Raw genomic sequence first — 116,312 nt, forward strand, 5'->3', positions numbered from 1 at the left:
TTAAAATTTATCTGTTCCACACATAAATAATATGATTGGATTTTTGTGTAGGCTTGTAAGCAGGGTAAGCAGCTATACTCAAAAAAGTTGACCCATCAATGAATCGCCTGCTTTGAGCGTGCTTACAGCGGTACACTAGGAGTTAACTTTCTGAAATCAGTATGGTGAAAGGCATCTTAGGTTCGTTTTCACAAAATTAAGCACTTTCATCAACAAATATTTTGGTAGGCATGCTAGCGGACACCTTCCTACATAATCGGTACCAAATAGTTTTTCATGAAAAGTTTCTTATTTTGAGAAAACCCGCGTTAGATGACTTTATCCATACAAATGTCTGGCGGTTAACTCTTGCTGGCTATTTTGTGCATATACTATACTGCCGTTCTACGCATGCTTGTACCAAATTCACAAAACGACAAATGAGAAAATGGCATTTGAAATTGAACACTAATTTTCATTGCTGACGTATAACCATAATGCAATATAAGATTATTACACCACAGAACCATTCAGAAGACTTAATTTCATTGAAATCATTCTTATTTTTCACTCACAAATAGAATTTGCGACAACGATCATGAAAATAGTTTGGCGGGACAGTTATGCCGAGAAATAGAGCACTTGTTTTATGGTTTCTACGCATATCAGCCCCGTTCAATGCACGATTTTGTGAATGACTACTGCGATTGACATATATCTCCACATGCTTTATCTATGGAAGTGAACCTGCCACGTGGTTGAAGTGATTATGTCGCTTAGAATGAGTATTGTACAAATTGCCCTTATTAAACCAGTGCAACAGGCTAAGATTGCAAGATCTAAACAGAAAATGCTATTTCAATGTGTGTTGCTCCAAAAAATAACAGAATCCGCCATAATGATGAATTTAATCACCGCGAGACAATTATGCGTATAAATTGAGCAATGGGACAAATAGACTTGATGTTGTTTTCAATGATTTTCCGAACAAAGTTCGAAATCTGTTAGAGTTTTCTAAAAGTGTACATCGGAATAGACTGCTCTATGGTGAAAAGTCAAAATCCTCAAAAACTAACATGGGACAACTATGCGTAGAAGGGCAGTATAGCGCCTGGATGTGACAGCGGCGAGTAGAAAATCAGCTACTGCCAATAATTCATTTCATTTGATTCACATCATTTTGTAAGGACAACATGTCCAAAAAGTTTTAAGTTGATGCCATGTATACAGATCTCAAATCAACCTTTGACAAAGTTAATCACGACATACTGCTTGCTAAATTGGAAAAAAAAATTGATGCTCTTCACGGTTCTGCAACTGGCTTCGTTCCAACCTAGTGCAGCGACAAGAAACCATAAACATTGGAAACATCTCGTTGCTTCTCGAAAGGCTCCGGAGTTTCCCAAGGAAGCACGGTGGGTCCATTGATGTTTTCGCTCTTCATGAATGACGTGACCTTTATCTTGCAACGTGGAGGACAGCTTCTGTTTGCGGGTGATCCCAAAATCTACAGTCGGGATTCGCTGGTTGGGATCTTAATACTTGGGTCACTTTTTAGTTGGGCCTCCGCTGGTTGGGCAATGGCCCAACTAAAAAGCAACCGTACGTCAAAATTCACTGTCACTGGACATCATTTGTGATGTTCAAGTCGAAATACACGTGTTCAAATGGCTGTCAGTTGACCCAACTAAAAAACCGAATTCGTTAGTTGGGCCGAGGTCGTGGCCCAACCAGCGAATCGCGACTGTACCTCGTTGTCCGAAACCTTGCGGACTGCCTAGAATTGCAGAAACTCTTGGAGGTCTGCAATGATTGGTGCGATCGAAATATGAGGTTCTTGCCATCCCTAAATGATAAGCTTTCGTCGCACTGTGGATACCATGGTTTTCGATTGTAATATTGCAGAAACTACTCGACAACGGGTCGACCATATCAACGACCTTGGCGTTTTGTTGGATGATAGGCTAACGAACATGTGGCTGCGCGAAGAACAACATGGTATCGTCGCTTTCGCGGCATAGGTCAACCAGGCGAGTTCCGAGCCCGAGGACGGAAAGGGGTCCTCGTCAAGGCTGGGGCAGGCGTAGGCACCGCGTCAGCAAGTCCCTCTGTGTGTTGGCGAATAGACCCTATCGCAGAGAGGTCAATTTGGGGTGCACGCGGCATCATCATTATTGATACCAGTCGTGCAGAGGGAAGCAGACGCGAAGTCGACCCTTCCCACCTTCCGAGGACATAGGACGTGGTAAGGCCACCTGGAAAGCCGGCAATGCGCTGGCACTATACCATGGTATTCTTCTAAAAAAAAGCTAGTTGTTCGATGCTGCAAGGACACGCAACTAACCTCGAGGGTGCTTTGTGCACTGGCCCCCCTTTGAAGCATTACTTTCTGGTTGTACCGAAGGATCGATGGGCTTGGCGGCAACGGAAACGGTTTTTTTTTCGGTAGGGTGGGAATCTGCATCCAGACACCGGTGGGCTACCGGCGAACGGGGTTTAGCTATTGCCGACCCGCTAAAACCACCCTGTTCACAGACCCTGAGTCTCCCCGGAACAGACTTTTCGGCATTACTTCTGGGAGGGGTCCGTGCTACTACGCACGCCCACATACTAGCTACCCACTAGCTTCAAATCACAACTAGCTACCCACTAGTTCCTCTACCTCATAACTAGCTACCCACTGTTCCACTACTACTTAACCAACTACCCGCTGGTACCTCACCCTCGAGACTAGCTACCCACTAGTCGGCGCTATCCGACTGCTGCTCGGCGCGCCAATTGCGCTGCAAGATGCTGGCAATCTGAGTGGTAGCGGCCGAGACCGCGTTCCACTTATCAACCTCTTGACACATCCTCTGGATAAGATTATCCGGAGTAGTGTCCCTCCCGCACACCTCTAGCATTCCGCTTCTAACATCGACGAAACGAGGACATACGAATAGTACGTGCTCGGCAGTTTCGTCGACCCTGGCAGTCCGGGCAGACGGGAGAGTCCGTATGCCCAAACCTATGTAGGTACCACCTAAAGCAGCCATGGCCTGACAGGAACTGTGTCAGATGGAAGTGAACTTCCCCATGCCTCCTATTAACCCATCTTGATACGCTAGGTATCAGCCGATGGGTCCACCTACCCTTAGAAGAGTTATCCCAGTCCCGTTGCCACTTGATAGTCGAAGTGACTCTAATGGCTTTACGGGCTCCTCTGGTTCCGCGCATGTCGAAACTCTCCTCGTCTTCCCGTATGACTAGTCCAATGGGTAACATACACGCAATCTTACAAGCGGCATCCCGTGATACCGTGCGGTAGGCACTTATCACTCTGAGACACGCTAGCCTGTGTACACTCACCAGCTTCTGCAGGTTACGTTCGACGCTAAGCGCCGAGGCCCAAGCTGGACCGCCGTATCTGAGGATAGATACTGCAACCCCAGCTAGTAACCTGCGTCTGCTGGAGCGCACTCCCGAGCTATTGGACATCATCCTGGATAATGCCGCAATAGCTGTCGAAGCTCTCCTGCAGGCGTAATCTACGTGACTGCCGAAGTTCAGTCTATCGTCGATCAGCACCCCAGGAGCTTCACCTCCCGCTTGAAATGATCTCACAGTCGCCCACGCGAACCACTGCCTCCTGTACCGACTTACGGTTGTTAACCACAACCAACTCTGTTTTGTGATGAGCTAGCCCCAGCTGCCTTGAGCTCATCCATTCCTCTACTATAGCGATCGCGTGGGCCGCCGTAAGTTCCACTTCCTCAATCGACTCTCCGTAAACCTCCAGCGTTATGTCGTCGGCGAAGCCAACGATCTTAACACCTGGGGGGAACTTCAGTCTTAAAACACTATCGTACATAGTGTTCCATAGCACCGGGCCCAGGATAGATCCCTGAGGGACTCCTGCGGTGATAGAAGCACTACCCTCACCTTCATCGGTCTCATATAAGAGTACGCGATTCTGGAAATAGCTTTCCAAAATGTTGTACAGGCCCACCGGAATGCCCAACCGGAGTAACGAGAGCGCGATGGCATCCCAGCTTGCGCTGTTGAATGCATTCTTGACGTCGAGCGTCACAATCGCACAGAATCGAGTTCCCCTCCGCTTGCGTTGTATCGCTACTTCCGCAGTTTTCACAACCGAGTTGATAGCATCCACCGTGGACCTACACTTACGAAACCCAAACTGATTGCTTGACAGGCCGTTCGTACCTTCGGTGTACGGGGTAAGCCTGTTGAGGATAATCCTCTCAAGCAACTTCCCTGTGGTGTCCAGTAGGCAGATTGGTCTGTACGCCGATGGGTCACCTGGTGGTTTCCCGGGCTTCGGCAACAGCACCAGCTTCTGTCTCTTCCACCTATCAGGGAAACTGCGCTCGTCCAGGCATCTCTGCATGGCTGTCCTGAACATGTCCGGGTTAGCCATGATCGCTGCCTTCAGAGCGAGGTTTGGAACTCCGTCGGGCCCCGGAGCTTTGTTCGTGTCAAGGGTTCGGGCCACCGCAAGCAACTCTTCGTTCGTCACCGCTGCCACTTCAGCCACTTCAGCACTCGCGTTCTGCGGTGCTGGGGGTGGCCAAGGGCTTGTGGCATGGGACGGGAAGAGAACCTCGATAATGCGATTCAACCTTTCCGGCGACCGTTCGGGAGTTCGGTCTTCGCCATTACTATCCTGTAGGCATCGCCCCAAGGATTAGCATTGGCGTTCAGGCATAGGTTGTCAAAACACTTCCTCTTACTGCTACTGATGGCCTTGTTAAGGGCCAACTTCGCAGCTTTGAACGTCAAGCGGCGTTCATCCCTCAACTGCTCAGAGCGAGCTCTCTGCATCCTTCGCCTAGCCCTAAGGCAGGTTGACCGAAGGTCTGCGATTGCTGCACTCCTCTGCATACTGGCATCGCATGCACGTGACAGGACAGCTGTCAGTGCGTCCCCTGTAAGACTGTCGGTGTTACCCTCCAGTCCCAGCGCCGCGGTGAATACTTCGCTGTCGAAGCTTTGGGCCTTCCACCCACGGACCTGACGGGGATTTCTCAACCTCGACTGCTGCACACCACAGCTGATCACGTAGCGGATGGTTAGGTGGTCGCTGTGGGTGTAGCCTTCGTCGACCCTCCAGTTCAGTCCCCCGGCTAGGCTGGGGCTACAGAACGTAACGTCAATGAACGACTCCACCCCGTTCCTACGGAACGTGCTGGTTGAGCCGTCATTGGCTAACACGACCTCCAACTTTGCTAGAGCCTCTAGCAAAGCTTGACCTCTCTGATTGGTGCAGCGGCTTCCCCACTCCACCGCCCAAGCATTGAAGTCACCCGCTATGACAACCGGCTTCCGACCTACGAGGTCGGACGATAGCCTATCGGCCATCCGGGTGAATTTCTCTACTGGCCACCGTGGTGGGGCATAGAACACCCCGTTGATCTTAGCTATGGCGACACCTTCGACAGGTGTGTGTACGACCTCTTGGACCGGAAACCGGCCCGTTGTGCAGATCGCCGCCATCTTGGAGTCGTCCGTGACCCAGTTTCCGTTATTGACAGGGACACGGTACGGATCTGCAAGAATAGCGACGTCGGTCTCTGACTCAGAGACCGACTGCCACAGCAGCTGCTGGGCAGTAGCACAATGGTTAAGATTCAGCTGTGCTACCCGCACGGCGATTTCTTATTGCCACCACCGAAGGGACAAGTAGGTCCACCCATAACATGGTTACGGGCTTGCTTCCTACTAGCGCAGATAAGGCACCTTGGCCTGCGCAAAATGTCCCTCCTCTCCACAACGACGACACAGGTTACTTCGATCCGGCCCCTTGCACTCCCATGACTTGTGACCAGATTCGAAGCACCTAAAACACTTTTCGACTAAAGGTGGCTGGAATATGCCTACTGGGCATATTGACCATCCAACCTTCAGTTTCCCGACCGGCAGGACCTTTTGGCATCCGCTACCGGTAACTTGAACCAAGCTACCTGCGTGCCAAAGGTCCACCTCTAAGGCGAATAGAAGACCGCTCGACTTCTATATCGCACTGTACCTTTAAAGACGAAATGAGGTCCTCTGCCTCGGTGACTTCATCCAGCTGTTTACACCGGAGGGTCACCTCGGTGCCCAGAGACCTCACTTCCACTCCCTCACCCAGGACCTCCTGGGCCAACCTCTTATAGGCGGTACCGCTCGCCTTTGCTCCACGCTTCAGCACCAAGATCAGTTCGCCTGCCTTGGTGCGTCTGACGCTTCGCACGTCCTCACCCAGTGTCGAAAGCTTTTCGGCACCTCGCATGGTCTTAAGAACGTCGGCGTACCTCTCTTTGTCGGTCTTGACCAACAAGGCTTCGCCTCTGTCCCTAAGTTTCCTTGCGGGGTGAGGACCCTCTCCCCTCTTCTTAGATCTGCTAACGAGCTGCCAGGGATTTTCGGTCCGCTGAGCAGTCGTCGCAGGTTGGCTACCATCACCCTTGGGTTTAGTAGCCTGGGCCGCACCGTTGCCCTTCCCTCGTGGTTTCGCCTGATTGGGTGCCCTCTCTTGACGATCGGGCGCCCTATCGGACTCGACCGTACCGCTGTCCGTAACAGTAAGGCGCCGCTTAACGTTACCGGACCGACCCTCTGACTGCTGCCGGGCGCGTTTGGAGCGCGCCGCAGTCCCTCCCTCGCCGACACTCGGGGTGGTACCAATCACCTCTTGCGTCGCAGCTCTTCCCTCCAAGGAAGGAGAAGGGTCCTGCCCCTTCTCGCTTCCAACCTCCCTCCTGGTGAGCGTGCCATGTTCGCGTTTTACCGCTTGAACCGACTGTCGAAGTACCAGAAGTTTCTGTTTCAGATCCTTGCTGATATTGTTTCGACCGCTCGTGAACTCGATGATCTCATCGAGCTGCTTGGCGACTAACCGGATACCGGTTAGAGGCTCGCCTGGTGTGTTGACTGCCTGAGCATCGCTCTGGCTGTCAACCCCTCCCGCTGGGGTAGTGCTAGTCCCGTGCAAACTAGCTACTGCCTCAACACCATTCTCCTCCCTACTTGCGAAGGGGTCTCCCGCTGCGTCTACGGCGCCCCTACCTCTGGAAACTGGAGTACTTGACATAGCTCATGGGTCCATCTTGCAGCTGCCATCGAATCCTACTGAAGTCGCCTCTATGATCTCATGGTTGTCTATGCTTGCGAGCAAGCAGGGAGGCCATGCGTGGGTTGACGCTTTCGTGTTCAGAGCCAGATCGGCGTTAGTCAGGGAGTTCATCTGAGCCTACTTCTGTCTGGTCACCAACCAGACAGCAGAATTGGACAGCGTGCACAAGGCCCGCCACGGTTTTATGGGACGGAAGGCAGCCTTGCCATTAGCCCACCCGCCATTTCGAGCCGCTTTCACCCGGCTCTACTAAGGAAGTAGAATGACTCGGCTGTCAGCCCTCGCAATACACAATATAACAATATACAAAACACACAACCTTTAACACGCCTGCCATAACCGTAATTGAGACTTAAATGGCAGCCTAAGTCTCAATGCGCTACCGCGCTCCCTCGTTTGTAGTCCATTTAGCCGCCTAGCCCTTCAACTGCCGTTGATACGCTATCGTTTCCAGCGAGCACCGCGCGGAGGCGAACTACGCTGCCCGCCAACGGAAACGGTTTTTTTTTTTTTTTTTTTTTTTTTACAAGGGGGAATGCATTTAAAACACTAACCCCGTACACGTGCATTGTTGTTGCCAAACTACTTTCGGACTCGCCCCTACCGGTAATACCGCCTAAACTCCCTTGGGCTCCACCATCGTTTCCCCCAGGAACTACCTCGCAGTACTACTTCTGGGGGGACGGCAGTACTAAGCGTACTCGCTCATTATCGCTCACACAGGCACTCGTCCCACGCGAGACTGACTTGGGTGCTCGCACACCATTCACTCCATTTGAGTCTTACTTGGATGCTCTCCCGGACGCTCCGCTGCCATGCCTCGAGGTGTCAATAGCGGTAACTGCCTGGGCCTACAGATATTACGCTACGACACTCCTGCCTCAGCACGAGCAGATCAATCACACCACTGCCGAAGCAGACCACACGCTACCCTGCCGAAGCAGGGACACTCCCCATGCACCACATGTGCACAACTGTAGGTGTGTGGGTACAACCCACTGCTACCCCTGCCGCCGAAGCAGCTTCTCCAAGACCATTCGCTCCATGTGACCCTTTTCGGGTGCTCACTCTAACACTCCACTGCCATGCCTCGAGGTGTCGAGAAGGTACCTCGACTCCTACCTCAGCATGTGCAGTCCATACTCAGACTTCTGTTGCGCTTCGAGGTGTCGATAGCGGTAACTGCCTGGGCCTACAGATACTACGCTACGACACTCCTACCTCAGCATGTGCACACCACTGCCGAAGCAGACCACACGCTACCCTGCCGAAGCAGGGACACTCCCCATGCACCACATGTGCACAACTGTAGGTATGTGGGTACAACCCACTGCTACCCTGCCGCCGAAGCAGCTTCTCCAAAGACCATTCGCTCCATGTGACCCTTTTCGGGTGCTCACTTAACACTCCACTGCAATGCCTCGAGGTGTCGATGGGATACCTCGACTCCTACCTCAGCATGTGCAGTCCATACTCAGACTTCTGCTGCGCTTCGAGGTGACAATAGCGGCGACACGCTATGACACTCCTGCCTCAGCACAACCAGATCACTCACTCCCTGCCGAAGCAGCTCACGCGCTACCCTACCGAAGTAGGGACACTCCCCAACTCACTCTAACACTCCACTGCCATGCCTCGAGGTAGGTGTTTATTCGATAATACCGTTTTGTAAAAGTGGAAAGAATCACTCCGGCTCAGTGGTGTGGCATCGGAGAGTGAAATTTTGAATTCTACATTTTTATTTTCTACAATTGAATCAATTAGGAGTAAAACAAGTGATAGAAAAATATTGAGTATTGTGAAAAATAAATGGGAGACTTTTTAAAAATTATCAACCATAAACCTACGACTTCCAAACAGTTTAAATCATTAGTTTTCTGTGCAGTGAGCCGGGAACCGGGTCCATAGGCCCAAGTAGTGATTTACCCTACATACACTCATAGCGAGTGTTGGAGAACTAAGATTCTGAACGAAATTATCGAAAAATAAGAACCCGAACGATAGTTTGGTATGGAAGTTTATTTATTTGGTTCTTATGATAGAAATAATTTTACTATAACTTGTATGCGAAAAGTCATTGGATACCAGGAGCCAGAACATTTGCATAGATTTATTAGGTTACACACTGAAGTTGAAAAAGAGAACGTTAAAATTATTTACATTAACAAAATCTCTCCCTATAAACTTTATCACGTAAATTTTGATCAAATACCGGACAGAGGATGATTTCAGTTTCTTTGATCCGTTTTTTAAATCGCTCTCGATCTCTGGCAGCCATTTCCCATTCTCCTTTGCGGGCTTGGCGGTATGCAAAGTCCCATGTTCTCATCACGTGTACTACCGGCTTCAGATTGAATTGTACCTGTGAACGTAAATGCGATTACAGTGATGCATTTTTTCATATTTTATTACAAAACTATTCTCACTTTGAGGGTGTTGCAGGGATAGGATTTTTAAACAAAACATTTACACGATTTAATTCGCGAAACGATTGTCTCAGTTACTAAAGTTAAACTCTTGCAAATGGTTCAACTCTAATTGATTTGCTTTAAGATATGTTTATTGAAAATTACAAAATACACTGGTAATAGGTAAGGCACTGCAATAAAATAACATTTGAAAAGCAATAATTAGGCGCTGATCCCTAGTAAGAAAAAGTTTGATCAGCTGGTTATCTCTTCCCTGGCCTGATCTAAAGATAGAAACCGTTGATCAATAAATCCGAAAAGTACTAACCTTTTTTTCCTCAAACCCCGAATCAGGTTGATGTGACAGGGTGTCTTCACTGTCTTCATCACAGCTATCTTCTTCATCCGTGCCCTCTTCTTCGGAATAATCTTCATCGTCATATGCGTGATCGGGCTGATGGGCGGAATCCTCTCCATCGCTCTCGTAACAAAATACGATACTGTCATCGCTACATTCCGATATCTGTCGACACCTCTGATGACACTCATGCCTCAGCACAAACAGATCACTCACTCCCTGCCGAAGCAGCTCACGCACTACCCTACCGAAGTAGGGACACTCCACATGCCAATTGTCACTCCCTGGGCTTGTGCTTTTGAAGCGGCACACAGTCGCTTTGATAGAGTCCGCTTACGGGCACTTCTGGTTGTTTGGGAGGGATTTTAGCAGAACCCACTGCTAAATCCCACCACGCCCCAGGCAGTTCTCCTGACTCGCAGACAGCTGGGGAGGGGTCCGTCAAGCCCTTGGACATGGGTACGGTTTTTTTTTTTTTTTTTTTTCCAGTAGGGTGGGAATCTGCATCCAGACACCGGTGGGCTACCGGCGAACGGGGTTTAGCTATTGCCGACCCGCTAAAACCACCCTGTTCACAGACCCTGAGTCTCCCCGGAACAGCTTTTTAGGCATTACTTCTGGAGGGGTCCGTGCTACTACGCACGCCCACATACTAGCTACCCACTAGCTTCAAATCACAACTAGCTACTCACTAGTTCCTCTACCTCATAACTAGCTACCCACTAGTTCCGCTACTACTTAACCAACTACCCGCTGGTACCTCACCCTCGAGACTAGCTACCCACTAGTCGGCGCTATCCGACTGCTGCTCGGCGCGCCAATTGCGCTGCAAGATGCTGGCAATCTGAGTGGTAGCGGCCGAGACCGCGTTCCACTTATCAACCTCTTGACACATCCTCTGGATAAGATTATCCGGAGTAGTGTCCCTCCCGCACACCTCTAGCATTCCGCTTCTAACATCGACGAAACGAGGACATATGAATAGTACGTGCTCGGCAGTTTCGTCGACCCCTGGGCAGTCCGGGCAGACGGGAGAGTCCGTATGCCCAAACCTATGTAGGTACCACCTAAAGCAGCCATGGCCTGACAGGAACTGTGTCAGATGGAAGTGAACTTCCCCATGTCTCCTATTAACCCATCTTGATACGCTAGGTATCAGCCGATGGGTCCACCTACCCTTAGAAGAGTTATCCCAGTCCCGTTGCCACTTGATAGTCGAAGTGACTCTAATGGCTTTACGGGCTCCTCTGGTTCCGCGCATGTCGAAACTCTCCTCGTCTTCCCGTATGACTAGTCCGATGGGTAACATACACGCAATCACACAAGCGGCATCCCGTGATACCGTGCGGTAGGCACTTATCACTCTGAGACACGCTAGCCTGTGTACACTCTCCAGCTTCTGCAGGTTACGTTCGACGCTAAGCGCCGAGGCCCAAGCTGGGCCGCCGTATCTAAGGATAGATACGGCAACCCCAGCTAATAACCTGCGTCTGCTGGAGCGCACCCCCGAGCTATTGGACATCATCCTGGATAATGCCGCAATAGCTGTCGAAGCTCTCCTGCAGGCGTAATCTACGTGACTGCCGAAGTTCAGTCTATCGTCGATCAACACCCCGAGGAGCTTCACCTCCCGCTTGGAAATGATCTCACAGTCGCCCACGCGAACCACTGCCTCCTGTACCGACTTACGGTTGTTAACAACAACCAACTCCGTTTTATGATGAGCTAGCCCCAGCTGCCTTGAGCTCATCCATTCCTCTACTATAGCGATCGCGTGGGCCGCCGTCAGTTCCACTTCAACAATCGACTCTCCGCAAACCTCCAGTGTTATGTCGTCAGAAAAGCCAACGATCTTAACACCTGGGGGGGAACTTCAGTCTTAAAACACTGTCGTACATAGTGCTCCATAGCACCGGGCCCAGGATAGATCCCTGAGGGACTCCTGCGGTGATAGAAGCACTACCCTCACCTTCATCGGTCTCGTATAAGAGTACGCGATTCTGGAAATAGCTTTCCAAAATGTTGTACAGGCCCACCGGAATGCCCAACCGGAGTAACGAGAGGGCGATGGCATCCCAGCTTGCGCTGTTGAATGCGTTCTTGACGTCGAGCGTCACTATCGCACAGAATCGAGTTCCCTCCGCTTGCGTTGTATCGCTACTTCCGCAGTTTTCACAACCGAGTTGATAGCATCCACCGTGGACCTACCCTTACGAAACCCAAACTGATTGCTTGACAGGCCGTTCGTACCTTCGGTGTACGGGGTAAGCCTGTTGAGGATAATCCTCTCAAGCAACTTCCCTGTGGTGTCCAGTAGGCAGATTGGTCTGTACGCCGATGGGTCACCTGGTGGTTTCCCGGGCTTCGGCAACAGCACCAGCTTCTGTCTCTTCCACCTATCGGGAAACTGCGCTCGTCCAGGCATCTCTGCATGGCTGTCCTGAACATGTCCGGGTTAGCCATGATCGCTGCCTTCAGAGCGAGGTTTGGAACTCCGTCGGGCCCCGGAGCTTTGTTCGTGTCAAGGGTTCGGGCCACCGCAAGCAACTCTTCGTTCGTCACCGCTGCCACTTCAGCCACTTCAGCACTCGCGTTCTGCGGTGCTGGTTGTGGCCAAGGGCTTGTGGCATGGGACGGGAAGAGAACCTCGATAATGCGATTCAACCTTTCCGGCGACCGTTCGGGAGGCGCCAGCCCCTCTGGTTTTCGCCATTACTATCCTGTAGGCATCGCCCCAGGGATTAGCATTGGCGTTCAGGCATAGGTTGTCAAAACACTTCCTCTTACTGCTACTGATGGCCTTGTTAAGGGCCAACTTCGCAGCTTTGAACGTCAAGCGGCGTTCATCCTCAACTGCTCAGAGCGAGCTCTCTGCATCCTTCGCCTAACCCTTAGGCAGGTTGACCGAAGGTCTGCGATTATTGCACTCCACCAGTATGCTGGAGGTCTACCGTTCCTCGGTGGTGCCCTCCTCTGCATACTGGCATCGCATGCACGTGACAGGACAGCTGTCAGTGCGTCCCCTGTAAGACTGTCGGTGTTACCCTCCAGTCCCAGCGCCGCGGTGAATACTTCGCTGTCGAAGCTTTGGGCCTTCCACCCACGGACCTGACGGGGATTTCTCAACCTCGACTGCTGCACACCACAGCTGATCACGTAGCGGATGGCTAGGTGGTCGCTGTGGGTGTAGCCTTCGTCGACCCTCCAGTTCAGTCCCCGGCTAGGCTGGGGCTACAGAACGTAACGTCAATGAACGATTCCACCCCGTTCCTACGGAACGTGCTGGTTGAGCCGTCATTGGCTAACACGACCTCCAACTTTGCTAGAGCCTCTAGCAAAGCTTGACCTCTCTGATTGGTGCAGCGGCTTCCACTCCACCGCCCAAGCATTGAAGTCCCCGCTATGACAACCGGCTTCCGACCTACAAGGTCGGACGATAGCCTATCGACCATCCGGGTGAATTGCTCTATTGGCCACCGTGGTGGGGCATAGCAGCTACAATAGAACACCCCGTTGATCTTAGCTATGGCGACACCTTCGACAGGTGTGTGTGTGTACAACCTCTTGGACCGGAAACCGGCCTGTTGTGCAGTTCGCCGCCATATTGGAGTCGTCCGCGACCCAGTTTCCATTATTGACAGGGACACGGTACGGATCTGCAAGAATAGCGACGTCGGTCTCTGACTCAGAGACCGACTGCCACAGCAGCTGCTGGGCAGTAGCACAATGGTTAAGATTCAGCTGTGCTACCCGCACGGCGATTTCTTATTGCCACCACCGAAGGGACAAGTAGGTCCACCCATAACATGGTTACGGGCTTGCTTCCTACTAGCGCAGATAAGGCACCTTGGTGCTTTATCGCAGGCCTGCGCAAAATGTCCCTCCTCTCCACAACGACGACACAGGTTACTTCGATCCGGCCCCTTGCACTCCCATGACTTGTGACCAGATTCGAAGCACCTAAAACACTTTTCGACTAAAGGTGGCTGGAATATGCTTACTGGGCATATTGACCATCCAACCTTCAGTTTCCCGACCGCCAGGACCTTTTGGCGTCCGCTACCGGTAACTTGAACCAAGCTACCTGCGTGCCAAAAGGTCCACCTCTAAGACGAATAGAAGACCGCTCGACTTCTATATCGCACTGTACCTTTAAAGACGAAATGAGGTCCTCTGCCTCGGTGACTTCATCCAGCTGTTTACACCGGAGGGTCACCTCGGTGCCCAGAGACCTCACTTCCACTCCCTCACCCAGGACCTCCTGGGCCAACCTCTTATAGGCGGTACCGCTCGCCTTTGCTCCACGCTTCAGCACCAAGATCAGTTCGCCTGCCTTGGTGCGTCTGACGCTTCGCACGTCCTCACCCAGTGTCGAAAGTTTTTCGGCACCTCGCATGGTCTTAAGAACGTCGGCGTACCTCTCTTTGTCGGTCTTGACCAACAAGGCTTCGCCTCTGTCCCTAAGTTTCCTTGCGGGGTGAGGACCCTCTCCCCTCCTCTTAGATCTGCTAACGAGCTGCCAGGGATTTTCGGTCCGCTGAGCAGTCGTCGCAGGTTGGCTACCATCACCCTTGGGTTTAGTAGCCTGGGCCGCACCGTTGCCCTTCCTCGTGGTTTCGCCTGATTGGGTGCCCTCTCGACGATCGGGCGCCCTATCGGACTCGACCGTACCGCTGTCCGTAACAGTAAGGCGCCGCTTAACGTTACCGGACCGACCCTCTGACTGCTGCCGGGCGCGTTTGGAGCGCGCCGCAGTCCCTCCCTCGCCGACACTCGGGGTGGTACCAATCACCTCTTGCGTCGGAGCTCTTCCTCCAAGGAAGGAGAAGGGTCCTGCCCCTTCTCGCTTCCAACCTCCCTCCTAGTGAGCGTGCCGTGTTCGCGTTTTACCGCTTGAACCGACTGTCGAAGTACCAGAAGTTTCTGTTTCAGATCCTTGCTGATATTATTTCGACTGCTCGTGAACTCGATGATCTCATCGAGCTGCTTGGCGACTAACCGGATACCGGTTAGAGGCTCGCCTGGTGTGTTGACTACCTGAGCATCGCTCTGGCTGTCAACCCTCCTGCTGGGGTAGTGCTGGTCCCGTGCAAACCAGCTACTGCCTCAACACCATTCTCCTCCCTAGTGAGAGGAGACCTCGCTAGACCCCTACTATGCGAAGGGGTTCTCCCGTTGAGCCTACGGCGCCCCTACCTCTTGAAACTGGAGTAGACATAGCTCATGGGTCCCCTTGCAGCTGCCATCGAATCCTACTGAAGTAGTCGCCTCTATGATCTCATGGTTGTCTATGCTTGCAAGCAAGCAGGAGGCCATGCGTGGGTTGACACTTTCGTGTTCAGAGCCAGATCGGCGTTAGTCAGGAGTTCATCTGAGTTTACTTCCGTCTGGTCACCAACCAGACAGCAGAATTGGACAGCGTGCCGCAAGGCCCGCCACGGTTTTATGGGACGGAAGGCAGCCTTGCCATTAGCCCACCCGCCGTTTCGAGTCGGTTTCACCTGGCTCTACTAAGGAAGTAGAATGACTCGGCTGTCAGCCCTCGCAATACACAATATAACAATATACAAAACACACAACCTTTAACACGCCTGCCATAACCGTAATTGAGACTTAAATGGCAGCCTAAGTCTCAATGCGCTACCGCGCTCCCTCGTTTGTAGTCCATTTAGCCGCCTAGCCCTTCAACTGCCGTTGATACGCTATCGTTTCCAGCGAGCACCGCGCGGAGGCGAACTACGCTGCCCGCCAGGAACGGTTTAGCGGGTCGGGAATGTAGTCCTGCCTCCCTCGTTTGCTGTTTGAGGTGGTCCCTAACCCCGCACTTCCTGGACAACCCAGGATGTCTGTTGAGCAGATTCCCCCTCCATTGCTCAGGAAGGAAAAAAACACACACACACAGACATCACCTCAATTCGTCGAACTGAGTCGATTGGTATATAACACTATGGGTCTCCGGGCCTTCTATAAAAAGTTTGTTTTTGGAGCGATCATATAGCCTTTTGGCCCGTTTACATATGAGCTAGTTCTAGCGGACAATGCACTATCCGCTAATACTAGCGCAATATTAGCACAATGTAAACAGGAATTGGCCTCGCTAATAAGCGTTTACATTATGCTAATTTCGTGCTAGTATTGTCGGATAGTGCATTGTCCGCTAGAACTAGCTCATATGTAAACGGGCCATTTACGTATATTTACTTTGTATACGAGAAAGGCAAAAATCTGAAAAAAGCATTCACAAAAACAAAAAGTCTTTCTTGTATACGAGAAGACTCGCCATATTCCCAGAATATACATCTGTTATAACCTGCTGAGTTGGTAAATATGCTCATATAGCTATAGTATACTGATTCAGTCAATTATTGGCTGTTTTTGCTCTGCGTAGAAGCAAACTGTAAAAATCTGTACGGATAATTTGCAGACACCCTGTAGAATACCCCACAAGCAACCCCATAACTCACAGAGGAAATATATTGAATACGCTTAGCCGTGCGGTAAGACGCGCGGCTACAAAGCAAGACCATGCTGAGGGTGGCTGGGTTCGATTCCCGGTGCCGGTCTAGGCAATTTTCGGATTGGAAATTGTCTCGACTTCCTTGGGCATAAAAGTATCATCGTATTTAGCCTCATGATATACGAATGCAAAAATGTTAACCTGGCTTAGAAACCTCGCAGTGAATAACTGTGGAAGTGCTTAATGAACACTAAGCTGCGAGGCGGCTCTGTCCCAGTGTGGGGATGTAATGCCAATAAGAAGAAGAAGAAGAAGACGCTTGTTAAAATTCTAATAGTACGTTCAGATTATGAGCTATATCACTTGATATGGCGAATCTTGACATGAGATGCCATATGCATTACAATCGCGATTCGCTGGTTGGGCCACGACCTCGACCCAACTAACGAATTTGGTTTTTTAGTTGGACCAACTGACAGCCGTTTGAACACGAGTACAGTATCCCCCCGCTTATCCGGACCTCGCTAGTCCGACGACTCGTTAGTCCGGATCTCATACTAATTCGGAATTTTCCGGATTAAAAAGTATCAACACCCATTTAAACACATTATGCTGTCAGTTTTCAAATTTGTGCTGTGATTTTGTTTTGGTTCGTTTGTATGGATTTGACAGTCGGATTAACGAGAGAAACCCCGATAGTCCGGCCATACATTTGTTGGATCAGCGGGGGTATACTGTATTTCGACTTGAACATCACAAATGATTTCCAGTGACGCCCAATGCCCAATCCCGTTTTCCGTGTTTACATTGAATTTTGACGTATACGGTTGCTTTTTAGTTGGGCCTAGGGATCCTATATTAAGAGATGTGCGAATACTTTTCCAGACGATTTCTAGGAACTTTTTTCAAATAGGCGTAACTGTATTCGACCTTGAAATTTGAAACGACTCATACTCTCTCTATTCAGCGTATTTCATTCAACTAACGTTATTACCCGATAGATCGCAATCCATTCTTTCGGTTGGGTGCATTAGTTGACCAAAATAGTTTGAATTAAGAGCACAATCGTCGTTCCAAAAATCAAGATCAGAATCAATTAGGCCCATTTGAAAAAAAATCCAAGATTTAGCAACGCTGTTACTTTTGTAAACAAACGCTGCCAGCACTTGCCATGGCGCAAAATGTTGGAGCTCGAACATGACTTTGCGCATAATGGCATTTTCAGATTTCATTATCTAACGTCCAACAGTGCATTATCACTAAAAGAAAAGTGCAATACAAATGAACAAAGTACCATGCATAAACTAAACTACTTCATCTTGTCAATGTAAAACAATTTGTTTATTCGACAAAACTTTTCGTAAAATCTTTTTCATTACAATCGCAATACCTTTCAATCGATTGGCTCAAGATGGCCGCTTTCGCATATCTCTGAATGTAGGATCCCTAGTTGGGCCATGACCCACCCAGCGCAGCGGAAGCCCATCTAAATACTGGCCCAAGTATTAAAATCCCAACCAGCGAATCCCGACTGTATTTCCAGTGAAAACTAGATGTACAAACACTGATGTCAAGATGCTCTATATCAAGTGATATAGCTCATAATCTGAACGTACTATAATACTTACTTATCATCACTTAATAAGTGAAATTCAATTTCAAACAAATTATGCCATTTTAATATGAATGTAAACATACATTTCCTGGGAGAAAATGTGATGTGATGCTTAATAAAACATAATTCAGATCTGCTGTGTTCCATGCTACCTAAATGTAATTATCCATTTGAACATTAAGCAAACCTAATCAATTTGTTGATTGAATAATGAGTTACGGTTACACTAATTCTAGTCTGATGACAAGAGTAGACCCTGGTCGCGTGCTCAGTCTTACTGCGGATTAGTATCACTGAACAGCGACGGCCGTGGGATCATGGATTTTGATACAGTGCTTCCAGAAGTAGGTGGTTTCGGATTATACCAAAAACTCGTGATCTGTGTTTTGCTTTTACCAGCAGTAATACCATGCGCTTTCCATGCATACAGGTAAGTTGATAGTTTATTAGTCAGTTTCATGAGAACTATTCTCGCCATAGAAATATAGTTTTTATATCAACATGAAAAATAATACAAATAAATATCTAGCTATTTATGCAGTGGTTTTGGATGATATATACATTAATATGTTGATTGTTTCAGATCATAGATAAAATAACTTGTCAAATTGATTATTATGATCATAAGACTGACTGTCAGGTATGTTGGAACAGTTAGGAATAATCTATACAATCAACATATAGTTAGGGATAAAGGGGAAGCCCGAGTATACGATACCGCGCAATAAGAAACATACTTAATTTAGTTTGATTGGTGTTGTATTGTATTTTTTATGTATTTCGATGATATTGTTAAGTTCAGGTATGGATTCTATTGAAATTCCTTAGCTAAAAACTTCAAATCAAGGTTTTTCGCGATTCCGCCTACATGGTTAGAAGAAGTAGGGGAACGATTCGGCACTTCATCTCATAGCTCCTATTTCCATCTCACCAAAAACAAAGCAATGAAAAGGAATTTGATTTGTTTTTATTTTGTGATTTTTTCAGCAGTGAGCACGCATGTTAGCAAAAAAAGCGACAAGATTGGTGCTGTATTTCATTGTTTTGCGATGAGATGAATATATGTTCAGTGAGATGGAAAATGGAACAGTTCCCCTACATAATTTTAGGTTGTCATAAAATGAAGAGCAAATGAATGGATACACTATTAGAGTGGGGCGCAGTTGTATGGCAAAACGCAAACTTCGTCCGATCAAGTGAGATCAAGGTTTTTCTGAATCGTTTTGGAACCCCAATCAACTGTGCAAAATATGGGCTCGATTGGTTGCGACCTCGCATGCCGCATCACGTTTTAAATTTACATGGACATCAGTATGGGAAAACGTAATTTTAAACATTTTTGAAAGATTTTGCCGAAGAAGGTACGCAGCTGGAAGCAAAATGTTATTACTTTTCAAAAATTGATTGTTTAAACCATATGCAAGAAATCAAATGCTTCCATTAGCTCTAAAGCCCTATAAGATCAATTATTTTGAAATAACACTCAAATAACAAATTATTGGTCTACGTAGTTCGGCAGTGCTGGCAGAATAAACGATTTTTTGCATATGGTTTGAACACTCAATCTTCGAAGCATTATAACTTTTATCGAGGACGTTCCAGCAACGTGCCGTTTGAAGGAATGATCAAAGTAGACAGATGAACGGAAAGGAAATGCGAACATTAATTAACATCTAAGAGATAACGAGTAGTTCGACAAAAAATACCTTTTTTGGTACAAAACACTTTTAAAATATAAATTAGCGAGAGTCAGCTACACCGACATTAGATAAAAATCTAAAGAACGAACCAAAAAACTATAATGAATTATTGGCAGTGGCTGATTTTCTACTCGCCGCTTCCACATCCAGGCGTTATCGTATATGCGCAAATAGCCGGCATGAGTTAACCGCCAGAAATTTGTATGGTGAAAGACATCTAACACGGGTTTTCTCAAAATTATTGATCTTTTCATGAAAAACTATCTGGTACCGGTTATGTAGGATGGTGTCCGCTACTACGCCTACCAAATATTTTTTCGATGAAGGTGCTTAAGAAATCGAGCCTTTGATGCCTTTCGGCATACTGATTTCAGAAAGTTAACTCCTAGTGTGCCGCTGTAAGCACGCTCAAAGCAGGCGATTCATTACAATCACGTACAAAATCACTTCAATCACTTTAGTCATCTCGACAACTACTCACCACTGAACTTCACTCAAACTCCATAGTAGAAATTAATCACATATAGTGGTTCACATCAAATTTTTTTCGCTGGAATTCAGCAATATTTTGCTGGATTTTGCCGAGCTGTAAAACCAGCAATCCATCCAGCAAAATTTGTTTTGCTGTACCTCCAGCAAACCTGATAGCATAGCATAGCATATGTGATTGTACAAATCGTGGGTGGCTATACAATGCTCAATTGAGCAATCTATTGTACATTGTCGCAAATTGGTACTTGGGATTAGTACCTTTTCCTATACAGTAGCAGTTGTATACCTGGCCACGTCCTTACAATCACGGAAGGAAGGGAAGGAATGTTAGTTCAACATCTACTAGTGAAGATGCAGGGAACCCACACTACCTTCATAGATGTCTCGGGAAGGAAAATTTGTGTTAGTGGAAAAGGTGAATAATAGGGAGCTAAGGAAAAACAAAACAAAACCCAAAATTTTGGCAAATCGCCCGATCGTTCTGCCGTCCGAAACAAGAGCCAACACGCACTGAACTCTGCTGTACCTCCAGCAAACCTGATAATCATAAAATTGACAGGTGCATAACTGTATTTTCAGCAATGTCGATAACGGTTTGCTGGATGGTCAGTAACATGAAAATCAAAATGATTTGCTGTATTCCCAGCAATTTAATATTATTAATATGTATTGAAATATCAGCACAATGTGAATCAAGAAGAGCATTAAATTAGTAATGTCGCAATTATGAGAATGAAACAAGTTCTTTGAACGTGTATCAGTTAATAAAATCCTCGAACTAAAAGTTGCAATACAGTTTTGCTTGATCAACTGCTGGCTGATACATGTCCTAGGAGATAACCTCATTCACCAATAATTTTGCTTCACTGCGACATTCATTACTTTTTATTTCCAATCACTTTTACGTCAATGCAAATTACATCCGAAAAAAACAGCTTATTTCAACCTCGATTTCAACCTAAAGGTAACATCTCATGGTAATGGATGGTTTAGTAATTTCTGCCTTAAATAAAGAAAAAAACGGCTTACGCGCAAAGACGTGGAACTGGAGGAGATATAGTGGCTGTTTTCTTTTCGCGTGTCCTGACAGCTGGGATGTTCTGACGCATGACTTCAATTTGACAGATTAACACGGTTGCTGGATTTCCAGCAATAACTTGCTTTTGCTGATTTTCAGTAAATCATTTTAACAATGAATCGCCTGCTTTGAGCGTGCCTACAGCGGCACACTAGGAGTTAACTTTTGGAAATCAGTATGGCGAAAGGCATCTAATGTTTAATATCTCGAAAATAGGCAACTTAATCGAAAAAATATTTGGTAGGCGGTATAGCGGACACCTCCATACATAACTAATGCCAAATAGTTTTTCGTGAAAAGTTCCTACTGTTGAGAAAACCCGCGTTAGATGTCTTTCGCCATACAAACATCAGGTGGTTAACTCATGCTGGCTATTTTCACATAATATACGTTAGCGCCTACTGCTGGCAGTGACGGGTAGGAAACCAGCCACTGTATGTGATTCATTGCTGCTTTTCAGCAAACAAAATTTTAATGTATAAGCCATTTTATGAGACAGATTCGAACAGCTGATCGAAATTTTGAGTGGACGGCTCGGTCTTTGTTTTGGTAAATTTGCATGTAAATCATCATCATTTCGTCATCATCATCATCATTTCATTTCATTTTCGCAAATGTTCCTTGTAAAATGTAAATATTAGTATTTGGTCTCCTGTCATTTGAGCTTTCTATAAAATGGCTTATTGTTGGTTTACAACCAGCAAACTGTTTTGCTGGAACTAGAAATTCAATTTTGGTGTGTTGGTTTCCTACCCGCCGCTGCCGTATCCATGCGCTATCGTATTTATATGTAAAAAGCCAGCATGAGTTAACCACCAGAAGTGGGAACCGCAAGGTTTGTATATACAAAAAGTTGGTGAATATAACGGGGAAATGTAAAAAATCATTAGCACACTAGGAGTTAACTTTCGGAAATCAGTATGGCGAAAGGCATCTAAAGTTTAATATCTCGAAAATAATCACCTTAATCGAAAAAATATTTGGTAGGCATAGTAGCAGCCACCTTCCTACATAACTGGTACCCAAGAGATTTCCGTGAAAAGTTCCTGCTGTTGAGAAAACCTGCGTTCGCCATACAAACTTCAGGAGGTTAACTAATGCTGGCTATTTTTACATATACATTAGCGCCTGGATACGACAGTGGCGGGTAGGAAACCAACCACTGTATGTGTCTGAAACTTGATTATGCATATGAACAACATGTGATAGATTTAGTTCGGAAAAGGTATTGGAGGGTAACCCCACCGAAGGGGCGGTTACCCTCCAATACCTTTTCCGAACTAAATCTATCACATGTTGTACATATGCATAATCAAGTTTCAGACATAGTAATTAATTTCCACTCCGGGTGGCTTAATACCCGGCATATAGGCAATAAATTATTGGCAGTGGCTGATTTTCTACTCGCCGCAGCCACATCCAGGCGCTATCGTATATGCACAAAATAGCCAGCAAGAGTTAACCGCCAGAAATTTGTATGGCGAAAGACATCTAACGTTGGTTTTCTCAAAATTAGGAACTTTTCATGAAAAACTATTTGGTACCGGTTATGAGGGATGGTGTCCGCTACTACGCCTACCAAATATTTTTTCGATTAAAGTGCTTAATTTTGAGAAATCGAACCTTAGATGCCTTTCGCCATACTGATTTCAGGAAGTTAACTCCTAGTGTGCCGCTGTAAGCACGCTCAAAGCAGTCGATTCATTAACTTTGAATGCACTGTATGTGATTCATTCAGTGCAAAACCGAATTATAGCAGCTAACGATTTTTCTCACAATGAATGAATTATTGGCAGTGGCTGATTTTCTACCCGTCGCTGCCACATCCAGGCGCTATAGTATATGCCCAAAATAGCCAGCATGAGTTAACCGCCAGAAATTTGTATGATGAAAGACATCTAACGCGGGTTTTCTCAAAATTAGGACCTTTTCGTGAAAAACTATTTGGTACCGGTTATGTAGGAAGGTGTCCGCTACTATACCTACCGAATATTTTTTTGATAAAGGTGCTTAATTTTGAGAAATCGAGTCTTAGATACCTTTCGCCATACTGATTTCAGAAAGTTAACTCCTAGTGTGCCGCTGTAAGCAAAATCAAAGCTGGCGATTCATTCATACGTTAAACCTAACTTCGGAAGTGATGCGCTGTTTTCATTAGGTGATTTGCTATACAGCGCACCACTTACGAAATTAGGTTTAACGTATGGATTATGAGAAAAATCCAATGAATCACCTGCTTTGAGCGTGCTTACACACTTAATTTTTTTCGCCGAGGCCGGCAAAATAAATTGCCGATAATCCAACAGCTGAGAGCTCGGTAAAAATCTCGTTAAAAGTTCAAATTGCCGAATGGTCTGCAAAACGTGTAGTCATACCAGCTGTCAAAATTTGCAGGGCATATCGGTAATTAAATTAACGAATCTTTTCGGCATATAATTCTGCCGAAATTCAGGAAATTATTATTTTCTCTTGTTTTTCAAAAGAATAAAAAATTAAAAGCCAAGAATTATATTTATTTCTGAAACATATTGGTCTAAAAATATGAATTTAGCACTTTGACATATTTTTATGAACTATTTTTTCTAGTGAGTATGTTTTCATAATACATTGATTGATAGTTCTTTGCACGAACATTATTTTCATGTAAAGTAATGGACACACAAGCATTCTCTTGTCGGAAACACCTTAGATTTTAAAAATATTCTCTTCGTCTCAGGATCTCGATTCTAACGTGCAACCGGTGACTCCAATGCATAATACATATTTCAGTGGTGGTGCCTTACTTTCGGTTCGTTGAATAACACTCATTATCACAAAAAGCCTCTGGAAAAATATCAAGTAAATTTCACTACCAAATAGATTAAATTATTCTATGCATCAATCGCATAGATAATATTCAAAAACTTACATAGAATGAAATTTGTCGGCAAGCAAACACGTAGTTAATTTCATTTTGCATTTTTTTGCGTTCTTGACACAACTTCGATTTTGACATTTCACACTTTTCCGAATCTCGGCAAATATATTATTTCACTGATTCTGGTCGCAAAATAGATTACCGACTTTCGGTGATCAATGTTCTTAGCCGAATTTCGGTAACAAGAGTTTTAAAAAACAATGTGAAATGTCAAACTTTGACGATATATCAGTAATATAGTAATTTACCGACCAAGTTCGTCATTTTCTATTACCGAAATCAAATTTAGCGTTTAAGTGTGTACAGCAGCACACTAGGAGTTAACTTTCTGAAATCAGTATGGTGAAAAGCATCTAAGGTTGGATTTCTCAAAATTAAGCACCTTAATCGAAAAAATATTTGGTAGGCATAGTAGCGGATACCATCCTTCATAACCGGTACCAAATAGTTTTTCATGAAAAGTTCCTAGTTTTGAGAAAACTCGCGTTAGATGTCTTTCGCCATACAAATTTCTGGCGGTTAACTCATGCTGGCTTTTTGCGCATATACGATAGCGCCTTGATGTGGAAGCGGCGGGTAGAAAATCAGCCACCGTCAATAATTCATTTCGATAGCGGCTATAATTCGGTTTTCTACTGAATTTATAATATCTCGAAAATAAGCACCTTTATCGAAAAACCACAGACGTAGTCCTACGTCAAAATATTTGGTAGGCGTAGTAGCGGACACCATCCTTTATAACCGATACCAAATAGATTTTCATGAATAGTTCCTAATTTTGAGAAAACCCGCGTTAGATGTCTTTCGCCATACAAATTTCTGGTGGTTAACTCATATTGGCTATTTGCGCATATACGATACGATTATTGGCAGTGGCTGATTTTCTACCCGATTTTCTACCATGTCGAAAGAAGAGCTATGCTAGACGTTTGCGGTCGGGACACAACCCGGGATACCCTTATCCAGAGGATGTGCCAAGCAGTGGAGAAGTGGAACGCAGTTTCGACTGCAACCACTCAGATTGCTTGCAGCTTGCAGATAATCTAGCGCGCCCAGCAGCAGTCGGCAAGCATGACTAACTTGTGATTGGTTATTTAGAGCGAAAACATGCTGAGCGCGGGGACCATTCACAAATTACATAACGCTTTAGGGAGTGGGAGGGTACCTAGCAGAGCGTTACGGCCCATATAAATTTCAGAACCTTTTCATACAAAAAACGTTACGAGGGGGTGGGTGGGGGTTGAAAATGGTCAATTTTTGCGTTATGTAATTTGTGAATGAACCCTAAGAGTGTCGCAGCGAGTTGCAACCGCAGTCGTAACCACGAGGCATGGCAGAAGAGTGAGCGCATAGGTGTTAGTATGGACTGCACATGCCGAGGTAGTAGGGTCGTAGCGTAGAACTGTTTGTACCTATCGCTATAGACACCTCAAAGCACGACAGAAGTGACTAGAGTGAGCATCCAAATCAGTCTCACGTGGTATGTTAGAGGGTGAGCATCCAAGTCAGACTCACATGGCATTACTATGTCTGAAACTCGATTATGCATATGTACAACATGTGATAGATTTAGTTCGGAAAAGGTATTGGAGGGTAACCGCCCCTTCGGTGGGCTTTGATCCCACGACCCCAGTACGCTAGACAGGTGCTTTCCCTACTAAGCTACGAAGGAACTCCGTCGTCCTCCGCAGCTTAGCGGGTACTGATGAAACCAAATCCCCAGCACAAGGTACCAGCCGAACTCTCTCATTCCATTTCCAGAACTAACTCTCTCATATGTGTTTTTGTACACATGCCAATCAAGTAGGATGAGTATTTAGTATTGTCCGGCTCCTACACACTTGCTTCATCAGCAACGGCGCTCAATGAAGTAGGGTTGTGTGAGGTTGTGCCAGTTTGGTCGTCAGATCCCGACCCGACCACACAAGCGAAGAGAGATCGCCACTCGAGATCAGTACATTCAAAGTTAATTGCCTATATGCCGGGTATTAAGCCACCCGGAGTGGAAATTAATTACTATGTCTGAAACTTGATTATGCATATGTACAACATGTGATAGATTTAGTTCGGAAAAGGTATTGGAGGGTAACCGCCCCTTCGGTGGGCTTCGATCCCACGACCCCAGTTGTACATATGCATAATCGAGTTTCAGACATAGTAATTAATTTCCACTCCGGGTGGCTTAATACCCGGCATATAGGCAATTAACTTTGAATGTACTCACATGGCATGTTAAGGGCTTGCACCCAAGTCAGCCTCGCATGGCATGTCAGAAATGAGAACCTAAGTAAGTCTCACATGGTGTGTCAGGTTGGAGTGGCACGGTGTGCTAGAGTGAGCACCCAAATAAGTCTCAGATTGGTGTGCCAGTTGGATATTTTATCTTAATTCTTCTTCTTCTTCAATGGCTCTACATTCCAACTGGAACTTGGCCTGCTTTTCAGCGTGCAAAGAGGTAGGACTGCCAATCCGGAGATGGCGAGTTCGATTCCGGTCATAATATATCCATGGTACTTCATGGTACACCCGTTTCTTTTTTTACAATGCTGTGTTTTAGTCGATTATGTCCTTTAGCGTAAATGAAACTATGAGTTCACCTCACAAAAAAAATCACAAAGAATCAAAGAAAATTCAGGTGGTATTAAAAATGCTGTACAAGTTTAGGTTAACCGAGAAATTAAGAAATACTAACCGTGTAAAAAAAATATTGGGTTTATGTTAAGCTATGCAATGTGGCACGATTACATGAGATCTGATTGTTCTCCGCAGCAACATGATTTATTGGCAAAAATTATCATGTGAAGTGAATTAAACTGTACCTTTTTGGTACAAATTTATCATATTGAAACCCATTTTTCGTAATTGCAAAAAATAGCGTGTGCGACTCATAGGAAAAATCATCTTTTTGCAACTAGTTTCTCAAACTACTATTAATGCAGTGTCGATGATTAGACTAATCCGTTTTTCCTATATTATCCCTATACTATAATAAAAAAATCTCCTATAGTCAATTGTTCATTGCAGCCACACCAAACCACTGGTGCAAGATACCTGAACTTAAGGAAGTTGAACCATGGGCTTCAAAACTTATTAAGGAGCTGAGGTGGACTACATTATAGAAAATATGGTAAATATAATAACTATTATATACTATTCTTTTATTAGCATTCCACTAGAAATGAAGGATGGACGATCCCGATCAGCAATGTGTAGTATGTACGCAAGAAATTACTCACACCTTTTCAATCTGATGCAAACTAACAGCAGCACAACGTTGATGAGAGATCTATCACCTTCTACAAATATCACTAGTTGCCTTAATGGTTGGAACTACGATACATCCGTGTTTAAATCTACTGTTGTTACAGAGGTAATATTCAATTTCTCATAGTTAATGAATCTTTTAGTTGCGATACATAAAACAATATTTTTCGTTTTTGTTCGGGTGAACCACTCACGATCAATTATTCGATCCATTCTACCATTATCTGTGCAAAGACTCAAAGACATCAAACCAAATATTTCGATTTTTGCAATACTGAATACAATATTGGATGCATCTCAGAAGGAGGATGACGGAGCACTAAAGAGAGTAAATGTTTATTGTTTAGAAGACTTCTGGAGCTATTTCAACTAATTATTTTATGTAATTCGTAATTTACGATGAGATTCTTTCACAAATTACATTAGCTCAAAATTGATCTTTTTTAACCCTCACCTAACGCTTTTTGTAAGAAAGGCTTTTTTACTAGGAGTAATGGTTTATGTATTAACCCAGCATACGTGTGTAGTAGCTCCAAACTACCACACGGCAGAGTACCAGAGTGTGGGAATCCTACAGCCGTGACTGGTCCTACCCACTAAACCCCCCTTGAGCTTCAACCCAATAATTCACCCCGGGACTTACATTCAGTATTACTTCTGAGGGATAGGCAGCACTTAACGTACTCCTCCTAAAATGATATGCGGTGCCTCTCTTCGATGATCTGATTAACTTCTTAGGCCTTTTGCTCCTTAGTTTGTACACTTTTGATCATTGAGGCTCCCTTCGTTTGTGTCAATAAGCAAACCAAAGCCTTGAGCCCTTTAGATTTTTCCTTGTGCCATTCAGCACCACATCTTTTTTATTCATTTAACTCTGAACGTGCTCGTAATCTACTCAGATAGTCCCCGGCGGCGGATCTATCCTACTCCGACGGGGGCGGAAACTCCCCCGATACAAACGACCCGCATCCGTGGAAGGCTATATTACGTTACCAACACTACTCTATCAGCTGGTCAGCATGGTGCTATGCTATTTTTCACTTCAACTGGTGACCGAATGAGTGTCGAGGTCGATACAAAGATTTCGGTTCAATGGTGCTCCGACGACCACGATCTACTCAGCCAGTCTCCGGCGGTGGGCCTAGCCTAGTCCGAAGACCCGATTTCCATTCGGGCATTCGGCTTTCTGCTTAACCGTTGAGCCATTCAGCTCTCGCCTTGGTCGCGATCGCAAACAATTCGGATAGTCCCCGATGGCGAATCTATTCTAGTCCGATGAGAAGTTCCCCAGTAACCGGCCGTTCTGCGGCTACACGCTCGCCGCAAGCTGACAACAATTGCTTGCGGTCCACATTAGGGATCCTATATTAAGAGATGTGCGAATACTTTTCCAGATGATTTAGCAACGCTGTTACTTTTGTAAACAAACGCTGCCAGCACTTGCCATGGCGCAAAATGTTGGAGCTTGAACATGACTTTTCGCATAATAGTATTTTCAGATTTCGTTATCTAACGTCCAACAGTGCATTATCACTAAGAGAAAAGTGCAATACAAATGAACAAAGTACCATGCATAAACTAGACTACTTCAACTTGCCAATGTAAAACAAATAGTTTATTCGACAAAACTTTTCGTAAAATCTTTTTCATTACAATCGCAATACCTTTCAATCCGCAAAAATAACAATGTTCATTTGGCTCCGATTCTGACAGCTCTCAATAAGCCATTTTATAGAAAGCTCAAATGACAGGAGACCAAATACTAATATTTACATTTTACAAGGAACATTTGCGAAAATGAAATGAAATGATGATGATGATGACGAAATGATGATGGTTTACATGCAAATTAACCAAAACAAAGACCGAGCCCTCCACTCAAAATTTCGATCAGCTGTTCGAATCTGTCTCATAAAATGGCTTATGCTCGATTGGCTCAAGATGGCCGCTTTCGCATATCTCTGAATGTAGGATCCCTAGTCCACATCATTACCGACAACTATCTTCCGTGACGGTATCCTCTAACGCTCATGGTCCGCTTTCCGAAATGGCGGCCTGCAGCTGTTAAGGAAGCGTTTGAAAATGTATATAGGCCGTAACGCTTAGACAGAGATACCCACCCACCCCCTGAAGCGTTATGTAATTTGTGGATGAGCCTTGGGTATTTTCGACAATCATGTGAAGCATAATGTGCGACTCCTTATAAATGAATACAATTACTAAAATCGCAACTGGTACCGAACGGCCTTAAGTTTTAGTATTGTAACAACTGACTAGCTCAGAACTAATTACTCTTAGGGCCGGCTACCGCTTACTTTGGGAGGACTCACAACCACAACAGAAACAATAAGAGACCATGAAACACCAAGAATGGAACCTCTACGCAACACACCAAAATATTCTTTACATTTTACTTTCGATTATCTACTACCTCATACTTTGAGTAGAACTGACCGATAAAGCCGAGAAACAAATCATTCACTTTACATAGGTTTATTCATTTTTCATTCTTTTGGAAAAAGGAGAGGTTGGTAAGAATGTTCGTTGGGTTCCATGAGTATGCGAAAGAGAGGGAGGAATTATAAACGGTTACTTGCCATTACTGGATCACCGGCGGGACGATGTACGAGGGTTCCGTTCTGCAGTGTATAGAGAATGTGGATGTCCTGATTTGCGTAATTGCCGGCTGGTACCTGGACTACACCAGGGCCGGATGGTACTGAATCGCCTCTGGTTATTCGGGTTCTTGCGGGATCAGACCGATGCAACTACCCACTACCACCCTGCCGCCGAAGCAGTTTCTCCAAATGTCACTCGCCCCATGTGAGTCTTATTTGGGTGCTCACTCTAACACTCCACTGGCATGCCTGGAGGTGTCAATAGCGGTATGTATAGACCAATTAACGATACTACGCTACGACGGTCCTGCCTCAGTATGCGCAGTCCACACTCAAACTTCGAGGTGGCAATGTTGGTGACGCACTATGACACTCCTGCCTCAACACAAGCAGATCACTACCGAAGTAGGGACACTCCCCATGCCAATTGGCACTCTCTCTCTATGCTCTTGTGCGCTTTGAGCGGCACACGTAGCCAAACCCCACCATGCCCTAGGCAGGCCCGTTGGGAGGGGTCGTAAACCCCCTGGATATAGTCCCTACTGCCCTGTCACCCACCCTGTCACATATCGTAGGGGCTTGCCGGTCACCAGCCTATGAGCTCGCCAATGTATACGCTTTCCTGGGAAGAAGGGGGGTCTTGGTTTTCCCTGTCCACCTGACACTGGAGCTGAAACCTGTCTTCTTGTGTTGGATCCGACCCCGAAACTTTGAATTCCGTGTGGGCGCCGTGGTGGCGATTGATTTTTCTTGCCGGGGTGACGTCCCCAGGCTCGTGAATGGAGCAGCCACAATCGGATATAAGACTGTCTTTGAGCGGGGGTAATCCCACCGATCCTCACAGCAGTCCGCACATCCAAAGCTAAAGTTGCCACACAATCACCACGTGTGGCTCAACAATATCGAAAGTGGCTTGTTGGCCACCAGCAAGTGAGCTCGCCACCGTCCACGTTTCTTGATCTCGGAGTCACACGCACAGTTTGGGTTCATTTCCTGCGAAGCTGCTTCGAACGGCTTCACACTACTCCCCAGGAACTGTCGCACAGATAGCACCCGAAGCGGCCATTAGAATGGCTTCTCCAGGCGGTTTTCCCCTAGGAAACTCAACCAAAAACCGACAAATTTTCTTTTTTTTATCTCCGAGGTACGATTTTTTCCTATCGCCGTTCACAATCGACTCCTTTTCGTCTCCTCAATCCACCGCCTCCCTCATTCTATTCCTCTTTTCCTACCCTCTTACGCCTTATATACTCCCTCTCTCTTCTAATCAGATTAATAATCAGAGATACCAACCTCTAGGAGTAGGTATACATGAGAAGTGAGATAGGAACGAGGAACATATTATAGGACAGACGAATGAAAATTTGAATTTTTGAACTAACGCAAGTAATAACAGCAGTACTTGAACTCCCTTTATTTGCTTCTGAGGTTCTATTTCTCACGGTAACATCTCTCCCATATTGTATCCGCACGCTATGTTTAAAGGCAACTATTATGCAAAGTAAATGCACCTCGGATGTTAAGCCGTTAGATCATAGTTTTTGACCTCTAGTTTAATGATCTGCATCGATTAAAATATTTCATCGGTGAAATTTTGACTTTTTTACTATTTAAGGTAATATTTTTAACCTAAAAACCTTTTCTGATTTTTTAAAATTTTTTGGGACAAGTTATATAAAATCCAACCAATACTGTTTTCCCGATGATTTAAGAAACATTTTCATATAAAAACATTTTTCATAGTAGAAGCTATATTGAAATTACTGCCAGTCTTAAATGTTCTTACGGTTTATTAAGAATCGATATGTAGCCTTCCTTAGCCGTGCGGTAAGATGCACTGCTACACTGCAAGACCATGCTAAAAGTGGCTGGGTTCGATTCCCGGTCTTGTCTAGGAAATATTCTCACCTTCCCTGGGCATAAAGTATTATCGTAGCTTCATGATATACGAATGCGAAAATGGTAGCTTGAACTAGAAACCTCGCAGTTAATAACTATGGAAGTGCTAAATGAACACTAAGCTCCGAGGCGGCATATGTCCAGAGTGGTTGATGTAATGCCAATAAGAAGAAGTATTATTAAATTGAAAAACGTAATATCACTCTTTAACATTTCAAATCAACAAAAAATTAAAACTACGAACTAGTACAAAGTAGTATTTATGTATGTTCTGTATTTCAAACTTGATTGAACCTCAATGGACGTCTGCATTATGTGACCACTGTTATATGCTCCCACCGTGGATACTTGCATACTGTTCGTGGTTATCTGGCATTTTGTAGATAGTATAGAAATTACTGATGGCTTCCGTTGTTTGCTCCGTATACTTTGTAAGGCTCTATTGCGCTCTATTCAAGAACATGGAATTTCAAAATAAGAAATTTTTCGATGATTGGTAGCCCGGCTGATATCCAACTGTAACAAAAAACTCGTATGGCGTCTGAATAGAAGTCCAACAATGTTACACTAAAACAGCAATCAACTACCTGTGGTAGACTCTCCAATACTTTGTAATAAAATAACCATTGCATTATTTTCCTTTCAAAACACCCCGTTTAACTAAAAGACTTCGGCAGTACGCCCAGTGAAACCAAGTTGAGCATAATGAGTTGCGTGGACCTCTGATGTCCAGACTTCAGATTTGTCTGGATGGTTTTTTTTTGCTACAGGGCCGAAAATTTGGTAGACCAATCCCACCAGTTAATGTAGCGCTGGAGGAGGGTTTTTGTCTAAAATTGTGTCATAGTCTCCTCCTTCCAGAAAATGATTATGAACACAATGAATCGCCTGCTTTGAGCGTGCTTACAGCGGCACACCTGGAGTTAACTTTCTGAAATCAGTATGGTTTTTATATGTTTTTATATGAAAATTGTCCTTGAAGTGGATTTTATATAACTTGCTTCAAAAAATTTAAAAAAATCAGAAAAGATTTTTAGGTTGAAAATATCCCCTTAAATGGTAAAAAAGTCAAATTATCACCGATAAAATATTTCAATCAACACGGATCCTTAAACTAGAGGTCAAAAACAATGACCTAACAGCTTAACATCCCAGGTGCATTCACTTTGCATAATAGTTGCCTTTAAACATAGCGTGTATCCGTTGATAACGGTAACAGTATACAAATAAATAGTTTATGATGATTATCAATCATTTGAAGAATAAATAAAAAAAATCAAAGTCAATATACTACTCAACATTTTATGTTCTTCTTTTATAGTGGAATCTGGTGTGCGAAAAAGAATTTTACCCCACGGCAGCGTTGATAGTTTTCGGAGTAGGAGGACTCATAGGAAATTTCATTTTTGGCTACATGCAGGATTATTGGGGACGCAAGTCTTCGTTTTTCATATATTTAATCATAGAAATAGTTGCATGCGCATCAGGCGTGTTTGCGTGGAACTTTGAACTGTGGCTAGTAACGCGGTTCATTGTTGGGTTAACTGTACCTGCCATCCTTTCGAGCCCATATGTTTTAGGTAAGTATTCGTTACATGATCTTTTTTATTCTTTGTTAATCGTATTAACTCAGTTCATATTTCCTTCTAGCTATTGAGCTCGTTGAGCCTAAGAAACGAGATTTTTGTACTATTGTGTCTAACATTGCCTACTCGATAGGTCTTGTATTGCTCGCAGGGATCGTGTACTTGTTTCGAGACTGGAGGTCGTTATCCCTAGCTGTTTCGCTTCCATTATTGTTATTATTCGCTTTCTACCACTTCATTCCTGAATCACCTCGCTGGTTAGTAGCCAGAAATAGGTTTAAAGATGCTGCTCAGGTTATGGAAACTATGGCAAGGTAAGAGACCTATAGACTCAATAATAAAAAAAAAATATTTATCATATCATTGGTTTCAGATTAAATAGAAAGACCATTCCTTCTAACTATGAAAATATTCTGAAATCTAAATTCAGTATACTTAATGATGTAAATGGTGTTTCTAAGTACAACTACGGCATTAGTGATTTGTTCGCAGGTCGTCAAATGGCCCGCAAAACAATCATCATAACGTTTATATGGTTCACCAATACAAGTGTTTATGTAGGTTTGAGTTACTATGCACCAGCACTTGGTGGCGATGAGATCTTCGTTTTCTTTTTGGCGGGTTTAGTCGAACTTCCAACATACATAATACTTTGGCCTAGCATCTATTATTTTGGCAGACGGTGGATTTTGTTTGTATCTATGGCCTTAGGAGGAATAGCATGTCTTTCCACATACATCACGCAAAGTAGTAAGTAAATATTATATGTTATTACAGTTCAACAAATATAACAAATGAGAATATGTTTTGAATATTGCCTAACTTCATTTAATTTGCATATTGAAGTCGCGAAAATAAAAAAATGTCTATTTGATGTTCGGTGGCTCATGCGCATGTATTGCGCTTTGCTCCGGTCGAAATAGGCGCGATCTTTAATAGTTTATAGAAGCCATCGAGTAAGTAAGTACAATGCGGAATTCGTGATTGAACATGTTACGTATCAGATGCGGATTCGGGTGTTTAGTTTAAGTTTATGCAGTTGGATAGTAAATCGGCAGATAATCCCCCTCAGAAACTTCGCGGGATCTGAGAATTTAGTACTGTGTTGATTCGCGATTGATTGTATTTCGATTAACAAGTAAAACGGTTGCGCGATCTGAGATATTTCGTTTTGTTCTGTATGTACTGTTCGTAAAAGTAAACCAGATCGCATCACTCACCAAAGTAAATCCAGATAAAATATCCTATACGTCTAACACAATCACCCCTATTCTTGTTTACGGACGAACGAAACTTTCGAACGAATACACCCAAGTAACCAATCTATCAATCCTCCCTTTCCTATATGACCGTAAGGACGTGGCCGGAGCCGTTATTGACTTAAAATACGTGACCTTCTGAAACGTATACATAGAGAATGGATAGCAAATCCCATGCGCCAGTTCCAGTCCAAGTTCCAGTCAATCACAGAGTAGCAACTACGAATTGTACGGTCATAACGTTCATGCTCACTTATTTATTTATTACCAGACTAAGGCCGGAGTGGCCTGTACAATACATGTTGGATTTCTTATCCAACGCGATTTGGGAAGTCTTTCGGATCGCACACTTCAAACAACTTGGATTGTTTTTACCGTTTATTGCTTAACGTTCGGAATAAACACTTGCAACAGGACCGTTCCTTTGCCGTTCCTTTCTGTCCTCCTTACCTCGTTTGCCAGCTTTTATAGTTGGGTGGGGTTTCATTGGAGAAGGCAAACCGGCTGGTGTGTGAATGGTTCACAAAATAGTACACCGATTGATACTTAATTCTAACAATCGGCCATCCTGACCGTCATTCGCCTCGAATGGCGTCTTCCCTAGCATCACCATGGTCTATTTCTTCGTCGCTATCGTCTACATCATCTAAAGAGATAAATCTTTTCATAAATTCAGCACACGTGGATGTACGATTTGGCCCTTCGTGGTTTCCAACCTTTTCAACATCATATCTATCATTTCTCTTTTTCTTAGTTACACGATAGGGTTCCTAAAACATTTTAGCAATTTTCAAGTGTGTTCCAAATTGTGTACACAGAAAAAATAAAGAACCTAAAAAAAAACGAACAGTGGGTAATGTCTGTGACATAACCGCTAAGTGGACGTAGGACTTGACTTGACCATGCCTTTAAGATACATAATATGTCCAAATTTCTCACATCAACTATTTTGGATAAATAATCGGCGTTGCATACCAGACGAGCTCGGTGGTCTAGTGGCTACCGCTTCTGCCTTATAAGCAGGAGGTCGTGGGTTCAATTCCAGGCTCGTCCCTTTCCTTTCCAAAAAGAAAACCTCCCGTGGCACCTATGAGAGGTCGTAGAGTTCTCTGCATCTTTCTTAAGTAGGTGTCCGACTAACCATCCTTCCCCTTCCCCAGCATTCGCAAGGACGTGGCCAGGACAGATCTGGACTATTGGAGAGAGTGCATTGCTTCCATCTAAGAGATAGTGACTAGTCCCAAATCAATATCTGTGGTAACGGATGAAAGTGATGCTACTCTCACACAATAGTCCAGGCTTGTACCACCTACGAATTTGTGCGAATTGCTCAATGCTAATGCTAATGCTAATAATCGGCGTTGCATACCATTCCTTGGCAAAATCTTCTCATCAAACCGACACAGAAATCAAATCTACCTCGAACAAGAATCTTCAAAAAAAATCAGGAAGTATCTGTCCGATCACGGAATATTAGCCTCGACAGTGGCAACCTTCCCACTGAAGGACTGCCTGAAATAAGCCACAAGTTGGCTCAGCAGGGGATGTAGACTGTATCTCAGCCCCTCCACTGAAGGGCCTCCTAATGCGTGCGATAGCGACTGAAGAACATTATTTTTAACTCTTAGAGCCTTGAAAAAGGCTGTTTGCTTCGGCTAAGTGCAAAAAGTAAGAAAACGATCTTTTCAAATAACCGCGAATTTCTAGCACTTTTCTTTTATACCTACTTAATTTTGAATCTTCTCTGCTTCCTAATTGGTGGGCCAATCAGCTAGTGTATCCCGCTTCTTTGTCAGCCAAAGCGTCATCATCATCAACGCGTTCGAGAAGGGCTTCTTCTTTTTTACGCTTGTTGCTCGCTGCTGGCGTCTATTTCCTAACGGGACTTCGTTTGATACAGCCAATAAGCCGTGTGCGTGTTCTTTTCTGAGACAACATTGTTAGTAGTAGAAAGAAGGAAACACCCGGACATGGGATTTCGGGTGATAAGATTTAGAATTGGTAACATGGGACGATCATTCGCTATTTATGAAAATCACGCATAAAATTTTATCACTATAATATTGGATTTGGCACCCAAGTACAATTTCTATCCCGAAGGGTATTGAAAGCTTTGATATTGATCTCTATTATTGGCTCTCTGAAGAACCGTTTGCTTTTTGGACATACATGCTGCATCATGTGGCTTTTCTTCAGCCTGTCTCGGCTCATCACCGATGCCGGCCGGTCTCGGCTCGACTCTGCTGCTGCTGCCGGTATCTGCTCAGCATTGCTGCTTTGTCGCGTCTGTAGGGTGGACTGCTGCTGTACTGGCTAGGTTTCGGCTGATGATGGTGGCTTCGATGACTTCATTCCCTGCTAAAAGGTGTGAGTGCTGTTCAATCGATGATGCGGTTGCTTCGCTTGTCCCGGTCAGAATGAAAGGAAAAAATCGCGTTGCGCTATTTTATGGCTTCTCGGCAGACCCAGCGGCTGCTCATTCGCTGGTGTCTGCACCAATCAGAACGTGGTAATGGAATGATGCAAGAATTATGCGGTACCCATATTTATAGGTTCCCTTGATTTCAATGTTTTTCATTGAAAACAGTTTCATGCCTATTGAAACAAGTTTTTCGGGTCTTATCAAGCATGAACATGAAAGGCATACTTGAAATCTGTCGATTGAGGGGCTTACCGCAGAAATTCGTCCACTGAGACGAACGCTATTAACGTTTAAAATCTTTCAACACAGCGTAACGTGGTCGATTTTAATATTTTGAAATGACACCCGGTATAGTAAAGAGAGACGTAAGTCCTACGTCAAAAGTTTAAAGAACTCAACTTTGAGTACGAAGTTCAAAATTTTAACTCAAAAGTAAGTAGTTTTCTCACTCCCTCTCATGAATGTTATTATAAACAAAGAGAGCTGCATCGACCCAACGTGTGCTGTTCCGTGGAAGAAGCCAAATTTGGGTTGTTTTCACCATAGTCTCGGGTGAGTGAAAATAACATAAATTTGAGTTGGTGAAACTTCATAGTGGGTGAAAATTCAACACGGGAGTAAAGGCAAAGTACTCACCGGATTTTTTCGCATTATACTTATTTTTGGCTTCTTCCACGCAAGGGCGGATTTGAGTGAAAGGAACCATAAAGTGAGTTGTTCCGCGGTTCCGTGTACGATTAATTACCACTAAATCTCCAACATCATATTCGGTTGCGTTTTTTCTGTTCTGATCAAATTGTTTTTTCATTGTTTCTTGTGCTTTTTGAATGTTTGTTCTCGCAACTTCTCTTAATTCATCCCTTTATTCCTCAAATAATGTTATTCACTCTCGTTCTATAGCCTCCGCTAGCTTCATATCTTCACGTGATCTCATTTTCGTTCCAAATAGCAATTCGAAAGGTGTTTTATTGATGCTTCGTTGTATTGTGTTATTCAAAAATCTTTGTAAGTCTCCTACGTGTTTATACCATGAATCTGGGCTGTTTATGGCCAGCTTTGCAAGAGCGGGAACTATTACACCGTGAATTCTTTCTACTTGGCCGTTGCCTCTTGGTACTCCCGTTGTAATGAGCAAATGTTCAATACCTTCTTCTTTACAATATAACTCAAAAATTGACGAAGTAAAAGCTGCCCGTCTATCCGATATTATCCTTTTTGGACTACCGAATGCAGACTTCTGTACACCCAGTTTTTTAAAAACTTCTTCGGCTGTTGTTGATTTTACTGGATAAATCCATACAAACTTACTAAAAGCATCCATGACAGTACAAATATAACGATATTGCTTATTCGACGCTGTCATGGTGCCTAAGTGATCTATATGATAAGTTGTAAGTGGAATCTCGTCCTTTGGGATTGGATTAAAAAAACCTTCCTTTTTTCCAGCTTTACGACTAGCTAGAATGCAATTTACACAACTTTTCACAAATCTATCTAATTTAACTGATAAATCAAGACAAAATTTTCAAAACGACTTATCTGCTTTTGTAAACAAAGATTCAAACGATGATTTGACGAATCTGATAGCTCTCCCACGCAAACTAACACCATCAACAGGTAGCGGAAACCTTCACCTTCCTATTAGTGGTGTTGGTTTGCGTGGGAGAGCTATCAGATTCGTCAATTCTTTGTTTACAAAAGCAGATAAGTCGTTTTGAAAATTTTGTCATGAAATTATCTATCCAGTTTTCTCTCGAAATAAGTTCGTTCATCTTTTTTGTTGCAAAATGTCCCTGTTCATGGATTTGTCGAATAACAGAATTGTGCATTGATCTTGGAATAACTAAAAGTGAAGGAGGTAACTCCTTCAAAACTTTTGTACAAAACACCATGATCCAAAAAGTAATCATTGTAACATCCTACAGCTAAAGCTTGAATTATCGCGGCGAGCTTTTCATCTTTTCGTTGACATGCTTTTATTTGTTCAATAAAATTATTCTGTAAAAGTAATACTACTGGGTTTCGGCTTAATGCGTCAACGTGTTTCATGCGATCTCCAGGGCGGTGTTCTAAACAATATTCGTATTCTTCTAACAGAAGCACCCACCCTGCTATTCTAGGCGAAATATCCCTTTTCTCCATTGTCATTTTAAAAGCAGCGCAATCTGTAACTATAGTGAAAGGAATTCCTAACAAATAAACGCGAAACTTTTTCAGTGCAGAAACAATAGCAAGAACTTCTAATGAATTATTGGCAGGGGCTGATTTTCTACTCGCCGCTATCACATCCAGGCGCTATATCGTATATGCGCAAAATAGCCGTTAACCGCCAGAAATTTGTATGGCGAAAGACATCTAACGCGGGTTTTCTCAACAGCAGGAGCTTTTCACGAAAATTTATTTGGTACCAGTTATGTAGGAAGGTGTCCGCTACTACGCCTACCAAATATTTTTTTCGATTAAGGTGCTTATTTTCGAGATATTAAACCTTAGATGCTTTTCGCCATACTGATTTCCGAAAGTTAACTCCTTGTGTGCCGCTGTAAGCACGCTCAAAGCAGGCGATTCATTCATAACTAGGATAATGAATTATTGGCAGTGGCTGATTTTCTATCCGCCGCTGCCACATCCAGGCGCTATAGTATATGTGCAAAATAGCCAGCAAGAGTTAACCGCCAGAAATGTGTATGGCGAAAGACATCTAACGTGGGTTTTCTCAATAAAAGGAACTTTTCATGAAAAACTATTTGGTACCGGTTATGAAAGATGGTGTCCGCTACTACGCCTACCAAATATTTGTTCGATAAAGGTGCTTAATTTTGAGAAATCGAACCTTAGATGCCTTTCGCCATACTGATTTCAGAAAGCTAACTCCTAGTGTGCCGCTGTAAGCTTGCTCAAAGCAGGCGATTCATTGGTTTCAGCCGACGACGTTTTCCTGCTACAATAATAAATTGGGTGAAAATAAGTTTCATTCTTAGCTTTCTGAAGTAAGATTGCACCGTAACCTATCTTACATGCATCGGTGTGCAGCTCCGTTTGCGTATTTGGTTTATACAAATTCAATGTTGGTCTAACGCATAATGCTTCCTTCAACTTGTTCATAGCACTTCGTTCAATGAATCGCCTGCTTTGAGCGTACTTACAGCGGCACACTAGGAGTTAACTTTCTGAAATTAGTATGGCGAAAGGCATCTAAGGTTCGAGCACCATAATCGAAGAAATATTTGGTAGGCGTAGTAGCGGACACCTTCCTATACAACCTGTACCAAATAGTTTTTCATGAAAAGTTTCTAATTTTGAGAAAACCCGCGTTAGATGTCTTTCGCCATACAAATTTCTGGCGGTTAACTCATGCTGGCTATTTTGCGCATATACTATAGCGCCTGGATGTGACAGCGGCGAGTAGAAAATCAGCCACTGCCAATAATTCATTGAACCGAACACAAAAACCGAACCTTTCCGTAATAAATCAGTAAGAGGCTTCGCAATTATTGAATAGCCCTCTATAAATTTTCTAAAGTAGCCTGTAAATCCTAAAAACTGCTGTATCTCCTTAAAGCTGCCAGGCTCAGGAAATTTGGAGACAGCTATTGTTTTATCTGCAGTTGGTCTTATAACACCGTTATCAATTTCATACGCTAAATGTTCTATTTTCCTTATCAACAATTGGTATTTTTTCCATTTAATTTTCAATCCATGTTTCTCTGCTATATCTAAAACCAATTTTAGTCTCTCTAATGCTTGATCCTCATTTAATGCAAGAATAAGCAAATCATCGATGTAAATAATCACAATCTTCTTTTCAATCAAATCTCGGAATATATTGTTTATGAAACGCTGGAAAACAGTTGGTGAGATACAAAGCCCGAAAGGAGTTTTTAAGAACATGAAAGAACCCGTTTTCGAGATCCAACGTTGAAAAAACTTTCGCTGAATGGAGATCATCAATGATATCTTCTATTAATGGTATTGGAAAGTGGTCTCGAACAATTATTTTATTAAGTTTCCGATAATCGACACATAATCGTCTACTTCCATCTTTCTTATGTGCTAGAACAATGGGACTGCTGTATTCAGATGTGCTAGGATTTTAATTCCATCTTCTAACCATTTGGTAACCTGTTCATCTACAATCTGTTTTTCTAATGGGGCTAATCTACGTGGTAATTGTTGGATAGGTGAATCATTTTTCAGCACAATTTTCAACTTCACTCTTACATCTGTATTGCTTTGTGGTGTATAATTTTCAATCAACTCCTTAACCTTTTCACGCGTTTCAACATTTTGAATGTGACTCAATGGGTTATCTTGAATTTCATCTACTGTAATTCTCATTGCAAAATTGTCGTCCCTAGGAATAAATTTAGCTCCTTCTACGGTAACGCTAACATCACCGTAGATTAATAAATTCCTTCCTAATATCACACTCTGAGGCATATCTTGTTGAGCAAGAACATCAAAAACTAAACGAAGAGGTGTGTAATCTATTTGTACATCAACTGAAACTGAACCTAAAGTCCAAATAGTGCCATTTAGCGTTGTTAATCTTTTCCTCTCATGACCATTCGAGTATATCAGTCCAATCGAGTCGCAACAATGACACATCTGCGCCAGAGCCAAAAAAAAAGCTTCTACAGGGAAATCACCCAGGTATCAGGTATCAGGTATCAGAACGTCGGCTCAGGAGGCACGTTCCCCTCAATTTGGGAGATTTGTGCCATCGCCTTCACTGGCCTTTCTCATCATTTACCTGACGGAAAAGAAAGTGAAAAGGGGAAAGGAAGAGGAAGTGAAGTTGGAAAGGAGAATGGAACCATTTATAGGAAAGCCAATTATGTAGACTCACACGCATTCAGCTAGGGACTAAAGAGAGGTGTCACAAAAACATAGAGGACGTAACAATGGACGAACGTCAAAGACGAAACACAGAGTGCACTGTGAAAAACGCATAATGCGAATCCATATAGGTGACAATCACAAAGTACATTGTAAAAATCGCATAATGCGAATCCATATAGGTGGCAATTTGTTGAAAACTAAGTAAAACACATATTCATAACCCCACTCTTATTTAACCTCACGTTGAGATTGAACAAGAGTAGCCGAAGCCGAACGTCAAGGACGAGACACAGAGTACACTGTGAAAAACGCATAATGCGAATCCATAAAGGTAACATACACAAAGTACATTGTAAAAAAACGCATAATGCGAATCCATATAGGTGACAATTTGTTGAAAAAAAACTAAGTAAAAAAACATTTTCATAACGCCACCCTTATTCAACCTCAAGTTGAGATTAAACAAGAGTAGCTGAAGCCAAACATCAAAGACGAAACACAGATTACACTTTGAAAAACGCATAATACGAATCCATATAGGTGACAAACACAAAGTACATTGTAAAAAAAAACGCATAATGCGAATCCATATAGGTGGAAGTTTGTTGAAAAACTAAGTAAAAAACATATTCATAATCCCACCCTTATTCAACCTCAAGTTGAGATTAAACAAGAGTAGCTGAAGCCGAACGCCAAAGACGAAACACAGAGTACACTGTGAAAAACGCATAATGCAAATCCATATAGGTGACAAACACAGAGTACACTGTGAAAAACGCATAATGCGAATCCATATAGGTGACAGTTTGTTCAAAAACTAAGTAAAACACATATTCATAAACCCACACTCACGTTGAGATTAAATAAGAGTAGCCACAACCGAACGTCAAAGACGAAACACAGAGTACACTGTGAAAAACGAATAATGCGAATCCATATAGGTGACAATTTGATGAAAACTAAGTAAACACATATTCATAACCCACTCTTATTTCACCTCACGTTGAGATTGAACAAGAGTAGCCGATCATCTCGGAGAAGTAAAAAGTCAACTACGCCATAGCTCCGGTTAGCGCAGCGAGGGCTAAAATACTGTGCTGGTGCTTCACAAGCTCCGTTTCCGGTTAGGTTCTTATTAGACCCCCCTAACCATTCATTCGTAGGCACGGTAAGCATAAAGCCGCATCACACCGAAAATTAGGGGTCACCTGTATGGTGGACTTTTACCACTGGAACAGGCAATCCGTAATGTTATTCTTAGCCAGATAACCAGCTGCTGACACCACACGGCTATCTAGGCTGTTCGTGGAGAGAAGTTGACATTGACTTTACGTCAACTCTCAATGTGGCCGAACAGCCGAATCTATTTGTACATCAACTGAAACTGAACCTAAAGTCCAAATAGTGCCATTTAGCGTTGTTAATCTTTTCCTCTCATGATCATTCGAGTATATCAGTCCAATCGAGTCGCAACAATGACACATCTGCGCCAGAGCCAAAAAAAAGCTTCTACAGGGAAATCACCCAACATCTAAGATGGTCATATAAGTACCCTTTGACGACATGGAAGATTTGCACACATTTACATTATTCTCGCTGAATCTTTTGTGACATTCCCTCGCCAAATGACCAACCTTACCACAGCTATAACAGGTGACAGCTTTAGCCACATTATTAAATCGATTTGGCGGGTTCAATTTATAACCCACAGCGGTTCTCGGACTAAAGTGTCTTTTCTCCGCATTTGCGAGTGCATATCGATTTTCTCTACTAAATTTACTATCTTTGATACCTTGATAGATACGTAATTTGTGTCTAAATTCATCGATCGAATTCGCTCCATAAAGCAACATCTTATCCGGGCCGTTATCATTTATTCCATTAATGGTGTGAGTATGATCGACTCTAAATCAACATTTGCTTTCGCTTCAATTTCCCTCATGATTAAAAAATATTCGAGAACATTTTCTCCCAAGTTCTTTTTTCTAGCTCTTAATTTCTCGTGAACAAGAGCACTATTCAAAAGATATTTTAGTTACTAGATAAAGATTGTCGCTTCGGTTCTGAGTGCCTGCCAACTCGTAATGTGGCGAGTACAATTGAGCGACATTCTCGCCAAACCCACTAGCTTACGTTTAGCTACGACGAACATACGCATATTGGACAGACCGATTGTCTCTGCCATCTCCTCAAAATCATCAATCCATTTTCGTATGGGGCAATGGTCAGTGCCAGAAAACTCAGTAAAAGCAGATTCTACTTCACTTACCGTCAATCGGTGTTCAGATCCATTGTAACAATTATTACCCAAGCTCCCATAATGCGCGCAGAGGTGGAATGCATTTCTCGGGTACTTATTCAAAAGGACGTATGTGATTTTGTAAACAAAGATTGAAACGTCGATTTATCCGATCTGATGGCACTCCCACGCAAACCAACACCACCAACAGGTAGCCGAAGGCTTCCCCTACCTGTCTGTGGTGATGGTTTGCGTGGGAGGGCTATCAGATCGGATAAATCGACGTTTCAATCTTTGTTTACAAAATCACATACGTCCTTTTGAATAAGTATCCGAGATTTGCATTACTTTCCGCACGTACCTCGGACCTGTCCGATCTAATTCCATTTCTGGCTGTGTATCACCACTAGGTGGATTATTCTGGGGGTTCCTCAGTGCATTTAGCCAGTTTGTGCCCCTCCTTTTGGCAACCAAAGCATTTAAAGATTTTCTTCTTAATTTACTTGTTGCCTGTACTGACAAATGCGGTCTATCCACTTCCTGTACCGTCCTTCTTCTTATTTCTTCATCTAGAAACCTACTCTTCACAAAATCCATTATGAGCTGTTCTTGTCAGCTCTTCACCACTGCGTCGTATTCCGAACCCAACGAAAGAAGCTAGCGACACACCACATCAATATCATCCATCATGTACAAAATGTTCTTTGAAAAAATGAAATGTTCAAACCACCATTGCACAAAATATTCTTGCAGACTACCGCCCGTGTATCGCAGCTCATGTAGCTGACGGTTAAAATATTCTTTTGAGTCACAGCTGGCACGTCCCCTGCTTCGAATTTGAGCTTCGGAAAATCTTCTATTTCGGTCTCCACGCACTTCACTAGATCGTGCTCATCCAGCAGCGTGAGCGTTCGAGACTTCCACGCCGGAAAATTCACCTCGTCGAACAATAGAACTCTTGTTTCTCGTGCTCCCCCATTTTCATTATTTTCGCGACACTACGATCAGAATCCACTTGATACGACCACCGACCGCATCGATACTGGGCCCATAACCTATGGACGGAAAGAGATTTCGGATAGGAAAAAACGGTTTTGGTTTTCAAACTTATAAAAACGTGTGTTTATTCATCGAACTTTTTCTTACAGTAAAACATGTTGATAAAGGAAACAGGAAATACACATTTAACATTTATGTTGTCAGCACTGTAGATAGTTATGAGCACTGCTCGTAAACCGAGTCGATTGTTGAAAGCTTCACTAAACATAAAATGCACCCTTGGAGGTTAGGGTTTGATTGGTTTTATCATGAACAGAGAATTTGAATCATTTTCTTTGAATATCACAGAACACACACGTACATCGTTAAACGATCTCTTGTGTATTACATACATAAGATCTGTATTTCAAATAAAAATAGTTTTCTTTCTTCAGATCGTGTCATCACCCTCGCGATGTACTGTGTAGGAAAAATGGGAATATCATCTGCATTTGTGATTTTGCCACTTGCTGCTTCTGAGCTGTATCCAACAGTTGTGCGTGGATTAGGAATGAGCTTCAGTTCCGTAATAGGAATGATAGGACCCATCGTGATCCCTTTGATCAATTATACGGTAAGTTTTTCATCGCCCAGTTTCTCTGTCATCACATTTGTATGTAATGTGAAAATTTGTCATCACATTTGTATGTAGGAATGTAAAAAAGGATTGTACGACATTTCGCGGTAAAACATTCCGCGGTTAACCGTTTCGCGGTTTATCAGTTCATGGTCTACCACTTCGCGTTCAGTATCATATTGCTGTATAACATTTGCGGTAAAACATATATTATTTAGTACTATTTCGCGGACAATACATAACATTTTGCTTTATACCGGGCAAATGCAAATATTAAAAGAAGGCGAAACAACAGATTTTGCCTTATACCGGGCAAATGCAAACATTTGGAGAATGCAAAACAACACACTTTGCCTTATACCGGCCAAATGGAAATATTTATGTTAGAGCTAGATTTATAATCACTTATGGCCCGTTTACATATGAGCTAGTTCTAGCGGACAATATGCACTATCCGACAATACTAGCGCGATATTAACACAATGTAAACAGGAATTGTCATCGTTAATAAGCGTTTACATTATGCTAATTTTGTGCTAGTATTGTTGGATAGTGCATTGTCCGCTAGAACTAGCTCTTATGTAAACGGGCCATTAGCCTCCGTCTCAAAGTACGGCTGTAGAACGAATAATCGAAAGGTTTATTTTACAATCGAATAGAGTACAATGGTGTGGTGAATATAGTTTTACACTGAACTGAATGCCATGAGCGGCTTCATTATAATTAAGGTTTTGTTGAGAATAAAACATTTGCAAACTCTACAATTTAAAGAAGACAAAACATCACAATTTGCCTTATACCGCGGAATTGTGAACCGCGAAATTATATATAGGGTGGGTGTACCAATTGTCGCCATACATAAGAACAAATGTTTTTTAAAAAATAAGTAAAAGGCAGGCGGGTCGACTTTATATATCAAGCGAAAGGTTTTACTTCCTGCTCCTTAGAACAGCTGTGAAAATTACAATAAAATTTGTTATAATCCTCAAAATTGATTAATACATAATAGGAACGCGTGGCACTATTCTTAATTTTGGTTCCTTATTTGGCAAATCCCATTGTTTTCTTATGGGACTGGCCAAATAGGGACCACTAGTGCGACAACTGGTGCAAAGAACGTCAAAAAATAAGCAAAATCAATTTTTACAATTATGCTTTGCTTGTTTTGGAGGAGTTCAAAGGTGCTATAGTATCAAATGAATATACTTTATCGATCTGAACTTGTTTTGTGGTGATTTGATGGGCCATTTCGCATAATAAAGCACTAGTGCGACAACTGGTGCTATAGCCACAACTGATACATCTAGCCTACCGCGAAACGGAATACGGCCAAATTGTATAAACCACGAAACAGATTACCTCCAAATGATACAGACCGCGAAGTGGTTTACCGCGGAGTGTCGGACAACCGTAAAAAAGCGCTCATGGGGCAAAATGATCCAAACATAAAATCGTTTACACCCCAATTCTGGGCAAAATATCGATTTCAATCTAGTAATTAGGAAAAATCACTCTAATAAAGTATTTAAAAAAAGATGACAATCCAATGGTCTAGCAACTACGGACAGTCAATCAAGCTCAAGCTCAAATTCAAGCAATAATTGGCTCACATTATTCGTTTTATCCATTTGCAGGGCAGCGAGCTGACGGTTTTCCCCCTAATCATCATGGGATTGCTTCTTATTAGTGGAGGATGCGCTAGTCTGTTGTTGCCGGAAACAAAGGGCGTTAGTTTACCACAGACATTAAATGATGGCGAATGTACAATACTGACGAATCCTTTCCGAAAAGCTGCCTGTCGAAGCAAAAGTTAAATATAGGTATATACTAGTTGAATGTAACAGGTGTTCCTCGAAATTATTGGTTTGGTGATGCTATTGTTGATACAACTTAAAATATGATACAATCGATATGTCATTGTAGCCATTTTTTTTATCGACAACGCATAAAAGATGATTTAAAAAAATAAAGCGCGCTCCATGATACGAATAGCTAAATGTTTTTGGTAAAATGTTTATACTTCAGATCCAATAGATTATCGACATTGTCTTAAATATGAACAAATCTTACTTGATTGTTAGAAAATTGTCCTAATAAATGATTTAAATTCAGTCTCCTAGTAGACGAGAAAATGTCTGCACCAACATTTCAATAGGGCGAAACTGATTTTGTAAACAAGAGCTTCTCGTGCCCACCGATGCAACCCAGAGCCAGAGACGATGGTATTATATAGAGACACGCGGAGAGAATAAAAGCAATTCTGGCTTCACGGCCAGCAGACAAAAAAATTCTGTGCGATCGGCAACATAAAAAATTGTGATAACTTGAAGTGACTCTCAGTGTGAGCAGTTATTTTGTTTGCTCCAACTACATATTTTCTCTTATTTAGCACCATTTCCTTATATTCAACAGTAAATATGATTAAATACCATATATAAATTTGCTATGAGAATTCTGAAAACATCTTCATTCACTGAACTTTTCAAACTTTTTTATAATTTCTATAATGTTGATTACAATACCTATCTTGCATTTAGTACAGATTTGTAATGTTTGTTTACTTTGCTTGTTTGGTACCGCGTTTGACGGTTCGTTTGGTACTTTCGGCTTCACTGTTTGCGGGTCTCTATCTATAAACAACGTCTCTGCCCAGAGCTATTTAATGAAAGAATAGGATTCGCTACTTTCATCAGTGGTGTTGTGTTGCATGGGTGGGCTCGAATTAGCCCAAAAGCGACGTGAGAAGCTCTTGTTTACAAAAGCAGTTTCGCCTTTTTGAAATGTTGGAGACGATATGTTATTTTACTCTGGACTCCTTTATACTAATGACACACTGGTGGTATAAGTATCATGATACAAGAATCTTGAAATGACCAATTATTTTCTTTATTGTCGATGCAGATAAAATCAAGAACATGTATGAACTTGTCTCAACTACGCCGCTCGACTGAAACGTCGCTGGTCGCTGGCGACCCTTTCCAGAAAGTGCTCCAGCGACGCAGGCAAATTCAATGCGTCGCTGCAGCACCAAACTGAAAAGCGCTCGCTGGTTGAGCGACGCGACGGTCCAGCGACGTTCTAGCGATGACTCGCATAGACAATATCAAAGATATTTAGTCTTGGAATAATTGGTGAGTATATGTATTAAATTCTTCGTTTTCTTTTTTTTGCCTTTCTTGTACACTAAGTATACGTAAAGGCTATATGATCACTCCAAAAACAAACTTTTGATAGAAGACTAGGAGACCAATAGTGTTATATACCAATCGACTCAGCTCTCCAAGTTGAGGTGATGTCTGTTTGTGTGTATGTATGTATGTATGTGTGTGTATGTATTTTTTATTCTTCCTAAGCAATGGAGGGGGAATCTGCTCAACAGACATCCTGGGTTGTCCAGGAAGTGCGGGGTTAGGGACCACCTCCAACAGCAAACACGAGGGAGGCAGGACTACATCCCCGACCCGCTAAACCGTTTCCATTGCCGCCAATCCCATCGTCACTTCGGTACAACCAGAAAGTAATGCTTCAAAGGGGGGCCAGTGCACAACGCACCCTCAAGGTTAGCTGCGTGTCCTTGCAGCATGGAACATCGTGACTCGCTTTTTTAGAAGAACACCATGGTATCGTGCCAGCGCATTGCCGGCTTTCCAGGTGGCCTTACCACGCCCTATGTCCTCGGAAGGTGGGAAGGGTCGACTTCGCGCCTGCTTCCCTTTGCACGACTGGTAGCAAAAATGATGATGCAGCGTGCACCCCAAATTGACCTCTCTGCGATAGGGTCTATTCGCCAATACACAGAGGGACTTCCCGACGCGGTGCCTACGCCTGCCCCAGCCTTGACGAGGACCCCTTTCCGTCCTCGGGCTCGGAATCCGCCCGGTTGACCGACGCCGCGAAAGCGACGATACCATGTTTGTTCTTCGCGCGGCCACTTGTTCGATAAAAGCATCGAGTTCGACCACAGAGCATGACCACCGGTATAACCCATGAAGCCGACTCCGAACCCTTGGACCACCTCTTATTTGCACCTGAACTAACCATTCTTGAGTCCACGCGTCACCTTCTGTGTAGCTCCGAGACGATTTGGGCGATAGCCGATAAAACGGCGTTCCAGCCAATTTCATCTTTGCACTAGGTTGTCCGGGGCTGTGTCCAGACCACATGTGGCAAGCATGTGGTCACGCATTGTGCGAAAACGTGGGCAAAACTTTCTCACGTTTCTCGTGTCTTTCCGATGATAGCACTCAATATCTTCCGCTAGGCTGATGCAGATAGGGACCATCCCGGCGATAACGCATACTGCCTCCGACGATATCATTCTGTAGGCGCTCGCGACTCGTATGGCCATCAGCCGGAACGAACTTTGTAGCCTTCTACGGTTCCGCTTGGTTTCCAGCGCATTGCCCCAAGCGGGGACTCCATACCGCAGTATCGATGACGAGACACTACCTAGTAGACGCCTGGTGCTACTTCTTGGACCGCCAACGTTTGGCGTGATCCTTGCACCATAGCACCTCCGTCTTATGGTGAGATATTTGCAGCTTCACTCCGTTCATCCAGCTCTCGATCATTGCTATCGCCTCCGTCGCCATCACCTCTACTTCTTCAAGTGTCTCGCCCATCACCGTTAGTGACACGTCGTCCGCAAAACCCACGATTTTAACTTTTCTAGGCAACCGCAGACTCAGGACTCCATCGTACATCCCGTTCCAAAGAGTTGGACCGAGAATGGAGCCTTGAGGAACACCCGCTGTAACCCGCATCGACTTACGCCCTTCGTTAGTGTCGTACACCAACACTCTGTACTGAAAGTAGCTCTTCAGGATATGGCACAGGTAACCAGGGACCCGCATTCTATGCAGCGCTGATGCGATGGCTTCGGAGCTGGCACTATTGAACGCATTTTTTACATCTATTGTTACCACTGCGCAATATCGATCTCCTCTTCGCTTCTGTTTGGACGCCTTCTCAGCGCTCTCGAGTACTGTCCGAATAGCATCCACCGTCGATACTCTATTGCAACTGCATCTTCGACAGTCTAAACTGCATCTTCGACAGTCCGCGCTCCCCCTCCGTACATTTTGCAAGCCTATTCAGGATAGTCCTCTCCAGGAGCTTCCCGAGTGTGTCCAACAGACATATAGGTCTGTACGAAGCCGGATTACCCGGAGGCTTTCCTGGCTTCGGCAGCAACATCAGCTTCTGAATCTTCCACATTTCTGGGAAGTTGCCTTCGTCCAGGCACTTTTGCAGCACTGTTCTGAACATATGCGGACATGCCACGAGAGCAGCTTTCAGCGCCACGTTCGGTATTCCATCCGGGCCGGGGGCTTCGCCGCTTCTGCAAGCTCCTCATTGGACACTTGTTGGTACTCAGCGTTTGTTTCTTCTTCTTCACCGTACGGTATTGGTGGCCACGTGGTCGGGTCGTGTTGCGGGAAAAGACCCTCTACGATTTCCTTCAACTTGATCGGACACTTTTCGGCCGGCGTCGACGGACCCTCCATCTTCGCCATCACGACTCTATAAGCATCCCCCCATGGGTTGGCGTCTGCTTCTCGACACAACTCCTTGAAGCAGTCTGACTTGCTAGCTTTGATGGCCTTTTTTAAAGCGGTCCTAGCAACCCGAAACGCCGCCTTGCACTAATCTTTCTCTGGTTCCGTCCTCGCTCTCTGTGCTCGCCTCCTGGCTCTGAGACAAGCAGCACGAAGCGTACTGAGTCCCTCGTTTCACCAGTAAGCTGGACGCCATTTGCTCCTCGGCTCCAGTTTACGTGGCATTGCTGCATCACAAGCCGTTACCATTCTCCTTGTTAGCTCGACTGCATTTACGATCTCGGTACCGCTGTCCGATCGAAGTGCCTCGACGAAGAGGTCTTTATTGAAGGCCTTCGTCTTCCACTTCCTCTCGCTGGTCATCCTTCTCCGCGTTTCACCATTGTTCCGTTGGCCGATACGGTAACGTATCGCCTGATGGTCGCTATGGGTATAGTCTTCACTTACTTTCCATGTTTGTCGTCAGTGAAGGGCTACAGAACGTGATGTCAATTATATACTCCCTCCCGTCTCTCCGAAATGTGCTCACGGAGCCTTCATTGCACAATCGTACGTCTAGCTTCGCTAGAGCTTCCTGCAGGACATATCCTCTTGTGTTGGTCAGTAGAGCACAAGAGTGCCCCACTCCACAGCCCAGGCATTAAAGTCACCTGCTATGACTACTGGCCTTCGTCCAATCAGCTTGTCGGTTAACTGATCCATTATATGGCTGAACCGTTCCACGGTCCATCGTGGAGGTGCATAGCAGCTGCATACATAGACGCCGTTGATTTTGGCAATCACGAAGCCTTCACATGAACTCTCCACCACTTTTTGAATTGGGAATTTGCCCATAACTTGTATCGCAGCCATTCCCGAACTATCTGTCAACCAGTTGCCGTTATCAGGAGGAACTTGATACGGCTCTGCAATTATCGCGACATCGCACATCTTTTCCGTTGTTGACTGCCACAACAGTTGCTGTGCGGTTTCGCAGTGATTCAGATTAATTTGGATTATCTCCACTACTGTTGACCTGCGATCACCCTCTTGTAGGCAGGGCATTTGTAGCCACCCGTCTGATGGTCATTTCCATCCTCTGGAGTGCAAAGCATGCACTTGGGTCTTTCGCAAAATGACCTGTTTCTCCGCATTTCCAACACATGTTGGTTCTGTCCGGACCTTTACAAGCCCCTGCCCGGTGTCCGAAGCCCAAACATTTGAAGCATCTCTCCGCTTGTTTATTCACTGGCGGGGCGGCTTTCAATGGGCATTTACATCCAACAGTCAGTTTGCCTACCGCTAGAGCCTTGTTAGCAGCGGTTACTGGCAGACGAATAATCGCTGTTTGTGTTCCTACGAATGTTTTCCTTATTCGGATTGCCATTTTAACCTCGCCCAGGTTGCACTGTGACTTCAGAGCATCCTTGAGCTCTTCTACCGACGTGATCTCGTCTAGATCCCTGCACATAATCACCATCTCTGGGGTCAGGGATTTAACTTGCGCCTCTGCGCCCAGCGATTTTGCAATGCGCTCCTGCATAGTCGAGCAATCAACCGCAGGGTGCTTCTTTAACTCGAAGAGCACCCAAGTAACATTTTAAGTTTTATTACGCTCTTGAAGAGCATTATTCACTCTACAAGAATGTTATAAAACCACCATAAAACCAAAATGTTACTAGGGCATCTTTCCAGTTTGTGTGCGCCTGGTCCTTACTACATTCTCGCCCAAGTCCCTCAGCTCGGGGTCTTCTCTAACCTTCTTGAGGAGCGCTGCATACGTCCTTCCGTCATTCGCCTTGACGAGTACGGCTTCCCCCTTTGGTGGCTTCTGACGAGGCGGAGGCTTTTCTTTCTTGTTCTGCTCCATTTTTCTTGCCTCTTTCCGTTTCTGCTGTCTATTTCTTTTCTCTTTCTGGCCAACTACAGTACTCCATCCTGCTCCCTGTGAAGTAGCGTTTGTCACTACGACGGCGGCAGCGTCCTCCCGCGTTTGCTTCTTTAGACCACCTGGTCTCCCGTCTCCCGACGAAGTTCTGGCCTTTTGGGAGTCATGGAGACTGATGTACTCTCCACCCCAGCTAACTTTTCTTTCCTCTGCTTCTTAGGATATATCGGAGCAGTTGTGCCGATATGTTCCTGTTCCGGCGGAGCTAATGCAGCAGGAGCCTTAGTCAGCGCTAATGCGCGCTCCGCTGCATCGACCCTCAGCACTGCTGTATCGAATTATTTCACTGCCGATACCAGCGCCTTTCGGATCTTGAGAACCATGTCCTTATTCTCCTTATGGACGTTGTTCCTCCCATCCACGAAATTGTGGAGGTCCTCCACCAATCTCTTTGCTGTCACTATTTTCGGCTTTTGTGGAGGCTTATTTAACTCGCTCTGCCCTGGCCGTTGCTCCTGCTGCTCCTGTTGCTCCTGCTTCTGCTGCTGATGTAGCACTGCTACTGGTGGCGGTGATCTCACCAACCCACTACTGGCGAACGGATTCACCGCTCCTGCGTTTGCTTCTGTGTGATTTCTCGCTTAACTTTTCAAAAGGACCTAAGTAACATTTTTTTTCATGAATTAATTTGAGTACTGCAATCGAAAGCTTCCATGTTTTTCTGTTGATTGCGCTATTCAAATTAATTCATGAAAAAAATGTTACTTAGGTCCTTTTGAAAAGTTAAGCGAGATTTGTTGAATTACTCATTCTATAGGGCCCCCCTCTAAACCGTTATCTCCACCCATCGTACGTAGTCGCTAATGATCCATGGATTGTCTTTGCAAGCAGTGAGGTCCATGCGAGGGTTGACACGGACGCACTGATATGGCCGTGTTCAGAGCCGATCGCGCAATCGGGAAAATCTCAACCGAGCCTAGTACTCACCAAGAACTTGGTGGACGAGTATTGAACGTATTCGGATGATTGCTAGTTTTTTACCGGGACGGAGGCGGCCGTACTGTTGGCCCACTCGCCATTTCACGCCATTTTCTCGCAACAAGTTACGGGGGATGAACCCTAGTTATATATCACGATCGTTCATTGCGTTTAAAAGTTATGAAGAAAATGGTGTGTAGATATAAGCTTGGTTGGTTGATTCTCTATACAGCATTTGCAAGACCCGTAATGTGGGCAATTATTTATGATGTGTATCACACATCACATTGAGAAAGGCATCGTCACCGCTAGGTGGATTCATCTGGGTTTTCTTTTTTCCGATGCCTTTTATTCCAGTTGCAGAAAACGCGTTCCTAATTTTGTTAAATTCAGCACAGGAAGGCATACTGGTTTTGTTGTTTTCTCTACAGAACTTATCCCTCCACCTTACATTTCCACCATTTTTCTAATTTCGTCCTTATGTTAGATAATACTACTCGTATTCTTGTTTACGAATGAACGATACTTTTGAATAAATTCAAAACATTTGAATAATTTTACTATTTAGTTAAGCTAGCGATTGCGTATCAACTATGGTTTGAAAGAAATAAGTAAACAAGAATATGGGTGTATGTTGTTGATTAAAATTAACCCAACTAATACCCACCCTTGTTTCCTGAAGATCCTACAACAGCCTCCATGAGATGTAGAACATGTGTTTTGAATTTGGTTAAAATTTATCACGGGGTTCAGGAGTTATTCTGGAACATACATACCTATATAATAATAATGGATTTTTGTTTAATACACAGGATTTTGTTTTTACACGATTTTTTTTCGCTCGTATTTTTGTTCGTGTGACTTCAATTTGCCATCAAAATCTTTGCAACATGTTTCAAAAAATCCTAAATAATTCAAAGAAAAATCACATGGTAATTAATATGCGTTAAGCATTTGGGATGGGTGAAAAATTAAGAAAGTGTAAATCGTGTAAAAACAAAATCCAGTGTACAAAATACCTTCGTTATGCGATAGCATTCTATTGATAGAAATTTCAAGAGAAAAACATGAATATCACTAAAGTCTAGTTACCCTAGTCTTATTTCGCGGTATCTTACGTGTGAAAGGTTTGGTCATAAGGAATGAAATAGTTTATTATAAAAACTGAAAGTTCGTTTCGAATGAATCCGAGCTAGACACTCGTCTAGATGTCTAGTTTTTTCTAAGAGAAAGACTGTTTAGTTTTCTTTTAATTTGTTCTAAAATATTTGAAAAACCTTTGATAATATGATCTTGTAACTATTTATTTTTCAGTTTATTTTCATAACAGGATCAATTCAAATTGGCTGTTCATTAAAACAGCAATTATTTAAACAATATTCAAGTTATACTTTTTATAGCTTTTCTAGTGTTGTAGGTAAACATCAACTTGGATAATATGACAAACAATAATAAATTTTGATATTGAAAACATGCCGATTAAATGCGATGAGTACTTAATCATTCGAAAATTTGAAATTTAAAGACAGAAAGCTTTGTATGTATATTAAAAATGTGCTGTAACTTATATGTTCATCATCTCACTACCATCCAAATGGCTTGTTCGGATCTTGTGTTGGTTGCTGCTGCCCTTGCTGATTGGCATATGCCCCAGGGTATGTTCCATAATATGCAGGTGCTTGTGGAAACCCTTGATAGGCATCTGCAAGAAGAAAACATTATTGCAATAACCCATTGCCAATAGTGACAATTATCTATTTGTTACTTGGATATGGTAGAGTAGCATAAGGATTGAATCCTTGAGGCATCGGAGGCGGTATGTATGTCGGGTAAGGAATGTTGGCTGTGGCTCCATAGGGCACCGGCATTCCTTGTGGTTGCATAGGATACGGAGTTTGCATTGCGGGGGCCGATGATGCAGTAGGAGCTGACGATACTTCTAAAAAAGAACATTATTGTTATTTTTCTTGTCAACTGTATAGCTAAATATGCTTTCTATAATAATGCTCAGCTAAACAACTAACCGGGAGCAGCTGGTGTAGTAGACACAAGATGTGCAGGAATACTAGGAGTCGGTGGTTGTGCTTGTCGGCTGGCTTGCTGAGTTAAATCTTTCAACAATTCGTCCTTTTCAGTTTTTCTAGCAAAACAATAGTCAGAAATTTTATTCTGGAAGGTTATCAATAGCTGCGTCAAATCGTTGTAAAATTTAGCTCCATCTTGCAAATTGTGTTGCAGTTCAGAAAATACGTCGTAAGCCGTTGCCAACTGAGTCAACATATTATCGCTTGATTGGTTCGAGGATCCGGATTCAGCCGCAAATTCTTGTTGGGCTTTTTTGATATCTTGAATTAGTGCCTCTTGACGTGAGAGATTATCCTGAACCTGTGTTTGCAACGGCGCAATTGTTCTTCCTATTTCTGCCAACGATAAGGCAGGTTCATTAATAGCACCGTCAGCTGCCAGTGCTGCTAGAAACTGTTCCTTCAGATTAACGGTGGCAGCTCGCAGCTCAGATTCAATTACATCACGCTCGGCCTTAATAGTTTCTACAGATTCCATTAGGGTCCTGAGTTTTTGAGCAGCAGATGAATTGCAGTCTTTGTTGGTGGATATCCCACAAGGCACTTCATCAGCCAGCTGTTCTTGGGACATGGACAAAAGCTCAATGCCTCGACGGCTGCTTTCGAACTTTTCACGAACTGTTTTATCGGCCGTAATGGCATTGTTGATAATTTTACGATAAGATTCACAATTTTCACGGAATGTTTGCGTCAACTTGCTCGAGGGAGTACGAGTCCACTGTTCTTTGAATTTATCACGTAACTGTTCATCGGAGCTAGCCTCATCGTTAAGCATTCGTTCAGCCTATGAAGAAAACAAAACAAAATGATGACAATACTGCATATTAGAGAATATAAGAGAATATTCCAATGAGATAACATTGTACATACGCTTATCTTGTGACTAGCTTTTAAGCTCAACGAAGTCGAGAATATTCGCCACATAAAAATTTTAGAATCTGACAACTTTCTAAATCTTAGATTCCGAAATATTGTGTCTTGCAGGCGTCGCGTGATCAATTCTTCAACCGGTGCACCGTTTGATTAAATTTAAATATTTCGAGATAAACGCATATAAAAACGACCTGAAATGACACATCCAATATAAATGATTCATCTTCAAGCGTTTCTCCCGTTCTGTCTATCTGCTTCTAAGCTACATCCCATTTATCGAATTCAACGCTTTAAATTCAAACTAAACCAAACTAAAAATTAAAAAAACACCATCATGAGAATCATAATACTTTTCAATAGACAGATAAGATATCTATCTATTCAATGGAACGGTATCTTTTAGTTTTAATGAATTATTGACAGTGGCTGATTTTCTACCCGCCGCTGTCACATCCAGGCGCTCTAGTATATGCGCAAAATATCCAGCATGAGTTAACCGCCAGAAATTTATATGGCGAAAGTCATCTAACGCGGGTTTTCTCAAAACTATGAACTTTTCATGAAAAACTATTTGGTACCGGTTATGTAGTAAGGGTCTGTTCACAAATTACGTAACGCTTTTGGAGGGAGGGGGGAGGTCCAACTTGCGTTATACTTTGTTACACCAAAAGGTGAGGGAGGGGGTGGGTACTACCAAATGTTACGCATAACGCAAACAAATTATTAATTTTGAATGCTTTTTGAATCACTGATAATCACTTAAGTAGGTATTATTGCTGACATGTTTTGATCAAGACGATGAATACGCAACCTATCCTCTTCACTATCATACTAGCCATAATTGTCCCATGCTAGTCTTTGTAGTTTTTTAGTTTGTATCTCAAAGCCGGCTATTTTGATGTTTTTTTTTTCAATTCTAAAAGACAGCGATTAAACCTTCAAACCAAGCCAAAGATCGTAAACAGTTCCATTTAAAAATGATATGTCTATCGTTATCGCATAAGTCATTAGCGAAATCAAGCTCATAAGTGAGACTCATATGCGTAAAAACACCAAGCGAATATTGTATTTCTCGACAAAACAGCTCCGCTAAACTATTTGAAAGGTCATGGTCACAAATTCTGTTTTCGTTTCTACTAGCTGCGTTTCATATATTCTTGATTTTTGATCATGTGCCGTTCCTATTCTAACAGTGTTAAAAAAATACTAAAACCCACACAGTAGGAAAAAAAATCTGCATTTACCATTTTCATAGTTACGCGTTATACGGGGGAGGGAGGGGGTATCAAAAATGTTATTTTTTGTTACGAGGGGGAGGGAGGGGGTCAAAAACTCGGATTTTTGCGTTACGTAGCTTGTGAACAGACCCTTAGGTGTCTGCTACTACGCCTACCATATATTTTTTCGATGAAGGTGCTTAATTTTGAGAAATCGAACCTTAGATGCCTTTCGCCATACTGATTTCAGAAAGTTAACTCCTAGTGTGCCGCTGTAAGCACGCTCAAAGTGGGCGATTCATTCAAATTATTTCGTAAAATGAGACGAGTCTTTATTGTTATATGTTAATCAGAAAATTAAAATATGTTTAGAATGATTAGACGGGTTATTACATACATAACAGAAAAATGGCGTCTGTACAATAAAGTTTATAATCTAACCATTCCTCAATAATTAATTATTCCATTTTTAGTTTATTCCTTTGATAAATAATTTTCTTCCGGAAAGGCTGTTCTCGAACCACGTGGACAGATGTCGAACAATGAATTATTGGCAGTGGCTGATTTTCTACCCGCCGCTTCTACATCTAGGCGCTATCGTATATGCGCAAATAGCCAGCATGAGTTAACCGCTCGAAATTTGTATGGCGAAAGACATCTAATGCGGGTTTTCTCAAAATGAATCACATACAGTGGTTGGTTTCCTACCCGCCACTGAACAATGGGGAAATCCGATTTCAAAGGTGGAAAAAATTGATAACTTTCTTCACGAACAACTTACAGAAGAGAACGTTTCTGTATGTAGTTATTGAGCTCGTTTTGCCCGAATGCCCCATATATCGCGAGTTTCCAAACTATTTGTCATTTTATCTTTAGGACATTGTTCTAAAATTGTGTTTATCTCTTCACTGTGGATCCACAGAAGTGCACTAAATATATTTTGTTGGTAAAAGTTGGAAATTTAAAGGATTGTGGGGTCAAATAAGCATCACAGTGCATTTTATGTGCAATTTTCATGTATTGTGTAAAAAATAGTAATATTTACAGATAAGTGTTGATATTATTGTCTCAAAGTGTTGACAAATGTTTGCCGAACAAAAATGAATGAAATAAATCGTTTCACAAATGTTTTATTTGGTTATTTATTGAGTAAAAAACGATTTTTAAAAACTTTTGAATAGCACCGATGCCAAACATTTCCAAACCATACCCGATAGCACAACTAGACAAGAATAGTCATATGTTATGAGCCTTGATGTGATCATAGATAGGAGGTGATGGGAGATACTCTTTTTCTTACCTTTTTGTCCAAATTCTCCTATGAAATAATATAGCTCAATGATTCTGAGCAAGGAAATGATGTAGTAATGTTAATTTAATTGATATTTTTCAATGATATAAGGTACACTGGGGGAAGTGGAAAAGGAAAAATCGATAGTGCATGTTTGAATTAGTGTAAAACCAGTTTAAATGATCAAAATGCGTTCAATCAAAATGAGCTATCAAAAACAGTCAATTTTGCACCAACCGTGTGGTAATTCATACCATTTTGGTCGCTTGAAATTTATGGAAATAGATTTTAAAATTAGGAGTTGTTTTTCCACTTACCCTAGTGAGATGGGGTAAGTGGAAAACCCATGTTACCTTGACCTTCAATAGTGATGAATAGTTACATATAACTAAAATCAATACGATAATTGCTCTGCGTATCTTTTGTGGAATTATTTCATTACCTTAATGGAATAGATCCTCAAGGAATTCTCGTTAAAGGTAGGGGAGGGCTGGTGTTGCCTTCTCGAACACTAAGTGTATGTAAAATCTATATGTTCGCCCCAAAGATGAACTTTTTAAAGGAAAAATGGGACCTACAGGGTTATAAACTAATCAACTTAGTTTAACGAATTGAGATGATGTCTGTATGTGCGTATTTGTATGTATGTGTGTGCGCAAAGCACGTACAAAATTATCAGCTATTCTTAAGCACTTGTCCTTAACCAATTTGTTCGCAAAAAAAATTGCATTCAACGGCGAAACTTGTTATAAAAAAAAAATATGTGAATTATACAATATATTTACCTATCAGTGCTATTTTTAACCTTCTTATATATTTTTTTCCATATGTAAAACATGTGAAAGGCATCAATACCGATAGGTGGATTAATCAGGCATTTTCTCATTTATATTAGTCCAATCACCACTGGAATCACAATGATAACAAAGAAGGAACATATTAAGATTCACAGCTATCGAAATAAACCCTGGCGGGAAGAAAAAAATTGCGTAATTAGAACATTATCCACTTCCCCCGCAGTGTTTGATACCTGGGGTAAGTGTAAAATCTTTGAATTATTTGCGTTCTTGGTACAAACCACTACCAATTGAATGGGATTAGTTTAATTGTATTATAATGGTCACCTGTGAAATAAATTCACTTGAAAAAAGGACAATTGGTGCAAATAAGAATTGATTTTATGAATGCAAAAATCAACTTTTCGCGAAACCTTAAATTACAGTTCAAGCGTTAACCGTGTTAGTGTATGTATTATACAAATTTAAACATAGTATTAGTGTGGGCATCAAAGTATATTCCTGCATAATGTTATGATGTGGTAAAAACTGTAAAGTATGAACAATTCCAATTTTTCGAGTCGATTTTTACACTTACCCCCTTTTTCCACTTCCCCCAGTGTACCTTAATGAAAATAACAAATAATCATATAATTCATTAAAAATGTTTATTTATAGGGGATTTAGGGGTCATACAGCTCATTTAATGTATTTTAATATTCAAAATAGGATAATTTTTTTCACGGACGACGCACATAGAAGATTAACGGCTTATTCGAAAGGGAGTTTTCCAAGAAATTCAGTGAGAGATGTTTTGTAGACGTGAGACACTTCCGTATGTAGTTATTAAGCTCGTTTTGCCCAGATGTCCCATACATCACAGTTTATCATATTTTTCGTGCTTTTATCTTCCAAGTATTGCACTAAAGATGTGTTCTCCTCTTCATTACAGATCCATAGAAAAGCACTATACATGCTTTGTTGGTAAAAGTTGGAAATTTAAGGGATTTTGGGGTCAAATAAGTATTAAATTGCACTTTACGTGAATCTTTCATGTATTCGGTAAAAATTAATAAAAATACACCCAGGTTTTTTTACACGGTTGGAATTCATTAAATTCTCGGTTAACCTGAACTTTCACAGCTTTTTAAATACCCCCTGATTTTTTTTGTTTTTGATTTTTTTTCGTGGGGTTAACTAATTGTTTTATTGACATTGAAGGTCTTGAACGACTAAAACCAAACCGTGTAAAACAACCTGGGTGAATTATTATTCCCCCAAAATGTTCTACAGACATTGATAAATGTTTGCGAATCAATTACTACCCAACTAACAATTTTGGTGCTAAAAGCTTCAACTTCTAGCCTAAGGCTGTATAATATTTGAATAAAAGCAGCCAATGCTGAATAAAAGAAAAGCCTTCGCAAATAATCCCTTAAACTTCAACTCGACTATTACCCAAATAACTATCAGCTAGTCAGTTTGTACCGAATATATTTATCTTTTATCGTTTATGCAGCTTTCATATAGTCATAAAACAGCTCTGTCTGAATGAATTATTGGCAGTGACTGGTTTTCAACCCGCCGCTGCCAGCATCCAGGCGCTATCGTATATGCGCAAACAGCCAGCATGAGTCAACCGCCAAAAATTTGTATGGCGAAAGACATCTAACGCGGTTTTTCTCAAAATTAGGAACTTTCCATGAAAAACTATTTAATACCGGTTATGTAGGAAGGTGTCCGCTAATACGCCTACCAAATATTTTTTCGATGAATGTGCTTAATTTTGAGAAATCGAACCTTAGATGCCTTTCGCCATACTGATTTCAGAAAGTTAACTCCTAGTGTGCCGCTGTAAGCGCGCTCAAAGCAGGTGATTCATTAGCGACAAAGCTTATCGGTTAAGAGCTCATGTATGTAATTGAGTTGCTTGTTAGCAACTTCCCATGTTACGGTGAGTAGCATTCACAATGAAAACGTTTTCACTGTTCTTATGGTCCAGTGCACCGAATGAACACAATGACGTTTGAGACGGGCGCTGTTTACTAAAAATGAACACTTGCATGAACTCGATGAATGAAAAAGTATTCATTCTTAGTAAACAGCGCACCGCTCAAACGTCAATGATGAACTCGATGCATTGGACCATAGCACTAACAATATAACGTAATGGCGCTATAAATGAACTAACGAAGCTTTTAGGCAACTTCTGCATCTTTGAAGATTACACAACGTTTAAGTAAACCTTATACTGCATCTTTTAATAGCTTATCAGTATGAAACGTCAAAACCGCAATGTTTACATTTGATTTTTGTTGCCGGAGCTGTGTATGAGCTATTGATTTCTGTAAAGCAGCTACAAAGGTATTCACCTGCTCTTATAGCAACTGACAAAGCGCTGTCATTAATGCTATCAGTTAGTGTAAGAAAACAAGCCATTTAGAAGCGATATTTCTGTTGACGGCTACTGTTAAACGATTAGCAACAGAGTAGCATCTATACAGATCGAGGAAATGTTGCTTAAAAACAATTTCAGCGATTGATGATGCATAAAAGTTAGCCAATAGAACATGCTGATAGATGTTTGAATAATAGTTGAAATAATGCTGAAAGTATAATTTTCAAGCCTTTGGGCTGAAAGCAGTATGTAGGGCTCTTTCTAACGTTTATACAGCATGAATCTGAAAATAGCGTTAGTAAAACAACCTATAGGGTATGCGAAGAAGAACATTTCTGAGCATCAACATGGTTTTACTTCCAACAGATCAACGGTTACGAACCTGATATATTATACTTCCTCGATTGTTCGCGAGACGGAAAACGGTTATCAAACAGATGCCATCTATACTGATTTCTCTGCAGCTTTTGATAAAATCAATCACCAGATTGTAGTAGCAAAGCTGGCACGTCTTGGTTTTGAGGGAGATTTTCTCAAGTGGATTGAATCATATTTGACCAAACGCTGTATGTCTGTAAAAATCGGTAATCACTGCTCGTCTACATTTGAAGTCACATCAGGGGTCCCACAAGGAAGTCATCTTGGGCCGTTTATATTCCTACTGTACCTCAACGACGTAAATTTTCTTCTAAGCTGTTGCAAGCTGTCATTCGCAGATGATTTTAAATTGTATTTTACCATAAAATGTGCTGCCGATGCAATGTACCTACAAGACCAACTAAACATTTTTGTTGGCTGGTGCGAAACGAACAGAATGGTGCTCAATCCTTCAAAATGTTCGGTAATAACTTTTACACGCAAGCATCAACCTGTTCTTTACGACTATCACCTGAAAGGTTCAATACTGAAGCGAGAGTCCGTTATTAATTCGAATTAAATTCGAAATTAATGTTCAAGGACCAAATTTCATACGTAACATCGAAAGCATCGGCGCAACTAGGCTTCATCTTCCGTGTGGCTAACGGATTTAGATTGCCTGAAAGCCCTTTACTGTTTCTTAGTCCGTTCTTTACTTGAATACGGCTCGATTGTGTGGTCTCCATTCCACCAGAATGCCATTCAAAGAGTTGAAACAGTGCAGAAAAAGTTTATTAGGTTTGCGCTTAGATTTTTGCCGTGGAGCGATCCAGGAAACCTATGATATGAAGATCGATGCAAATTAATAAATTTAGATGTTCTTCACGTTCGTCGAAACGCTTCGAAAGCAACTTTCATCGCTGATCTCCTGACGCATCGAATCGACTGTGCTGCTATACTAGGACAGCTTAGCATCAATATTAGAAGGCGAATTACGAGAAATGCTGAATTCCTTCGCTTACCTATCATGAGAACAAACTACGGATTTAACTCACCTATTAATAGTATGTGTCGCGTTTTTAATCGGTGTTACAGTGTTTTTGATTTTAATTTGACCAGAGTTAGTATTAAGACATATTTTTTACGTTTATTGTCGCGGAATTGTGATTAGTTAATTAGTGTAGGTTTGTTGCTTTCAAAAATGTCAATTGTTTACATAGTTTTAAGAAAGTTCTGTCATTAGGAAACTGTATTCTGTTGATAGAAAAGATGAGAAGGTTTTGCGCCCATTTGAGAGAGAGTTCTTGTATGCTCAACTCAAAAGGGCTTTTCCCTCCTCCCAAAATAAAATGAAATAAAAAAAACATTCATAATTTTCTTTGTTATTACATATGTCAAAGTGACGGTGATGACAGAGCAGCAGCCATTGAATCAGGAGATCAGGAGTTCGAATCTAGGTAGCAACAAAATTGATATTTCAGTTTTCACAAAAAAAAACATAAAATAAACTCCGAAATTTACTCACCTCTCAAATAATATATAATCAAATTGAATTCAGTGGCTGTATAAAACTTATTTAACAGATTCAAAAAATCTGAATAAGCGCCATTGAAGCGAATTATATACTAAATGGTTTAGTAAAGATTGAGAAAAAATTGTGTAACATGCTGTAAAGTAGTTGTGCAGGCACGTCAAAAACAGCTGAATAGATTCGCCAGATTTGCTGGTAAACGCATTGAATAGAAGTTCTTGATCATATGTACAGCACACATACTCAGCTTGAAGCCGTATAGACGAGTTGAAATAACATTTACATTGACATTAAATGTTAGTTGGGTAATGAAGTAAATCATTTCGCAAGTGTTTTTTTTTGTGATTTATTGGGTAAAACCCGATTTTTTAAATGCTTCTGAAAAGTGCCGATGCCAATCATACCCAAACCATACCTATTTACACAACTAGATAAGAGAAAATATATTAGTCGATGTGATAATAGATAGGAATAGATAGGAAATATTCTTTTCTCATGACGTTTCACCCAAATTCCCCTTATGAATTAATATGACTCAATGATTATGGGTTAAGAAATGATGGAGTAACATTGATTTAAATATAACTTGTCAATCTATATACATAAAAATGAATTTCTGTCTGTCTGACCCTTATAGACTCGGAAACTACTGAACCGATCGGCGTGAAAATTTACATGCAGAGGTTTTTGGGGTCGGGGAAGGTTCTTAAGATGGTTTGAGACCCCTCCCCCTTTTGGAAAGGGGGGCTCCCATACAAATGGAACACACATTTCTGCTTAACTCGAGAACTAATCAGAGAATAAATCACTTTTAGGCGAAACAAAGTTCGTCGGGTCTGCTAGTGATACTATAAAAACAATAAATATTCGTAGATAGCATTGAAAAAAAATCCAAGGGTTCCAACTTTTTTGACGTAGGGCTTACGTCTCTCTTTACTATACCGGGTGTCATATCAAAATATTCAAATCGACCGCGTTACGCTGTGTTGAAAGATTTTAAACGTTAATAGCGTTCGTCTCAGTGGACGAATTTCTGCGGTAAGCCCCTCAATCGACAGATTTCAAGTATGCCTTCCATGTCCATGCTTGATAAGACCCGAAAAACTTGTTTCAATAGACATGAAACTGTTTTCAATGAAAAACATTGAGATCAAGGGAACCTTTAAATATTGGTACCGCATAATTCTTGCATCATTCCATTACCACGTTCTGATTGGTGCAGACACCAGCGAATGAGCAGCCGCTGGGTCTGCCGAGAAGCCATAAAATAGCTCAACGCGATTTTTTCCTTTCATTCTGACCGGGACAAGCGAAGCAACCGCATCATCGATTGAACAGCACTCACACCTTTTAGCAGGGAATGAAGTCTGCACCGACCGCTTTTTCGGCTCGACACCATCGAAGCGACCATCATCAGCCGAAACCTAGCCAGTACATCAGCAGTCCACCCTACAGACCCGACAAAGCAGCAATGCTGAACAGGTACCGGCAGCAGCAGCAGAGTCGAGCCGACACCGGTGCTGAGCCGAGACAGGCTGAAGAAAAGCCACATGATGCAGCATGTGTGTCCAAAAAACAAACGGTTCTTCAGAGAGCCAATAATAGAGATCAATATCAATGCTTTCAATACCCTTCGGGATAGAAGTTGTACTTGGGTGCCAAATCCAATATTCTAGGGATAAAATTTTATGCGTGATTTTCATAAATAACGTCAAAACTAACAGTGGATAATTTTTCTGATTTAACCGCGAAGTGGACGAAGGACGTCGCTTGACCATGCCTTTAAAGATTCATAAGATATCAAAATCTCTCACATAATCTTATTTGGATAAAAAAGCACCGATAACAGCTCAAACATTAATAAACTATCAATCGATTTTTCATCAAATGTTGGATTTTTTGGCATTGATAAAAAATATGTAAATAAACATTGTTTGATACTGACCGCACACAAAGCGAACGTGACTGAATGATCGTCCCATGTTACCAATTCTAAATCTTATCACCCGAAATCCCATATCCGGGTGTTTCCTTCCTTCTACTACTAACAATGTTGTCTCAGAAAAGAACACGTACTTCCCACCTGAACTGCAATTCTAAGCTCGCTTGCCCGGCTTATTGACCTGTATCTAGCGAAAAGTCCCGTTAGGAAATAGACGCCAGCAGCGAGCGACAAGCGTAAATAAGAAGCCCTTCTCGAACTTCTCGAACGCGTTGATGATGGTGACGCTTTGGCTGACAAAGAAGCGGGATACAAGACACTAGCTGATTGGCCCACCAATTGGGAAGCAGAGAAGATTCAAAATAAGGTATAAAAGAAAAGTGCATTCGCTCGCAGAGCATTCAGTCTTTTTTATACCATCACTAGAAATTCACGGTTATTTGAAAAGATCGTTTTCTTACTTTTTGCACTTAGCCGAAGCAAACAGCCTTTTTCAAGGCTCTAAGAGTTAAAAATAATGTTCTCCTTCAGTCGCTACCGCACGGATTAGAAGGCTCTTCAGTGGAAGGGCTGAGATACAGTCTACATCCCCTGCTGAGCCAACTTGTGGTTTATTTCAGGCAGTTCTTCAGTGGGAAGGTTGCCACTGTTGAGGCTAATATTCCGTGACCAGACAGATACTTCCTGAATTTTTTTTGATGATTCTAGTTCGAGGTAGATTTGATTTCTGTGTCGGTTTGATGAGAAGATTTTGCCATAGAATGGTATGCAACGCCGATTATTTATCCAAAATAGTTGATGTGAGAAATTTGGACATATTATGTATCTTAAAGGCATGGTCAAGTCAAGTCCTACGTCCACTTAGCGGTTATGTCACATACATTACCCACCGCTCGTTTTTTTAAATACATAATTAATGAATTTTTTCACTTATTTGTCCCAAAATGCCTTAAAAATCCATTTTTAATGTAATATATGGATATTTGTTGCTTTATGGTATCAATTTCTGTTAAAAAATATGACAATAATATCAACTATTATCTGTAAATACCTGAATAATCAATAGGCTGTAGATTTCGCCAAAATTGACCATATGTCTAGCTACATCAATGCTTACAAGTTTTTAAATCACCGTATATTAACCCTAAATGATCATTCGACGTAATATAGTGCAAATTATTATTTTTTACAGAATACATGAAAAATTCACATAGATGCAGTTTGATGATTTGACCCCAAAATCCCTTAAATTTCAAACTTTTTCCAACAAAATATGTATAGTTCTATGTATAGATCTACAATGAAGAGGAAAACAGAATTTCAGTGTAATTTTTGAAAGATAAAAGTACCAAATATTATAAATTTTGATGTATGGGACATTGGGGCAAAACCAGCTCAATAACTACATACAGAAGTGTCTCATGTCTATAAAACATCATTCACTGAATTTCTTGGAAAATTCGCTTTCGAATAAGCCCTTAACATTATCTGTGAGTCGCTCGTGAGAAAAGTTATCCTATTGTGTATAAAAAGTTACATTAAATGAGCTGTATGACCCCTAAATCCCCTATAATTAAACATTTTGAATGAATTATATGATTATTTGTTATTTTCATTATATCATTGGAAACTATCAATTAAATTAACATTACTACATCATTTCCTTGCTCAGAATCATTGAGCTATATTATTTCATAGGGGAATTTGGGCAAAAAGGTAAGAAAAAAGAGTATCTCCCATCACCTCCTATCTATGATCACATCAAGACTCATAATATAAGACTATTCTTGTCTAGTTGTGCTATCGGACATGGTTTGGAAATGGCATCGATGCTTTTCAAAAGTTTTTAAAAATCGTTTTTTACTCAATAAATAACCACAGAGAAACAAACGTCTCACTCAACACATGATCTATCGTTCACCTTTTAAATTTTTTGTAGGTGGTCAATCGGCCACCGATGGCGCTTGCATCGATTTTGCTTGTGTTTGACGTTTGCGCACTACCGCCATCTGGTTGCCGCTTGGCCACACACAGTGATTTTAGCATTGGGCGACCATGTTTCCGTGACGATGATTTTTAATGCATTCTGTTCAAAGTGAGACGTCTGTTTCTCTGTGAAATAACCAAATAAAACATTTGTGAAACGATTTATTTCATTATTTTTGTTCGGCAAACATTTGTCAATATCTGTTCAATACTTTGAGACAATAATATCAACACTTATCTGTGAATACAGTATACCCCCGCTGATCCGACAAATGTATGGCCGGACTATCGGGGTTTCTCTCGTTAATCCGACTGTCAAATCCATACAAACGAACCAAAACAAAATCACAGCACAAATTTGAAAACTGACAGCATAATGTGTTTAAATGGGTGTTGATACTTTTTAATCCGGAAAATTCCGAATTAGTGAGATCCGGACTAACGAGTCGTCGGACTAACGAGGTCCGGATAAGCGGGGGGATACTGTATTACTATTTTTTACACAATACATGAAAATTGCACATAAAATGCACTGTGATGCTTATTTGACCCCAAAATCCCTTCAATTTCCAACTTTTACCAACAAAATATATTTAGTGCACTTCGGTGGATCCACAGTGAAGAGATAAACACAATTTTAGAACAATGTCCTAAAGATAAAATGACAAATAGTTTGGAAATAACTACATACAGAAGCGTTCCACGTCTATGAAACAGGACTCACTGAATTCTTTGCAAAATTCCCTTTCGAATAAGCTCTTGATCTCTTCTGTAAGTTGTACGTGAAAAAAGTTATCAATTTTTTCCACCTTTGAAATCGGATTTCCCCATTGTGCACTGTCGTATCCAGGCGCTAATGTATATGTAAAAATAGCCAGCATGAGTTAACCACCTGAAGTTTGTTCACCCAGGTTTTTCTACGCGGTTGGATTTCATAAATTTCTAGGTTAACCTGAACTTGCACGGCTTTTTAAATACCACCTGAATTTTCTTTAATATTTTGTGATATTTTTCGTGGGGTTGACCCATTGTTTCATTGACGCTAAAGGTCTTAAACGACTAAAACCAAACCGTGTAAAAAAAAACCTGGATGTATGGCGAAAGACATCTAACGCAGATTTTCTCAACAGCAGGAACTTTTCACGAAAATCTCTTGGGTACCAGTTATGTAGGAAGCAGGGCTGGTAGCGATGAATGTCGTTCAAAATAGTGACTTTAGTGACTAACGATGAAGAAAAAGTGACCAAACAGTGACTTTCTATTTCAGAAAAAATGACCAAATAGTGACTTTTGTATGAAGTTTTGAACCGGGTGTAGAGCTACAAGTTGCATTAGGATTGTTACGTTTCAATTCGTAGATTGCAAACTAGTGTTTTATTTTTGAAATCTTTATCTAATATATTACTGCTACTGGTCACGCTCATTTTCATTGTAAGGAGGGAGAGGATAGAAGCAAGAGGCTAGTGACTGAGACACTCTCATAAGTACAACGGAGTTGGATATAAAGTATGGTATTTGTTGGATCAGCCAGAAGCTAGCAATGTGACCATGGTATCTCACATTAAGTTACAAGTCACCAGGTGTCACGACAACGGGTAGTGAGTTTGCTACTTTTAGCATTAGCATTAGCATTAGCATTGTTACGGTGTAATTCGTAGATTGGACACTAGTGATACTCATGTTTTACTTTTGAGATCCTTATCTAGAATGCTATCAGAAATCAAGAAGGGAGTGGTCCCTGATTCCAATCTTAAACAAAATAACAAAAGCATGAGGATTACTACTCATGGCCACGCCTATCTTCACCGTCACTAGGGGGAGGAAGGAAGTGCTGATGTAGTACTTACTTCACGAGAGGCCACTGACTTGGAGACACCCTCATAAGTACCACGGAGTTGGATAATGAGGAAGGTATTCATTGGGTCAGGATTTGCCTGTAGCTGGCAATGTAACCGTGGTAGATCTTACCCCGTAACACACCACGTAAAGGTGTCTACCCAGCATGACGGGTAAACGGGTAGTGAGTTTGCTACTTTGCTCACAAAATGTGTCACAAAATAAGTTGACAATTACAACATTTGTTGTTTAATATGAGCTCGAAGTTTTCTGTATAACAGCCAAAGAATGATATAAAATAATCTAATTGATTCCTATAGGAATCCAACTGAGCCAACTAACTAACTATAGGTACCAAACCGATATGCTTTTGTACATCGGAACCAAACCGTGCACTGCTAGCGACGAACGCTTTGACTATTTATACATCGCTGATTGCGGTTAGATCGGATGACCTACACATGCAAAGTAATGCGTGTATGATGCATGGCAAACCGTTCTCGACTGAAAGTGCACGTGATGGACAACCAATATGCTCATATGAATGAATTATTGGCAGTTGCTGATATTCTACCCGCCGCTTCCACATCCAGGCGCTATCGTATATGCGCAAATAGCCAGCATGAGTTAACCGCCAGAAATTTGTATGGTGAAAGACATCTAACGCGAGTTTTCTCAAAATTAGGATCTTTTCATAAAAAATTATTTGGTACCGGTTATGTAGGAAGGTGTCCGCTACCACGCCTACCAAATATTTTTTCGATGAAGGTGCTTAATTTTGAGAAATCGAGCCTTAGATGCCTTTCGCCATACTGATTTCAGAAAGTTAACTCCTATTCATTGATAACTGATTCATTGATGGACAACACGTGGCAGTGCGTCGTTTCGGTATCGTAGAGTAAAATATAACGCGCCCCCATCGCAGCATTTCGTTTGCCTCATATGCATATCACATGGATCACATGCCGCCTATAAAAAAAATCGAGCATATTTTACGATTATTTATTTATACCTAATCGTCAAATTTGAACAAAACATATGACAACTAACTGCACATAATCCAAATATATATTTGGATAAGAATGACAAGAAATCTTTCGAGAGTTTAACTGTTCGGGACAACATTGCTACCTGTGCACTGCACAGGTTGCACATGCGGACGCGACGCCTCTGGTTGCAACAAAATGACAACTTTCGTGATAACTTCCAAGGATCTCATAGATGTGTAAAATAAATAGCACGTACTATCAAAACATTCACCACCAGAATCCACCACTTGACGGCCAAATTTCATAAAAATATCGAATTAGTTTTTTTCTGGTGATATGTTTTACTTAGGCGACTGTCTGGCGCGTGCTTTTCGTTGAATAGCATAGTTACGGTGTACTTCGTAGATTGAACACTTTAGTGATACTCATGTTTTTGTTTTGAAATCTCCATTCAGAGATCTGGCGCGTGGTTTTCGTTGCGACTAAAAATAAGTGGATAGCAGACTTTTTATGAGCGATGCAATACTCAACCCAACTGGTAGCGCCCACAAGTAAGTAGTTTTTACATAGTTTGGGCTGCGAAATGGTGAGTTGACATCCGGGAAGGGGCGCCTAACATAGCTCTGGTCCTCACAAGTTCCAATACTCACGCTTCTACGGGTCTTCCGATGACAATTGACCGCCAGCTAAGGGTTGCGTGCTTAGCTGGTAGTGCAGCCTGGGCACTGCTGTCCTTCTGACATCAGCTAGAGTGAGAGAGTGCGTACTGTGGGGTCTGCCTAGGATGTGGTGGGGTTCGACAGTGGGCTCTGTTGAACTTCTATAAAGCAGCTGCATGTGTCCACAAGCAAGCCCTATCAAAGCGACCGTGTGCCGCTCAAAGCGCACTAGCCTAGTCCTGGTGTTGGGTGGGACTTTAAACAAATTTGACCTGACTGATCGAGCGTCTGTCCACCAAGGAGGTGCGGCTCCAACAGCGTCTGTTCTGGCATCCAGCGGCTGAGTATGAAATGCTATTCCCGGAAGCTATACCTAAGATGGCAGCCCCATCCCGGTGGATAGGGAACCTTGGGCCAACAACCTACTGTTCCCGAAACATCAATTTGTTCGAGAATCCGATAATGAAAGAATACGGACTGATTTTACGGCGACGACTCTTAGCGCGAAACAACGGACACGAATAGGAACATGGAACGTTTTAACCCTAGCCCAGCAGGGTAAATTAGCACAACTTGCCAATGAGGCACGCCGCATGAAGCTTGAGATCCTGGGACTGAGTGAAGTCCGTTGGCCAAACTTTGGAGAACACAGAACGCCGTCGGGACAAGTTCTGCTATACTCTGGTTTACGAGGTGAACACGCTCCCCGGCATCGCGGAGTTGGCTTCCTACTAAGCGCTCAGGCACACTCTGCGCTTATGAAGTGGGAACCTATAAGTGAAAGGATAATCGTTGCCAGATTTAGAACACGGGTCCGAAACCTTACTATAATCCAATGTTATGCGCCAACCGATGCAGACAAGACAAAGAGAACTTCTACAGTCAACTCAATGCCGTCGTAGATAGAATTCCGAAGGGTGATATCAAGATCTGTTTGGGCGACTTCAATGCGAAGATCGGATCCGACAACTCGAACCATGAGCGCATTATGGGACGCCATGGTCTCGGAGAAATGAGCAAAAACGGAGAGCTGTTCGCAGAATTTTGTGGTAATAATGACATGGTGATCGGAGGATCGCTCTTCCCTCATCGACCGGTTCACAAGGTCACGTGGGTCTCCCGTGACGGCTTTACAGAAAATCAAATCGACCACATCTGCATCAGCCGAAAATGGAAACGGAGCCTTCTTGATGTACGGAATAAACGTAGTGCCGATATCGCGTCTGATCATCACCTCCTCATCGGCGAAATACGCCTGCGCATTGCGCGGATTCGTCGGCAGGAGGAAAGAGTTGGACGACGATTCAACACACGCCGACTGGAAGATGCCACGGTGAAACGGTCCTTCGTTGAAGAACTGGAGACGCGTGCTGCAGATATTCCGGAAGGTGGCAGCGTGGAAGACCAATGGACCGCCATCAAGAATGCCTTCATCGCCAACAGCGAGAACAATCTGGGCGAACTACGCACCCAGAGAAAACAATGGATCACCGATGAGACCTGGAGGAAGATAGAGGAGCGAAGAGAAGCCAAAGCCGCGATAGAGCGATCAAAAACCAGAGGGGCCAAAGTCTTAGCCCGTCAACGATACACGGCTCTTGAGAAGGAAGTAAAACGCTCATGTCGACGGGACAAGCGAGCGTGGGCAGACTCTCTGGCCGACGAAGGAGAGAGAGCCGCCGCAACCGGGAACATTCGCCTCCACTACGATATCTCACGACGCTTAAGCGGGGCGAAGATGAATGCAACGATGCCTGTGAAAGACGCGAATGATCAGTTATTGACCGACCCAACTGACCAGCTGAAACGCTGGTTCGAGCACTTCGAACAACTTTTCAAGTGTCAACCAGGCTATCACCACCTCGGCATGATCTGCCTAGGATCCGACGTATAACACGTGTCAATACCGAAGCTCCATCACTGCTAGAGATTCAAACAGCCATCCAAAGCATGAAATCGAATAAAGCCCCAGGGTCGACCGCATATCAGCCGAGATGCTCAAAGCTGACCCCATGACATCCGCTCAACTACTGCATCGTTTATTTCGTAATATCTGGGACACCGCAACTTTCCCGGTCGACTGAATGCAAGGTATCTTAGTGAAGGTGCCCAAAAGGGTGACCTGACTGTATGCGATAACTGCGAGGCATTATGTTGCTGTGTACCGTTCTCAAAGTTCTGTGCAAAATTATCCTAGCCCGGATTCAGGAGAAGATCGATGCGACTCTCCGGCGGCAGCAAGCCGGATTCCGTGCCGGAAGATCCTGTGTGGACCATATTGTCACGCTCCGCATCATTTTGGAGCAGGTTAACGAATTCCAAGAGTCCCGTCACTCGGCATTCATTGACAACGAAAAAGCTTTCGACCGTCTCAATCACGAGAATATGTGGGGCGCCCTGAGACGCAAGGGGTTCCTGAGAAAATCATCGGCCTCATCGAAGCACAGTACGAGGCCTTTTCGTGTAGAGTGCTGCACAATGGGGTCCTGTCCGACCCTATCCGGGTCGTAGCTGGTGTGAGGCAAGGATGTATTCTATCACTGTTACTGTTCCTCATCGTAATCGATGAGATTCTGGTAGATGCGATTGACCGTGAACCAAACCGCGGGCTGTTATGGCAGCCTATAACCATGGAGCACCTAAACGACTTCGAATTGGCGGATGACGTTGCACTCCTCGCGCAACGGCGCTCTGATATGCAGAGTAAGCTCAACGACCTTGCCGATCGCTCCTCCTCGGCAGGTTTAGTCATCAACGTCAACAAAACCAAATCGTTGGATGTAAACACGGTGACTCCTTCCAGTTTCACAGTAGCCGGGCAACCAGTGGAGAATGTTGAAAGCTTCCAATATCTTGGTAGCCAAATGGCGTCAGACGGCGGTACCAAGATCGACATAGGTGCACGGATCAAGAAAGCAAGGGCTGCCTTTGCGAGTTTAAGAAATATCTGGAAAACAGGCAGATAAGTGAACGCACCAAAATACGAATTTTCAACTCTAACGTGAAATCTGTGCTGTTATACGCTAGCGAAACATGGTGTGTATCAGTGGAGAACACTCAACGGCTGCAGGTGTTCATTAACAGATGCCTGCGGTATATAATTCGGGCCTGGTGGCCTCACAACTGGATCTCAAACAACGAGCTCCATCGTCGTTGTCACCAGAGGCCGATAACAACAGAAATTCGGGATCGGAAGTGGGGCTGGGTCGGCCACACTCTACGTAGGGCGGAAACGAAATCTGTAAGCAAGCATTAGACTGGAACCCAGCGGGACATCGCAGCAGAGGCAGACCCAGAGGCTCATGGCGGCGAAGCCTCAATAAAGAAATAAAAGAAGTCGACCGAAATCTAACCTGGCAACAGGTTAAAGCGATAGCCGGGCATCGCTCAGGATGGAGATCTTTCAAGTCGGCCCTTTGCACCACCGGAGGTGTACAGGATCCATAAGTAAGTAAAGTAAGTATCATTACTTAGCTGATAATTGTAACATGTGTCATGTCCCATATCATTTAATCCCAAAACCTACCGTGGCACCTATGAGAGGTCGTAGAGTTCTCTGCACCTTTCTTAAGTAGGTGTCCAACTAACCATCCCTCCCTTCCTAAGCATTCGCAAGGACGTGGCCAGGACAGATCTCGACTATTGGAGAGTGCATTGCTTCCATCTAAGAGATAGTGATTAGTCCCAAATCAACATCTGTGGTAACGGATGTAAGTGATGCCATTCTCAGACAATAGTCTTGGTTTGTACACCAACATATTTTGGCGAAATGCTCAATGCTAATGTGTCATGTCCCATAGCATTAAAATTTTTCAAACGTTTCTTCATGATAGGAGTTAGAATAATTAGAATCGTCAAAATCCCTTATTAAATTGCCCTCTCAACATATCGTCACTGGGTTCTATCCCCACGATATGCGTACGCATGCACACCAGGCGGTAGATAAAATGTCCGGTAGAGCTTTAGTTCCTTGCCTCCGTTATGCATTGCTTAGTTTTGTTTCAATCCCGTCCGCGGTGCATTCGGTTCGACGCGCCTGTAGTGAATGACTCGCGCACGGCAGGCACTGCTGAAAATTACGCGGTGGACCAGAAGGCCCGTGTCCGTGTTTAGAATGCGCGAAATATTTACTGGCTTTGACAAGAATTGAACAAAGTTAAAAGACTTCACTATTCCATTTAATTCCACTATTCTGCCGTTATACGCATAACTGTCCCATGTATATAGGGAATCCCAGCAAACATGGGACAAATATTCTGTCATACGCATATTTGTCCCAAGTTTGCTGGGATTCCCTATATACATAGGACAGTTATGCGTACAACGGCAGAATAGTGGAATTAAATGGAATAGTGAAGTCTCGAAGATTCATATATTTCTAAACCAACATATGAAAAGGGCGTAACAGCCAAAATTTATTCCTGCTGATTCTTCGTCTTCATATATAGCTGTATAAGTGGACGAAGAATCAGAAGGAATAATTTTTGGCTGTTACGCCCTTTTCAAATGTTAGTCTAGATTTGTCCTCTATGATGCGATTCACGGCAATATCTTCACTTTGTACCAACAGGTACGTATTTCGTTTTCTACATGAAAACTTCTTCAGTGTTTTGTTATCGACTGTCGATAACAAGGCACCGTCACCCAATTTTTAAATTATGGATTTTGACAGGTTCGCTTGTTCGTTCTTTTTTGGGGAATAAATTTATCCCCCAGTGTCAAATCACCCCAATACTGATTTATTTTGCAATAGTATGTGCGCGAATTTTGAATGTTTACGTTTTTACATGAGAATGTGATGCAAAACGCCCATTTCACTTAAAAATGCAACATGATACAATCATGAGAAAATAGAGAAAAAATGAACGAACTATAAATTAAAACTATTTTACACTCGATTGCATGCTTTAAACTTAAGAATGTTCAACTCATTTGCTCAATTCTTTAGAATGCTACTTGCACAAGGCACTGTCAATGCCTTCGTTCGTTTTATATCGTTTTCACCCTGGAAATTGTTTATGTTGCATTCGCAGTGCACTCGTGACTAGAGATGTCGTAAAAACTCGATTAATCGATAAGTAACTAATCGATTACTCTCGATTCTTGACGATTATTGAATCGATTCATCGTTGAGTAGTAATCGATTCAAAATTAATCGATTATCACAACGATGAATCGATTTATCGAAGTAATCGACATCTAAGGGTAGTCGTAAAATCCCGATTAATCGATTAGTAACTAATCGATTACTCTCGATTCTTGTCGATTATCGAATCGATTACTCGTTGGGAAGTAATCGATTCAAAATTAATCGATTAGTCGAAGTAATCGATTAATTTGGGACATCTCTACTCGTTACTCAGAAAGATGTCAAGACAAAATTTTCAAAACGACTTATCTGCTTTTGTAAACAAAAATTCAAACGACGATTTGACGAATCTGATAGCTCTCCCACGCGAACCAACACCATAAAGAGGTAGGTGAAGGTTTCCGCTACCTGTTGATGGTGTTGGTTTGCGTGGGAGAGCTATCAGATTCGTCAAATCGTCGTTTGAATTTTTGTTTACAAAAGCAGATAAGTCGTTTTGAAAATTTTGTCTAGATGTAAGATGGCGTAGCTTGTCATCCCCGTGGTCGATAACAAAACACTGAAGAAGTTTTCAAATTGAAAACGAAATGAAAAATGGGTCGCCTATAAGGCGAACCCTGAATGCTTCAAAACAGAATCATTTTAATTCAACTTTTCAACGTGGAAGGTTGCGACGTGCCAGAATAGACGCTAAAAAGGTCGACAGACGCCGGGTGTTCCAGACAGCGAGCAGAGCTCTGAACTACGAGATTAAGTGTAGTAAGAGAGCCTGCTTTTTGCAGCTGTGCAGGATGGCGAACGACAATCCATGGGGAGATACATACAGGATGGTGATGGCTAGGACTAACAGCACGCCTCCTGAGAAATCCCCGGTAAAGTTGGCCAGAATAGTCAAAAGACCCTATGAGTCACTCGACGTGGTACCGCTAGTGACTAACGAGGAGCTTATCGTAGTTGCAAAAAAAAACTTATGCTCAATAAGGCCTGGTCCTTAGACATACTATTCTTGCTGATCCAGATATGCTCAGGAGCTGCCTTCAAAGATGCATGGACGAAAAAAACTTCTCAGATCGTTGGAAACGGCAGAAATTGGTGCTACTACTGAAGCCCGGCAAACAGCCGGGAAACCCTTCGGCATATAGACCAATTTGCCTACTCGACACAGCAGGTGTTCCACAGGGAACGATCCTCGGACCGGTTCTGTGGAATATTATGTACGACGGAGTATTACGCCTAAGTCTCCCAGCCGGTGTGAAAATGAATCGCCCACTTTGAGCGTGCTTACAGCGGCACACTAGGAGTTAACTTTCTGAAATCAATATGGCGAAAGGCATCTATGTCTGATTTCTCAAAATTAAGCACCTTCATCGAAAAAATATTTGGTAGGCGTAGTAGCAGACACCTTACTACATAACCGGTACCAAATAGTTTTTCATGAAAAGTTCATAGTTTTGAGAAAACCCGCGTTAGATGACTTTCGCCATATAAATTTCTGGCGGTTAACTCATGCTGGATATTTTGCGCATATACTAGAGCGCCTGGATGTGACAGCGGCGGGTAGAAAATCAGCCACTGTCAATAATTCATTGAAGGCTTCGTGTATATGACGTAATGCTAGAGGCACAGAGAAACATACATCTCACTTAGAACAAAATGCAATCAAAATCATTGTCACGGAAACATTACCGTCCAATGCTGAATGCACTGTAGGTGGACAAGCGGCAACCAGGTGGCGGTAGTGAGCAAACGTCAAACACAAGCAAAATCGATGGAAGCGCCATCGGTCGCCGATCGGCCACCTTCAAAAAGTTTAATCCACCGTTAAAAAGATGAACGATAGAACATGTGTAGAGTAAGACGTCTGTTTCTCTGTGCTACAGAGATTCACTCGGCGAAGTCGAACTGAAGGCTTCATACGCGATTGGCAGAGTAGAGGAATGGCTCAACTCAAGGCGGCTATCAGTTGCACATCACAAGACGGAAGTCGTGGTGGTTCATAACCGCCATGGGTTGCAGCAAGCGATGATAAGAGTAGGGACCTGCACAGTCGATTATGCATGCCAGCGGGCTTCATTGGCGATAAAATCTTTATCACGAATGATGTCCAACAGATCAGCGATGCATAGTCAGGTGCGTAGGTTAATAGTGGGTGTAGCATTGTCTATCATCCGCTATGGCGTACCAGCATAGGCCGTAGCACTAAATGCCGAGTACAATGTGAGGAAACTGATCAGAGTACACCGGCTGATGTGCCTACGAGTTGCGAGCGCATATCGCACCATATCATATTAGGCGGTGTGCATTATAGCTGGGATGATGCTGATAGACAAACTCCTAGACGAAGATGTGGAGTGCTACAACGAAAGGGACTCGGTGCAAGTGCAACGTGTCAAGAGGAACGTGGGACACCGCAGTCATAGGTCGTTTGACCCACAGACCTATTCCGGATGTGTCAAACTGGGTTGGTAGAAAGCATGGTCAAGGTCAACTTCCACCTAACACAGGTGTTGTTTAAACATGGCTGCTTTTAGTTCGTCCCTATTTAGTTCGAAAAATGTATTGGTGGTAACCACATTTTTTGGTGTGTTTTGAACCTACGACCCCAGTAATCGAAGGACCTACGTCGTCCTGCGCAGCTTAGCGGGTACGGATGAGCCCAAATTCCAGATGAGTGCATATGCATATGCACAAATCGAGTTTCAATCATAACTGTAGTATCGTCCAACAAACAAGGCGCTCGAAGTTATTCCAACCAACATAACAGGATGGGACAAAATTCGAGCGACTTCAGCCAGCTCATTACATGCAGGGTTGTTACAAACTAGTCGAATTCCAATCCACAAAATCCGCGACACGAACTTTCAATTAATATATGAGCAACGAGGTAAATTAAAAATAATGAAACAGAAATATTTGGAATTGAAAAAACAAACCAAGATCGCCCAATGAATCGCCTGCTTTGAGCGTGCTTGAAGCGGCACACTAGGAGTTAACTTTCTGAAATCAGTATGGAGAAAGGCATCTAAGGTTTAATTTCTTGAAATTTAACACTTTAATCGAAAAATTATTCGGTAAGCGTAGTAGCGGACACCTTCCTGCATAACCGGTACAAAATATTTTTCACGTTAAAATTCCTCCTTGCAAGAAAACCCGCGTTAGATGTCTTTCGCCACACAAATTTCTGATAGTTAACTCATGCTGGCTGTTTTGCGCATATACTATAGCGCCTGGATGTGACAGCGGCGGGTAGAAAATCAGTCACTGCCAATAATTCATTCATTGGGTGTCTGTTCAAACGGTGAAGAGTAACAAATCGGTTCGGTTCGCTGTTGTGCGGTTTGTCAATCTCATTTTGTATGGAATACTCTAAACTGTTGTAGGAATATCATATTCATCTATATTACGACACTTTTCTCCCCCAAAAAAACATTTTGGATGGGTGGCCCATACTGCCCCAAATGGTGGCTCATATTGCCCCGTATAGTCGGGAACACACATTAAAAACAATACATTTTCGAAAGTGCATTCCAACAATTTCCAAACGCATTTTTCATCATTCATCGACGTAATATGAAAGGTAACACTCCCTAGTATAAGTATGAATGATGATTTTTTGAGCCTTTCAGCACTTTTCTGAACGATTTACTTAGGTGGCCTGTATTGCCCGAACACCCTACTAATTTGGAAAATTTAACTGTTAATAGTTAATTTGCTGTTTTGTAAATGATGCAATATATAAAGCTAGTGATCCAAATAATTCAACTCACCTCATCCAGAATTTCGCGATTGCGATTTAACAATTCAGGCAAATCTCCGACCATTTTCAGTAACCCTTCGATGCCACCTTTCTCACGCACTGTGTTGGCCTTGTCTAGGATGGATGGCGGCAGCGAGGATCCACTTTCAGTGACTTCAATGGCGGCTGGTAGATTGTAGCTTGAAAGCAAACCATTGATTGCCTGGGTAGCATCTCTTAGTTTCATAATTTCACCGTTAACGATTTCGCTTTTCCTATTGTCACACGCAGCCATAGCTTGATGCAACGCTACGGGAACCAGATCCGCGAACAGATCTTTAAAATTCAAACTCATTGGGTTAGCAACTGGGAGAGGCTTTGCTAGCTGTGCTTTTCCTGGGCCCGGCAGCACATTGATATCGGGAATCATTTCATTGTATATAAAATCGTTATCCTTTTTGGCTTCAGTTAGATTTTTCTGCGCTTTAGAAGCGTACTCTTCCATGAAGTTTGGCTTTCCTGAGCGAGACTGAGCAATCTTAAACAACTCTACGGATTTTTGAAGTCGCGAAATCTCTTCACCAACCGCTTTGTTACTTTTTGAGACCAAACTATGGTAGAACATGGTTAGTGCATGGAATCCTGCTTGCTTACCGGCGACTGTGGCGATCCAATCTTTGTCCCACAAGGTTCGTACCGACTCCTTCTGTAGTAGCCTTAAAGCTTCCGAGTACATTTCTTCGCACTGGCAGCATAGTTTAGCAACGATTAGATCCTTCATGCTATCCTTAATTGCCTTGAAAACAAAAATTTCCTGGGCTTGTGCAAGCATAAGACTTGTCAGCGCGTTCAATGTTTCCATCGATAGATCAATCGTAGGTTCCTGTGGAATAGCCGCAGCAGCAGCAACTTTCAAAAGATTGAAAATACCGGCGCTTTGCTGAAACAGCTTGGCTGCAGACTTAAGACCTTCGTCACTGTCGAGTCCTTGTGAAGATGCGACTGCACTTTGCAGTGCTGCTATATTGAATAGTATGCATACTTTCTCGTAGCTCAGTGAAGCTAAAGCTGAAAAAATAATACACAGTATTAGTGAAACTATAATACAAATAACCTTTTATTATGTTTTATTGTTACGTGTAATTGATTGTGTTTTCTATAACAATAACACAGACAAACAGACATAACACATTGAACATTCTCCCATCAAATTCATCGTTATTCAAACACTAACGACATCTGTTGATTTCAGTTAGTTGGGCAAATCACGAACCAGATGGCGGTAGTGAGCAAATGTCAAACTCGAGCAAATCCGATGCGCACGCCACAAGTGACCGGTTGACCAACTAATGATTATTTGAATTGACCAGTAAATCAGTGAACGATGGAAATTTGACGAGTGTTATGTCTGTTTGTCTGTGACAATAACTGATTTGATCGTGCGTTCAATTAGGAAATCTCGAGTTCATTCGGTAGCCACTAGGTTGCGAAAGCCGACGGACGTCCTTCGTAGCTTAGTTTGTTAAAGCACCAGTCTTGCGTACTGAGGGTCGTGGGTTCGAGTCCCATCGAAGGGAAGTGGTTACCTCCAACCAATACATTTTTTCAAATCAATATCTTCCACATAATATTTACATATGAGTTTTCACAACATTGTAAAATAATAACTGATTGTTGTGATGATGTATAATAATTATTGATTGTGCAAAACAAGAAGTATACCTACACTACTGCCGTAGCAAGCATAACTATCCATCGAAATGGCCGAAAGGAATCCGATGTAGAGAGTTCAGGGAATTCTCAAATACAACGTGGAGGCCAGCCCGTTAGAACTGCCATATGTTTAATGTGGTTGAAGAGAATATTGATCGATGTTATCATTTTTGTTGTTCCCTAGATTTGTTCGTAATGTCTGTTTATTTTTTTAGTAGTGCCTATGAATATCCGTTTTGTGAATTATGTTCTATATAGATATAAGTTTTCAATAAGACAACATCATGTCAGTTGAAATAAATAAATACAAATACAAATACAAATAAAAAAAACTATCCCATGTTTATATGGATGTCAGGTCAATATGGGACATTTATGCTTGCGGCGAAAGACTAGCGAATATTCCAGAAGTCTCTTTATATATAATAGAAAAGCTTCCAAATAATTTTTCCGAGAATAGTTACTTTCAAGAAATTACGCGTTAGATGTCTATCGACATACAAATTTCTGGCGATTGAAGTTGCTGGCAGCAGCGGATAGGAAACCAGCTACTGATAATAATTTATTTCCACCAGACCTGCGAAAATTTATTGATTTGAGTCTAATCAACATACTAAGATTGCCCTAATAATTGCTTGTTTTTTTTTTGTCTTTATTTAAGAGACTTGCAGCCCGAGGCTGGCTCGTCTCCGCTTAATTGTTTGTATTATATTCCAATGCATAGCAGCATAGCATAGTTACGGTGTACTTCGTAGAATTGACACTAGTGATACTCATGTTTTTTGTTTGAAATCCCTATTCAGATTGCTATCAGAAATCAAGGTGGGTGTGGTCCTTGATTTCAATCTATGATAAAAATCTCAAAAGCATGAGGATTACTACTCCTGGCAAGATTGTTTGAATTATATTCCAATGTAATTTTAAGTTTGGAATAGGTCTGTATCATGCCACCTGCAGGTTTCTGAACTTTTTTTTTCGAAAAAAAAAAATTCTGTGTTTTAACAAAAATATATTGAGCTTTTTAGTGGAATGTCTTCACTTGTCATAAGACGAGTTTGTACAATCCCATTTAATTCCACCACTTAATTGTACCTTGACAGATACGTATTTTGACCTCAACAGTAAGGTCGTCTTCAGTGTCTCGTACTTGACTCGGTAAAATTGTCTAAACCCTTTTCCAATATACTCGGGTAGAAAGCCGATGATTCAAATTACGAGAGAAACTGTATGTGAGAGATTATCAGGTCCATATGAATAAACGTAGAAAAAACCTAAGTCTAGACATATTAGACTCGACTTCGATACCTGTGATACCTATGCTCCTACATCAATAACATTCGCAAAACAGGCAATTTAGGCCCAATTTGTGTAGTATTTTGTTGTTATCCGCCGGTGTGCTCATTGCTGAAAAACATTACATAAATGAGGAACAATTTGCGTACCAATGAATCACATACAGTGGTTGGGTTCCTACCCACCACTGCCGTATCCAGGCGCTAACGTATAGGGATAGTAGGGGCAATATGAACATACGGGACAATATCTTTGTTTGTTTATTGTCGTCAATCATGTTTGTAGACCGTTTGATACAGATTTAATCTTATAATATAGTTCTCCGTTACTTAAAACTGCTAAAGACTTTTATCCGATATGAAAATTATACACACCAAGCATTTACTGAGTAGGGGAAAAGTGGGTAAAACCGACACCTTAAGCAACTTTACAGTTCCCCAATCTATGAAGCAATTTTCCGGTCTAGAAATTTCATACAAACATACTTTGGCTCTTCATGCATAAGTCCATGTGGTCTCAGGCCAATATTTATTGATAGAATTTGATTTATGATGAAAACGCGAACAGTCCATCTTCCATCCCCAACAGCTGGGGTGCAGGTAAGATCGACACCCCATGAGGGTAAAACCGACACATCAAGTCTTTATGGATTTGAACATCATAACAATTCTAAATGATATTATTATTATTTAATCAGACTAAGGCCGAAGTGGCCTGTGCGGTATGTAAGAGTCTTCTTCATTCGGCTCGGTCCATGGCTACACGTCGCCAACCACGCAGTCTACGGAGGGTCCGCAAGTCATCTTCCACCTGATCGATCCACCTTGCCCGCTGCGCACCTCGCCTTCTTGTGCCCGTCGGATCGTTGTCGAGAACCATTTTCACCGGGTTACTGTCCGACATTCTGGCTACGTGCCCGGCCCATCGCAGTCGTCCGATTTTCGCGGTGTGAACGATGGATGGTTCTCCCAACAGCTGATGCAATTCGTGGTTCATTCGCCTCCTCCACGTACCGTCCGCCATTTGCACCCCACCATAGATGGTACGCAGCACTTTCCTTTCGAAAACTCCAAGTGCGCGTTGGTCCTCCACGAGCATCGTCCAGGTCTCGTGTCCGTAGAGGACTACCGGTCTAATTAGCGTTTTGTAGATTGTCAGTTTGGTACGGCGGCGTACTCTATTCGATCGGAGCGTCTTGCGGAGTCCAAAGTACGTACGATTTCCAGCCACTATGCGTCTCCGAATTTCTCTGCTGGTGTCATTTTCGGCAGTCACCAGTGAGCCCAAGTACACAAATTCTTCTACCACCTCGATTTCGTCACCACCGATGCAAACTCGCGGTGGGTGGCTCACATTGTCTTCTCTTGAATCTCTTCCTATCATGTACTTCGTCTTCGACGTGTTGATGACTAGTCCGATCCGCTTAGCTTCCCTCTTCAGTCTGATGTAGGCTTCCTCCATCTTCTCAAAGTTACGTGCCATAATATCTATGTCGTCGGCGAAACCAAATAGCTGGACGGACTTATTGAAAATTGTACCACTCGTGTTAATCCCTGCTCTTCGTATTACCCCTTCCAAAGCGATGTTGAATAGCAAACACGAAAGACCATCACCTTGCCGTAACCCTCTGCGGGTTTCGAAGGGACTCGAGAATGCCCTGAAACTCGAACTACGCACATCACCCGATCCATCGTCGCTTTGATCAACCGTGTCAGTTTATCCGGAAAACCGTGTTCGTGCATTAGCTGCCATAGCTGGTCCCGATCGATTGTATCATATGCGGCTTTGAAGTCGATGAATAGATGATGTGTGGGCACGTTGTATTCGCGGCATTTCTGCAGTACTTGGCGAATGGCGAACACCTGGTCCGTGGTGGAGCGTTCGCCCATAAAACCCGCCTGGTACTGCCCCACGAACTCCCTTGCAGTTGGTGCTAGTCGACGGCATAAAATTTGGGAGAGTACCTTATAGGCGGCGTTCAGCAATGTGATTGCGCGGTAGTTGCTACAATCCAGCTTATCGCCCTTTTTGTAGATGGGACACACGACACCTTCCATCCACTCCTGCGGCAAAACTTCCTCCTCCCAAATCTTGGTAATGACCCAGTGCAGCGCTCTAGCCAGTGCCTCACCACCGTGTTTAAATAGCTCTCCTGGTAGTTGGTCAACTCCAGGGGCTTTGTTGTTCTTCAGCCGGCCGATCTCCTCCTGGATTTCCTGGAGATCCGAAGCCGGTAGAATTCTATCCTGCGCGCGTTCTCCCAGGTCCATCACCATACCGCCATCTTCGTCTGCCACATCGCCATTCAGGTGTTCTTCGTAGTGCTGCCGCCACCTTTGGATCACCTCACGCTCGTTCGTAAGAAGGTTCCCGTTTATGTCCTTACACATATCAGGCTGGGGCACGTGGCCCTTACGTGAACGGTTTAACTTCTCATAGAACTTTCGTGTGTTATTAGCGCGGTACAGTTGCTCCGTTTCTTCACGGTCTCGATCTTCCTGCTGGCGCTTTTTCCTCCGGAAAATCGAGTTTTGTCTGTTCCGCGCCTGTTTATATCGTGCCTCGTTCGCCCTCGTGCGGTGTTGCAGCAATCTCGCCCATGCTGCATTCTTCTCTTCCACTAACTGCTCACATTCGCCGTCATACCAGTCGTTTCTCTGATCCGGGGGCACCGTGCCAAGTGCAGCGGTTGCGGTGCTACCAATGGCGGATCGAATATCTCTCCAGCCATCTTCAAGAGACGCTGCGCCTAGCTGCTCTTCCGTTGGAAGTGCCACTTCCAGCTGCTGCGCGTATTCTTGGGCTAGTCTACCATCTTGTAGCCGCCCAATCTTAATCCGCGGCGTCCGACTTCGACGTGTGTTGTACACCGTCGAGAGTTTTGAGCGCAGGCATACTGCAACGAGGTAGTGGTCGGATTCAATATTCGCACTGCGGTAAGTGCGGACGTTCGTGATGTCGGAGAAGAATTTACCGTCGATTAGAACGTGGTCGATTTGGTTTTCCGTTTCTTGGTTAGGTGATCTCCATGTGGCCTTGTGGATATTTTTGCGGGGAAAGAAGGTGCTTCGGACTACCATTCCGCGGGAGGCTGCGAAGTTTATGCATCGTTGGCCGTTGTCATTCGATACGGTGTGCAGACTATCCGGTCCGATGACCGGTCTATACATTTCCTCCCTTCCTACCTGTGCGTTCATGTCACCGATGACGATTTTAACGTCCCGCAGTGGGCATCCATCGTATGTCTGCTCCAGCTGTGCGTAGAACGCTTCTTTCTCGTCGTCGGGTCTCCCTTCGTGTGGGCAGTGCACGTTGATGATGCTATAGTTGAAGAAACGGCCTTTAATCCTCAGCTTGCACATCCTTGCGTTGATTGGCTGCCACCCAATCACGCGTTGGCGCATCTTACCCAGCACTATGAAGCCGGTTCCCAGCTCGTTGGTGGTGCCACAGCTTTGGTAGAAGGTAGCCGCTCGATGTCCGCTTTTCCACACTTTCTGTCCTGTCCAGCAAATCTCCTGCAGCGCCACGACGTCGAAGTTGCGGGGATGTAATTCATCGTAGATCATCCTGTCGCAACCTGCGAAACCTAGCGACTTGCAATTCCATGTTCCAAGCTTCCAATCGTGATCCTGTATTCGTCGCCTAGGTCTTTGCCGATTATATCGAGTCGCATTATCTCTTATATTGTTCGTAATGATTGGTTTTCTAGGCGGCTTATTGGGCCAGCGCAAACCTCCTGTCTCGTCGGAGGGCCGTCGTGTCATGGCTGTTTAGCGTCCCACCTAACACCAGGACTTGGGCTCGTGCGCTTTGAGCGGCACACGGTCGCTTTGGTGGGGCCTACTTGCGGATACATGCAGCTTTTTATAGAGGTTTAACAGGGCCCACTGTCAAACCCCACCACATCCTAGGCAAGCCCCACAACTCGCAGATGGCCTGGGGAGGGATCGTCAAGCCCTTGGACATAGTCCCTGCTGCCCTGAAATTTCTAAATGATGTTACAACATAATAGAAAATGTTTAACAAGATTTATTTTAATTTTTGTGTATGAAATTCATGTTTGGGGATCACTCATAAACGATGGTTGAACAAAATTTATATTTAAAATCATCACCACATATCATACTTTATTTAGTTTCTTTAGCAGGTCGAGTGAAAAATATATAGAGTATAAGTATGTTAGTAACAAATTTACTAACTACTGTAAATATTGACCTACATTTAAATTTTACTTATTTTAAAAAGTTGTTTATAACGGCGATTTAAAATAAATGCGTATGGTGCAGTTATGACAAGAAATAAAAATAACCAGTTCCGTGACAAGCTACATGTTTACAGGGGTGAAAATGGATCACGAAAGAACAACACTAGAAAACGGGTTGAATATATATAAGAGCAAAATAAGCCTAAAAATACGGTTCTTCTTTGAGCGCTATTGGTATCCGACCTGCTTTCCTTGATGACCCAATATTACCCACTAGACCTATTGTCACGCCCAATGATGATATGGTATGTAATCAGTCTATGATTAAGTTATACTCCTCGGGCCTCGTTTTCCAATACATGAATGATATTATGCGAATGATAAGTCTAATAAAACAGAGGTATTTCGTGATTCGATGGCAGGTGTCGAATTTACCCCAACAGATAACATAATAATGATGAGATACATGTGGATGTTTATAATTGAAAAAGATAACTATTTTTCCACAACATACACAAAATGATGTTCCATTATGGATCAGAGATGAATTAAATACTGAAAATTAACATTTTTTTGTCGAAAAAGCTTATACACCGATGCCAAAATTTTACATAACTTATCTCCTCAATGGTGATCAATGCTCATTGTCTGTTTATTATGACTCGTACACATCTCCGCCAGTTACGAAATGACTAGAAATACAAGAAATCAAACGTTTATTCAAAGTGTGTTGAAATTCTGTCCGATAATCACTTGAAATCATAGATTTGAAGTGGTGTCGGTTTTACCCGCAGTGTCGGTTTTACCCACAATTCCCCTACGCAAGTATTGTTTCAATTTAGTCTTAGATGTAGTGAAATCAATAGCATTGCAATGTTTATTTTAAGCAGCCATCATTTGATTTATGGGTCCGAATTTCGCATAGTTTGTACGATGACTACTACAGGCAAATAAAGTTCGATTTCGCAAAGGTCTTTGTGGGATATAAAAATTTAATTTAGATAATATTGCCTCTGAGTCGACCTTGTTCGAGATAACATCATTAATGAAAGATAGCATCGCATATTCCAGTCGTTCCTTCAATGTTTGTATACTAATTAGCATGCATCGTGCTTTATAAGACGGGAGTGGAAGTTGAGTCCATCCCAACTTGTAGTGCATAAAATAAAAATTGCTTTTGTACCGACTCAATTCTTGTATAGCCACGTAATGTAATGTAATAGTTAGATGATCTTTAAAAGAATGCTCCACATATGCCTCAAAGTGAAAACCGAATTAAAATTCAATTCAAACATGAAAATACACATGAAAATGTAAATTTACGCTGCATAGGCAGAATTACTATAAGATTTGAAGTTTATAAATAAGGTTTTGACACAAAACTGAATAAAATATTGGTCAAAAGGTCACCACAAATAAAAGATCTTCTTCTTCTTCTTCAGTTTCTTCTCCGCCTAGCAGTTTAGTGTTCATTAAGCACTTCCACAGTTATTAACTGCGAGGCTTCTAAGCCAAGTTATCATTTCTGCATTCGTATATCATGAGGCTAACACGATAATAATTTTATGCCCAGGGAAGTCGAGGCAATTTGCAATCCGAAAATTGTCTAGACCGGCACCGGGAATCGAACCCAGCCACCCTCAGCATGGTCTTGCTTTATAGACGCGCATCTTACCGCACGGCTAAGGAAGGTCCCAATAAATAAAAGATCTATTATAATTTAATTTTATGCACACATATTTTTACTGATACAAATATGAATTTATAGAAAAAAAAAACTTTTTTTTCCAAAACCACTCTCTATGGGGCAATATGGGCATACCTGCCAAAACATGATATTAAACCTTTAATATAGGAACAAGTTCAAATTTCAGCTGCCGAATACAAGAATATTATCATCTATGTTAGTTACAACAATACAATAAATTACAACACCACATTACTGCGATCGGAACTGAAAAAAATGACCATTGCCCATTTGAATGTGGCTGTTCAAACGGTCAAGAGTGGAACATCGGTTCGGTTCGCTGTTGTGTGGTTTATTTCGTATGGAATACTCTAAACTGTTGTTGGAATATCATGTTATGACACTCATATTATGACACTTTTCTCTCCCACAACAACGTTTTAAATGGGTGGCCCATTAGGGTGGGACAAAATTTTATTTTCACTTCCTGCATGATTTTTGCACGCCTCTTGGGTCCTATAATGCTTGTGCGAAATTTCAGATCAATCGGTAAAACTATATTTTAGCGCCGGCGATTTTAATTTTCCATAGGATTTACTATGAGGAAATTTACCTTTACAAAGAAAAAATCCCCAAGGTATCCCATTATTCTCTAACGATGAATCGATCCAACTACATCATAGGAAATTTTACCAGCAAACTTTCATTGGAAGACCACAAAGTGATCTGACGCTCGTGAAAAATGTTATTTACATAAAACTAATTGCTGTATGAACGCAAGGCTCATTGCACTTTTTGTTCCAGCATCACTGCCGTCTGCTGCTTGCTGTTGTTTGTACGAGGCACCACTTTGCGTGAAGCATTCGCTTAAAATGAATGAAAAGCGGGTTACTAGGGATACGTTTATTGGCCTTGCTGTTTGAGTCTTCGTCCTTCTAGGTAGAAGAAATTCAACCAAATTTCAATGAAGGTGTGATTAACAAAAAGAGGCATGTAACGCACACTTTCCACACACAATGCATCGAAGCGACTATAGACGCGAGGTATAGGTTGGGGTCTCTCATTCTCGACGTCAATAGTTCGAAGCTGGTCTGAACGGGGATTTTTTTGGTACTGGTAATCTTTTTGATATTTATATTTATATTCCCAAATTCTAATTTTCGAGAAGATTTTCAGTATTTCTAAAAGATTTAGATAAAATACATAGGGGAATTGTGGGTAAAACCGACACTGCAGGTAAAACCGACACCGCTTCAAATTTCTGATTTCAAGTGATTATCGTACAGAATTTCGACACACTTTGAATGAACGTTTGATTTCTTGTATTTCTAGCAATTTTGTAACTGGCGGAGACGTGTGAGAGTCATAATAAACAGACAATTAGCATTGATCACCATTGTGGAGATGAGTTATGTAAAATGTTGGCATCGGAATATAAGCTCTGTCGACAATAATTTGTTGATTTTCAGTATTTAATCAATCTTTGATCCATAATTGAACAGCATTTTGTGTATGTTGTGGAAAAATAGTTAACTTTTCTAATTATAAACATCCACAATTATCTCATCATTATTATGTTATCAGTTGGGGTAAAATCGACACCTGCCATCGAATCACGAAATACCTCTGATTTATTAGACTCATCATTCGCATAATATAAATCAAGGATTGGAAAACGAGTCGCCAGGGAATATAACTTAATCATAGACTGATTACATACCATATCATCATTTTGCGTGACAATAGGTCTACGGGGTAATATTGAGTCATCAAGGAAAACCTGCAGGTCGGATAACAATAGCGCTCAAAGAAGAACCGTATTTTTAGGCTTTTTTTGCTCTTAGATATATTCAATCCGTTCTCTAGTGTTGTTCTTTCGTGATCCATTTTCACCCCTGTAAACATGTAGCGTGTCACCTACGGAACTAGTCTTTTTCATTTCTTGTCATAACTTTACTATACGCATTTATTATAAATCACCATTATAAACATTTTTTTTAAATAAGTGAAATTTAATTGTAGGTAAATATTTACAGTAATTGGTAAATTTGTTACTAACATTCTTATACTTTATATATTTTCACTCGACCCACTAAAGCAATAAATAAAATATGATATGTGGTGATGATTTCAAATATATCAAATTTTGTTCAACCATCGTTTATGAGTGATCCCTAAACATGAATTTTATACATAAATATCAAAATTAATATTGTTAAACATTTTCAATTATGTTGTAACATCATTTAGAATTGTTCTGATGTTAGATTTCATAACGGCTTGATGTGTCGATTTTACCCTCATGTGGTGTCGATCTTACCCGCACCCCAGCGGTTTGGGCTGGAAGATGGACTGTTCGCGTTTTCATCATAAATCAAATTCTATCAAGAAATATTGTCCTGAGACCTCATGGACTGATGCATGAAGAGCCAAAGTATGGTTGTATGAAATTTGTAGGCCGGAAAATTGCTTCATAGATTGGGGAACTGTGAAGTTTCTTAGGGTGTCGGTTTTACCCACTTTTCCCCTACACAGATACAAATATGTTGGGATTTGGCCATATATTTGGAGCATGCAAATAGACGCAATATCTAATCGATCTTGTTGTTCCTTTAAATCGAAATAAATTCAAACTGTGCCTGCTTGTAAAACTCAGTCAAATTTAAATGAATATCAAATGTTAATTCGTTTGATGGAATTAGCAGCAATTTTACAAGTCGTTGAATTTTCAAAACTATTTGCTGTGTATTTGTGATACTGATTTGCGAAGAGAATAATTTAATGAACTTGCTCTGCTGCGTTGATACTTGATTGACATGCCGATTATTCAAATCGAAGACTTCTAAATTGTGAAATAGTTTAGGAGATTCCTAGATTTGTTTTGCTTCGAGTTGAAAATATCTTTAATACAGATTATAGAAAAAATCTAGATTGTATGAGAGATGATTTTCACATCAAAATTTACATCACATCCCATTTAAAATCAACGTCACATCATGGATATTCAATTAAACAAATTTAGCAAAGAAATCAATTATATAATTCTGCATCTATTACCAACATCATTGGGGCTATTTTAAGCCAGTTGATGGAAAAGAATAAATAAATTAATAAACTACAAAATTAAATTATAACGATCTTATAGAAATGGATAATATATTTTCCCATAGAAAATAATTTGAAAGCACTTAAAATGAATCGATTTGAAAGGTTGTTTTGAAATGGCTCTGTTGTCTCAAGTATATTAATAAACAAGTGATTTTTTTGAATTTTGGTTTAAAGCATATTTATTAAATTTATCTTATGTCACATTCCTACATATGAATCCAAAATATTCGTGTACAACACCATCGGTGATATTAAGAACTATTTGTACATTAGTTCATGATTTTAAAATATAACTATTAACTACCAACATCATTACTGTTCAGATGTAAACTAAATAAATAAATCATCACTTTATACAAGGTTAAAATACTTCAAACTTGAAGCTTGAAGCTTGAAGTATTTTAACCTTGTAACATTTTCCCCTAAGACGATCAATATTAATTATTTCACATCACTTCATAATTAAAAAAAAAATACACGGCTGACAGAATAGTTTGTATGAAAGTCAAAGGAATACCCCTTGAAAAATAGAAAATTAGTTATAACTCAAGTCTTTGATTTGAATTATTGGCATATCAATCAAATATCAAAGAAGCATGAAGTTGCTTCATTAAATTATTCTCTTCTGAAATCAGTATCACAAGAATCATATCTCAGTCTTTTAGAAACACCAGAAAGCTTCTCGAAAGTAAGAATATGGAAATATAAAGAATTTCCTAAAGAATACCAGTATCGAAAAAAAATCCCGCTCAGACCAGCTTCGAACTATTGACGTCGAGAATGAGAGACCCCAACCTATACCTCGCGTCTATAGTCGCTTCGTTGCATTATTGTGTGTGGAAAGTGTGCGTTACATGCTTCTTTTTGTTAATCACACCTTCATTTAAATTTGGTTGAATTTCTTCTACTTAGAAGGACGAAGACTCAAACAGCAAGGCCAATAAACGTATCCCTAGTAACCCGGTTTTCATTCATACTAAGCGAATCCTCCACGCAAAGTGGTGCCTCGTACAAACAACAGCAAGCAGCAGACGGCAGTGATGCTGGAACAAAAAGTGCAATGAGCCTTGCGTTCATACAGCAATTAGTTTTATGTAAATAACATTTTTCACGAGCGTCAGATCACTTTGTGGTCTTCCAATGAAAGTTTGCTGGTAAAATTTCTTATGATGTAGTTGGATCGATTTATCGTTAGAGAATAATGGGACACCTTGGGGATTTTTTCTTTGTAAAGGCAAATTTCCCCATAGTAAATCCTATGGAAAATTAAAATCCCCGGCGCTAAAATATAGTTTCACCGATTGATCTGAAATTTCGCACAAGCATTGTAAGACCCAAAAGGCTTCTGAAAAATATGATGGAACGAAAATTTATTTTTTTCATATATCCATGTCCCAGGCTAGTGGCCCATACTGCCCCAAATGGTGGCTCATATTGCCCCGTATAGTCGGGAACATACATTAAAATCAATACATTTTCAAAGTGCATTCCAACAATTTCCAAACGCATTTTTCATCATTTATCGACGTAATATGAAATTAACACTCCCTAGTATTAGTCAACTACATTTGATTGATGATTTTTTGAGCTTTTCAGGGCTTTTCGGAATGATTTCCTTAGGTGGCCCATATTGCCCCGATCACCCCTATGTAAAAATAGCCAGCAGAAGTTAACCACCTGAAGTTTGGATGGCGAAAGACACCATCGTTTTTGCTCTTAACGGCTTCAAATTATCGTCAATCACGTGACTTAATACGTTAGCATATAGTCTGAAAGATGCCGAAAAACTTTGCCGAAGAAGGTACGTAGCTGGAAGGTTTACAAAAAATGCTTTTACACTTCGAAAATTGGTTGTTCAAACCATATGCAAGAAATCAATTTTTTTTTTTTTTTTTTTTTAAATTAATTTTATTTGCTAATTATTTAATACATGCATTTATCTCTTAGACTAGGTGTTCCGTGTTTTCTTAACACTATCATCCTTATTTGCTATGTTACGCTTTTAGATATTATTAATACATTTCAATTGCCTCTGGCAGTTACGATATTTCCTCTGGTTGAATTAAACCATGTAGGAATTACAATGTTTTCGACTTAAACTAAACTTAACCTAATTTATACTAAGGGTACAAGGAGCTAATCGTTGCAATAGAAGATTGCAACGATTTTTGTCTAAAATTGGAAATTATTTTGTTGGACATTTGTTGCAATGTCTCAATATTAGAAATTCTATGAAGTTCATTGGTACTATACCACGGAGGTAACTTCAGAATCATTTTCAAAATTTTATTTTGAATCCTCTGAAGTGCCTTCTTTCTGGTATTGCAGCAACTAGTCCATATTGGCACAGCATACAACATGGCTGGTCTAAAAATTTGTTTGTAAATCAAAAGTTTGTTCTTAAGACAAAGTTTTGATTTTCTGTTTATAAGTGGATATAGACACTTAATATATTTGTTACATTTGGCTTGAAGGCCTTCAATGTGATTTTTAAAAGTTAATTTTTGATCTAGCAGAAGTCCTAAATATTTAGCTTCGCTAGACCAATTAATTGGAATACCATTCATAGTGACAATATGTCTGCTAGAAGGTTTCAAATAAGAAGCTCTCGGCTTATGTGGGAAAATTATAAGCTGAGTTTTGGAAGCATTCGGGAAATTTTCCATTTTGCAAGTAAGTGGAGAAAATATCCAAACTTTTTTGCAATCTACTACAAATGACACGAAGGCTTCGCCCTTTGGCTGAGAGACCTGTGTCATCTGCAAACAAAGATTTTTGACACCCTGGTGGTAAATCAGGTAAGTCAGAAGTAAAAATGTTATACAATATGGGCCCCAGTATGCTGCCTTGGGGGACACCAGCTCTAACAGGTAATCTATCAGATTTAGAATTCTGATAGTTTACCTGCAGTGAGCGATCTGATAAATAATTTTGGATCAGTTTAATAATGTACAGAGGAAAATTAAAATTCATCAATTTTACAATCAAACCTTCATGCCAAACACTATCAAATGCTTTCTCTATATCAAGAAGAGCAACTCCAGTCGAATATCCTTCAGATTTGTTGAGCCGAATTAAGTTCGTAACTCTTAATAACTGATGAGTGGTTGAATGCCCATGGCGAAAACCAAATTGCTCATCAGCAAAAATAGAATTGTCATTAATATGAACCATCATTCTATTTAAAATAATCTTTTCAAACAGTTTGCTTATTGAAGAAAGCAAACTGATTAAGGATAACTAGAAGCCTCAGCTGGATTTTGTCCGGCTTCAAAATTGGAACAACTTTGGCGTTTTTCCATTTATCTGGGAAGTATGCCAATTGAAAACATTTGTTAAATAAATTAACCAAAAAGGATAAAGAGCTCTCAGGAAGTTTTTTGATAAGTATGTAGAAAATACCATCATCACCCAGGGCTTTCATATTTTTAAATTTTCTAGTAATAGATCTCACTTCATCCAAATTAGTTCCCAACGAAGGGTCAAAAACATTATCTTGGTTGAGAATGTCTTCGAAGCTTCGTGTAACCTGATCCTCAATTGGACTAGTGAGACCTAGACTAAAATTATGGGCACTCTCGAACTGCTGAGCAAGTTTTTGAGCCTTTTCGCCATTTGTTAATAAAATTTTATTTCCCTCTTTAAGCGCTGGAATTGGCTTTTGAGGTTTTTAAGAATTTTCGTTAATTTCCAAAAGGGTTTCGAACTGGGATCCAACTTCGAGACATTATTCTCAAAGTTGGTATTTCTCAGAATAGCGAAACGTTTTTTAATTTCATTTTGCAAATCTCGCCAAATAACTTTTAAAGTAGGATCGCGAGTTCTTTGGTATTGCCTTCGCCTCACATTTTTAAGACGGATCAGTAGCTGAAGATCGTCGTCAATAATAATGGAGTTGAATTTAATTTCACATTTAGGAATTGCAATGCCTCTGGCTTCGACAATTAAATTTGTCAAAGATACGAGAGCATTATCAATATCACTTTTGGTATCGAGAGGAATATCAACATCAAAATTCCTATCGATATACGTTTTATATAAATCCCAATCAGCTCTATGATAATTAAAAGTAGAGCTGATTGGATTATAAATGGCTTCTTGTGAGATTTCAAATGTCACAGGAAGGTGATCAGAGTCAAAGTCAGCATGAGTTACCAATTGGCCACACAGCTGACTTGAATCCGTTAAAACTAAATCAATTGTAGAAGGATTTCGACTGGAAGAAAACAAGTTGGTCCATTGGGATATTGAATAGTATAATATCCCGCAGAACAATCTTCAAATAAAATTTTACCATTGGAATTGCTTTGAGCATTATTCCATGAACGGTGTTTGGCATTGAAGTCACCAATTACGAAGAATTTAGATTTGTTGCGAGTCAGAATTTGAAGATCAGCTTTCAACAAATTCTTTTGCTGCCCATTGCATTGAAAAGGCAAGTAAGCTGCAATGAAGGAAAATTTTCCAAAATTTGTTTCAACAGAAACTCCCAAGGTTTCAAAAACTTTGGTTTTGAATGAAGAAAATAATTTATGTTTGATACGTCTATTGATGACAATGGCGACCCCACCACAGGCGCTGTCAAGACGATCATTTCTGTAGATAAAATAATTTGGATCTCTTTTAATGGAGAGTCCTGGTTTTAAATAGGTTTCTGTTATAATGGCAATATGCACATTATGAACTGTTAGGAAGTTGAATAATTCATCTTCCTTACCCTTTAGAGAGCGGGCATTCCAATTTAGAACTTTCACACAATTATTTGGATCCATTGAAACGGAGTCCGATAACAATTTTTGGTGTGTACTTTATACCAACCTGAACAGCTTCTGGAATGGTATTTGCTTTGAACATTGCATCAATCATGTGATGCAATTGTTCAGTTAAAAAATCAAAATCGGAAGCAGTCATGCTACCTGAATCGGCAACATGACCGTTATTTTCCGTTGGGACATGGGTATAAACCTCATTTTGAGAAGAGAAATTTTGTCTACCAGCAGCGATGTTTGCATACGTAGGTACATTCGAAAAATTGGAATTTACTGAAGTGCTTGCTACCCGTTGACGAGCGGCAAAATTTGTTTGTGAATTGTGGTGGGTATGAATTGCTCGACCGGTAACTGGTTTCGAAATTTGAGCGTTTGAAAAATTTCTACCCGTCGAATCTGGGATCCGATTGGAAGTTCCGTCATCAATTTTGCACGGGAATTCAAAACTTTTTGCGTGAAGGGCATTCCCAGAAATTAGATTTATGATTGCCCTCACAATTGGCACATTTAAATTTATTAGAATCTTCTCTCACAGGACAGGCGTGAGAGGTTCCACCACAAATCATGCATTTAGCATCCATGTGGCAATGTTTAGTTTCGTGACCCCACTTTTGACACTTACGGCACTGGGTGGGATTTGGAAAATTCTCCCAGGCCTGCGGAAATGTTCCCATGTAACACGGACATGGGACATAATCCAGGTCTTTTCCAAACTTTTCATATTATTTAATTTTGTTGAAGTGAACTAAATAAAATTCTTGAGGAATACCCCTCTGGGAAGTACCAGAGCGGGATTTCTTTTTCATCTTAATTACTTGGACTGGTGAAAATCCAAGTAATTCAGAAATTTCAATTTAATCTCATCCAGTGATTTGTCATCACTGGGCAGACCTTTCAAGACGACTTTGAACAATCGCTCAGTTTTGTCGTCGTATGTGAAGAATTTATGGCGCTTCTCAGTTAAATACTGGAGAAGACGTTTGCGATCGTCAAAGGAACGCGGCAGTCACCGTTCCTAGCAATCTGAAATGAAACCTTGATCCCCTTGATCAAGATTTCATTCCGAAAGCCAGAAAACTCGGCAACAGATACCACAATTGGCGGAATCCGTTGTTTCTTCGCATGAATCGAATCACCTGGGCTAGAGGTAGATTCGATTTCCTCAAATTCGTTATTAATCAAATCGAACTGATTGCTCAGTTCGATGGGAGAAGAAATAATGTCAACGTTAGATTTAGAAGGAATATCTGAAGTCTCCAGCTTCCTTCTATTTTTTCCGCGCTTGGGCAGGACGGTCTTGAAACCTTGTTTCTTTGAAGGAAGTGGAGAATTCAGAGACTTCTTCCTCTTGTTTTTATTAATACTCATTGCTGAGCGTGGAGACGTGACCTTCTTAGAGGTTTTTTCCCAGAACGGTGTCCCTGCAGGATTACCACCGCTTGTCGAAATTTTACTTCCGCAAACGGGTCCAACGTAAAACGAAGGCACGGGTCCTTGCAAAGATCGTAACGGGATCAGTGGGTAGAAATAGCGCTAAGAAGCACCGTTGAAATTAAAATAGCTTCGGGTAGTATTAAAAACTTCCTTCCGCAAAGAGAAAGAACCGCACAGCACGAAAGCACGATGCGGTCTGTGCAAGAAATCCATGTTTCTGCAAGCGCTACCGGTCAACCTAGGGTAAGAGGGCAAAACCCATCTTCATTCTTGTCGAAATTTTTACTTTGTGAAATAATTCCGAATAACTCCCATTAGCTTCAAACCCCTATAACATCAATAGTTTTAAAATAATACTCAGTTTTAATGAATTATTGGCAGTGGCTGATTTTCTACCCGCCGCTGCCACACCCAGGCGCTATAGTATATGCGCAAAATAGCCAGCATGAGTTAACCGTCAGAAATTCGCGCCGTTTTCATAAAATAGAAAATTACACACAGAACGGGCATGACTATTTTCAAAATGTGCAATTATTAGGAAGCATTACTTTTTCAAAGAATCCTGTATGCGCCAACTTAATAGCCTTTGTAGCTCTTCAATTTATTCATCCATCAAAAAGGCCTGCTGTAAACATAATAGAATAATCAATAAATGTTCTATAAGGGGGGCGAAGATTGGGGAGGGGGCGAAGAATAGTGCTTCTACCCTATACGTTTTCCCATACAAACTTCAAACGCGATGCGGAAAGCGAGGAAGCAATCAATCGGCCTGAAATTTTATATCCACCTTGAAGGAAAAAATGGCACTGTTGGTGGATGAGACTTCTTATTTATATGCATTTAAATTCATTGTAAAAATCTTCATCAACCGCAACTTGCTGCAAGCTTATCGGTTTAAGATAAGTGTCAGAAAAAAATGACTGTTTATAGGCGTTTTAGCATATAAAGTATTTAGGCCATCACATTAGAGCCTATAGTCCGATCCGGCCAATTTCCAATAGAAGACAATGGGAAAAAATCTCCGTCGAATTCAATTTGCTGCCATCAATACGATTAAATATAAGTGCCTGTGCTTCCAAAAAAATTGTTTTTGAAGCGAACATTTAGAGTTTCCTTTGTTTGCTAAAACAGGAAGGCACTGTATTTAGAATTTTTAAACAAGTGTAATTTTGTGTCCACGTTATGCTTGACGAAGTCTTCATTACTTCTGTTTCTCTGTACCGTGTACCAACAAACTCTGGCCATCCGAAAGATGCTCCCTGACGAACCAAAATCGAGCGCAACGCCACGCAAAACCGTTTTTAACGTTGAACTCTCGGATGAACAGCTGAAATAACCTAAAGTCAAATTCCTACCCCTTCCATTCTGTATTAAGTAATTTTTAACCTTGAATCGCTAAGAGTATTATGGTGTATGTCCCCTCCCAACTAACTGTAAAGAAAAGATGAAATAATTGTAAAAAATATCATACTTGAGAATTGTGGCTCCGCAAAGTGTCACACACGACTGAGCCTACAAAATGAATGAACAGGTTGAAAAAAAAGTCTTCATTACTAACGTAATCTTAGAACGGTGTGCAAGCTAGCGACTGAAAAACAGTTACGATCTCATAAAAAATCTAAGTTTTCTGAATCACAAAATGGGCCCAAACATGCGGATTAGCTTGTCATAAGACGAGTGAAGACATTCCACTAAAAAGCTCAAAATAATTTTCTTAACAAAATGCGGATTAGTCTGTTAGGCAATAAATGGATGTTTTTTATTGTATTAAAATTATTTTCATAAACATTCTGAGAAATTTTCTTTTGCTTCGATTATATGGAAAAATTGATTATATGGACTTTTTTGCAAGTCCATATAATCGAGGTATACCTGTAGTGCTAATACTCGCCAGATTTAAACAATTCCTCACAAGTTTATCGCAAAAAGTCTAACTCATTTTAAGAGCCAGTTCGCGAGAAGCGCGACCCCCTCTTGTATCGATATTCTCCGATTTGGATGAAATTTTCAGGGTTTGTTCAAATATGTAAGAAAAGACATTTAGCAAATTTTCAGATTTTTTCATTGAAGGGAAGTGGGGTAAAATGGCCCTTCAAAAATTATTGTTAAAAAGTCGCCAAAACCAAAAAAATGCAATAACTTTGGCAATGAGTGACCGATTTTGTTTAAATTTTGCACGCTTTTTCTACTCAATTAGTACTTTATACCAAGTGGTTAATATGGTTATAAAGTTATTTACTTTAGAAGAAAATTGACTTTTTCGATAAAAAATTGTTGTTTTTTCAAAGGGAATATTTTTCACCAACAGATCTAGGATAAAAAACTAAACCCGTAGGGCAATTAAGGAACTAAAGAGCTTTCACCTCATATATAATGTAGAAGCGCCAACTCAAGAATTTCTAAGAAAATCGCAATTTTCTGCAACACTGTTTATTCAAAAGAAATTTTGCACAAATTTTGTCCCTACTTAAGTTGATGTTTTCCGATCTGGTGAAAACTGTCCAAACTTTTTTGTCTAAGTTGAAATTAAAAATCAGAATTTTCCATCAGGGGAGTGTAGGGTAAAATAGTCCTTAAAAAATAAATGTCAAAAAATACATCAAATTTCTATGTGAGTTCTAGCAGAAAATACATAAGTTTAAAAAAAAACTGTTTCTTCTTCCTTTCAATTCATCTATATTTTTCGTCTCAATAGATACGTATATCCTTCGCTGATCTATATTAGATAGCAAACTATTTGCAGAACAATTTTCAACAGAAGTAAAATAAGACCAAAATTAGTGCCTTAAACATTAGCACGTCTTTCGCAAACTGAAACAAAAATGAACGGATTCGACGAAAGTGCTTGTTGACATTTTTCTGAATCAGTTACAATTACTGTGGGTACCGGTACTGATGTTGCTTTTACAGCTATGCGAAAAAAAACAATTATTCTTAACGGCAAAAACGTCAAACCGTGTACCATTAATACATTTTGAATTACTAACCTTCAAACTGCTAGCTAATATTACAGAAATACAATCTAAACAAAATGTTTGACTGAATGGACTATACCAGTTCTAATCGGGTGTATATATTTTCAAGGGTTGGACAATTTTATCTCATAGGTAATAAAATACCCTCGATCCTATGTTTACATAACTGTGAGAAAAACACTCCAAAGTTTAATAAAGTTGTATTCATTTTGCACAATACGGGAAAACCCTTTTTTTCTACAACGAGCTGATTTTTTACACGGAGAGCATAACAATGTAATGTGTATACTATTGAATAGCATAGAGTATCAATAGCCTGACGATTTCAAAACACACCCTCCATGAAAATACTTCAAATTTTAGGATACACGTTTCTACACTCATAGATAAAGTATATAAATTGTAGATCGCTTAATGAATTAATTTAAAGATTACCAAGCAAAACTGTTTTATTCTCGGCTTAGTTTACACCACCTGAAAGTGCTTGAGTACCTCAACAAGACTGTGTAGTTGATTGTAAAAAGGATGCCTTAAATATCAGCCTTTTTCTGTTGAAATCTTTACTAACCTTATGTGAACATATTTCTTACCAACCATAAGGTGTTGTTTACTAAGAAGTAGTACTTGGGTAGTAACAGCTTGCAATACTTTTTGAGAAATCTATCTATTGCTTTTTTCACCGAGGAATAGACTACCGTGTTGAAGTACCAAAACAAATGTTCTCACTTCCGAATGGATGGAAACTAGCTAAAGCATTGGATTTTGCTTTACGTCGCACATACACACTTAGTTCAGCTCGGCATTTTTTGATTCTTTTGCCGAGATCCGCACAGCCGAGCGCTCGGTTCGTGACTTTCTGCTGATATCTCAGCTGAAAAAGTAATTTGTTTACTGCGGCACTCAAAGGAGCCGCCGTAATCATACGTTCATTCAGCCGTTATTTCAGCTAACGAACTTTTACCGAGATTTGCACAGCCGAGATCGGTGAAAAATTTTAAGTGTGTAGGGTATTTTCGCAATCTAGCCGGAATAAATTATTTTATCTCTCAAACTGCTATATTTCACCTTATTTTATGATACTGTGATGATAATTTAGCTGAAATATCAGTTTTCTTAATTTTCACTTTTTGACCCATGTGCTTTACCCTTTAAAACCCTGAAAAATATTGATAGTTTCAATTAATTTGTTCTCGTCATCGCTGCTACCGAAATCAGTTCAACTCTATGTGTTTGCAAGGAGAAACATAGAGCTGAAAGATGGCTTCATGGAAATTCCTCTATGACTCCTCCTCTTTTCATAGTAATGTTGAATGTATGATATAGGTCATAAATGCCTTAAATACAGTACCAAACTTAAAACATCCGTTTTCTAAATGGCGCAAATTTGCGCAAGATTTTTCTTCGGGATCCTAAAATATAGACATAAATACGCCCTATCTATACTGAAATATTGCCGAATATAATCGAATAAGTGTTTTATGCATATTGAAAATATGAGAAACATTAACTTGTTTTAGCTCGAAAATGGACTTCGAATTACTCTTTTGTATTTCTGTTCAGAATCATTTATTCTTGTCAAAACTACGTTTTCATGATACTATTTTGTCTACCTTTTCATGGTATGTACTGACCTGTGGATTACTGTGACAAATATTTGACCACAATAAAACATACCGAACGTTATCAAATTCAACAGAGAAAACCGGTAATTTCCTCAATGAAAAACCTCTAACTTTCTAGAAGTGTAGTGGTAAAACTTTAAATCTAAATAGAAAACCTAGTACTAGGAGTGGCTCGTCTACTATTCAGAGAAGTTTGAGACATATTTAGACTGCTCTAGGACAATTTTGAAAATTTAACTTTATTCCGGCTAGATTGGCGAAATACCCCTATGTGACGTTCTTGAACCATGCATCGTTCTTGCAATGAATTATTGGCAGTGGCTGATTTTCTACTCGCCGCTGCCACATCCAGGCGCTATAGTATATGCGCAAAATAGCCAGCATGAGTTAACCGCCAGAAATTTGTATGGCGAAAGGCATCTAAAGCGGGATTTCCCAAAAGTAGGAACTTTTCACGAAAAAATATTTGGTACCAGTAGTGTAGGAAGGTGTCCGCTACTACGCCTACCAAATATTTTTTCGATCAAGCTACTTAATTTTAAGAAATCGAACCTTAGATGTCTTTCGCCATACTGATTTCAGAAAGTTAACTCCTAGTGTGCCGCTGTAAGCATGCTCAAAGCAGGCGATTCATTAAGACGTCACCATGGAGGAACTGGTGGGAAAATATTTTGGTGGAACAATATTTTTGAACGGGAGTTTAAGACGGCGCTAAGCTTACAATACCTCCGCCGGAATATTATAGAAATGACATGACTAGTTGACCAGTTCACGTTATTTTTTGAGATTGAGAGATTGTGAAGGATTTAATTGTTGACAGATAAAAAACCATAAAAATACTAAGCTTGGAAGAATTTCGAAGCAAACTAGCAAAATCACTAGATTAGTTGCCAGTTGAGTCGGAATAATCAAATCTAAGAAGTGTGGTTACGATTATCTTGTTTCGTAACATTATTTATATTTGGAGATCTATTTTACCCCTCTCTCCCCATCCCAATATTTTGCCAAATAGTTTCATCTTCATCATATAGAAATAAACCTTGTTAGTTTCAGCCAGATGCTGAAACATCGATAAAATGGAGTTGAGATTATCACAAACTGGCTTGCAAACAAACAGTGCAATGTGCAGAAACTCATAATTTGATTGATTGTTCTTAAGTCGGCGCACTGAAATAAGTTTCAATAAGTTTGAAGTATATTCCTCAAGCATCCCTCACATCTAAAAATTTATGAATTTTTGACATTTAATTTTACAAGGCTATTTTACCCAATTTACCGAAATTGCTCATTTGTCGTTAAGAATAATTGTTTTTTTTTTCGCATAGCTGTAAAAGCAACATCACTACCGATACCCACATTAATTGTAGCTTATTCAAAAAAAAAATCAACAAGCACGTTCGCCGAATTCGTTCACTTTTGTTTCAGTTTGCGAAAGACGTGCTAATGTTTAAGGCACTTTTTTTGGTCCTATTTTACTTCTGTTGAAAATTGTTCTGCTTTATTTTCTGCTAGAACTCACATAAAAAATTGATGTATTTTTTGACATTTATTTTTAAAGGACTATTTTATCCTACACTCCCCCAATAGAAAATTCTGATTTTTAATTTCAACTTAGACAAAAAAGTTTGGACAGTTTTCACCAGATCGGAAAACATAAACATAAGTAGGGACAAAATTTGTGCGAACTTTCTTAAGAATAAACAGTGTTGCAGAAAATTGCGATTTTCTTAGAAATTCTTGAGTTGGCGCTTCTACATTATATATGAGATGAAAGCTCTTTAGTTCCTTAATTGCCTTACGGGTTTAGTTTTTTATCCTAGATCTATTGGTGAAAAAATTCCCTTTGGAAAAACGACCATTTTTTATCGAAAAAGTCAAATTTCTCCTAAAGTAAATAACTTTATAACCCTATTAACCACTTGGTATAAAGTACTAATTGAGTAGAAAAAGCGTGCAAAATTTAAACAAAATCGGTCAATCATTGCAAAAGTTATTGCATTTTTTTGGTTTTGGCGATTTTTGAACAATAATTTTTGAAGGGCCAATTTACCCCACTTCCCTTCAATGAAAAAATCTGAAAATTTGCAAAATGCCTTTTCTTACATATATGAACACACCCTGAAAATTTCATCCAAATCGGAGAACATCGTTGCAACCTCCCTTGGAAAGGGGGTCGCGCTTCTCGCAAACTGGCTCTTAAGGCATCCTTGGCCGATTATGTCGCAATGAGTTACATTCGAAGCAGCATCCTGACCCATTGTTTCTAATTGAACATTGGCCGAATCGGATTATGAGCTCAGAAGTTATGGCTAAAATACTATTTCTTGTGCGCAAGACACGCAAGATAAAACTCACCCTTTTTTTAGTATTTTTTGCCACGGGAAAGGAACCAAAACCGCATTATAAAGCAATGAATTATTGGCAGTGGTGATTTTATACCCACCGCTGTCACATCCAGGTGATAGTATATGTGCAAAATAGCCAGCATGAGTTAACCACCAGAAATTTGTATGGCGAAAGACATCTAACACGGTTTTTCTCAAAATTAGAAACTTTTTTATGAAAAACTATTTAGTACCGGTTATGTAGGAAGGTGTCCGCTACTACGCCTACCAAATATTTTTTTGATGAAGGTAGGGGGAATGACGGCTTTGGCAGGTTTTGTTCTATTATTGGCAGGGGGGTTTTTTATGACTGACTAGGCTCAAATTTGGCCTAAAAATTCTTTGCATATCAAAGAATATTGTGGCCAAATTTCATAAAATTTGGTCGACAAAAACCCCCCTGCCAATAATAGAACAAAACCTGCCAAAGCCGTCTTTCCCCCTACTTAATTTTGAGAAATCGAACCTTAGATGCCTTTCGCCATACTGATTTCAAAAATTTAACTCCTAGTCTACCGCTGTAAGCACGCTCAAAGCAGAATGAATCACCTGCTTTGAGCGTAATGAATCGCCTGCTTTGAGCGTGCTTACAGCGGCACACTAGAAGTTAACTTTCTGAAATCAGTATGGCGAAAGGCATCTAAGGTTCGATTTCTCAAAATTAAGTACCTTCATCAAAAACATATTTGGTAGGCGTAGTAGCGGACACCTTCCTACATAACCGGTACCAAATAGTTTTGCATAAAATGTACCTAATTTTAAGAAAACCCGCGTTAGATGCCTTTCGCCATACAAATTTCTGGCGGTTAACTCATGCTGGCTGTTTGCGCATGTACGATAGCGCCTGGATGTGGAAGCGGCGAGTAGAAAATCAGCCACTGCCAATAATTCATTTTGAGAAAATCCGCATTAGATGTCTTTCGCCATACAGAGACGAGCTCGGTGGTCTAGTGGCTACGGCTTCTGACTTATAAGCAGGAGGTCGTGGGTTCAATTTCAGGCTCGTCCCTTTCCTACTTTGTATTTCTATCTTAGTTCTTTCTGTGTTTCACGTTCTACCAGAACGATTCCTACTGTTAAACCTTCAACACTAACAATCGAAAAACCTCCCGTGGCACCTATGAGAGGTCGTAGAGTTCTCTGCATTTTTCTTAAGTAGGTGTCCAACTAACCATCCTCCCCTTCCTCAGCATTCGCAAGGACATGGACAGGACAGATCTCGACTATTGGAGAGTGCATTGCTTCCATCTGAGAGATAGCGATTAGTCCCAAATCAATATCTGTGGTAACGGATGAAAATGTTGCTACTCTCATACAATAGTCTTGGCTTGTACCACCTACGAATTTGTGTGAAATGCTCAATGCTAATGCTAATTAGATGTCTTTCGCCATACAAATTTCGGGCAGTTAACTCATGCTGGCTATTTTACGCATATACCATAGCGCCTGGATGTGGCAGTGGCGGGTAGAAAATCATCTTCTTCTTCTTATTTACTGGCATTACATCCCCACACTGGGACAGAGCCGCCTCGCAGCTTAGTGTTCATTCAGCACTTCCACAGTTATTAACTGCGAGGTTTCTAAGCCAAGTTACCATTTTTGCATTCGTATATCATGAGGCGGTAGAAAATCAGCCACTGCCAATAATTCATTCATTATCAACATTTTCATGTGACTGAAAGCCGAAAATCCTGAATATTAGCAACTAATCCAGTCGAAATCCCCAAAAAACATAATAATAAGGTTTTACCGCAAAATATTAAAATACAGGCCAAAAATGCAGCATTGAAAATAATGGATACTTGTCGTAGATTCAGAAGCTCGATGTGGTTTTCTAAGTGATTACGTCAGAGTATGATCTGGAATAACTGAACATTATTTTTGATCAAAGTTTTTTGGAAACTGTAGCATACGCAACTAGTATGCTTTAGCATAGTTAATATTGTAATTCCCTAAAACATAATCATACAATCAAACTGCAACCGAACTATCTGTATTTTCCCAACGTTCAGGGTTTCCCCCTGAACAATCCAAACTAATGATGACCCAGCAAAACAGTCACACATTCAAGAGCTATAAATAATCAACAACCTTTTTGGCAAACAAGCGAAAACCCAAGGCTTCTTTAGGTAAACTTTCTTTACAACAGTAAAAACCCGAAACAGACAAAAATGCCAAGGGCCATAAAACCATAACGAACGGTCAACGCGGTAACACAACAATCATCAGGAAGCATAACAATAACTTAGGCTAGGTAAACTGTAAACTAGTATTTAAGCTTGGTGTAAATAAATCGAGGAAGTCTTTTGATAGAAGTCTTTCGAAAGAGAAGTCTTTTTACAAGTCCATAATGAAGAAGTCCATTTGAGTCTTTTCGATACAGAAGTCTAGTTGTGCGGACACGCCGTCCGAAGCAGTTTTCTTACCCTACAGTATCAAGAGTCCAAGGGTTGGACTTAGCGTGAAGTGACATCTAATACAGACGTCTAATACAAAACATCATTTTAAATATGATGAAACTGGTTTTTGATTTCGTTAGAGAATGCATCAGTTATTTTCTTTTTGCCTTTCTCGTATACTAAGTATACGTAAATATGATCCCTCCATAACCGAACTTTTGATAGAAGGCTCGAAGACCCACAGTGTTATATACCAATCGAATCAGCTCGACGAATTAAAGTGATGTCTGTTATCTGTGTATGTATCCATGTGTGTATGTGTACACAATTTTGTATACACACTTTTTAAAACTTAGTATTGGCCGAATTACTCGCAACAAGTTCCATTCAACTAAATATCCTGTCCCATTGTTTGCTATTGAAAATTGGCCAAATTGGACTATGGGATTAGAAGTTATGGCCAAAATACAATTTTCTATGCGCAAAACACGCTAAAAACACCAACACCGCTAGGTGGATTATTCAGGGTTTTGTTCTTATGTTCTGTTTATCCAGTAGAAACATAAGTACTAGAACGCTCGTAGCGCTGTAGTCAGTAAACAGTATGTTTCCAAATTATGCTTCAAAAAGCTGGACCTAGCTATTTATGATGCACTATGTTGAAGGGGAATGTTTCATTCTGTCAACAGAATTAGTTTGACATTCATAGTACCGGTATTTTGGCTGCTAGGCCATGCACGCTTGGTCACGCGAATAGGAGCGACACTAGCAATCGTATACTTATGAATCAACTGTTTATCCGTATGCATATAATCAGTTTCATCGTTGCCATTCTTATATTTTACCGCAAAGATATAAACCTACGGTAAAGTTTAATGGATCGTTATCTCAATGGTGCAAGTTCTTTCGTATAGATAGTTTACAACAGAATAATAAAATGTTTATGTTGTAAGTTGCTTAGGCTTATTTTCTCCACCTTCGCGGTGCTAACCCATACGCTTAAGTGAGGGTGAAGAAATTGGCCCTTAGTTGTTTGATAGGTTGCTGTTAGAAGCAAATCTGAGAAACCTGAGGAACTAAGCTTAAATTTGTTGGGGGGATATTACATAAATGGGCGCAAACGGTGTACGCTCTTTCTTTAAAGTTATTGCAATACTTACTCAAACTCATCCGACCTCCAAATATAGATCCTTTATCAAATGCGTCTTTCCATTTGAAAGGCACTTGGAAGTCTTGTATCACAATCTTTGTTTCCAGAGCACACAGTTGATCATAGTACCTGTAAAATTAACTTTAATTAACAACTTGAAACATAATAAAATTAAAAAGACCGAAATGTCACAAACCCATATACTATTTCCAGGGAGCTCTCGAATTTTTCAAAAGCTTTCCATACCGCTGAGTTCCGTTGTTGATTGAATTTGTTTACAGAATCGCTGATTTCCGATATCTTCTCCGGTCCCAAGCTGCTGTACGAACTCTTTATCAAATTATTCAGCGGTCGCGTAACATCAACATCCGTTGGCTTTTTAAGTGGTACACTCAGAAGATCAGACATTTTTAGGACTAAAACGATGCACAGAAACTTGCAATACCAATTTTATGGATTTCACTAAAAGCAGAAAAATATTTCGAATGATGATTCACAGTAGTGCAGTGATGCCAGTTTCTGAACGTCAGATAAAAATTTATCCTACATGATGAACAGCAGTATGATCTTCATTATCGATTCTACTTTAGAGCCATCTTTTGAGTTTTTTCATCTTCGTTATCGATTCTACTTTAGAGCCATCTTTTGAGTTTTTTTCATCTTCGTTAAAAAGTTAACGCTTCGTCAAATATACTACTTAGTTTCATCTCCGTTTTATGTTTTTTACACGCTAAAACATTCGCGAATACGCAAAATCTCATTTGTCAGACTGTGCGCCAATCATTGTTTCTCCACAGGAACTGTCAGACTTTGCAGTCGCGAATCCCGTGCTTGTTGAGCTTACTCAAATTTATGTACAAAATAACCATATCAAGTGGATACGAGTGTGCGGTTTAGCCGTGATTTTGGGTGACGAAAAGTGCATCTATTGATGACGTCACTGAACTGTACTGGGGAGATTGTCCAGATATAATTTTAATACCAACTGCTGCTGCTGCGTAACATATAATATAACATAATAACATATAACATAACATGATATCATATCGTTTGGTTTCACAACCCTGGGTGGGGTTGAGCGATTTCAAGTCAGCATATTTTCTCGAAAATATATTTGAAATAACTATGCAACGCTAAAACGCCTTTCTTTTCTTTCGCCATACTGAGTTTGAAAAGTTAACTTCGAGTGTGCCGCGGCACCATAAAAAATGGTGCGAATGAAAAGTTTTTGAGAAAATCAGCAGAAAATCAGTTGGGACTTTTTGTGCCCTTTCTCTCTGCAGAAAAAAATTCCCGCTCTATGCCGCTGAACTTCGAAAAATGGGTAAATTTTGCTGCAATGGCGACGAAATATGCGAAATACGAACGTCAGAGTCATCTGTTGAGCATTTCTTGTTTAGAAATGTTAATGCGTCTGAAGTTGATTTTACCGACATCTGTTGTTCGTTTTCACATTCAGCCATTGACGTCATCATTCGAGAAGCGTGAAAAAGAACGTGCCAGGAACCAAAAAATCGTTAACCCCGTTGAAACTGTCAAAATTTCCAGGTTGACAGCTGCGCTATATCGCTCTTTTGCTCTTCATTTCATTCTACACGTAAAATTTAATGCTATTTATTATTAAGATTTCTAATTGTTTTTGCCAAAACAGGCGCTGTATGTATAAGAAAAAACTGTATGTATAAAAAAACTGATATGTATAAAAAAAACATCGCATTAGTCACATACATTCCAAAACTTATACTTTTCATTAACTTATGAATGTTTTTTGCTATGGGATCATTCATTAGGTGGCATAATGAAGAGTAAGTATTTTCTAATGGTTTTTTGCCATAACATATAAGATTATTTTTTTACGTATAGGTAACCGTGTAGATATGCGCTGAAATAAAAGATATTTTAGTTACTAGATAAAGATTGTCGCTTCGGTTCCCTTTGTTCTGCTGTCCGGAACATGTTGGGTACCAAGCTGTCAAATCGTATGGATTTTCCTTCTTTGACATATCCCTATCCTCGCCAGCAAAAGATGTTCCGGACAGCGACGTCAGCGACAATCAATCTGGTAACTAAAATATCTTTTACTGATATATATTTGTTTCCCACCACCCACATCATTTCACCATTTTGAAAAGTTAATGTACCGCTGTAAGCGCAAGGCTGCTTCATAAGTTTTTGAGAAAACCAGCAAACGGCCTCATTGAAAATGTGCGTCACTGGCGGCAGATTCAACCCGTCTGCAGAGTCATCTGTTGAGCATTTCTTGTTTAGAAATGTATATGCGTCTGAAGTTGATTTTACCGACATCTGTTGTTCGTTTTTGCATACACGATGCACGCTAAAAAGGAACAAATTCAACAACACTCGCACAACAACTGTCGCACCATTTGTATGAAAAAAATCTTCTATGGGGGGGGGGGAGTGGTGCCTCGAAAATCCTTGAAAAATTGCTAAGACAAACAGACATAACACATTGAACTCATGAAATTCATTGTCGTAAACGACATAAACGACATCTGTTGTTGTTGGGCAAACTACGAACCAAATGGCGGTAGTGAGCAAACGTCAAACTCCAACGAATTATTGGCAGTGGCTGATTTTCTACCCGCCGCTGCCACATCCAGGCGCTATAGTATATGCGTAAAATAGCCAGCATGAGTTAACCGCAATAAATTTGTATGGCGAAAGACATCTAATGCGGGTTTTCTCAAAATTAGGAACTTTTCATGAAAAACTATTTGGTACCAGTTATATAGGAAGGTGTCCGCTACTACGCCTACCAAATATGTTTTCGATGAAGGTGCTTAATTTTGAGAAATCGAATCTTAGATGCCTTTCGCCATACTGATTTCAGAAAGTTAACTTCTAGTGTGCCGCTGTAAGCACGCTCAAAGCAGGCGATTCACTAATGATATTTTAAATTGACCAGTAAATCAGTGAACGATGAGGATTTCACAAGTGTTATGTCTGTTTTTCTGTGTACTTGTTGCTCTTCATTTTCATCAGGGAGCAGGGAGGGAGATACAAGAGAATCAGGTACTTTTTTCTAACCGTGTTCATTACGCTGTAAATTGCACTTGGATATATTTGTTTTTCACATCTGTTACTCCCTTTCGCCATACTGATTTTGAAAAGTTAACTTGTATTGTACCTCTGAAAGCACAAGGGTGCTTCATAAAAAACTGTTGCGAATGTTCATGAAAAGTTTTTGAGAAAACCAGCAAACTTCATGACCGCAGTACTGGCAACTATAGACACTATAGGTTCCATATGACGAGCGCAGGCACGGTTGGGTTATTTCGATTAAGTGTGTTTTTCCACTTTTTCACAGTGTACCATAGTGTCTACTGGCAACGACAACCGTAGCTGGCAATGGCGATTACGTCACTGCCGGTAGATTCAACCATCTGCAGAGTCATCTGTTGAGCATTTCTTGTTCAGAAATGTTAATGCGTCTGAAGTTGACGTTACCGACATCTGTTGTTCGTTTTCCTAAAACCCCGCTTCGTAAGCACCACTTGACGTAGGACTTACTTACGTCGGATGTCATTTAGATTTTTGGAAATCGAGAGCGTTACGCTGGAAGGGAAGATTTTGAACGTAAGGCCATATATTTTCTGTCAAATTTGCCGTTTCCGTCGCCGTTCCGTTGTATTGCGTTTGGTGCTTTACTAGCGCCTTTATCTTTCGATGGATTTTTATGATTTATATATCAATCGACTCGGACACGCTCCACCATTTTGCCTATTTCATTGAAACTTAAGATTATTAACGATAAGCTATTAAAAATTTCAATGAATTATTGGCAGTGGCTGATTTTCTACTCGCCGCCGTCACATCCAGGCGCTATGGTATATGCGCAAAACAGCCAGCAAAAGTTAACCGCCAGAAATTTGTATGGCGAAAGTCATCTAACGCGGGTTTTCTCAAAATAAGAAACTTTTCATGAAAAACTATTTGGTACCGATTATGCAGGAAGGTGTCCGCTACCATATGCCTACCAAATATTTTTTTGATGAAAGTGCTTATTTTTGAGAAATCGAGCCTTAGATGCCTTTCGCCATACTGATTTCAGAAAGTTAACTCCTAGTGTGCCGCTGTAAGCACGCTCAAAGCAGGCGATTCATTATTGGCAGTGGCTGATTTTCTACCCGCCGCTGTCACATCCAGGCGCTATAGTATATGCGCAAAATAGCCAGCAAGAGTTAACCACCAGAAATGAATCGCCTGCTTTGAGCGTAATGAATCGACTGCTTTGAGCGTGCTTACAGCGGCACACTAGGAGTTAACTTCCTGAAATCAGTATGGCGAAAGGCATCTAAGGTTCGATTTCTCAAAATTAAGCACTTTAATCGAAAAAATATTTGGTAGGCGTAGTAGCGAACACCATCCCTCATAACCGATACCAAATAGTTTTTCATGAAAAGTTCCTAATTTTGAGAAAATCAGCGTTAGATGTCTTTCGCCATACAAATTTCTGGCGGTTAACTCTTGCTGGCTATTTTGTGCATATACTATAGCGCCTGGATGTGGCTGCGGCGAGTAGAAAATCAGCCACTGCCAATAATTCATTACAGCACACTAGGAGTTAACTTTCTGAAATCAGTATGGCGAAAGGCATCTAAGGTTCGATTTCTCAAAATTAAGCACCTTCATCGAAAAAATATTTGGTAGGCGTAGTAGCGGAAACCTTCCTACATAACCGGTACCAAATAGTTTTTCATGAAAAGTTCGTAATGAATTATTGGCAGTGGCTGATTTTCTACCCGCCGCTTCCACATCCAGGCGCTATCGTATATGCGTAAATAGCCAAGAAGAGTTAACCCCCAGAAATTTGTATGGCGAAATACATCTAACGCGGGTTTTCTCAAAATGAGGAACTTCCCATGAAAAACTATTTGGTACCGGTTATGAAGAATGGTGTCCGCTACTACGCCTACCAAATATTTTATCGATGAAGCTGCTTAATGAATCGCCTGCTTTGAACGTGCTTACAGCGGCACACCAGGAGTTAACTTTCTGAAATCAGTATGGCGAAAGGCATCTAAGGTTCAATTTCTCAAAATTAAGCATCTTAATCGAAAAAATATTTGGTAGGCGTAGTAGCGGACACCATCCCTCATAACCGGTGCCAAATAGTTTTCCATGAAAAGTTCCTAATTTTGAGAAAACCAGCGTTAGATGTCTTTCGCCATACAAATTTCTGGCGGTTAACTCTTGCTGGCTATTTGTGCATATACTATAGCGCCTGGATGTGGCTGCGGCGGGTAGAAAATCAGCCACTGCCAATAATTCATTTTGAGAAATCGAACCTTAGATGCCTTTCGCCATACTGATTTCAGAAAGTTAACTCCTAGTGTGCCGCTGTAAGCACGCTCAAAGCAGGCGATTCATTTTGAGAAAACCCGCGTTAGATGTCTTTCGCCATACAAATTTCTGGCGAATAACTCATGCTAGCTATTTGCGCATATACGATAGCGCCTGGATGTGGAAGCGGCGAGTAGGAAATCAGCCACTGCCAATAATTCATTTGTATGGCGAAAGACATCTAACGCTGGTTTTCTCAAAATTAGGAACTTTTCATGAAAAACTATTTGGTACCGGTTATGAGGGATGGTGTCTGCTACTACGCCTACCAAATATTTTTTCGATTAAAGTGCTTAATGAATCGACTGCTTTGAGCGTGCTTACAGCGGCACACTAGGAGTTAACTTTCTGAAATCAGTATGGCGAAAGGCATCTAAGGTTCGATTTCTCAAAATTAAGCACTTTAATCGAAAAAATATTTGGTAGGCGTAGTACACGGAGAACACGTTTACTCATTAATGGGTACTTTTTCTTTGCTATCTCTTTCCCTCTGCTGAAAAATTTACCCATTTTGAGAGAATAAGTGGATCTACTCATTTAAATGAGCAAATCCACTTATTCTCCCAAAATGGGTAAATTTTTCAGCAGAGAGAAAGAGATAGCAGACAAAACGTACCCATTAATGAGTAAACGATTTTTACCGAGTAGCGGACACCATCCTTCATAACCGGTACCAAATAGTTTTTCATGAAAAGTTCCTAATTTTGAGAAAAGCCGCGTTAGATGTCTTTCGCCATACAAATTTCTGGCGGTTAACTCTTGCTGGCTATTTTGTGCATATACTATAGCGCCTGGATGTGGCTGCGGCGAGTAGAAAATCAGCGACTGCCAATAATTCATTTGGAGAAATCGAACCTTAGATGCCTTTCGCCATACTGATTTCAGAAAGTTAACTCCTAGTGTGCTGCTGTAAGCACGCTCAAAGCAGTCGATTCATTTATACACGCACAAAAATGTATTATAAAAACAACAATATTCTGGTTCGAATTCAACAATAAATATTGTTAACTGAGGGCTAATAATATTCATCTTTTGAAACAACCAAGAATATTGTTGTTTCTACAATCGGAAACTTTTCATGACGTTAGCAACATTATTGTAGATTCAACAATATTATTGTTGAAATAATCGTCACTCCGATATTATTTCAATGATACATATGGGATTGATTCAACAAT

The 116,312-nt window shown here is 41.4% G+C and overlaps 3 protein-coding genes and 1 non-coding gene across 7 annotated transcripts; 2 read left to right on the forward strand and 2 right to left on the reverse strand.

The window, feature by feature from the left end:
* Positions 1–9,094: 9,094 nt before the first annotated feature.
* LOC134209566 (uncharacterized) lies at positions 9,095–11,384 on the reverse strand. The gene is made up of 3 exons (XM_062685563.1): positions 11,247–11,384; positions 9,830–10,036; positions 9,095–9,455 (listed from the first exon to the last, which is right to left on the reverse strand). The coding sequence occupies exons 1-3, from the start codon at positions 11,382–11,384 to the stop codon at positions 9,255–9,257; spliced, it is 546 nt and encodes a 181-aa protein (XP_062541547.1). The 3' UTR covers positions 9,095–9,254.
* A 6,821-nt stretch (positions 11,385–18,205) lies between these two features.
* Positions 18,206–52,449, forward strand: LOC134211718 (beta-alanine transporter). Of its 3 annotated transcripts, none has more exons than XM_062688878.1 (8): positions 18,206–18,361; positions 27,126–27,221; positions 27,284–27,488; positions 33,221–33,479; positions 33,550–33,799; positions 33,859–34,235; positions 45,681–45,859; positions 47,497–52,449. In XM_062688878.1, exons 1-8 carry the CDS (start codon positions 18,249–18,251, stop codon positions 47,674–47,676), a joined length of 1,659 nt encoding a protein of 552 aa, XP_062544862.1. In that variant the 5' UTR covers positions 18,206–18,248; the 3' UTR covers positions 47,677–52,449. The 3 variants fall into 3 exon arrangements, with proteins under 3 accessions (XP_062544862.1, XP_062544863.1, XP_062544864.1); XM_062688879.1 differs by having other exon boundaries at positions 18,226–18,361; positions 27,143–27,221; XM_062688880.1 differs by lacking the exons at positions 18,206–18,361; positions 27,284–27,488 and having other exon boundaries at positions 27,126–27,245.
* Positions 52,450–55,551: 3,102 nt separating this feature from the next.
* LOC134211719 (programmed cell death 6-interacting protein) lies at positions 55,552–110,279 on the reverse strand. 2 transcript variants are annotated; one of them, XM_062688882.1, is made up of 6 exons: positions 109,967–110,279; positions 109,781–109,899; positions 81,061–82,097; positions 56,290–57,133; positions 56,031–56,201; positions 55,552–55,967 (listed from the first exon to the last, which is right to left on the reverse strand). In XM_062688882.1, the coding sequence occupies exons 1-6, from the start codon at positions 110,176–110,178 to the stop codon at positions 55,849–55,851; spliced, it is 2,502 nt and encodes an 833-aa protein (XP_062544866.1). In that variant the 5' UTR covers positions 110,179–110,279; the 3' UTR covers positions 55,552–55,848. The 2 variants fall into 2 exon arrangements, with proteins under 2 accessions (XP_062544866.1, XP_062544865.1); XM_062688881.1 differs by having other exon boundaries at positions 56,031–56,204; positions 109,967–110,278.
* On the forward strand, positions 82,533–82,607 carry Trnaa-ugc (transfer RNA alanine (anticodon UGC)). The gene has a single exon. It is a non-coding gene; the product is annotated as a tRNA-Ala (tRNA).
* Positions 110,280–116,312: the final 6,033 nt, after the last annotated feature.

The sequence above is a fragment of the Armigeres subalbatus genome, chromosome 2 (assembly GCF_024139115.2).
Source record: "Armigeres subalbatus isolate Guangzhou_Male chromosome 2, GZ_Asu_2, whole genome shotgun sequence".
Taxonomy (NCBI): Eukaryota; Metazoa; Arthropoda; class Insecta; order Diptera; family Culicidae; genus Armigeres; species Armigeres subalbatus.

Coding starts and splice junctions, on each gene's coding strand:
- LOC134209566 (XM_062685563.1), bottom strand. CDS start 11,384: ATGATGTCCAATAGCTCGGGGGTGCGCTCCAGCAGACGCAGGTTATTA. Junction 10,037..11,246: donor ACCTGCAGAAGCTGGAGAGT/GTACACAGGCTA, acceptor GAGTGTCATCAG/AGGTGTCGACAGATATCGGA. Junction 9,456..9,829: donor CGGGGTTTGAGGAAAAAAAG/GTTAGTACTTTT, acceptor TTACGTTCACAG/GTACAATTCAATCTGAAGCC.
- LOC134211718 (XM_062688878.1), top strand. CDS start 18,249: ATGGATTTTGATACAGTGCTTCCAGAAGTAGGTGGTTTCGGATTATAC. Junction 33,800..33,858: donor GTTATGGAAACTATGGCAAG/GTAAGAGACCTA, acceptor CATTGGTTTCAG/ATTAAATAGAAAGACCATTC. Junction 45,860..47,496: donor TCCCTTTGATCAATTATACG/GTAAGTTTTTCA, acceptor ATCCATTTGCAG/GGCAGCGAGCTGACGGTTTT.
- LOC134211719 (XM_062688881.1), bottom strand. CDS start 110,178: ATGTCTGATCTTCTGAGTGTACCACTTAAAAAGCCAACGGATGTTGAT. Junction 82,098..109,780: donor TGGAGGTCGGATGAGTTTGA/GTAAGTATTGCA, acceptor TTATTTTTTCAG/CTTTAGCTTCACTGAGCTAC. Junction 56,205..56,289: donor TACTACACCAGCTGCTCCCG/GTTAGTTGTTTA, acceptor GTTCTTTTTTAG/AAGTATCGTCAGCTCCTACT.